The sequence below is a fragment of the Amblyomma maculatum genome, chromosome 4 (genome assembly GCF_055883805.1).
Source record: "Amblyomma maculatum isolate TAMU_Amacu chromosome 4, ASM5588380v1, whole genome shotgun sequence".
NCBI classification, from domain to species: Eukaryota; Metazoa; Arthropoda; class Arachnida; order Ixodida; family Ixodidae; genus Amblyomma; species Amblyomma maculatum.
In genome coordinates, this window is record NC_139347.1 from 166,695,729 (window position 1) to 166,839,907 (window position 144,179).

The 144,179-nt window shown below is 46.0% G+C and overlaps 1 protein-coding gene and 1 long non-coding RNA gene across 2 annotated transcripts in view; both read right to left on the reverse strand.

Annotated features, from left to right (window-relative positions):
• LOC146193435 (uncharacterized) overlaps positions 1–6,394 on the reverse strand; it is a 7,446-nt gene extending 1,052 nt beyond the window's left edge. Inside the window, exons 1-2 of the long non-coding RNA XR_014706454.1 lie at positions 6,161–6,394; positions 4,139–4,288 (exon numbers count right to left, since the gene is read on the reverse strand). This is a non-coding gene — a long non-coding RNA (uncharacterized LOC146193435). The remainder of the gene's footprint in view (positions 1–4,138; positions 4,289–6,160) is intronic.
• A 25,242-nt stretch (positions 6,395–31,636) lies between these two features.
• LOC146193436 (venom allergen 5-like) lies at positions 31,637–101,658 on the reverse strand. The gene is made up of 6 exons (XM_084600550.1): positions 101,362–101,658; positions 58,885–58,975; positions 51,840–52,015; positions 42,728–42,843; positions 39,275–39,368; positions 31,637–31,801 (listed from the first exon to the last, which is right to left on the reverse strand). The coding sequence occupies exons 1-6, from the start codon at positions 101,656–101,658 to the stop codon at positions 31,637–31,639; spliced, it is 939 nt and encodes a 312-aa protein (XP_084456676.1).
• Positions 101,659–144,179: the final 42,521 nt, after the last annotated feature.

The following is a 144,179-nucleotide window of genomic DNA, read 5'->3' on the forward strand; positions in this document are numbered from 1 at the left end:
TCCTTATTGACATTATTTACCTAAATTACTGATTAATGACTTACACAATAAATGGTGTTGCTACTTTGAAGAGTACCGGCACAATCCACGTTTGATTATTTGTGATAAAGAACCCTCGCGTCTGCATTTTGAACGCCAGATACAATAGGAAACCACGAAAATACAGAAATCTGATTCCCGGACAATACAATTGAGGACTTGGCTTGGCTCTGTGTACCCCTGTGTAGCGTTAGACCTACAAGTTGCCTATGGTTTCTTCGTCCGCGCCAGCACATCGTCCAACAAGACTGTATTTGTATTTTACAGCTGAAAAATACTGTTAAACTCATTTATATCCTTACCGCTTTGTAGTCATTATCCGCATTGCAAAGTTCGGCGCGCTCATTGTAACTGCAGCCTTCATGTGCGCCAAAGGGCCGACGCGAAGCAACCATCGCCAGCATATCACCCTTACTCATGCATGGGGCTAGCAATCTTAGCGGCAGGTTGTTTTGTCCGCTCAAAATCATGTTGTGAGCAGCACAGTTGAGGTGCGCGAATAGGCTGGTAACGGTTTCGGTATCTGCATAACCCGGAATTTATCTACAGCGGGAAAAAAAAGTACACATGAGGTTTCTAACCGCAAATATTGAAACAGGGGTTTCCGAACGTGCTCACCGACTCTGTAAGTCCTATTTATTGTCTAAAGTGAATATTTAATACTTGAAGCGAATAACCTCACTTCCCCACGTACAAAATAAAAATTTTCTGCGCTGTCCTAAGTGGCTGCCAGCAATGCACCACCGGTTTCCATCGTCTGTTTCTAATGGTTTATTTATAACCCTTGGCTCAAGCTATGGGGCACAGCAGGTGTAATGTAGCTTGAATAAAACCTGCAAGAGATCATATATATGGGTAGATTTGTAAGATTTACAGATTTCACTTACAAATTCTACAGGAATCGCGTCACTGCGGCCTTTCTTTAAAATTGACACATAATAGCGCTATATTCGTGGCTAAAATAAAGTAATCAACGCATTATTCAGCTTAGCAAATGCAGCTGTAACAGAAAGTGAGGGCTGGCTACACCTAAGGTGTGCCTAGCTTTCTAATTTTCTTAGATGGCACAACCGTTCGAAATATGGAATATTAAAAAAAGCCGTTGATATTGGCTTTCTGACAGCGTATTATGGGTGCCTTAGATAAGAAACATAATCGAGGTCCCATGGCCATCTTTCGTTTCCAATGAAATTCTTATATGTGGCGGGCAAGTATCTAGACACAAAAGAATTAACCTTAGTTTTTCAAGATACGCGTAGTTTCCTCGAAAAAAAAAAACAATTGTATGGTATATCTCTAGAGGTAGAAAACGCTGTTTTTGCCATTTCAAAATGTTGCAAGTTTGGATACCATGATTTTGTCATCTGCTCTTTTTTACTCACTAAATATATGCAGGTTTTATAATTACAAACACTATTAGAAACCTATTTTGTTTTTGCAGTTGTGTTATTAAAAAATCGCAAACTTTCCTTCAGGAGCGATACGCTGCAAAAATATTCATTTTTAACCTTATGTACTGGCATATGATGCATTAGGTTGGTTGCACTAAATATGTTTTCACCTCCTGACGCATGTTCTTAATTCCAGGCAGTATCTGGAGCTCCAGACCACTAGCTGTGTTCTCCACAACGCATCAAAATGGCTCAGAATTCGAAAACAGCAGTAAAGGGCAAATTTGCTGCAATTAAAAAAAGATCATCTTCGATTTTCATTCAAATCCCTCTCAAAAATCTTCAGTACCTCAAAAATATCACGGACTAAAAAGTGTTGCGTTATCCTGTTTAAAAATATAACATTAAATATTAAACCGAGTGCTTGTGCTGATAATGGCCAAACTCAGCCTGCATTCTTGCAAGATCCAATAATATCTTGGCACAGAAACTATTTTTCTACATTATCTAGGTTCCATTCTTTATTTCTGAAAAAATTTGAAGCTCTAGATTTGTGTGTGTATCTGCATATTATTTTGAAATTGGACAAAAGTAAGAAAATGGTAAAATAAGGAAAACTGATTAGAATTGAAGAAACGGCCGCAACATCAATTTTTATCAAAATCTGTGGAAACAATGCAAAGTACTTTGTTAATTTGAGTCAGTAAATATATTGAATTCTACAAAATGTAATATTAGAAATATAAAAATGCTTGTTTTTGTTCTATAGATGTGCTTATATGGCTCCCCCTTAAGGAATAGGCATCAAAACTTCAATTTAGTATTTGCTTAATTTAGTTACATTTTACCTTAAGTAAAATTTAAAACATTGTCAGCGCTTAACACCGTTTTTCTGCTTCTGGGACAAATACTTAATATAGCTTAAAATGGTATTAATTCACTATTTCTCTCAATTTCATGGCAGAACGCAAGTGAAGGCTGAACTTTTTCTCTGTCCTGCATTCTTTTTTATTGCTAGGTGCAATAGTATTCAATCTAGGTTATTAATATATTATTCCATTTGTCAGCTTTGACCACCACTAACAATACTATATTTTTGAAGATGATTTTTCAATGTGTAATTTTTATAATTACAATCTTAAGCAAATCGCTTTCCAGCATAATACTTTTGGTGGCGTTACAGAGAACACACATAGCAGCTTAGAGCTCCAAATTCTGCCTTAAATTAACAATATGACCTGCGTAATAAACACAGAATATTTTAGTGCAAACAACGCAATGCGTCACGCCAGTATGTAAGGTTGAACATTAACATTTTTGTAGCGCGTTGTTCTTGAAGCAAAGTTTGCGATTTTTTACTAAATCAACTGCATCAATAAAACACACTTTTAATACTTCTTATACAAGTAAACGCTACCCAAATGCGGTGAGTAAAAAACAGTGGATGACAAAATTTTACGCAACCAGCCGGCCTCCAAACGTGCAACTTTTTGAAACGACAAAAACGGCGTTTTCCAGCTTTAGTGATAGGCGTTTTTTTTTTCGAGAATACTACGCCGCATCTGGCAAACCTAAGGGTCATTTCTTTGTGTCGAGACATTAGCCCACGACATATGAAAATTTAATTAAAAAAATGGTCATGGCACCACGATTACTGTTCCTGTCCGAAGACATCCATATTTGTTTTCATTTCGTCTCTTCAACAGGCTGGTGAATAATGCGGTGAATAAAAATATCATCGCATATATTAAAGATTTTCGCGCTATATGTTATACCTAAAGCTACCTATATTGTCACAACTGTCATACATTATTTGTAGCTGAAACATCACAAAAGGGATTCGATTACAAATTGTTCGCTAGTTAAATAGACGTACGAGATGACACACGTATACTTTGTAGAATACAATTTAGGAAAGAGCAGATACAAACTACAGGCGAATAATGCTATGATATGGAGCATATGTATTACTCCGGTTAACAGTAAAAAAATCAACTTTTAACATATTAATATATTCGACAAACTATTGCATGCTCACATAGGAACACAATGAGCTCATCAACGCATCTAATGTCTATGGGCATTAGACGTGTGGATGACTTCGTTTTATTCCAATTCGTGCGTCACTCAAAATAATTGAACGAGAAAAAAGTTAATGTCTACACAATTTTCAGTGAGTATACCACAAATTATACTAAGGTGCTTCATATATGTCACATCACTTAGCAAGTGAAATGGGATAACAGAAGTAATCAGACTCTAACCCTGATCAGCATTTCGCTTTTGCGCCATCATTGTAAGTTTTTAGGCAGGCTTTTCCACTGATTATCCTCTTCTTTATACCCCTGCCACCCACAAGACACAAATCTTCTGGGGGTGCCGAAATGTTGGTTTTCGCACCAGTGATACAACTTAATCGATGCATTTATACGTAAAAAACACTCTCGATGCGCACCTAAAAAAAATGAAAGCATGTATGTGTAGACGAAATCATTCACCGGCGATTCAGTAATATGATTTGAACAATAAAATCAAAGGATCACACTCGAAGTAACAAAAAAGTGGTGGAGAGATAGGAATTGAAGCAATGAAAGGCGGTTGCTTTCTGCAAAAAGCCAATAGCAAGAGGTCCACCGTCTATAAGAATAGGCAATAAAAATAAGGCATATTTAAAGGTGCATGCAGCAGTTACAGTGACGCAGTGCTACCTTTTTTTAGGCAGGCTTTTCCGCTGATTTTCTTCTTCTTTATTTCCCTTCCAACCACAGGACACATATCTTCTGGGGGTTGTCGGCTTTCGCACCAGTGATACAACTCAATCGATCCACTTCTATGTAGAAAACGCTCCCGATGCGCATCTAAAAAAATGAAAGCATGTATGTGCAGGCTAAATCATTCACACATGATAAAACAATATGATTTGAACAATGAAATCAAATGATCACACCCAGAGCAACAAGAAAGTGGTGGAGAGATAGAAATTGAAGCAATGAAAGACGGTTGCTTACTGAACAAAGCCTATAGTAAGAGGTCCTGCGTCTATAAGAATAGGCAATAAATTAAGGCACGTTTATAGGTGCATGCAGCAGTTAAAGTGATGCAGTGTTACCTTTCTGTTTCACTGCAGTGATTGGTATAAATATTACAGCAATTGCTAGGCATCTCAGGTAACCCCATTGAAAACTTCATCCAAGGTACCGAGGAGCAGTGGCGTGTTATTTGCAGCTGTTAATGGAAAGACAGGCTATCCTATGAGTGCATGCGCATTTCCTCCTTTTTGTATACTTGAATAAAAGCGACTGAACATTGAGTGTTGTAAGAGGTGCAGCGTCCCTAGGAATGGGGAACAAAATTAAGTTTTAGTAAACAGAGGTACAAAAAGAAGCAAATATGCCTGCAATATTAGCATGATGGCCTACCTTTTGATCAACAGCTGTAAACAACCTGTCACTGCCAGTCGGTTCTTTAGATAGGCTTATCAATGCCAGAGCTTAAAGCTAAGAGCAATATGAGTAATGTTTATTGCGGTCACGGCCGTAAACAATTCTAGCGGAACACACCATTACTGTAACTGTTCAACCGTCCATTTATACATATCGTTCATTAAAGAACCATGCACATCATATTAAGTTGCTCTTTTCTACTCCCAAATGATTTCCTATAGAATTAGAATACGTGGATCGCTGCTTCGGTTTCAACATTCTTGCACGATGGCTATGGCGTGCACTTCATGCATACGGTACGGCACGTGAGGTACAAAGAGCTGTAATTGCCGAACAGGCGGACCTGACATCCTGTCCCATTTCGCCTGAAAGTGCGCGCCGTCATCGAGCGCTTCGCGAGCAATATATTTCGGACGATATGGTTGCCTCATACCGGCCGTCAATGTTTTGTACATTGTGTCCCGCTGCACGTTGTTTACTTTGCAGTGACAGGGACGCAGTGCACACACGGCTGATGTGCCTTTTTGCTTGTATTGTTATTTTGCCCCGCCCTCGAAGCGCGTCTGCGAAATCGCTCTCCTATTGTCGCCGCTTTCTGATAACGCCCTCACCTGAAGGCACGTGCTCAGAAGGGGGGCGTCGATTAAGAAAATTTTGAAAAGGGGCTCACTTGCGCTGTTCACGGCTTTCAATTCCTCAATATGATATTAACCATTATAAAAGTGGAGGTTCATTATGACTTAATTATAGCCTAGTCATCAAGCGGCATCACGCACATGTCTGCCCCACTGTAAAATTCGCTTGCACAGACGGCACGAACAGTTTTCAAAACTTCGTCTGTACATCTGAAAACAAAAAACTGCCCTTAACTCTTAACAAAATGCAAAAACTGTGTGAACATGGCTTCCTGCGCGCAGAAGAGAGGCTGTTCAAAATATATGTACAAAGCCGGGCGCATAGTATCTGGTTACTAATTGATTGCGGCGCGCTGCACAGTCAAAAAACTGCGCAAATGGCTGCCTGCAGTGTTCTGTCACGTGTTGGTGGCATACACACCTGTTACGCACGGCTCCTCTATTTTCGGCGCAAATGCTATTCATATCGCAGCCAGCAAATAAGTCCACGCACTTGCTTGCATGTAACCCGGACGAAAATTCGCTTAGTTCTTGAAGTCATGCTTCGCGCAGTTGTTTCGAGGAGAATAAGGAAAGAGAACATTTGAAACTGGTAGGAGATTATATAGAACCAATTATGAAGCAATGGCATGCTGCAAAGATATATACTCACGGTCTAAGATGACGGCGTTCACTGAGTCTGATAATGCCGATGGTATCCCGCCGTTGCTGTAATCCGTACTCCGGCGACATTTCACAGCTCAGCTATTCACTGATATGTAGCAAGCACCAACCGGAGCACATGGACATGTATAGGCGCAAGAGAAAATTATGCACAGCACAATGAAAAAGAAAATTAATGAGGGAAGAAATTAAAGAAAGGTTTAAGAAGCTGTCACAAGTCTTGTAGCGCCTCCAACAAGCTCTGAAATGAACGCTTCGGGAGGAGGCTGCACAGCAGCGCAGCTGGGGATGCTGTCTGTTGTGTCTTGCACGTAGACGCGTAGGCGAGGGGGAACAACGACCCGCTCAACCAGCGCGTGATTCCCGCCGCGGTGTTGTGTTCGCAAGGGCTGCGCGTGGGAACGAAGGACCAACGACCCTCTCAACATTCCATTCCTCCTTTACCCAGCCCTCTTCTGCTTGCACCGGCCAGCCGTGACTTCGGACCGTGCCGATGAGCGGCCGCCAGCGCGCACCGCTCGAGTCGAGTTCTAATAAATAGTTTTGTTTTGTGTGTTCGCAAACGCATTGTTTCTTCAAGCCAATCACGGGCAAACATTTTCTAAAAAAATAGAAAGCCTCCCCATCTACCATCCACATTCTTGCGTAAATCCATACAGCTGGTGCATCGACAAATGCGCGCGTCCCCTCCCTTTCGCCACCTATGATCGAACAAAGGATGGTCGTTCGACCTTTTATATTTACTTCAAAATATTATATACTGTTGCGTGATGACTGATTAATAATGTCAAAGAGGCGGAGTTCCGAGCTTCTCTTCTATTCTGGCCAACTTTGGTTATAGATTATACAAATTATGCTCAAGTTAGCTAGCTGAAAATTATCCGACTAAATATATACATGTTTTTATTTGTATTCAGTTAATGTTCGCTTTTCGGGTATGAGTAGATGTTTTTATAAAAATTCTAAACATCGGAAACGAAAATTTTCCTAATTTGCAGGCCTTTATTTCAGAAAAGGGTCATGGTAGAGCGGCAAAAATTCCACAATATGTTCTCAGCATAATTATCCGCAAACAGCTAAAGCTCATATTTTTATGACATTTGGATACAGAGATACGATCGCGCTAATTTACAGAAAACAGCGAACATTGAAAATGTTTAGGAAAACAAAAACAGTTTTCACATTGTTTAAACTTTTTGCACCTATTCTTCACTACCTCAGCTTTCAAAACCATTAAAACACCTTGCATAATTTTGTTGCGCAAGTAATTATGGCCACATCGATAAAGCCTTTGTCCAATTATATCGCACCGCGCTGTTCTGAACATTCTACGGAATTTGTGAATTGTTCAAGGTCTTTAAATTTTGGCATATAATTTTGTAACAGGGAGAAATATATTTACAAAAGAGGATTAAAGATATATACATTGAGGAACAGCCAAGGAGCCAGGCTACGAGGGCCGCCCATTCGACGCACTTCTTTTTCTTAATCTTCCACAAACGAGCGCGCCACTTCGTCCTCATCATTCTCCAGCTGTAACAATATTTCTTCGCTCATGTTTTGTCTCGACTTCGCAAATCGACGGTGACAGACACAGCAATGAATGATTCAGAATCAATTTTGTGCGCGTCGAGGTCCTGAAGCGCTGTGGCATCAGGCAATACACAGACGTTTTTCGCAATCACCTTCACCTTAACGCGGATTGCACAAAAAGACGATAACGTTCAATGAGCAAGCAACGTATTCCAAATCACTTTAGTAGAATGAAAGAATTGGAAAGGGCATGGAAAACTGCCTCATTAAAACAGTGTTTGTAGGCTGCATTCGTTTTTTCGGATGACTCGACAGCGCACATTATTTTCATTCCTGTACAGTTTTTTTTTTATTCCTTTGCCACCGCCTAGCGCGGTTGGAATGGTCAAACTCTAAACTAATAGGCGGAAAAAACTTTTTTTTTGTTTATTGGCGATATATATGTTGTGCGCCATATAAATGTACCGGGGCCTTCATGCTCGCAGTCTGCACGAAAAACTGTCATTTTTTTTTACCACCGTGTGAATGCCCAAAACTAAAATGGTAACCTCGCGAGTCTTTCGGCTTTTCATTTTCCAGTGATTGCGTCTAGAAAGTACACACATCGTATTCGGTCCGTTCTCCAGGTAAACAGACGATGCTGCGCGTAGTTCCTTATGGATAATACAAAAGCACTAGGACAAAAACATCGCTGAGAAAATGGTCATTTGTTCCTTCAACTTGAGGCAACGTTTTCCTTCTCGGCAATGAAAAAGCTACCTTCTAATCACTAATTTAATGTCACATGAACATGCTATGGCGACACGATTTCGTTTTTATGCGCGTTCTCACTGACAACTGGATTTGTACTATAGGTTACGTATAGATGCAGGGATGTAATCGGCGTCCAATACAGGCATATTGGGTCGTGAGTGCTAGCCGGTCTGGGGTATACATATGTGGTCTCACGGTCGTGCTATCATTAGATATAATTGTGCGACAAACGTATGCGCCTGCGACGAAATCTGCATGCATGCCAATAGGCTAAAACCATAAACACATATAGCTGACCCCCAAAGGTGCGCCGCATATGAGCGCACCGAAAAGACGAATCCAGACAGTTGCAGCGGTACGTGCTTGAATGCGTTATAGTAATTGTCGTCCCGTACGTGGTACTTGGTGAGGTCCGAACGATCGGCTGAAATGTCGGAATTAAATGCCGCGGTTTTGCGTCCAGCGCACGTGTATTCAACCATAAAAATGGAGAATTTGTTTTGATTGAATGGTCAACAGAAAATATTCACTTCGGCAGCCCATTAAAGCTGCGTTTTTACGATGGCAATGACATTTGCGAGATCAGGGGAAAAAGTGGTCCATCGTGGGCAGTTTTCATACAGGGATAGCTAATACTGGAAAAACACAAGACAAATTGCAATGGTCCATTACAGCCAGTTTAAAACAACGGAACGGTCAACGTCGGAAGAACACAGGACACCTTCGTCCATTGTAGCCAGTTTTAAAAACTGAACGGGCGACGCCGGAAGAACACTGGACAACATGGTCCATTGTAGCCAGTTTTAAAAAAAAAACGGCCAATGACGGCGGAACACAGGACAACTTGGTCCATTGTAGCCATCTTTAAAAAACTGAACATCCAATACTGGAAGAACAGAGGATAACGTTGTCCATTGTAGCCATGTTTAAAAACCGGAACATCCAATGCCGGAAGAACACAGGACAACTTGGTCCATTGTAGCCAGTTTTAAAAAACGGAAAACCCAATGACGGAGGAAGGCAGGACAGCTTGGCCCATTATAGCCAGTTTTAAAACCCGTGCGACCATTATTGGAGGAACAGCGGCAATCTCGGTCCAACATAGACATTCTGTATGTACGGCAGCGCCAATATCGGGAACTCACTGTACATCTTGGCCCAAGCTAGCCAGTGTTGGCTACTGGCAGCGCCAACAATGGGAGAGCACTGGCTAGACTGGGCCATTGTTGGACATTGTGTTGACTGGCATGTCCTATGCTGGGAGCATGCTGGTTAGGCTGGCCCAATGTAGGGCCACTGCTTGCCGTCGTACTTACAACATTGGTCCAATGCTTTGTGCTGCCTGGGATGGTACATGGCGCTTTTGCGTCGACTATCGCCGTCTGAATGCTGCAACAAAGAAGGATGTGTATCCCCTTCCGCGGATCGATGACGCCCTAGATTGTCTGTTCTCGGCATCATATTTTTCATCCGTCGATCTGCGATCGGGATATTGGCAGATCCCTATGCACCCTGACGACAAGGAAAAAACGACATTTATCACACCCGATGACCTGTTTGAATTTAATGTAATGCCTTTCGGGCTCTGCAATGCTCCTGCAACTTTCGAGAGATTTATGGACGCTATCCTACGGGGACTAAAATGGCAAATATGTATGTGCTACCTCGATGATGTCGTCATTTTTGGCCGGACATTCGAAGAGCACAACGAACGCCTCGCTCTCGTGCTTGACTGCTTCAAAAACGCCGGTCTAGTACTTAATTCGAAGAAGTGTCGCTTCGGTGAGCGTCAGATTTTGGTACTAGGACACCTCGTCGATCGTGAAGGCGTCAGACCTGACCCTCAAAAGACCGCGGCCGTTGCATCGTTTCCAACACCTCAGAACGTGAAGGAACTCCGAAGTTTCCTAGGACTGTGCTCATATTTCCGCCGGTTCATCCCCGTTTTGCTGACATTGCTAACCCGCTTACGTGCCTTCTCCACAAAGACGCTCCCTTCGAGTGAACATCAGAGTGTGGCTCTTCTTTTTGCCAGCTGAAGTTTTTACTAACGTCACATCCGATTCTCCGGCATTTCAACCCTTCTGCTCCAACGGAACTGCACACGGACGCCAGTGGTGTTGGCATTGGTGCTGTGCTGATTCAGCGTTACGGCGACAAGGAACATGTTATTGCTTACGCCAGTCGTTCCGTAAGCAAACCTGAACGCAATTACACAATCACTGAACAAGAATGCCTCGCGGTAGTTTTTGCCGTTCAGCGGTTTCGCTGTTATCTATACGGGCGGCCCTTCACAGTGGTCACTGATCATCATTCCCTGTGCTGGCTGATAAACCTCCGTGACCCATCTGGCCGTCTTGCACGGTGGGCAATCCGTTTACAAGAGTTTGATTATACCGTTTCGTACAAGAGTGGACGCCGGCACGCTGACGCGGACTGTTTCTCACGTTTACCGCTTCCCACAACGGAATGTGACGCCGACAATTTTGATCATTACATCGCTGCGGTTGTACCTCCATTCCCCGATACCCGTACGTTCCGCACTGAGCAGAGGAAAGATGAGAATCTCCAACCATTCTTTACCGCTGCAAAGGACCCTAAAGCTTCTAGTTCTTATTGTATATTGTATTGTGTATTGTGTATTGTATGATTGGTGGAGAAGAGAGTACGATGAAGACGACAAGGATGACGTGTACCAACGTCAAAGTTTCAAAAGTGCGAGAAATAGCGTGGCACGGGGGGCTCTAGAACCGAAAAACGGAGGTTCTGGCGGGTCAAGGACACCTCGGCCGGAACAGAGAAACGCCGGCTACTGATCCAGCAATCGCGAGTTCTACGGTGCGGCACCGTGCACTTCCTGCCGTTTCTGAGCCCTTTTCGGAGCGTCATCGCTTTACGCAACCACCTGCTCCGGCGAGGTGTGCATGAAGTGCTGTTTCCACCCTTTGGGGTGGTGCCCCCAACGAAAACGTTGCCAGCGTCGACTCCACGGGCTATTGGACCGGGAGCTCGTACGACGGACGCCAATGCCAGCCTGAGCATTGTGAACGCCACCTCGACGCCTTCTACCTGGATGCAATTAATTGGAAGCATGCAATGCTTCATCTGCACCGAACCCTGAACACAAACGCTGAAAGCTACGCTAAAAGTTGTTGTGGCTGTAGGAAGAAGGAAAAGAAAAAGTACGGGCCTGCTACTGACTCTAGCTGAGCCACCTCCGGTTACCCATGCGGACAGAAGAGAGAAACTTTAAGGATCGTGTATTGGTAGTCCGTGTTTTATGTTTGTTTTGTTTGTTAATTTTGTGTGCTAGTGTTTGTGTCGCGTAGGGTGTAGTTAATGTACGTGTGTTTGGGTATGCCGGTCGCCTAGTCTACTCTTTCGGCCCGAGGGTTTGCAGGGATCTCTGACGAAGATAACTGGCGACCCTGCCAGGATTCATTTCCTTGTTCCTTTTTGTTTTGTTTTTTCGGATCTTTCTGGTCTCTCGGAGGCAGAAAGCACGGACTTGCAAAGACGTTAGAATTGGCTCTCAAGCTAAGTGCAAGCAAGGAAGAGACGATGCGTCTCTTACGAGGAGGCAAAGAGGCAGAGAGAGGAAAGCGCATAAGCACGCGCAGGCGCTCGCGAGGCAGAAGAGTGAGAAGCTAAGAGCTCGTGAGGTAGATGAGCGGTAGGCTTAAAGATTCTGCGAGGAAGAGGAACGGGAGAAAGGAAAGTCGCTCCCCGAAACAAACCCCCCCCTCCTGTGGTGCCGGAAAACTTGCCTGGGGTTGCCGTAGGATAATGATGGTCGCTGGTTGAGGTCTGTACTCTCACCACCGGAGGACTGCACCTAGTACATCATCTCGTCCATCTTACAAGGCAAGAAGAATAGAACGAGAGGAGTCTCTTTCGTGGAAACAGGCGCATGTCTCGGGAGGATATGAGGGGAACACGGACGGCCATCAACGTCCCTTAGCAGTTGCAGAATCTCCTAGACCAGCCAAAGTTTGTCCAAGAAATCTGATGGCTCCTTTTGATGACAAAAGATTATTTCGATACACGATTCGAGCGGATAGCATTGGGGCAATGCTTGAGAGGATGCCTGCTGCTGGCTCCATGGACTACGAGAAGGGCAAGAAGGCACTCCTCCAAAGATTCAATCTTACAGAAGAGGGTTCTAGCGAGAAATTTCGCACAGTGAAACCTGGGGACGCTGAAACCACTAAGCAGCTTTCCGGCAAGCTAATCGACTATTACGACAGGTGGCTTGATATGACAAACACAGAAAAAAGTTTTGAAGGGGTACGTGAAAAGATGACGATAAAGCAGTTTTAACATGTTGCGGCCCAAACCAAGCGTTATTCCTGAAATTTGTGGTCTTTGCAATAGTTTATTGACACTGCAGACCCATTCCTTGAGGCTCAAGGGCTGAGGCATATACGTAAGGCAAAGCAGGAAAATTAAAAGATCTCATAGACAAATGAGACAAAATAAATAGCCTATGGCGGCACATCTAAGGCGCTGGTATGGTGTTTCCTCTGTGGGAAGGTGGGACACCGTGCAGTTTACTGTCCGACAGTGTTCCTCAAAAGACGCAGGCTGTCTTTAAAGGTTGTAAGAGGAGATGACAAACCGTTAATGAATGCTGATGTAGAACTCGGGTCCGAGTTGCATGCATTGTCGACTCTCGTGTAGAACATGTAACATCATCTGACATTCCACAGCTAAACGAAGAGCAAATGCCGATTGAAAATGACACGGTAAGTAGAACACCTAAGTCGAAAGCAGCAATGCCGGTGGTGCTTGGGCAAATAGGAGACCGTCCCATAGTGGTACTTAGAGACAGCGGAGTCAACACAGTTTTGGTTCAGAGAAACCTGGTGAAGAACGAGAATCTTACAGTGGAGGCATCGGCCGTCACTCTTGTCGTTGGTGTTGTGGCTGTAGGAAGAAGGAAGGGAAAATATACCGGCCTGCTACCGGCTCTGTAGCTGCGTCACCTCCGCTGCATCGTTCGGACAGAAGATATAAAGTAGAGAAGAGAAAGGAGAGGGAGAGAAAGACGCGCGCCTCAACAGCCGTCATCCACCACCTAAGCGGTGGCGAGTGCAATGACGGCCTACAACAGATAAACATTGGGTGCAGGCTAGCCCCCGCCGCAAGCGGCGTTGACCTACAGTCCCAGCCCTGTACAGTCAGAAGCAGCCATCCTTCACCACCGCTCCCGGTAGCGTATTGCGAAACCATATCTCGTAGGCGCACTGGAGCAGACGACGCTCTAAGCGAGCTAAAAGGCAATTTTGCTGAAAGGTCTCTGTGAACACAACCTAAATGTAACATTGTTGCTAAAAGGCCTCTCTGAACGCCACCAAAAGGTACCATACACTCACTGTAAACGGCAATTCTTACCGAAAGATGTTTCTGAAAGCAAGCTAAGCCCCGCCGGGGTGGTGCAGTGGTAAGACGCCCGACTACTGTGCCGGAGTTCCCGGGTTCGAACCCGACCGCGGCGGCTGCGTTTCGATGGAGGCAAAACGAAGAGGCGTCGTGTGCTGTGCGATGTCAGCGCACGTTAAAGATCCCCAGGTGGTCGAAATTACTCCGTAGCCCTCCACTACGGCTCCTCTTTCTCTCTTTCCACTTTCATTCCCACCCTCCTTCCTTCCCTTACGGCGCAGTTCGGGTGTCCACAGAGCAAGTGTGACAGTTATTGCGCCTTTCCCTTCCTGTGAACCAATTTAACTTTATTTAAAGCAAGCTAAAGGTAACTTGCACTCACTGAAGGCAGGAAATAAATACTGTGAACGAACCATTGCCATACCGATTGTTACTGAAATGTGTCAGTGAACGCCACTTAAAAGTAACATACACTTGCCGAAAGCAGGAAATAATTACCATGAAAGCAAGTGAAAAACATATTCAGAAAAATATCACAATACTGGAGTCGAACAGATGTTTCAGTGGCATCAGTGCAGAGGAGGGTGGTGGTAATCCATTACGCCACAAAAGCGACAGGAACAGACGCTTTCAAATGCGTTATTATTCGTTTAGACAATATGTCCACAATTTGTCGCCAGGTGGCGTTGCTCAGAGGAATCCCAGATCGTTGTCTGCTTGACTGCTCTTACGGGATATGGTTTAGGGATATGGATATGGCCTCCTTGCAGATAGCAAAGTCAAATACCTTCCTGAAGCCAGGGTTCTAGTGTCCATGCCATAGCATTTTGGACAGGAAGTAACAACTAATCTGCGACCTCATTTTGGGAAGCATTACGGGTGCAAGAAGTGTCGAAGATTATGATCCCGAGTGGAGTATGCTCGACATTCAGGAAAACCCAAAAGAAGAAAGGCACACGACAGCGCAGGCGGGTGGTGGGGCAGTCGGTTTCCCCTCGGCAGTGGAGACAGGAGCTCAAGTGGCAGCTCGGTCGTGGACGAAGGGTGGCTGATGCGGGCCCTGGTGGGACCGGGACGGGTGGGCCGCCGCTGCTTGCGGCCGGGTAGCCTGCCACCGAATATTTATCGGTTGTAGACAGTCATTGCACCCGCCACCACTCCGGTGGTGGATGAGGCTGTTACGTCTTTATCTCCCTCTTCTTTTTCTTTCTTCTCTATTTTCTCTTCGGTCCGCACAAAGCAGCGATGGTGGCTCAGCTACAGAGCCAGTAGCAGGCCCATGTATTTTCTTTTCCTTCTTCATACAGCTTTAACAAGTAGCAGCTCGAGTAACCCAGCATCCGCCATCTAGTCCCGTCACAATGTGTCTTAAAGTAACACAGGCCAAATTGCAATTACGGAAAGGAAAGGCGCTAGCTTTAAATTTGTTCCGAGATAGTTGGGGAAATGGTGAAAAGAAAGAAAAAGGGAAAAAGAACAATGGAGAAAGAGAAAGGGTTTGAATGAAAGGAGGATGAAAAGAAATAGAGAGAAAAAATTCCCGCATGGTACAATCCCACATGTTGCATGCTCGGTAGTGGCAGAGGAGGAGGAGGAAGATGAGGAGGAAAAGCAGGGAGGTTAACCAGTAAAAGCAACCGGTTTGCTACCCTGCCCTGGAGGAAGGGGATGAGTGGATATAAAAGTTGCAAGAGAGGGATAGTTGAAGTTAGTACAATCACATAAAAGACACGCCACATCACATCACGGTACTGTTATGTCATAGCAAACTCAATCTTTCTGTAGTGACAGAGTATTCAGATGATATTGCCGAGGTACCCGACGTGCAGTGGGAAGAAAAGTAAAACAAAGTTTTAAGAAAAACTGTAAGAAGAAAAAATGAAAGAGGACTTAGCTCTACTATGCCTGAATATAGGTAGAAAAAAGCAGTGACTACCTTCTGATCAGTTTTTTCTGCAGCCTTCTGCGCCGTTCGCCAGTAGCTAAACTCTCCTTGTTGTTGTGGCTGTAGGAAGAAGGAAAATAAAATGCACGGGCCTGTACTGGCTCTGCAGCTGAGCCACCACATAACCTGAATGCCCGGCAAGCGTTCTATGGAGGTGAAACCACAACCGGCAGCAGGAAGACGCGGGCCCGCCTCCCGCCTGCGACCAAGGAGACCCGTATCACAGTGCAACGCAACAAACAGCTGCCACCACTCCCGCCCAACGCTGTTCGAGTAGTCATTCGACCGCGTGGTGAACTGCGACTTCGAAATATACCAACACTTCGACTCTGGAAAGCAGTGCAGACGGAGCTCCAAATCACACTACCAGAGGACTTCTGCCTGCGCATTCACCCGACCAACAATACTTTCACCGTAGCAACGACACATATATCAACAGTCGAGACGCTCAAGACGTTGACCTCACTCACCATTGGAGAGCGAACCTACCCATGCGCGGCCTACGTGGCACCCCCACCGGGGGCTACCAGAGGTGTTATCACAAACGCCTACGACGACGAGAGCCCAACGCAACTGTATCAAGATCTGGTCAGAAGAAATTCAGAGCACACCATACTAGCCGCCCGGCGGATGGGCAAGACGCATTCTATCCTAATCACATTTGACGCTACCACAGTGCCGCGTTCCCTCAAATACACGGGAGCCATCCACCGCTGCACCCCATACCGCGGCAGCCCCGGACGCCTGCACTAACTGCAGAACACCGGGTCACCGTCATGATGTATGCCCAAGCCCCACGAACAATCTCTGTCCCCGTGGCGAACCCAGCATCCACAAGACCAGCCTTGTACGCCCACGTGTATTCTATGCAAGGGTCCTCACCTTACCGGCACGGGATCGTGTAAAGGGCGCAGCCTTCACCAGCCACGCAAGCAATCAAGCCAGCATCGAACGCAGCTACAAGAATTGGACGCACCAAAGGACGATTTTCCCCAGTTGCCCGAATTCAACCAGCTCAAACAGCATAAGCAGGCCTGGATAGTGCCGCTAAAACAAGCCTGGAAGGCTTCTGCCTCTTCACCCAAGCAAACATCCACGACAGCGAATACCAGTCTACAACACGCCCTAGCAAAATCTCAGGAAGAGGCAGCGGCGGCAAAAGCGGAAGCTAAAGCAGCGCGAGCAGAAGCCGCCGCCCTTCGTCAACACATCGCCAGACTGGAAGCCCAGATAAGTGCCATTGCCACTGGATCTAAACTTTCTTCCCCCTCAACTACCGCATCTCGGTCTTCCTCATCTAACATATCCACCGCCGATACCTTGTCGAACACCTCAAACGCTAGTTCCCCTCCCGATTCACTACCAATGGAAGCTGACACGGAACCCCCTACAAACACTACTCCTTGTATTACGATATCCCTCCCTCCACGCCCAACTCACTAGATAGCTTGCCAACCATACTTGAGTCATTTGCTGCTCGATTTGAGGCAAAATTGCAGGAAGCTATAACGCACATCAATCAGGAATGTGCTGCACTCAAAGATGCGGTAATCCGCATAACGCAAGACAATGCTATTCTTAATCACAGATTAGATGCCCTAACGCAAGAATTCTCTAACCGCTATATAGATATTGAGACTCGCCTCAATACTAGCGTAACGCGTCTTCCAAAGCGCAAAAAACCAAAAGCAGCCGGAGGACAGTAAAATTCTCTCCATGCTATAGCTCATGAATCCCGGCCCTCCGTTTCGACTACCCCTCCGATATGTTCTCATGATGGCATATCGAAATCGTAATCTTACTGTTTGGCAATGGAACTGCGGGGCTTTTGCCAGAAGCGTCATGTAGTCCCCCAACTGCTGTCTTGTGCTATGCGACCCGACATCCTTGCTCTACAGGAACCCTCCAACCAATTCACCCTCCCCGCCTATACACCTATTTTACCCACATCTCCTGCTCCCTCTCGAGTAGCCTTTTTAGTTAGTCGCTCTGTCACCACCATCACACATCCCTTGGCGATTCCAGACATTGATAACCTTTTAATTGAACTTTTGCCACAACACACTCGAGCGAAAAGTGTTTTTATCTTAAATGTACACAGCCATCCTAAGTGCCATAAAAACAACTATGAACAGTTATTTACGCTTGCGAAGCGCGTAGCTAACAGGTACCCGTTACTTATTGTTGGAGATTTTAACGCCCCACGTACAGCCTGGGGTTACCCGCATGACACACCGAAAGGATGTCGCGTATGGTTAGCCGCGCAACAAACCGGTCTCTCCCTTCCCACTGACCCTACCTTTCCTACCCGCATGGGAACCAGTGTCTGTAGAGACACTACACCAGACCTTACTTTTGCACATCGGCTTCCTCACGCGTCTTGGTGCAATACACAAGAGAATCTAGGAAGTGATCACTTCATCATAGAAATTCTTCTAAATATTCAGCTGCCCTGTAGGCCTCCCAGAGGTTCCACGTTCACGAAGTGGGATTCTTTCCAAACGTATAGAGCAGCCTGCGCCTACACCACCATTAATGACATCACCGAATGGACCAAACAACTACAAATTGATGTCCAATCAGTATCTTGTCCCCTATCAGATGACTGTCCAAGCGACACGGTTGACTCCCGCCTTCTACATTTATGGGAGGCTAAAGGTGGCCTAGAACGACGCTGGAAACGGCAGCGTTGGAACCGGACACTTAGACGCCGCCTAGCACGTCTTAACAAAGACTCTTTCACGACCGAATCAGAAATCGCTATGCAACAGTTAGATGAAAATATTAGTGTATCTCAGACTTGGAACTTTTTTAGGCACTTAATAGACTGTAGTAAGGCTCGGAGTACCCAACGAGACAACCTCACTAGACTCATACTTGCGATACACCTCCACTGGAACTTCTCCAAGAACTACGAGATCCCTACTTCCCCAGTACCCTTCTATAACACACCCCGACTATTCAGGGCCCCATAACGACTTCCTCGACCAGCCCATCACGGTATCAGAGGTGCAAGCTGAGCTTCAGAGGCTAAACACATCTTCAGCCCACGGTCCAGACGGAGTACATAATAAGGCACTACGGAATCTTGATTCCCAATCTATTGCCGCCCTTACCGAATATCTTAACGAGTGCTGGCAACGGGGAACCCTCCTGCCGCAATGAAAAGAGGCCAAAGTTGTGTTTATACCGAAACCTGGGAAACATCTGTTAATTTCAAACCTTAGGACCATTTCTCTCACCTCTTCTGTCGGGAAACTAACGAAGCATGTACTCCAGACCGGAATTTGTCAATATCTAGAAGGCAAAACTCTCATGCCCACCTGCATGTTTGGATTTTGTCCTGGCCTTTCTACACAGGATGTCTTCTTACAGCTGAAACATCACATTCTGCACAGTCAAACCTATGACACCAAAGCCATCCTAGGCGCAGATCTGACCAAAGCATTTGATAATGTTACACATTCAGCAATCCTTCAAAATCTTACAACCCTGGCAGTCGGCTCCAGGTTGTATAATTAATAATTACGTCCGAGACTTCCTCAGCCAGTGCACAGCCACACTTACCTTTGGCAACCACTGCCTTTTGAAGATCATGCTAGGTGCACGAGGTACGTACGCCCCAGGGCACCGTCCTCTACCCTATACTATTCAACATAGCACTTCTTCACCTACCCGAAAAAATTAGCACAAATCTCCGACATTCATTTCAGCATCTACGCCGACGACATCACTTTCTGGGCTAACCGCGGCAGTGATGCCGAAATAGAAGAACACCTACAATCGGCACTAAACACCGTCGACACCTATGTAAGGGAACGTGGCCTAACTTGTTCCCCTTCAAAATCAGAACTCTTTCTCTACCGCCCCAAGCAATACGATTCAGGCAGTCCGCCTATTACCCTCAAGCTAGACACCCATTCGATCCCACTAATATCCGCCGGGGTGGCACAGTGGTTACGGCGCTCGACTACTGTTCCCAAGGGCGCGGGATCGAATCCCGGCCTCGGCAGCCGCTTTTCGATGGAGGCGAAAAGCAAGGCGCCCGTGTGCTGTGCGATGTCAGTGCACGCTAAAGAACCCCAGGTGGTCGAAATTTCCGCAGTCCTCCACTACGGCGTCTCTCATAGCCTGAGTCGCTTTGGGACGTTACACCCCACAAACCAAACCAAACCAAACCAAAATCCGTGTACTCGGTCTGGTTCTTCACTCCCATGGTGTACACGGAGAAGTCATAAAGGCTCTCCATACACAATGTCAACAGATCACCCGACTGATTCGCCGCATAGCCAACCGCCGGGCAGGCTTACGCGAGCGGAACACAATTCGCCTCACTCAGGCTTACGTTATAAGCCGCGCCACATATGTCCTCCAATACCTCCCCCTCAAACAAAAGGAGAGAGACCGGGTGAACGCGGTCCTACGAAGTTGCACGAAAACGGCTCTACGACGTCCCCCCAGCACATCTAATGCCCTGCTCCTTAAACTCTGCGAGCACAACACTTTCGAGGAACTTAGAGAGGCTACATTAACGGCACAAATATCCTGCCTATCCAACTTGGCGGCTGGCCGCAGTTTATTAGCTCACTTAAACCTTACCCAAGTTACACACCCCATTGGCGGTGTCCCCCTTTCTCCTAACCTCCGCGCTAACCTCATTATACCTCCCATCCCTAAAAACATGCACCCTGAGCGAGACCAGGGCCGCAGAATAGCCAGGGCTCACGCCCTTCACAGACAATATAGCGACGACCAAGAGGTGGTCAACATGGACGCAGCGGAATATACGTCAGGCTCCCGTATGGTCCTGGCTGTAGCCGAAAATCAAGCAAAGCTGCTTACTTCCAGCTCCATAATCACCAATTCCACCATAGAGGCAGAGGAGGCAGCCATTGCGCTTGCTCTCATCTCTACATCTGCCACAAAAATTATCTCTGACGCAAAATATGCAATTCTAAACTATGCCAACGGCTGTATATCCCGCACCGCAGCTCGCATATTACGCTTTTGGCAGCCCCAGCACCCCATAATCCTCATCTGGACGCCAACACATGTTTGCCTCCCTGGCAACGAGGAAATTAATTCCCTAGCCCGAGGTCTTACTTTCCAATCTAGAGGAATGGAGCCCCCTCTACAGGCCGAGGAGCGCCTGCTCTCCTTCCGCGATATTCTCTCGTACTACCGGGACAAACGAAGGGAATATACGCCCCCAGCCCCTCTCTCACCATAGCGCAGGCCATACACTGGCGAAGCCTGCAGACTCGGACTGCTCTATACTCTACACTACTACATGCCAGATATCCAGGCCAGTTTTCCTCAGCATGCAGACTCTGTGGCAAACCAGAACACTTCCTACACATCCTTATTACATGCCCCACCTTTCCTCATCCCCCATCACCGAACTTAGCCGAGTCCTACTGGGAGTCTCTCATGAAGAGCACCTCAAGTCAAGGCCAACGGAAGATCATTTCCTGTGCTATAAAGAGGATTGCTCTTCAAGACTTTCATTTGCCTTATGAGAGTGGCTGCCATGTAGTAAGGGAGCACCCAAGTGCCATGCAGGGGGCTTCGCCCCCAATATTTGTTCCAAATGGCAATAAAATGTTTCTACCACCACCACCTCCGCTGCCTCGTGGTTGTGGCTGCAGGAAGAAGGAAAAGAAAATGCACGGGCCTGCTACTGGCTCTGTAGCTGAGCCACCTCCGCTGCTTCATGCAGATAGAAGAGAAAATTAAGAAATAAAAGGAAGAGGGAAAGACAGACGCGTGCCGCAACAACAGCCATCGTCCACCACCGAGGCGGTGGCGTGTGCAATGACGGCCTACAACAGATACAAATTCAGTGGCAGGCTAGCCTAAGCCGCAAGCGGTGGTGACCTACCTGCCCCAGTCCCTTCGCTGCCTGATTGATATAAAAAAACTGATTTATTTACAGGAAGGGAAAAGCGCGGTAACTATCTAACTTGTTTTTTGTGGACACCGCAACCACGCCATAAGGGAAGGGAGGAAGATGGGAGTGAAAGTGGAAAGAGAGAAAGAGGAGTCGTAGTGGAGGGCTGCGAAGTAATTTCGACTACCTGGGGACCTTTAAGGTGCGCTGACATCGTACAGCACACGGAAGCCTCTTCGTTTCGCCGCCATCGAAACGCAGCCGCCGACTTGATTGATTTATAGAAAGAGAGAATAGAGAAGAAAGGAAAAAGGAGAGAGAGAGAAAGACGCGCGCCACAACAACAGCCGTCATCCACCACCTAAGCAGTGGCGGGTGCAATGACGGCCTACAAAAGATAAAAATCGATGGCTGGCTAGCCCCCACCGCAAGTGGCGTTGACCTACCGTCCCAGCTCCAATGGGCCAGGAGTTGCCACACTTCACCACCTCCCTCGCTAAACTCTCCTTGGCTTCCATGTCGAGCGCATCTAAGTTCACCGGCGTTCTACAATTTGTTTACAGAAAAGGAAAGGCGCATCACCTGTCACTCGCTGAAGGCAAGAAGCGCCACCCGGTGACGTTGGAGGGCACTCTTTCCCTCTTGGTCCTTGGCAGATGGGTGACGTCACATACTTGACGTCAGAATAATGGAGTGACTCGTATAAAGAGGTTACAGAGCCCTATAAACTAAGCAGAAGGGTCTATCCGCCGCCAGACCGTTCCCTCGGAAACATGGAGGCAATTGCATGGAGGAGGCTAAAAGGTAGCAATCATATTAGTCCGTTTTGGGTATATGCAACAATTTCAAAAGATGAAAAGGATCTACATTGCATAACATGTGGGAGATGGGGCACTCTAGATCATATTATTTGGGAATGTAACAACAGCCCTGGAGCTAAAGAAAATATAGATAGAGACGCCTGGAAGACCCTGCTGCGAAGCGAGGACCCCGCTCAGCAGCAGCAAGCCATCCGCCTGGCGGCTGAGGCCGTGAAGCAACAATGTATATTCACCAGACCTTAGTTCGCGAGGCTCCTGAGTAAGGCTCCATCAGGCCTGCGTGCCGGGGAGTCCGAAACGGAGCTGCTTCTCGGTGGAAATAAAGGTTTTCAACAACAACAACTTAACTATTTTAGTCTCTGGTACTTTCAAATTGCGCGCCAATTGCTGTATCTGTCACTCCCGTAATCCCGATATCATCCTCACGGTAGACAAGCGGAAATATGAAGGGCGTTTCATGTGTTAGGGATATAGTGGGCTCGTATTAAGCAGCCCGCTAACTTCAGACATAAATATGTTTAAGTAATTGGAGTTTTTCCTCTTTTTACGGAAGTGTTTACATGAACTAAATAAAAATTACGAGGGACTCTAGCAACTAAAGTAGTGATAGGCGAAAGCCTGTGAAGTCTCATCTTGAGGGGATGTGGTGAAGGGTGGCAGTTCCTGGCCCTACGGGGCTGGGACGGTAGGTCAACGCCGCTTACGGCAGGGGCTAGACAGCCACGAATTTGTATCTTTTGGAGCCGTCATTGCACCCGCCACTTCTTGTGGTTGTTGTGGCTGTAGGAAGAAGGAAAAGAAAATGAACGGACCTGCCACTGGCTCTGTAGTTGTGGGTGTAGGAAGAAGGAAAAGAAAATGCACGGGCCTGCCACTGGCACTGTAGCTGAGCCACCTCCGCAGCTGTATGTCGGAAAAAGGCTGCACATGATCGAAAGAAGGTACCACTTTCATCTCTCCATATGGACAAGGGGGCGTACTTCATTGGTGCGGTGAACGGAGAGTACTCTAATTCTCGGTATGTATAGGTCGTCATTAACGGCACTCCGGTGTTCGCTAAAGTAGATTCCTGTGCCGAGGTTTCTGTTGTACCCTCAACGTTTCCCGGTTGACCTACCAGGCTAGAAAAGTGTGACCTAATCCTAACAGGCCCGTCGAATGAGCCACTGAATGTTTGGGAAAGTTTCATTCCACTATCGAGTGGAAACAAAACACTGTCCAGCAAATCGTGTGCTTGGTCTCACCACTACGCTCTGTACTTTTGGGTCTCCCAGCGCTTAAGGCTCTGGAAGTTATTAAATTCGCGGACTCGGTCAGTAGCGCACCTGCCGTCGAAGCTTCCTACCAGCAGCTTTTCAGTGGTCTAGGAACGATAAAAGGAGAATACACAATCAGACTAAAGCCAAACCCGATACCTTTTGCAATTCATGTTATGCGCCGCATAGCCTTATCCTTGCGTGACCGAGTTCAGTAGGAGCTCGAGCATATAGATCGAGATGGTGTGATCTGCAAAGTGGATGAACCAACAGAATGGTGTGCCTGAATTGTGCCAGCAATCAAACCATCCGGAGCGGTTCGTATTTGCGTTGACTTAACGCAATCAAAAGTGTGCTTCGCGAGCGCTATGTCGTGCCAACAGTGGTTGATAGCCTCGGTCGTTTAGGTGATGCCTCTGGGTTTTTCAAGTTGAACGCCAACTCTGGTTTCTTTCAGATTAAGTTTTCGCCCGAAAGCCAGTTAACTACGTTCATAACGCCAGTTGGGCGATACTGTTTTTAAAGACTGCCGTTTGGAATAACCTCAGCACCCGAGATCTTTCAGAAGAAAGTGTCGCAGATACTTGAAGGAATCCCAGGCGTGATAAACCTGATGGATGATGTGCTCATTTTCGGCAACGACAAGGCTCAACATTACGAGTGCCTGCGTCTAACTTTAGATCGTCTCGCTAGTGCCAGTATTACGCTAAACAAAGAAAACTGTTCCTTTGGGGTAACTGAGATAACATTTCTTGGCTGTGTGCTTAGTAGAGATGGCATCAAGCCGGATCCTGAAAAAGTTCGTGCTATCAAAGAACTGGCGACACCAGCTAATGTGTCTGACATTCGACGGCTGCTCAGTATGGCTAAGCATCTTGCAGGATTCATACCAGATTTGGCTTCGAAAACGGCGCCTTTACGTTCCTTGCTTTTGAAGGGTTCTGAATGGACGTGGGGACCGACCGAAGAGCAAGTGCTGTTGTACGTCAAAGACGTTATCTCTTCGACACGCGCCATGACTAACTATGATGTAAAGTACCCTACGATTCTTTCCGCTGACGCGTCATCATTCGGTTTGGGGGCGTATTGATAGAAGTTCAGCCAAACAGATAAAAAAGACCTGTTGCATTTGCGTCACGCTCGTTGACGCCTGCCGAGACCAAATACTCTCAGATTGAGAACAAAGCGTTGGCAATGGTTTGGGCGGCAGAACGATTCGAAGGGTACATCAAAGGTCTTGAAATTTTGTTTGAAACCAACCACAAACAACTTGTAACGTTGTTGAGAAAATCACCTTTAGACGCTTTGCCATCTCGCATTCAGTGCTTTCACATGAGGCTTATGCGGTTCAGCTTTGCGGTTGTGCATGTCACGGGTAAGAGCTTCGTTACTGCAGATGTATTGTCTAGAGCCCCGATTCAGGCAAACCAAATTGATGCACCTGCGCTGAGTATTGGCGAAGTCGCCAAATTCGTTTCGGGCTGTTTGACAAAATCCTTCGAGGCTAGCCTTTTTGAACGAGTCAAAGCTGAACAAGCAGCCGATGAAGTCTGTCAAGCTCTCCTGAGATTCAGCCTGGAAGGCTGGCTCAAGTTCTCAGCGCTGTCGATGGTCTTGCGTTCATATTAGCAGGAAAGAGCAACGCTGACAGTCACTGAAGGCGTGCTACTCAAAGGTGTGCGGCTGGTGATCCCACAAACATTACGTGCAGAGGTTTTGATGCGCTTGCACGAGAGTCACTAAGGAATTGAGAAATGCAGAGTTCGAGCTAAAAAGTCCGTATGGTGGCCTGGGTTGAGTTGCCAGATGAGAGCTTTGGTGACTGATTGCCCAGTGTGCGCGGAGCACAGGCAACAAAAGTCGGAACCAATGATTCCGACAACCACTCCACAGCGTCCTTGGAAAAAGCTAGGCGTTGATCTCTGCCATATTGAGGAAAAATGGTAATTAGTGGTCGCAGATTATTTTTCTAGATAGCTAGAGGTAGCCTTGCTATCTTCGACAAAAAGTATCACTGTCATTATGCATCTCAAAAGTTTCTTTGCAATACATGGCATATCAGAGGTTGTCATGTCGAAGAACGGAACACAATTTGTATCTCAGGAATTTCTGTCGTTTGCTCGCGACTATGGCTTCTGCACTATGACGAAGAGCACCAGATACCCCCAGGCAAATAGGGAAGTAGAAAGGATGGTCCAAACAATTAAACGGCAGATTATAAAAGCCAAGGACCCCTATCTTTCGCTGCTAGTGTACAGGAACACCCCAGGGCCACTGGGGAAAAGGTCTGCTGAGATTCTGATGGGGAGGCGGCTACACACAACAGTTCCTGTCCCTCCCAAGAGCCTTCTGCCCCAGAGGGTGAGCCTGAAAACGTTCAGAGGTCGCGATGTAATCATCCGTCAGCGGCAGCGTAGGTACTTCAATAGTCGTCATAGGGCTCTTTCGCTGCCAGTCCTAAAAACAAGAGCGGAAGTATGGGTGACAGACTGCAAAGCAAAAGCGCGAGTCTTACGTCTTGCACAACATATAGCAGCATATAAAAATGCTGCTTACGTGAAATAAAGGGGTTGTTGTTATCGTGCCAGGATCGGGGGCCAGTCTCAGTTCTTTCCTCTTTCCTGCCCGCTACCCGGCCGCGCTCGGTATCCGGCAAGGACCCAAACGCCACAGCCCCTCTAGGTTTTGTCAATATCACTGAGTACTGAGGCCATTTTAGTGTGAATACTTTCTTTTTCGACAAAACTGCTCTAGTCGTCTCCTCTCGACTTGTCATACTCTCCCGTGCTGTTGCAACCACCTCGAAGAGAAAGCTAGCATGAACGCTGGATATGGAGCCATTTGTAATCTTCGGAATTTGCATCCACATGAGCGATAAGAACTTCAGACTGGCCTGCGAGATATCCTAATTTTGAGTACTATCCTCATTTTACTAACCTCATTTTAACACCCTCATTGTACTACCCTCATAACCTACATCCCACAAAACACCATAACGTCTAATAAATTTCTTTAAACAGCTCTGGAAGGTTACAAACATCTTGTTCTAGAACTAAACGTCTCACAGACTTCGATGGAAGGAAGTTCCCGTAAAACTTCTTTAGCACGCTTATACTAAGATGGCTTTTCAAAGACGCCTCAGATATTTTTTTTTTTGAGACGACAATTAGATATTTTACCAAGGACCTTTTAGCAATGTTTATTCAGAAACGTTTCAGAAATACTACTGCACAATGGGTTCACAAACTTCTAAAAGTCCAAAAAATACTCCATGTTTCACTTATTCAAAATGTTGAAGCCCTATTCAAAGAATGTTCACGAATCTCAGCGAACATTTTCTACGCATGCAGCCACAGAATTAAGCGATAGGTACGGCACATAAATTGTTAGACAGCTTTGCATTACTCCAATGTCTCAACTTATTATCTGATAAGCAGGAACAGAAGGTAAAAGACCGCTTTTAACTTCGTACTTTTATACTGCGGTTCGTTCTAACGGAAAGCTAATCCCGTCAATTACTGTCCAGCTAACCTGCCGCAGTAAGGCTGCACTCGGTTGCACACTGGTTTTGAAAGACTAGGGAAAACACGCGAATCACAACACTTTTCCACTACGAATGCTTTTTCATTCCGGCTTGCCTGGCCAGCACGAGAAAACCTATTGCCGCTCACATGGCCACACTGTGGTTTCATACGGGTCCTGAAAGACGACGGGAGGCACGCAAACGACATTCTTCTTCATTCTGGCTTGCCTGGGAGCGCGAGAAAACCACCGTACTGCCGGAAAATGCACACCAAATGATGTATACCAGTTGTCTGTTGCTTAGGCAGGAGAGCGGTCACCAGGCGAGCCGACCGTGTGCTCAAGGATCGTTCCGCACTCTGAAGCCTGCTCCGTGGTGGCGTTCCGCTCGATGCCGAAGCAATGTACAATTTGTCAACATTGCTTCACTGCTTCAGACTTTTTTTGTTTTCAAGTCTCTTTACAAACTGTAAGATTTAAATTGACGAAAAAGTAGTAAATTAAACCCATAATTGTTTCTTGTAATTGTTGGTTTTTGTAGGCAATTATTGCATTATTAGCATTTTGGCATTGCAGTCGCTAGCGACTGCTTGCTACACGCGCGAACCAATCGTTCAACTCATTTTTCTCGTCTCGATATGCTCAACCGTGGCTCAACGTGTGCTTGGTGCGCTGTCTGTTACCCGCGCTTGGCCATTTACGCTGATCTTGCAGTTTTCCCACGCTGTATTTTACAACCCCTGCTGCGCTGTGATATGGAACTCATATTTCTCAACAGTAACTAACTTTGAACTTCTAGTTACAGACTCCCAGGCAGCTTATAGAAACTATATGCGTGGCAGAATCATGCCGCTAGCCTGCAAAATTGTGAGTCAATGTAGGACTTCAGATGCACAGAAGAAGGTAATATGGGTACCAGGTCACCCGGGAGTTGAAGGAAACGAGCACCCACACGCTTCGGCCCGAACGTTTCTTCCCCGGAATCCTTCTACGTCCTCCCTTGCTGATTTAGGCTCCCCCTCTCCGTTAACAACATATTCTAAGATATTACAGCATTTGCGCCTTGAAAGGCAGACATTCCCTAAGCCCGCTAAGGGTCTTAGTAAATCAGAAGAGTTTCACCTTTGAAGGGTACAAACTATGTCATTTAATAATCAAGCAACACTTCACGCCATTGAGCCCGAATCCTTTTCGGCGCAGTGCAAATTTTGTGGCAAGAAGGCAAACTTATACCATATGGTATGGGTTGTCAACAAAATACCAGTATTGACATAATAAATCAGTCAACGTGGAAAGGCTGGGAGGCGGACCTGTCCAGCTCGGACCTCGAGGAACAACGAGCCCTCTTCGAAAGAGCATGGGCGGCGGCTATTACCAACGGTGTCCCGGACTAGGGACCCGACCAACCTCGCCTTAATCTAAGCCAATGTCAATAAATGTTTTCATCATCATCATCCTAATAGTGAAAGCAGCACGCCGAGGCTGAGCCGCAGATGGGTCTCACTAGCTGTATTGTGTTAAAACAGCGCTAGAAACACGGGCAGATAGAAAGAAAAACACACATTTCGTGTTTGTCTTTCTATCTGCCCGTGTTTCTAGCGCTGTTTTAACAATGTCCAACCAACTCGCCCAACAAGCCACTTAGCTGTATTGTATAGGCTTTGTTAACTTCACTGATGCGTTAACAAAGTGCGTTAGAAAATGTATAACTGAAGTAATATATCTTGAGGAGTTATTTTGTTGCTAATGATCGTGTTGAAGTTGTGAAATAATTATATGAGTCGGTACGAAAACTTCCGGCACTTCAATGACATAAGAGGTAGAATATATTCGTGTTGGAATAATGACCTGGCAGAAAAACGGCGTAGCTCGTCTCAAAGGCACACCTTATCATGTGCGCCTTTCTTGCTTGTTCTTCAAAGACTGCTTAATTCATTGCTTGTCTAGATCATAAGTTCGTGTGTCCTGTTTCGAGTTGGTGTTTTTTTTTCTTTTTTGCATTCCCTTTTTTTCTATCCTTGCATTTTGCACTGTGCAGCTTAGGTATCCACGTAGTTTTCCACACAACCTTTTTCTGGTGTGATGCATTTCGATAAAGCTCATGCCAGCAGCGCTTTCTGAGTGCCCATATCAATTTCCATATGACTAGTTTTTGATCACACATGAAAGTGTGCAGTATTCCATCCTTATACCAAGCATGTAAGACATATTTGAGTATTAAAGAGTCCCATTAACATTGTATTAACTGATACGCAGTAAATACTATTAAGCAGTTATATTAGTTTTCATATCTTAGTACATAAAAGGAGAAATACGCTAATAATACCTCACTTTATTCCTCTATGTAGTTTTCTGCTGCTTGTCACTTTGTATATTTTTCTTTGCTTGAGCTCATCTGCACATCTGTTTTTCATTAGCTGTGCTCCCATCACAAACGCAATGTTTTTCAATTCCGTAAGAGGGTTAACCTTTTATATTTATGGTAAGGCAATGCGTTGGTAATTGTGTATTGTGAAGAAATTCCCTAATTCAATGCATAATTGTTTTCTCTCTGCACAACCTGTGGAACATGTTTCATTCAGGGCCACCAGGGTGGGTGCTTCCGATTTGGTTTATGATAAGCCAGTCTATTTTAAATATATATATCAGTGGCCTCTGGAATGACCGCCTGTGTGTCGAGTTCGTTCATGACTTGAAAACACTGGCGCAAAGCCGACATCACATGCACACAACTACCAGCTGTTTATTGGAAAAAGGGAGGAGACTAAGTTTGTACCCCTTGACTATTCAAGTGTCTAACACTTAATCGCTCTAAACGCTGCCGATAGCAGTGAGCGGTAAATGAGATGAGTAAACACTTATAACAAAGGTTACAAGAAAAAATGAACCAATCAAATTTTAGCAATGCATAGTCAGTCAATCGTAGCAAAAGTATTGAAGTATTAGCGGTTAAAACATAAAAGCAAACCAAAAACAGTAATATACAAAAGAAAGGTAACTAACAATAAAAGCCACTACGCCAGCGCAACTCAGCACAGATGGTAAGACAGCAAAAAAAGGCAACGCTCTTAACGCTGCCAAAATGGCAGGGTTAAGAGCAATTAGGCATTGGACACATGCGTGGCTGAGGGGTATAAATATGCCCCTTTCCTTCGAATAAATAGTTGGTAGTTGTGCGCATGTGGTGCCCTATTCGTTTTTGTTGTCATTTTGCAGAGTAGTGTTTTCAAATCGGTGGCCTAAGCTCACTTGAAGTTTTTCCGTGTATGTACAGGGTGAACAAGGCTTTCTTCTCTTAAAACACACTGTAGTTCACTGTAGTCCACGGTAGTTCAGTGCCCGAAGCTTAAGAAGGCCACTGCTTCGACCTCGTTTTGTGATGCGAGCTATGAGTGATTTTTTTTATGCATGGCCTACTAGGTGAATGATTTCAATTGCGTTGATGATAGGTTCGGGCATTTTGAATATATGCTAGTGGCGTCACCTCATTTTGATGTTTTCTTTCTCAGTGTGTAATTTTCTTTTCTTAAACACCCCACAAAAGCCAGGCACGTAGCTCAACTGCCACTGCGTTTGGCTTGCTCGATTATTTTGAGCTTTCTTGTGCCTTTACAGGTTGTTGGAATCTTGTCTGTCTTAAAGAACCCTGAAAAATGCAGATCCTGGAGTTTACTATAAGGCATTGAATTCAGCTCATTAGGCAATGCCTTCAGCGCACCATCATGAATTTATACACATATGAAAAATATTTAAAAAAATATTTTTATGCAGGACCTTCTGAATGAATGGTTCCAGCGAGTTTACACCAGTGCATTTGCAAGCATGTCTGTAACTTAACTTTATTTTGCCAGTGCAGGTTGTTTGGAATTTACTTTTGCACAAGAACTTTCAAAAAAGGCCCCTCAAATCCATATTGTCAACAAGTGTATTTGCTGATCGCTTTTAATTTTCTAAATGGATGCAATAAAAATTCAGACTGGAGAAGCGTGTGTTCATTATACATTCAGCACGTGCGTTCATTATTGAGTGTAGCGATTTGTAGTTTGTACTCATTGTCCTCAGTTCTGCATGTGAGATCGTACATTACTCTACTTTCAGAACATTTTTTTACCTAAATTTGAATTTGCACAGAAACTGTGTAATTTAAACAGTGTAAAAAACAATTAACTGTGTAAAATCAGTTAACCACATCGAGATCGCCTGCGAATGACAAGAAACTGTTCATTTTAGTATTTTCCTAATTTGTTATCTGGCAACCTGTGTAACATATACTCGCTCGACTAGGAGCAGCCTTACAGCAATACACACCAGTCATCCTTTACAGCTGAAACAATGGTGTCGTTATTTGTGCGCGTCTCTAAGTTTACACACCCTCCTCAGCAGATCCTCCCTTCATCATAAAGACAAGACCGCCAATTATCACAGCGAGTCCACCGCCCACGAGCAGCACACCAGCTAATAACCAGAGCGAGCCACCGCCGCCATTTTCCACAGATTCGCCGATGCCGTCACTGTCGCCAGGTGTGTGCTGCACAACAGAGAAATATAGAGTGCGTTGTAAAAAGAAAAAACTATGTAAACTGAGCAAGAATCAGGTATTTTTACTTGTTGACTGTACACATTTTTTCACAAAAGAGGCACAGTAGGGTAAAAAACTCTTGTTTACCTTTGCTCTTTAGCTGAAGCTTACCCTATGGTTAATTTCTAAACCAGAAATTGAGTTTCAGTGCCATAAAATTTAGACCGTTACGTTCCATAGTTTATATCATAATCATATAGGAGGCAACTCGAAGAGGGAACGATTTAGGCAGCTTGAGCATAGTTTTACAGACATGACATTATTGTCCGCGAAGCATTTCGTTCAGTAGCTGTGCAAGGCTCAATGCCCCTAGATAGTGTTAGTACCCACGGAACATCCTAACGGAGGGTTCGTTAATAGGTGCGATCATATTTACCGTGACCAGAGTTTGTGCAGTACTGGGAAGCCTTTAAATTCCACTGCCATTGAATTGAAATATACATGCAAAAAATTTGAAATAGCTTTTTAGGTATTGGAAAACCCACCGAGCGCAGATGATGCATGAGCCGGGTTAGACAGCACACTGCCCAATAAGAATATCTAGGTTTGTGGATTGAAAACAAGAGAAAGCGTGCTTGCGCTTCACCTTATATGTTCTAGTGACCGCAGGGCAGGCCCTATCATGCTTCTACTGCGTGATACAGACAAATGACATCATTGTGCTGCTTAAAGCAGACAATAGACATCTACGAAAGAGGAATGTATCTTAAGCAAATTAGCTTTCATAGGAATGTTTTGATGTACTGGAGACTCCCACACAAGTTACAACATAAATGAGCCTATCAATACAACCCAGCACACTTCAGTGCAAACAGTGCGCTGATAAATAAAACATGACTAATCCTAAGCGTAGGAAATTTATTAATGGAAACACACAATACGAGTATCAGGGAAGCGTTCGTGAACCAAACAAATTACGAAGAAAAAAAATAAGAGCAAAGCATAGTTATAGGCTCCTGTATCGGAAAGTGAAAACGTAACTTGTCTTAATTTCTCCTTTTATCTATAGGATCAATTTTCTTATATATATATATATATATATATATATAGGGGAAATGAGGGTGCTCGTTATAGTACATGAAGGAAAGAAGCCAACAGTCGGCGAGGCCAAGGAAAGCATTGGGGATTATGTTTTATGTCTTTTTTTATTTTTTTACTTCGATAATCACAGAAATGAGTAATGTAATCTGCTTAGGGGAAAGATAATTAAACACAAAGTAGAAGAAAAAAACAACGTGCCGATGGTGGGGACCGAACCCACGACCTCCGAATATCGCGTCCGATGCTCTTCCAACTGAGCTACATCGGCCGCTGTCCCTCCTGCTACTTTCTTGGGTATTATTGTTGTCTGTATACGAACCTTGAGAGTGTTCACCAGCGCCACCCTCAACCATAGCGGCGGACGTGGAACGTCCTGTGTTACCGCCAGCGTCACGTAGAACGTGATCAAGAGCGAGGGCGAAAGCGAAAGTTGTGCTAGAGGGTTCTAGCAGAGCTCAGACACGACCAGCCGCTGTACCCAGCCTCGGCCCCAGCCCTGACCACGACACACGACGACCAGGAAGAGCCCAAAGCCCATCCTACGAACCCTACCGACCTCACGACGAAGCGACCTCACGACCAGTCGAGCGAAGACAGCTCCCCCGCCTAAGCCGTTCGGCGTGTCCGTGAGCCTTGGCCTTCGGCAAACGTTGAAGATTGGACTTGATGCTCCGGTGCAAGCATTCCTCCCAGCATGGCATTCATTGTGGTGTCCAGCGTTTCATGTCCCAATCCTGTGTCTGCGTTCATCGTCAAGTCATGCAATGGATTTCTAGCAATCGAACGGGACGATTTCTCGGTGGCCCCGGGTAATGCTACGAAGATGACGAAGCGGGCAGTGGGGCGGGGCGGAGCGCTCGCGCCAAGCCCGCTGGTCATTAAAGCATATTTCATCGTCATGTCATCGCGTTGTTCTGCTCCTGTCCTGTCGCCGTGTTCCATCGCTTCTCATGCCACCACGTAAAGCTATCTTTGGGCGAGGTCAAAGAAAGCATTGGGATTATATATATATTTTTATTTTTTACTTTTATAAGGCAACATTACTACCAAAGAAAGTAGCAGGTGGGACTACGGCTGATGTAGCTGAGTTGGAACAGAACCGGACGCAATATTCGGAGGTCGTGGATTTCGGTTCCCACCATCGGCACGTTGTTTTTCCTTCTACTTTGTGTTTAATGATCTTTCCCCTAAACAGATTACACTACTAATTTGTGATTAACGAAGTAAAAAGTAAAAAATAAAGCAAAATATATTCCCCAATGCTTTCCTTGGCATCGCTGACAGTTGGCTTCTTTCCTTCATGTATTATAACAAGCAACCTCATTTCCTTTTCATTTACTGCTTGTAGCTTACGGGGGTCTCGGTTCTGGCAGTCTTGAAGCTAAAGGTAGCTTAAGAGGGTTATAGCCCAGGTTTCGCCCTCGCTCGTCATCACGTTCTTCGTGACGCTGGCGGTAACACAGGACGTTCCACGTCCACCGCTATGGTTGAGGGTGGCACTGATGAACACTCTGAAGGTTCGCATACAGGCAACATTAATATCCAAGAATGTAGCAGGTGTGGCAGCGGCCGATGTAGTTCAGTTCGAAGATACCGGATGCGATATTCGGAGGTCGTGGGTTTGGTTGCCACCATCAGTACTTTTGTTTTCCTTCTACTTTGTGTTTAATTGTTTCCCCTAAACAGATTACATCACTAATTTTTGTGATTACCGAGGTAAAAATTAAAAAAATGTATATAATCCCCAATCCTTTTCTTGGCCTCGCCGACTGTTGGCTTCTTTTCTTCACACACACACACACACACACACACACACACACACACACACACACACACACACACACACACACACACACACACACACACACACACACACACACACACACACACACACACACACACACACACACACACACACACACACACACACACACACACACACACACACACACACACACACACACACACACACACACACACACACACACACACACACACACACACACACACACACACACACACACACACACACACACACACACACACACACACACACACACACACACACACACACACACACACACACACACACACACACACACACACACACACACACACACACACACACACACACACACACACACACACACACACACACACACACACACACACACACACGCACGCACGCACGCACGCACGCGCACACACACACACACACACACATATTGTGAGTCCTCTACGGATTTGACAGGCAGACTTGGCCGTTGGATTCTACGCCTGCAAGAATATCATTTCGACGTCGTTTATAAATCGGGTTGCCAACACCAAGACGCTGACGCTCTTTCTCGCTGCCCGGTTTCAGAATCACCCTGCTGTTTTTCTTCACAATGCATTCCCACCTCTGACCACAGCCGATCATCGCTTCCACCGACGCATATCACTGCAGTTTTTTTTTGACGGCTCTGAGAACAAGCACGCTCTCCGCTCACAGCAGTTATCTGATGCCTACTGCTGGCCCATCAACGACCGCCTTATCGGCGCTCCGAGCCCACCCAACGCTAGGCTTCGCCGACAGCTTCGCAACTTCAAGCTTGAAGATGGCATACTACGCCGCTACGTGTATTATCCTGATGGAACTCGCTGGCTCCCAGTCGTACCGCATGTGCTTCGCCGACGTATACTAGCGGCTTTCCACGATGACGCTACTGCAGGTCACCTTGGTTTTGACAAAATATACGACCGCGTAAAAAGACGATTCTTTTGGCTCGGCCTGTCTACCACTGTAGCTAAATACGTTGCTTCCTGCCATCTGTGCTAACGTCGCAAGCGGCCGACTTCTTCCCCCGCTGGCCTCGTACAGCCTCTTCCCTGAACCGCCACACCATTCGACGTAGTCGGAAACGACTTATATGGTCCCCTACCTCTCTACAGTGGGGGTAATTATTGGATTATAACAGCTGTCGACCACCTTACACGCTATGCTGAGACTGCCCCTGTACCGACTGGTTCCGCTGAAGAGGTAGCTAATTTCTTTTTGCGGTCAATTGTATTGCATCATGGCACTCCTCGGGTGACCGCGGAACGGCCTTCTTATCGACAGTAGTATCCGAAGTTCTTTGTGCGTCATCCACCCTCCATAAGACAACCTCAAGCTACCATCCCCAGACTAACGGTCTGACTGAGCGATTTCATCGCACCCTATCTGATATGATATCCATGTAAATCACCGGATCATCGAAATGTGGATACTGTTCTACCATTTTTCACATTCGCCTATAATACTGCAGTACAGCGGACTTCCGGTTACTATCTATTTTTCCTCGTTTTCGGCCGTCCTCCCACAATCCTCGACACTTCCTTCTTCTCTACGCCCGACTACTCCTCACCATTACCAGCCCAGTTCTTATCCCGTGTGGTCAGATACCGTCATCTTTCCCGCCTCAACACAGAAGCGTGCCAGCAAGACCGCAAGAGTCGCTATGATTCGAAGCATCGCGTGGTCTCTTTTCGTCCTGGTGACAAAGTACTGCTCTATACACCACTGCGCACCTCTGGCCTTAGTGATAAATTTCAACGCTGCTATATTGGTCCCTACAAGGTCATCAACGTAACTTCCCTACTAAACTACCATGTCACACCTGTTGATCCCCCAGCCGACCGACGCCACCATGGAACTGAAATTGTTCATTTATATCGCTTGAAGTCCTTTGTGCGCCTCGTTACATCGGTTGGCTAGGAGCAGCCAGGCGGGCCACTTCCGACCCCCTGGGCAGATTGTGTGAGCCCTCCACGCATCTTCTTGCATTTGTACATACCATGATCTTCTTCTTCCTCTTGTACAGTCGAGCGCGATTTGAAGGTTATCGCGCGAGCGTCGACTGGGAACATGGCCCAGAACTCTCTGCCGAGGCGAGGAAGGTATCAGGTTAGCTTCCCTCATTCTTTTTGCTATTCCTTCAGCAGCCGTCACTCCCTGTTGGGCTATCAGTTTCTTTTTTTTTTATTCTGCGAACAGGCAGTGACCGTAGCGCGCACGACGTATTCTTTGGTATTAGAATCTGAAATTGGACACTTTATCGCAATAAATGGAAAGCTTAGAATAGACAGAAAGGGCGGTGAGTTCGGGGTGACCCCTAGAAACGTTCGGGGTGACCCCTAACGGATTCCTTAGAGCTTTGCTATGCAGGCTCAACCGGCATGAAAACAGGCACTGGTGTCATTCTGAATTTTCCTGAGTGATTAAGCCGACCTTGATTTTGGAGAAAAAGGATAACCTCACTTTGAAATATCACAGCTGTAAATTAATATTGTTGCATTTACAAATAGCGAGAAATAAAAACGTAAAAAGTGAACCTCGGAGCTCCACCCACTAAAACCTTCGGCAACCAAGCCGACCACGCTAACAACTATCCTATGCCGAGGCTTAGAAATCATGCTAATATTTCTTCTTATCTAGCGCAATTTTGTTATTTCTCACTCCGGGTATCTTCTCAAGTGTCATAATTCACCGATCGCGTTTAAACACGCGAATGTATTTCCTGGGTATCGCGATGAGTCACCAAACTCGCTCTTCAGTATAACACATTAGCTTTTGCAGCCAGATCTCCGAATATTTTAAATAGCCAGTGCTGGTTGTTTCGCAATCCTTTTGAAACGCATGACATTCATGTTACATATAGCGATATCTAGCGTCATAATACGTTTCATATTGTATGTTGTAGCTTTACATGATGGCAGCGGAGCAGCAGCGCCATTAGTGCAATTCCTACTAAGCGTTTTGCATTTGTGAGCACTCAAGGAAGCGTTATCTGATATTTAACTATAAATGAATACTACTGTGGTTAACGAAATCTTTTTGAAATGTACGAGCATAAATTTTGTGCTCTTTTCACTTCCGCATTTCAGATGAGCTGCACTGATTGTTGCTGGTGAATAACACATATGGACGCGGGGACGACGCCCAACAAGAGATACGGTGAGCTGAAGCCGTAGATAGGGTAGTTTACGATGGCATTATAACTTCAATGTATTTATAAAAACAGATTATCCCATGCATACATAATATTTGTAATGCATAAAGTGTATGTTTTCATTCTTGTTAAAAGGTGGAATTCTTTTGAGCCAACACATAACGGTCAGGACAGGCGCTAGCTCGCAACTCATTATTTAGAAAGAATGCGCGTACAAAGATACATTTCCAAAAGCATTCGATCATCATATCGCATCTCGTCATATCATAGCTCTTCATCTTACAAACAGCTGTTAGTTAGCGCCAGTCCTGTCCGTTATATGTTGCGATAAAAGGATTCCACATTGAAAGCATGAACCAACTAGCCCAAAAACAAAAAGTTGCTAAACAAATTTTGATATCCTTATCAGCTTACAGGTATTCATTTCAGTTCGGAAATGGGGATACTTGGTCCGGCATTAGCTCCATACAAGGCTGGTTGTCCAGTGTCGGTTCCACAGAGGACATGGTCTATTCAGTTTATCAGCTACATTTCAGACCGCCCCGTTCGATTTGATGTGCAATTTAGACCGGTATTTTTGGTGTGAAACCCATATTTTTCATGGTTAGTGCAGCTTGACTATCGCAGCCGACTTGGTCTGTTATGAATGAGCTCCACACCGAACTGGTCCTTCTCGCTCCAGCCACTTGTGCCGGCCCGTAGTACCTGCCCCGATTTAAAGACCAGCCAATCCAGATTGAGATGTATACCGGACCATTTAGGTTCAATAAAAACCGGTGTGGCACAATGCGTGATTTTTGAGCAGGGTAGAGAAATCGACAAGTGAACCACTAGGAATACATTCGACAACATCACAACGGTTATAATCTGACTGGGGCGAAACGCATTACGGCTGCTGTATTGAGCAATGTTATTGCACCTTAAAGAATTCCAATGACCACGATCATCCGCAGCCTTCCACTACGGCAATCCTCAGCGTAATCTGCTTTTAGATTTTGAAGCCCATAAATTAACTCTAGATCGTTTCAGAAAACGTGGCGCAATATGATCTTCAGAAGTGAAACGATTAGGCACTGACGAGGTCTTCATATCAACGCAGCCATCAAGGTAAAATATAGCAACAGGTTTTGTTCATCTCAGGATCTTAATTTGTGTCAATAAAGAGTATGCACTTCTCATGCGTCTGCGCATCATATCCGAGTAAATTCATATATCGATTTCCTATATTTTCAGGCTACTTTTGTCTTTCATAGGGGAACAAAGAACGATGCGTAAATAGTTTCTTGCAAAACATGCATTTCGGTGCGTTGTATTCTTAACATTAAACGCATTTGAAAGCGCATCAGAAGACCATGCGGCAATTGAGACAAACTGAGAATGCTATGAGGTCTGTGATGCGAAATCTGCTTACGCACAAACCAGTCGCTTCATCGCAGCTTGTTCCTGACGGACATTCACTGCAGGCCTTGCCAATCTTGTACATAGAGGTTTGTAAGATGTTTCCGCTAAAAAGACACAAAGGAATAGATATACATATAAACTGCTTTTTGATACAAACACAACAACTACTTTAAGACCAAAGTTGATAAATGTAATGTACCATTGACGAAACTATGTATCACACAAACTTAACGTTCCATTATGTTCTCTGTAAAATTATGCCACGAACGACGACATTGATAATGAGCAGTCAGGATGTGGTCAATTTTGATTGTGTTAACTTTTATAAACTTCATTTTTCTTGTTATCGAATAATGTTTCTTGGGCAGCAACATAGGTTTTGTGCTCTACAACAGCCCCTATTCCTTAGGTGAGTGTGATTCAGCAACCGCTGCTCGTCAATACCAGTGGGGAAGAAAGCTTGTCCAGATCTTGGATTAATGCCAGAACGGGAAGTTTAGAACTCCCATAAGGAACGCCCAGAGTAGCAGTAGAGCGCAAACAATATCCTGAGATGTCCAGATGAAAAAAGTGTGTTTATATCTCTCATCATTCGCATGCGTTTCTCAAGTTTATTGATATGAAAATTTCCTGAGAAGGAGGTGCAATGCGACATCCTTCTACACTTCTCAACAAATGTAAGCGTACGCTACGGGGACCTTTATGATATCACCTATTTTTCGACGGCCTTCTTTTGGTGCACGATTATTGACGTCGCAGGTTACAACATGATGCTGTCAAGTACATCTTTTGTTTGGGCTGATGTTGAAAGGTTATAGTGGGATGGACGAGGAAAAAGGAGGCAAAGAAACGGCAAGACCAGGGCCATTTCGGACTGGCATGTACAGGAAAAAATGGCTTGGTCAGTGCTGAAGCTTCGATTAACACCAAATATTCAAGTAGAACTGTCGTTTTGTGGAGTTGGTTGATCATTCACAAAACATAGGTCGCCTCTACATGCCACTACAACGTGGCTCTAGTCCTGTAGTTTTCATGTTTCATTTGGCCTCGTCCGTAACACTTTATACTTTGCCAATCGCGTACTGGAAACCACAGAAACCACTAAGACCTTGTTTGATCCTGTGAGACTGAATGTAAACCTACCCCACTAAACAAAATCAGTATCCCCGCTCAGTACTTATGGCGAAGTCAAGGTGGCGCCTCGTTAAATGCTCAATGTCATTCACCCAAACTTGGAGAAATTGGGAGTTGCAGCCAGGAGAGTACATCTTCCCCTTTAAACTGTGCTCACAGAACTGGATCAAGTTAAGGCATCAAGACAGCAGCAAGAAATGCATGTACACAAGTATTATAGAAGTTCAACTTTTCTTGACCTCCTCCATCTTCGGGCTCAGTCAGTCCAATAAGGGGCTGATTCCAGTACTACAATTGCCTGTTTGTTTGCCGTTTACGATATTGTCACCAACTCGAAAAATATGTAACAGTATTACTTCTCTTTCAATATTTTTTTATGGTATGGTGGATGCACATTAGTTTTGTTTTCGCACGATGTCGAGAATGTTTTTCGGAAAGGGGGGTAACTTCTACTTAACATCCGATGGCAAATGACCTAATGCAAGAAGAATGTACAGATAAAACAGGGACAAAGTTGTTTCACCTTCCTATTGATGAAGCCCTCCATTCAAATGTATCATTTCGCCCTCACCCACAAACAGCATAAATATTATAATCCTGCAGGGAAGAGTTCTGCGACAGGCTGTATTTAGCAGGCTTCTTTTTCATAATGCAGATTTTTGAATCGCAAGCAAGTAACTCCGAACGGATTGATTCCTTTTGTTATAGCACTATATTTTTTCCTTTTATATCACATGCGTCCATGAAAATCAAAAGAAGAAAGGAAAAATATTTTATTCTCATGAACATCAGCTCATAGCTTCAGAAATGTCTTCAAGGAATGATATATATGTCCTCATTTTGTTGACATTACTAGAAAAAAAGGTTTCTCCAAGATATACGTAAATATCTTATTTTGCTGCATATACCTAAATTATGCGGAATAATGGTGGCCACATCGCTATTCTATCTCAATATTATCAGTGGATAACATCTAAAAAGCTTTCTTTGAGTGCTATGCCTGTTCTCAACTTGCAAAGAGTAAAGTGTAAAACGTAAGTAAATATTTTATTTTACCCTATATTCTTCCATGTTGAGAGATAACGTGGGCAGTATTGCTATGGTCACATACATGTTTCGTTCAGGCATTCTTTGTTTTTACACTGATGTTAGTTTATTGAGGTTCTAAGTGCATGTGGTATAACACGATATTTTAGCGATAAGCAGATAAGTGCAAGCATACCCCTTCCGACTTCTAATTATTCTGAATAACTTGTACTGCTCTGATTGAGTGAATTCGCGGAGAAGTAAATATCTACAGCTTGGTTGAACTACATCAATATAAGTTCCAATCATCTGGAGCAAACAGAGTTGTGCTTACATTATTAATTTTTTATTCTTCTTTCATAATTTTTACAAATTAATTTATACTTTTCGTCGTGTAGTTGTTAACGGAAAATGTAATCTTTTAAAATTACTTCCCTATACTCTGACTACGTCGTGTCATCAATAGCTTGTTTTCTGCCATTGCACTCGCTCTGAACGGTTTAAAATGAAAGGTATTTGCAGTTACTTGGGGATTCCTAACAATGCTCTTCTGCAATGTCTTCAGAGAGATTTTTTGTGGGTGTTGTTTTGCGCCGCTTCTCATTAAAGAAGCTGTGAACACTTAAATAGTCATCAGCCTTGCAGCAGAATATTTGGAGCGAAATATAATAGAAATATATTGCACATTTTCTAATTATTTTTTAAACAATGTCACAAGCAACTGGCTCGTTCTGTAAAGCTTGAAGCCTGTTTTGAAATATTTTCTTCCAATATGGAAGAAAATGTTAAGTACAATAATTAGAGCTCCAATTAAGTTGTGAGTTTCGTTACGATAAAGATGTTTACAAATGCTTTTAGGTTCTTTGAAGAATGAATACTTGCGCGCAGCCACACATAAATAGTTTCCTAAATTATTGTCATCCTTTTAATATCTATTATAAAACGTTCTATAAGTGTTCTTGATATGTAAAACATTTCTTGCTTATTCCTAAGATTTTGTCCGAAATATTACGATTGCTGTATGCAGAAGTCTTGTTTGTGTGTTAAAAGTGCATACTCTTCTAGGCTGCGAGAACGGCTTGACTGCAGCTGTCCTAACATAATTCGTCTACAAGAATCAGCTAATTGTCAGTAGCGGCCAACAAAGTTGTGAGGGTAGAGCGTCCTTTTATGCATGCGCACTAGACTCGAGCTTGAAGTGTACTTCTGGGGTCTATTCACATAGAGAGAGAAGCTGTCAATGTTAATAGCTGAATCAATGAAAAATTAGCAACCTCATTTTTATTGCATGAAGACCACATACCCAGGTGCGTAGTTGCATGCGAAGAGCTTCTTAAAGGGAAACTGTGGCTGATTGTCCGCGCGGAGCTTGTAATGCGTGTAACCGCATCCCACGTACCGCGTTTCAGCCCAGGCTACCTGCAGTGTAAGATGAGAATAAGAATGTTTTCAGCTTCATTCAGTTATGAAGCAGCTTGATAAAGCAACGTACCTGTTTTATCGTGCAAGAAACATGCTGCTGATAATTTCGTAAGGAAAATGTTAAACGCCGCTTTAACAGCAAGCAGTGTTTGTCAATCAGAATACGCAGCAATAATGTCATCCACTCTTTGAATGAAAAATCAATCTCTCTTAGTCAAAACAAAACAAAAATCTTCAAATTATTTTTATAAAAGACATTTCCGAGGGCTTGATAGATTGCTAGCATTCTTCGATGGAACGTTGGTGGAATTGTGAAAGGTGTTAGAGATGGGTCTAAAATCTTTTTCTCTAGCGTAATGACTGTTTCTTGTAGTCGACATTTCTTTTTATTGTGTTCCGTATTTATAGGCTTCCTTCGCTTGTGTTACGAGGATTTCGCATAAACCAATAAAATTTGAGAAAAATGTGCCAGATTTCAAGTGGGCGAACGGGCAACGATGCTCCTATTCATATCGTTTTTCTTTAATTTTGACTTCTACGAACTATCAATTAATCAATCAAGCAATGATTTTATTTTTCCAGAAAGCAAGCTTATTGTCTCCAGAACTAAAAGCTTCTCAAGAAGCTTGACTGAGGCCCGAGACCATTACATGGCAGTAGTACATAAAACGAAGCCACAGCAACAGAATATAGAACCAACAATAATTAAAAATTGGTTGATAAAATGTTCAAAACGAAACTTACATTGAGATTAGAAAATTAGTAAATATATCGAACTATCTAGTAATTACATCCTAAATCAGAAAACAAGAACAGTTCACAATATGACATTCACATTGGGCATGACATTAAACATTTCAGTATTTAAATCCTAATTGTCAGTTCTTACAACTGAATAGGACAACATAGCCTTCAGTGCTTTAAATATAAAGACCTGAACTGTTTTCAATTCAGGCCTGATATAATTATGGATCTTTTTAGTAATTAGGAAGGTTGTATGCCAAACATTGGAGCTTGTAGAATTTATGGAATCTTGGAGTTTCCCATATATCCGAATTTCTTGTGGATATATTAGTGCTTCGACGCTGTAAACCTTTTGTTTTGGCAAAATGTAGCAGTTTTTAGCAACCAGAATTCATAAATGCATTATGCAAGTACCGTTCTTCCCAAAACTAACCGAGCAGTCCCGCCAGCCGGCGGAGCATGCATGGGGCCGAGCGGCGGAGACTCCATCTCTGTCGCTAGCCGCTGCTCTTGGGCAGCGAGTGTAAGCTGGTTGACGTAAGCATGAAAACATTGCTCTCCTTCTTGGGATGTGGGATGATAAAAAAAACAGCGAGTATTATATGCGGCGTCTGATTTGGTGCCTTCGGAGAGAAGTGCTCCACATAGGCATCACTCTCTCAACGCTTCTTTTTAGCTGGCGCTGTGAAGAAGCGCTCTTCATTATAATGTCTTCGCGTTTAATATCCGTACTGTGCCCCCGTAGTTGCAACGAATGGGCAAATACATGCTATTCTGCTCCTGTGGATTCTCGCAAAAGTAAGAAAGGAAATGGACTTCAAAATCACGATGCCCGTTTTCCTGCGGTTCCTTGTCTATTGTGCCGACCTCATTTGTCGTGACGCTTTGTTAATCTGCAGGCGGGAAAATAAGATTTCCAACTGTTTCAAGTGGCCCTCTCGCGCTACCCCATAATGCGCTATTTGCTAACGCATAAAAAGGGCGTAATGTTTTTCGCGTTGGTAATTATGTTCATGCGTCAACCTCCGGCCAATCTCTTTGTTTGCGAACTGCATAAAAATGTTATTCTCACACCTCAAACATAGGTCGCCCATTTTTTCATTACGTGCCGCAGTTTTCAATTTTTTTATGGGAACAGAATGTGACCAACCTAACAAAAGTATGTGCTGGAAAGGAAGAGAAAACCTGACACGCGGTTTTGAACTGCGAGCTCTTTTTGTCTTTTTTTGTGTTTTTGTATGGTACCCGCTGGCAGAGTGGTGCATCAGCAAACTCGTTAAATAAGATGCTGTAATAAAACCTTTAAGTTCAACGCAAAATCAAGCTCGCAGACCTTTACTCCCGGCCTTGCTGTACTCCCTGGCTGCAATAGGATGAAGCCTCAGAGGCAGTTTCGAAGCACGTAGAAAAAGAAAAACTTCGTAGGCACCCTTCGTAATAGTCATGGGGCCTTGGGGGATCATACGATAGGAATCTTTACATCAATCGTTCCCTATTCCCAAATAATGTTCAGGCAGTTGAAATCTCTGCACAAAACGTTTCCGGCATTCATTTTGGTGTTACAACTGCGAAAGCTGTTACGCACTTCTGTGCGTTAGCCAGCTGCAGCAAATGCGGGATTTGAGGAATATTCAAATTACATCGCATTTAAAGGAGCCAACATTATACGCTCGTTTTTTGGCTCTCTAGCTCAACGAAGCGTCGCTATCGAAAATAGAAATCGCGACAAAAACCAGACCAAGGTTTCATTGTCAGTACCCTATCTCACTGTACTAAAATTTGAAACGAACGAAAAGGAACTACTTTCTAAATTGTTTTATCTGCGGGAGCTGTGTACTGGGATTCGACGCTCAAGGTAATCCAATGGAGAGCGCAGCTTCATGGCGCCAGTCAAAAATGAGCGTTGAACGAGTTTTGCTGAAGCAAAGCGCTCGAAAAGCACGAAATCGGACGCCGCACACGCTACCCGCTTACATTTTATCGTCCCAAAAACAAGCGAGAGAGCAGCCTTACGCCAGCAAGTTTACACTCAGAGCCGGGGAGCAGCGGCAACCGACAGCAAACGACACGCCGCTGCACGGCCTTGCGCCTGCTCCTCCAGCCGGCTAGGTTTCTCGGTTACTCTTGGCAAAGACGGTAAACTTTAAATAGCCTGAAACATTATTTTCAGTGGACATGGATTCGACCGCCACCGTTCATGGTTTCTTCCCTCTACCCCTCAACCTTTTACCACGGCGTGGATGACAGCTTCTCTATGGGGGATGAGGGTCAGCGGTGGCGCCAAGCACCAACACTTTGTTACAAAAGCTTCCCCTGTGAGGAGTAATCGACTATAGTTTCTTGCTAGGTAACTAATATGAACTCCCATCTTTATGCAGGAAGAATTTATGGTTGTGAACAATTATTTCTAGGTGATTATGAGGAAATAACACTTAGATGGCACTTTCTTTTTTTTAATAACGTTGTTTACTTCCTCAGGAAAATGCAATATGCAAAAAGAAACCTTTTTTAGGGGGGTTAATTAATGAAAGAAAAACGGTTGGCTGTTCTATCGCCATGAGCCTTCCCTTCGTTTGTTTGTGCTCGACGACGGCATATTATACCGGCACAATATGCGACCTGATGGCCCCGACCTTCTACTAGTAGTCCCTCAGCACCTATGCACAGCCGTTCTTGAACAGCTTCACGACGTTCCCACAGCGGCTCATCTAGTCGTCTCTCGCACATACGACAGTGTGCGCCGTCGATTCCTTTGGCCAGGCCTATACCGCGCAGTCCGCCGCTACGTGGCTGCCTGTGACCACTGTCAACGTCGGAAAAAGCCATCAGTTTTACCAGCTTGACTTCCGCAGCCGACCTACACCCCCATAGACCCATTTTCTCGAATGGGTCTGGATCGTTTAGGGCCTTTTCCACTGTCCACATTGGCGAACAAATGGATTGCGCTGACCACTGATTACACCACACACTACGCGGTCACACGAGCAATACCAACCAGTTGTGAAACTGATGTTGCTGCTTTCCTCCTCAACGACGTTATACTCGTCCATGGAGCCCCCCGCCAACTGCTCACCGACCGTGGCCGTTGCTTTTTTGCGCGTATAGTCGACGAGATCCTACAGTTGTGCAACGTTCGTCTTTCTCTCACGACTGCCTACCATCCACAGACGAACGGGCTTACTGAATGCCTTAACCGGACTTTAACTGACATGCTTTCTATGTACGTTTCTGATGACTATCGCGACAGGGACATAACGCTGCCATTTGTGACATTTGCATACAATTCGTCGCGTCACGACACTACCGGCTACTTCCCCTTCTATCTTCTATACGGCCGTGCACCTCTGCTTCCTTTTGACAGCCTTCTGTCGCCCCTACCAGCTCATATGCTCGTGATGCCATAGCCCGAGCTGATGCTGCCCGCATTGTTGCTCGCAACCGACTCGCAGCCTCCCAGCACTCCCAGAAACGCCGCTATGATTTCTGTCATCACAACACCCAGTATTCTTGCGGGCTTCTCGTGCTGCTTTGGACCCCAGCTCGCCGCGTTCGCCTCTCGGAAAAACCTTTGTCCCATTACATAGGACCCTACCGTATTTTACGACAAATGACTCCAGTAACATAAGAAATTGCGCCCTTGCACCCCGCACGTCATACCTCTAGACAACGAACCGAGACGCTCCATGTTGCACGCCTAAAGCCGTACTACACGGACCCTGATTTGGACGCTAGTACGCACCGGGACGGTGCTTTTCAGCCGGCGGGGTAGTGTTACGTTACGCGGTGAATGCACTGATATGCCCATAAGAAGAAAAACGAAGAATATCGGTAGTTTTGGCAAACACGACGACGACGTTCGAGCAGTGTCGGCTGGTGCTTGCGGAGAAGCCTGTCGTGTGAAAGCCTTGTCTCCCGTCTCCGCTCTCTGCAACCTCAAGCTGCACTACCCCCGTAACAATATTTTGAGTTATGCTACTTTCTTGTATTAATTCCTCCGAGGGATTACCTCTGGGAGCGGGAACAGGAGCATTAACAAATCAACGAGTTAAGTATTCACTAATTTCGTTTCCATTAATTCTCGGCCGTCCGAAATATATAGTATCAGGAATAGAGTTCGCTTTTCGACTCCTGAATATACTGTTATTTCCTCCAGTATCAGGATATTACTGAGTTAGATTTGCAAACATTAGTTCATAGCATGCAAATGCCTCACATATCAGCTTATCATTTAACGCATTACAAAAATTTTAAGGCGAGAGCCTTTCTAGGTTCATAGAATGAAATCCCGAGCACGAGAGTCGTGCGCGAGACCTGGCGACACCTCTTTTAGGCGTTGAATGTGTGTGCGAGATTCCGCGATGTGTTTGGTGTGTTCTCCTTAAGCCTTCCTGCCAGCTGCAACCCCACACTTAAGCGCGCAGAGAACACCACACAACATGAAGATGTAGGGCAAGCCCCGTAATGCCTGAAATAGATAGTCCTAGTCCTGAGCAGTGGGATGACCTTCTAGCCGTCTCGGACGCACAGCATCAGCTCATGCTGGTGCAGCGGGCAAGCGCCGCTGCTCAGGTCAACGGACTCTTAAACAGCGGACTCCCAACTACCGCTCTTTCCTAACCCACTACCCCTAACCCCAATTTTCCCCAATAAAGTTTATCAATCAGCGCCATGCTACAGGACCGATGGTGTATCGTCAGTCCAAACTCACACTTGCCCGAGAGAGTGACAGATAATCTGCCTGTCCTTTCCTGTAAAGCAATTATATTTCGTACTGCAAAGAACGCCTATAAAAAGTAAACGATTAGAGGCAAATGATAGGAGAGGAAGGGTACGCTTTCGCCATTCTCGATTTAACAGACATCTAAGAGACCCTCTGATTTTACCTTCTTTCAAGGCCGCTTCTAATCCTGTCCGTAAGAAATATTAATAAAGCGTTTTTTTTAACTTAATAATTTTGGATGTTGCTTTGTTATTTAAGGCTTTGTGGCCTTCTTACAGCACTTAATTGTCTCGAAGTAAAAGTGTTTAGCATAGAAAACTACGAAGAGCTGGATGACTTCGTTATATGCTTCATTTCGTCACCTTTGAATTTTATTCAAGCTAAGTCTTGGGACATGACTGCTTGTTTAAACAGTTCCAACTAAATTTGGTGATATATTATGTAACTAAAGGTTTGCTTTGTTCAATAGTTGCTACAGGGTTGCTAAAGTGAGTCAGAAAAAGCGGATAATGACCATTCACGTCACAGGAAACTGTGCCTGCGCCGTAAATGGTCGTGTCAATGATAGTTATCAAAAATTCGATTGTCGAAGCTGTTGAAAAAGTTATGGGATCTTTTTCAACAGACACATTTAAGAAACCGAAAGAAAATAGCTGCGCTTTGAAATCATCCGCATGCACATAGTCCAGAAAGGTTATATTGACGTCACCGCCATTGATACACTTATTATTTCTTTGTGAAGCGTACCTCAGGAATGCTTCAAAACTGAACGAAGCGCATGACATTCCATGCGATAGACGGTAGACAACTAAAATTGTTGCCTTCCTGTTTTGCAGCGTCATAATTTCATAGTCATCATTGATTATACAGAATTCGGAAAGAAATTCACATTTTCTACGACTTGCAAAAAGGATAGCAATACCACCGCATTGCCACCTCGAAAAGACAGAAGCCCTTCGATGGATGAAAAGAGAGTTTATCCTACTGTAAAGTGTTTTGACTCGATCCTTCAGACTGGGGAAGAACCTTGGGTATAGGGAGACGATCGATAATGAAACGTGCAACACAATTCATCCGCTCACCAATCTAAGTGCGTGTCCATCCTGACCAGAGTGGCCGTGGAAAACTAGTATAGATGCAGGAATTTAAGGGTTTGCATCTGACAGCTACAATAACCGAGTAAGCTCCCAACGTCTGTATTATGACTAATACTTCAGAGTACTTTTACGCAGAAAACAATCTTTAGCAGCAACAAAGCCTAGAATTAGGACGATTGCTCGCGTTTCAGCCCGCCGAAATGTAATGTCTGGCACCCATGCAACTCCAACTACAGCCGGCTAATGGATTTGTTTCTAATGACACTGGCTGAGTGAGCCAGTCACAGTAGCACGCCCCGAACATGATATTGCCAAGCTTTGTAGACTGAAAAATTGAGGCAGAACCGCAGAACCAAAAAGTGAGCGATGTGGTGCATCATTGAAGAACTAAAAACGGCTTCGCGACGAGGGACAAGAAAGAACAAGCGCCAGCAACTCAAGATATATTTAGGAAAAAGCGTTTATGAATATACTTTCAAAGACAACAAGGACGCATGCGTGTCGCGAAATAGTCCTAATTTTTATAATCAAGATATTCAAGCTCACAACCGTGACGGAGCAATAAAGCTGTGCTTACACAGGTGTCACCATTTTCGTGGATGAGATTGGCCTCACTAATTAATCTTGTTATTTTGTCCTTATGCCTGCAAATACATTTAGTTTCGTCTAAAAGAGGTATGCATAATTTTTATTAGAGGAATCAGGAATATTCAAGAGGCAACCTCTTGCATATTAATGCTATGTCAGACGATGGAGCAACATTTAACGCAGTATTTTGATGGCGTTAACGGGTGTTTACAAAATTTCCAATCTGTTTGGTATATATTTCACCTCTACGAAATGCAACATTTGCGTCAGTAGCTTCTATGTTTGACATCGACAGCATTTTCGAAAGAAGTAATATTTCTTCCAATAAAAGGTTAAAGAAACTTTAGTGCTTCAAAAGTTACGGTTCATCAGAGCATTCCGGTACGAAGAGGCATACGGTTATCCCATGATTTCATCAGCTCTCCATAGACTGAAGAAGGTAGGCGGCAGATATTGCATTCATATGTTGTTCTCAGCCACGAAAGAAACACAGAAAAGTATGTACCAAAGTCGATACGAGAGAAACTTTTGCTAAGCAACGAAAAACCGACAGTAGAGCCTGCAAGATAAATCTCCAGGTTAAGTACGGGTCATGTGCTGAAAGGGCTTTGTATGACGTTGAAATTTCCTCCGGTAAAAGATATATTAGACAGACTTAACATTGTGCAAAATACAAGTATAAGACACAATAATCCGTCGTTAAAAGTCTTCTGCCGTCTACCGTATATAGAGACTGAACTTTGAGTAACATCTCCGATTCGCATGAAATTGTGGCCACCTATTTCAAGCAAACCAAACTTATTTGTGGGCATAGGGACCAAATAACCACCAAAATATATCAAGCCTATCATCTCCATGGGAATGGTAACCGGCGTGTAAACACAGCTTCCAGTTGACGGATAACATGCATGTAAGCGCAGCTGTAGTGATCCTTCACGAAATGACACTGAATAAGCTATCATGAATAATCTTGTTAGGGGAGGCGCATGCTTACTGTTGATGTGGAAGCGTGTATAATGAATTTGTTTTAAAATAACAATCTTGAGTTGTAAGACAGCACTCGTCTTTCTTTCATGTCCATCATCGCGGTGCTGTGTTGGACTCCTCTATGAAGTAGAACCATGCTAGTGATCAAGACACTAAGTGTTTGTTAATTGTACCACTAAACACTCATTCCATAATCATTAGCCCTTATATCAGCACCCTCTACGATCCTGAGATTCTACTGTAAGGTAGACACAAAAATAAGTAAATTATGGCCCCCGTAGAGTAAGGCTAAGTACCGCTTGGCAGTCTTGTGACATTGGAAATTACGGCGCGTAAATTTCTGAGTAATATAAATTCGAGTACTTGTTCTGCATAACAAGGAAAGCACTACGCATTTCTAAGTATGATATGGTGGCGATGCTTAGCGGATGGAAAAAGGGCAGGAATCTCTGCGCCAAGGCTTGCTCGTATTATTCAAACTATATTACTAATACAAGTACTCAACTGCTCTATATACCCCTAGCGTACTTCGTGCTCATTATGCATCAAAAAATAAGAAAAGATAACTGCACCTTAACGGACACTCCTTGCTTATCTAAGGAACAGCAGACGTAGATAACCTTACTTTTGACTAAACTTTCACCTACTTTTGCTTAGATTAATATTTCAGGCTTTTTTCCTAGCCTGCCCTGATATTTCAATCATGATTACCATTTAGAGGCTCAGAAGATGTACTTAAAATATTCTACACATAAGGCAAAACAAAAAATGTGCCTACATTTCGGGACCATTAGGGCTAGCGTCTTTAATCACCATGGATCGATCGTAGGTCGACGCCCATAATGCATTACGTATACCTGTGTGAAATGCAACACAGCTGGGCCCCTGGCTGTTTGAAACGGGTCGACAAATCCTGGATTGAAGTCCTTGTACTCGTCGAACCAGTCTTTAACGCGTCCGGCAGCATCCACAGTGGACGTCTGAGTCGGTTCATAATTGTAGGCAAGATTCTGGCCCACCTTGTCGAATTTGGCTGTCCGAAGAGAAATAAACTTCAATATAATTTCTTCCTGGGCGATTTGGTGTATATTGAACGTTATAAAGTTAGAGCACAAAACACAACCACACACAGACGGACTAACAGCACAGAGGACAAGTGCTTTAGCGCTGGTGCTGTGTGTCGTTAGTCTGCCTTTGTGTGGTTGCTTTTCGAGCCCTAACTTTATATTGTACGAAGAGAAAATATCCAGCGCAGTGGGAGTGATATGCATAACATATTTATTTACTTTAACTACTATAAACAGCAGTTTGTTTAGCAGTTATCAAGGCGCAATAAGCCTTACAAGGCAAATAACACAACTGACAATTATGAGACGCCGATGATGGCTGCGTATCATGGACAATTTGTTGGATGGTGGCTAGACATTCAGGTTTTTCTACGTGATGAAGGCCAGTTAGGCATCCTTAATAATTTCAAAAAATGATAATGTACCAATATACATGCATGAGGCGACGCTTACAAGGGCAAGATTGGGAACGTAGCACCAAAATATTTTATTGTGCCCATTTTCAATATTGCCCTTTAACTTAAAGCTTTTGGGCTCATACACGCTTTGCAGATAAACCTATGGCGGCCTGTAATGGCAGCTGATAAAATGGAGCAATAGGTTACTGATCCACGAGACACGGGTACGACGCTGGCTGCAGTAGCCGCGTTTTGATGAAGGAACACAAAATTTCGGTGCACTGTACTAAATGTAGGCTGAGGACCAATAATTGGTCAAAATCGTTTGGCTCCCTTCTGGCGGCATCACCATAAAATGAGTAGGCTTTGAACTTTACGTTCATTGAAACCAAAAAGAAACTTGAGCTTCTCAGTGCGATTGACGCGAGTAAACTGTAAACTGGAAGTACCCCGCCGGGGTGGCGCAGTGGTTATGGCGCTCGACTACTGTTCCCAAGGACGCGTGATCGAATCTCGGCCTCGGCGGCCGCTTCTCGATGGCAGCGAAAAGCAAAATGCCCGCGTGCTCTGCGATGTCAGTGCAATTTGAAGAACCCCAGGGGGTCGAAATTTCCGGAGTCCTCCACTACGGCGTCTCTCATGGCCTAAGTCGCTTTGGGACGTTAAACCCCACAAACCAACGAACCAAACCAACCAACCAAACTGGAAGTCAGTATTTAAAAAGCAACCTTGGCACACATACATCTTTTAAGTTTGCGCAGTGGTTGTGCATATAGTCTCTGAGGAGACAAACACCTAAATTTATAAAGCATATATATAAAAGCCTATATGAGTTTACAGGTATAAAGCATTATGTGTTAACCTCTAGCAGAAGGTGCAAAAACACGCTCTACTGCTTGCATGAAATCGAAGTTGCGCACAACCTTTTTCAATATAGCTTCCAGAATAAGGATTTATTCTTTCAATAAATAAACGCTGATTCGTAATTTAAATAGTTTATTAGTTTTTGCACAGAGTTAGGTTAGGGCGTTCTTGAGGCTATGCCGAGTAAGCATATCTAATGAAAAAATAATTATGGGAACGTTTGGAAACCTCAAAATAGTAATATTATTTGGTTCACACGAAGGGAAAGGAGCAGTATCTATCACAAATGTTTTGTGGGCACCTTCAACGAGCCGTAAGGGAAGGGAGGAAGGTAGTAGTGAAAGCGGAAGGAGAGAAAGAGGAGTCCTAGGTTAGGGCTACATGGAGTAATTTCGACCACCTGACAGTTTTTAACACACGCTGTTGTTGTGGCTGTAGGAAGAAAGAAAAGAAAATGCACAGGTCTGCTACTGGCTCTATAGCTGAGCCACCTGCGCTGATACACACACAAGAATACACAAATACACAATGCGCAACACAAAACTACACAAGAAAGAAAAAATAAACAGTGAGAGAAAGACGTGCGCTTAACATCGCACATGAACGTCTCTTTTTCGCCTCCATCGGAAGGCAACAACCGCGGCCGGATTCGGACCCGGGTACTCTGGCACAGTAGTCGGGCGTCTTACCAGTGCACCACCGTTTTTTTTCTTTATTGCCTAATTTATTATTAGAGTTTACACATATAGAACATCACACACACACACACACACACACACACACACACACACACACACACACACACACACACACACACACACACACACACACACACACACACACACACACACACACACACACACACACACACACACACAATGGGATCGGGAGAAAGACACCGCACAAGTCCTTGTAACGTTCCTTTCGCGTCACAGTTGATAAGTATTCAAACAAAAAATGGGCTTGCAACACACGACATGACATGCACACTTCTTTAAGGATTCCGAAAATCCTCCCTTGCATGCTCGCCGAGTTTGAAAAAAACGTTGGTAGCACTCTGCTCAATCTAACCTGACACACAGTTCGTAAAACTGGGTGCTTTCTTCACGAAATAACATAAAGCGGGTAACCACATGGCGCAAATACAAATGCGCTAAACCAACTCCTCCAGAGCGGACGCGATGAAACAAGTTGGTTCGGTGGGTGCGCTCCCAAGTACTTCCCCACACAAACATGGCGAACACAAGGTGAAATCTGTGCACATTCACATGAGAACAATGCAGTGTACCACGTACCATATCTTGGTAACAAGAAATAGATTACAAATCGTAGCACGTGCAAACATAGACCAACCGAATCCTTTTAGTCTGTCGGCCTTCTCACGTACTTATAAAACCTGCTTGTTCCAATATGACTCACTGTCTCGGTATTTTTCCAGTGGCACTCCTAGATACTTCACTGAGGTTGTTACCCAAGGCATGTTCACGAAATTCGCAGGGGTTGTGTGCCACTCTCCATGCCAGAAACCCAGACACTTATCCCCGGTCACAGCACTACCCCTCACAGAACAAAAGTCCTTCACCCATTTGACAACACTGCGAATGCTTTCGTAGTTGGCACAGAAGCTTAGTCCGCCAGAGACGGATACCACGAGCAGCACTACCGGTTCGCCGCAAGTTTCCTTGAACTCCACTGGAAAATACAGTATGACAGCTATGGACTTTGATTCTGCGACAGCTAAACGGCGCAATGATGAGGTGACTAGAGAGAGCCAGGAGCAGCGACTGCGGCGTCTAGAACGTCACTGGTGCGTCGCCGATGTGAAGAAACAGCTCGTCACGAGAGGGACACGATCGTCGTCGCTTCCTTGTGGCGACAACCCGGAATCCTAAACAATGGCGGGACGGCACTACATGGCGCGGCGCTGTGCGCGCAAAGTTAAGCGCTATACTGGCGTCCTGACCTTGCTTAGCGACGGCGTTGTTTGAAAGGAGCATTCTATGATGGACAGTAATATAAGTGCGCAGCAAAGACGAGACAAAGAGGAGACGTGGACAACGACGGCCATCAATGTCCATCATCATATTACTGTCCATCATGGTTCACCAATTCGCCCAATCAGCCGTTCTTCTAGGAGCATTCTAGTCGCAACGCTCAATATCACGGGTCTGTCCTCCAGAAGGATGCAAAACCAACTGTTGCGACTATTTACAGAGCAGGAACTAGATATTGTAGCGGTGCAAGAGACCAAAATTGAGACACAAGACCAGACCGACAGTATGGTGCGCCCTTTCAGCAGTTGATATGATGTTTGCGTGTTTCATGCGGTAGGGACTTCGGCAGGTTGTATGGTTTTGGTTAGCCAATCGTTGGGTGCGGTTGTGGAAAGTGCTGTGACCACTGATAGCGGCCGTTGGATTAACTGTGACATTACATTAGCTAATTTCAAGTGGCGCATTATCTGTATTTACGCGCACGCTAATCCCGATGAGAGGCGAAAACGTTTTGAGAATATCAGCTATTACTGTGACACAGAACGTATGGTCGTTCTTATTTTTTCTTTTTTTTTAATGATTGGCAAAGGGGGAATGGGATGCAGGAGATAGAAAGTTAAAAGAAGGAGTAAAGTCCAGTTGCGCTTATGTATTCGAGAAGGTTGGCAGTGTAGCGATTGTCCATTGTCCATTTCTCATAACCACAATCGCGATTCCACCGCAGGCCCACCTTCATGATTATACGTTGCCCAATGTGAGTCGTTGACGGACACGTCCACAACAAGTGATGCACATCGCAGACGTCAGGTGGAGTGTCACATTGAGGGCACCTGTCAGTCACTGGTAGATCTTTTTTCCGCCATCGACGTCGAACGTATGGGGTCAGAGCCGCCCCTGCCCGGATCCGGCGCACTGTCACCTCTTCCTGCCGAGTAAGACTACGGGGAGAGGGTGCGAACACGGAGGAATGAGAGCGCGTGTGCGCTGGCGCAGAACTTGCGAATCGAAAACTTGGGACAGGAACGGATCTGGGGGAAGTGGGGAAGGTGGTGGATCGCCTGATGTGTTTATGTGCGTCATATGGTCGTTCCACTTGGTGATTTCAACTGCGTATGCATGGCCCGATACAAGACTAGTACTAAGCCTTTTCGAGATGCGACTACTGCCTGTTTCAGTGACATAATTGAGCAATGCCATCTTGATGATGTCGGCGATTGCATCGGAAACGCTACTGGAGCGCTTTTCAGTCATTTCCAGGGAAGAAGCCACGCACTTTTGGATAGGGCATACGTATCTGCCGAACTAATACCATACTGCTGTGAATACCGCGTACAACCAGTGCTGTTTAGTGACCACTGTCTTGTTGTCTTTGGGATTGGAAAAAGAAATAGAAAACGAAACAAATTTGTATGGGAAAACTGGAAACTTAATGAGGGCTTCTGAAAGACGATAGTTTTGTGGGACAAGTGGTGTCAGCTTTAAATGAGATGCAAATTGCCAGTAATGAATCTCAAGGAAAAAAATGGGAAAGATTTAAACAGGAAATAAAGATGAATGCGATTGAACGATCGTGTGCTATAAAACAGCAAGAAAAAGTAAAAGAAAAGGCACTTAGAAACGACCTCACGTTTCTACTGACGCAAGAGTGCAAGCAGTCGGGTTCGTGCATGGAAGAAATCCGCTCCGTCAAGCAGAAATTGGAGGCGATACGGTGAGATATCAAGGTGCGATGGTGAGGGCGAGCGCACAGCGCCTATTCGCGGGCGAAATGCCCACAAAACGTACTCTTTAATTAGAAAAGAAGCACGCCAGCAAGAATGACATATCAAAAATGGAATGGAAAGGTGTAGTCTGTTCAGATAAACGAATATAGAGAGGGCCTTTTATGAATACTACAGCGGACGTTTTAGTCACACAGAAGGTAAAATCGAACAATTCGAGTCCAGTTTCCTTTCTTTTATACCAAGGCTGGATGAGGAAACAAAAAAACGTCTAGAGCTACCAATCTCCGAAGGAGAAGTAAATAAAGCCATAGAAGACCTTAAGCCTGGAAAGTATCCAGGATCAGACGGGCTTGCAGCCGCCCTTTATGAAAAATTCAAAGGCGATTTCGCCCCAGTTTTGACTACATTATTTAATGAGGTCTATGACAGGGATATGCTCCCCCGAATTTTCTAACAGCCCATACAATTTTAATACAAAAAACGCTGACGAAGCCAAGCTTCAACAAACTACCGCTTACAGACCAATATCCCTGACAAACACAGATTATAAGATCTCCATGAAAATTCTAGCTAAAAGGCTTCAAACTGTAATGGAAGAATTAGTAGGATCGCACCAAATCTACGGCGTTAGAGGCTGAACCATATATACCAATATCCACAAGGCACGGTCTGTGCTGGAGTGTTGCGACGCCTTGCATGAGAGTGTTGCCATGCTTCAGCTTGACCTAGAGAAAGCCTTCGTTAAGGTGCCTCATGATGTCTTATCAATTTTAGAGCATGCCAATGTGGGATCAGATATTTGCAAAGGAGTCGCAATGGCGTACAGAGAGTGCTCGACGCGCCTGATAGTAAATAAGAAGGTGGGTGAGCGCATCCAAGTGCAACGCTCTGTACGTCAAGGCTGCCCCCTGTCGCCATTGCTTTTCTGGTTGTATACTAAACCATTTTGTCTGAGCATTATCGAGAGCAGCAGTATCCGAGGTTTTTGTTTGCGTACCACTGCACCACCGCGGTGGGTGAACTCAGTTCAGTTCAGGCGTTCAGTCGTGTCCGACTCTTCGTGACCCTATGGACCATGTCACGCCACGCTTTCCGGTCTCTCACTATCTTCTGAATATCACATAGCTTCATCTGCAATGCCTCGAGAATGCCATCTAACCATCGCGTTCGCTGCCTACCCCTTCTCCGGTGAAACCTCAAACTATTTCACTTCTTCGTGTGTACATCATGAACAACGAGAAAAAAGTAAAACAAGGAAAAAATACCAAGAGCAAAATAAATTACAAAAATAAACCAAAGAGGCATATGGATTCTCAAGAGAATGCATGGTGTACATACGCGACTGCAAACGCTGATATTTAGTGCAGAAATCGAGGTCTTCACTGATGACTGCTGAGAATCTTTAATCCGGTTATACTAGGTGCTCTTCGATGAGAGGAATGAGTTACAATTTCCGTAAAAAAAATAGCACGCAGCGTACTGTAACCTCCAGGCGCATATGCGCAATATGTTCTTTCTTCCATCTCAGTAGCAATTCATGTTCTTGCTTATGATATATTGCTGACGTGAAACTAAAGGCATGCGCTATCAGCTGCAATATCCACCATCTTTCCCCTCCCTTTTTCCTTCATTGGCTGCATCTAAAATATTGGAAGCTAACACAGCTTTCCGCTTTTGTCATTATCTTGATATCTGCTCTCGATTTTCTTGACTATAAGGTTACGTTTTTTCCAGAGAACATAAAACGCTTCTGAGACCCATTTGATGGCTAGCCTGGTGCAATAACTTAACTATGCATAGTAATATGACAAAAAATCTTCCCATATTCTATTCTTTGTGCTGCGTGGAAGCTTACATGTAATCCGCGCCTGTTTGTCGTCGTGTCCGCTGTCGTCGCATAGGTCACTGAACGCTTGGGCCACTTCGGCAAGCTCGTCGTCCCATTTCTGTAACACATACGAGGCGGTATACAAGGAAGCGAACGTTACGCGTTTGGTAAAAGAAATATGACTTCTTTTTGTAATCACCAAATTTATAATGCAATCTCTCTTAAAAAGACAGCATTATTCTAATGGTTTAAGGTTTAAAATTAAGAACCTCTCAATTATTTGAATGAACCCTTTTCGCAAGCGAAGGTAAACCGTGGAAAACTTCGCGCCACCAGCCTCCTTTGATATCAGCGTCTGCGAAATTCGAATCAATTATGCCTAGTGGCTGAGAGTTGTAACAGTCAATATTCCAAATCAATTTTCAAGCGCAATATGCATGACACGCGTTTGCTGTGAATTTCCGATATCCCGCCAGTTTAAAAATCACAGGGGCTTAGTTGTAGTTAAGCCTAGGAGATTGTGAAAGCACGACGCATCTTGAGCACGACGCTCTTCACGTTGTTCCTCTGTCTCCATAGCTCGCTGTCGATTCCTGGCTTCACACTGGCGAGCCGCCTTCGCCTTCTGCTTCTCAGACATCATAACTGTCTTCTGAAATAGCATGCTTTACACAGCGCAGCCTCTCCTCCTCTACTTACCGAAAAGAGAAGAGAGGCGAAATGTGTCCAGTAGAAGACGACACCACCTGTTAGGGTGCTTCGAAGCGCCTCCCCCCCCCTTCCCCGCCGCTGCGGAGAGTGGGGACATTCTTTGAAAGGGTAAGTGTCGCCTCTACGCCTCCATATTTGAGCCCATGCAAGTGTATACCGGTTTTGCGGTGGCTGTCGCGTGGCGTTCCTTTGCGGGCGTTCAAGTGTGGGATGAGAAAAGGCGCAGCATCAGTCAAAGTGTGCATTTGGATGGTATAGACCATCGCTTCTATCGCGCGGCGTTCCTTCGCCCGCTTTCAAGTGTGGGATTGCAGATAACAGGAACGATCCTGAAGCGCAATGAGAAAAGTGGGCCAAAATATGGCGGAGTTGTCTCCACCCTTCGTGGGCGCGAGGGCGCGCGCATCGAGTTACCCTACTACCTGTTAGACCACAGCACACCTAGTCGGATAAGCGAGAAACGCCCGGCGTGGCTACGAGCCATGCTACGCTGTTGTTGTTGTGGCTGTAGGAAGTAGGAAACGAAAATCCACAGGCAATGCTACTGGCCCTCCAGCTGAGGAACCTCCGCTGCCTAGTGCGGACAGAAGAGAGAAATTAGAGAAGAAAGAGAAAGAAGAGGGAGAGTGTAAGGCCGCAGTGAAAAGCGACTCGCACGTGGAGTCGAGCTGGCAGTCGAACCCTCCACGCGCCGAGGCCAAGGAGCGAGCGCTGTTGTTTTTTTCTCCTTTTCTCCCATTTTCTTGGGCGCGGGCGCGCGGGCGCGCGGGAGGCCTGGTTTGTTTCGTCCTTTCGCCCCGAGGCGTCGCCAAGATGCGAACGACAGACGCATCCAATTATCAGCCGGGAACAACAGTGGCACGCTTCTGCGAATCACTTTACGGCCAGCTCGTCCAGCAATCTCAGCGATCTCCCGCCGTGGCGCCAAGCATGGGTGCCGGGAGACGCCGTTAATGAAGCCTTTTGCACTGCCACAAGCGCTCACTAAATGTCCTGCAGAAGACGACAATAGGCGCGACCCTCGGCCCTCCCAAGTAGGCAATCAGCCCAGCGGCCTCCCGCTGTGCCGCGAGACATTGGGTCCGAGCGACGGCGACTGTACACTGCTCTGGGACAGTGCCCCCCCCCCCCCTTTTCCTAGAACGGGACGGCTGAGTGGCCTCGTCTCGAGATCCCCCGCGGCGTTTGTTTCACAAAGGCACCAGCTGCAAGGTCGCGTCGCAAACACGCTGAGGAGGGGAGGCAAAGACAGGCGCCTTGTGAGAGGGTTTGGGGACCGGCGAGGGGAAAGAGTGTGTGTTTTGAATGTTGTATTTTTATTTGACGTAATTAGGGACCTGGGTCCGAGATTATTCCTAACCCACTGGGGTTGTGGCATGTTTTTAAATAATTTGATTGGCTGCTTCATTTTTGGGGCAGATCACCTAAGGTAACCGCCCTTGAGTCTTTGTTGATGTCGTATCAAAAAGCGGTCCTCGGACGATGTTCGACAGTCAAGATTGAGGCTCCGTGCTTAGCACGTATTTACAGTCCCTAGGCTTTAACCGAAATGCTCGGTAGAAAAGTAAGGGCTTGTAGAGTGACTTCTCAGTGTGAGAGTCTATTTTGTCCTAAGCTGCAGTTGTCTGTGTGACTCTTGTTACTGTAACTTACAGTTTGCCAATGTAAACTATTTGCTTCGGTAAATATATATCTCCTCATGATCATCATCAGATAATCGTGTTCTGCTTCTGTACCTGCCGAACACGAACTTGACATCACTGGCGCAGCACGACAGGGTTCGGCAACCAGCGACCACGAGCATCACCCAGAGCACCCAGGCCCTGGGAACCCACTAGGCAACAAGCGTCCGCACGTCCAGCCAGAAGCAGCAAGGTGATCCAGGCCCCGAACCAGAGGCAGCGTTCTGGGGAAGGACTCCGACGAGGCTGCGGCACCAAGGGACGGAGGCCCCAACTGGCGACACCAGCACGGGTAAGTGGGATTTCTTGCGCTTTGTTGAAGTGGCTATGGCTCAAGTGTAAAGTGGCGTATGGTTTTAATACGGAGCATGATGGCGAGCGTAGGCGAGAGAGAGACAGGGGGAGATATAACAGATGACAATGAGCAGTCGCAGCAAGCGACAACTCAGCGTGTAGCAGGAGCGCTACGTGAAGTAGCGGAGATGTCGGTATCTGATGCGGTTGCAATTCGCCGCATGGAACTAGATTTTGAGCTGGAAAAATTGAAAATTCTTTCACAGGAACGCCTTGAGTTACAGAAACTTGGGCTAGATCCAGCGGTTCCAATGACGATAGCGGGAAGCGGGCAGACGTCTGCAAGGTCAGACATTGACGATCAGCGTCGAATGGGGCCCGATCCAGTTTCCCAATGCGCTAAAGTCCTTAAGGGACTGAAGCTGCCGTGTGACGCGGGCGTGCCGTTAAGGTTCGAGGAAGTCGAGAGAATTTTAACGACGTACAAGGTGCCAAACGAAAGCTGCGTTCACTTAATCATGCCAGCACTAGCTGAGCGTGTCAGGTACCTTCTCCGTAACCTCGGGGACGATGAGTGTGGCAGCTACGAGTCGGTAAAAACAGCCGTTTTAAAGGAGCTGAAGCTTAACCCCTCAGAATACCTTGAACGCTTTGAGCGCGCGACGAAACGCCGCGATGAAACTTGGGCGCAGTTCACCTCGCGCACTAAGACGTATTTTCAGTACTACCTTCGGTCACGGGACGTAGAAACCGAAGACTACCTGGTATCATTGATCATCGCAGATCGCATAAAGGGTAGCTTGAGCCCTGAGGGCTTAGAGTATGTGCGTCTTCGTGAGGAGGAGAGGTGTCTAAAACCGGATGAAATATCCGACGTTTTCCAAACGTTCGAACAGGCTAAGGGCAAGGGGCGCGCAGCGAAACAAATTGTTGTGTATGCGGAAAAACCGAAGGGACCCCTGCAAGCGGCGAACAATGATAAGAACGGCCAATTCAGTGTTATGAGTGCCGCGCATCTGGCCACCGAGCCAAGGAATGCCCTCGCGCTTCACAAAACGTGCAGAAGAGGAGAAACGCGCTCGAGCTCAAAAGGTAGCTGTAGCAAACGTAGAGGCATGCGAAACACCGGCGTCAGTAACCTCCCAGACAACCCTAGTAGCAGAGATGAAAACGCCCCAGTCATTCGACGAGGTACGCAAATCGAAGCTACAGCAGGTGGAGATTGAGTGCGCAGGGATACCGGCGACAGCTATAATTGATACCGGTAGCGAGATAACCGTGGTTAGGGAAGGCCTCACGCCAAGTATATGTCGGGAGCCATCCGGCTCGATAAAGGTAGTTTCGGCTTTTGGGGAGACGGTTAACGCAAAACTGGTCACTCTTTCGGTAAGCATCAGGCGGCCCACCGCACACATAGCAGGGCCCGAGGCAGTAGACATTGTGTGCGCGCTTTCTGATAAGCTGGCGGAGGGAGTGGCTTGTTTGCTCTCCAGTGAGGATTGGGAACTGCTTTCGGAGATAGACAGTCGTTACGAGGCACTTGTTATGAATAAGGCCTGCCCTCTGTCTGAAGCAGTTAACGCGTCGGTCACCATGGCGGAGCAGAGCGCAAAGCTGAGCTCTACATCACACGAGGAGCAAGCGGCGGGGCCTGAGGCAGACAAACTAATGAATGGTGAGCAGGGTGTGGCGACGGAACAGCCCTGTGAAGTAGATCTGGAAGAAAGCGAGAAGGAAGATGTAATCTGGATCCAGGATGACGCGGACGCAGCCCTAAAACAGCGCCAGGTATTCAGATCCGACCAAGTATCAGACGAAACCTTAAAGAAAGCATGGGCTGACGCAAAGACAGGGAAGGCAGGCATGTTGGTTTCAGACGGCTTGTTGTATCACTGGGACTCGATCTCCGGTAGCAAAGTGAAGCAGCTTGTGCTTCCCCTTAGCAGGCGTGAAGATGTACTCTGCCTTGCGTATGAGTCCCTTTGGGGAGGCCATTTGGGGCCACGGAAGACAAAGACCAAAATTAAGCACAGCTTTTTCTGGCCAGGCTTAGAAGGGGACGTAATGCAACACTGCAGGACATGTCACGGCTGTCAGGTCCGCTCAGACAGGCGAATTAAAGATAGGGTTCCCATCACACCTCTCACCAGACCCGACCATCCGTTTCAGGTCGTAAATGTCGATATAATCGGGCCGCTCGATGTTCTGTCGAGCAGGGGACATAGGAACGCTCTCTGTTTGCGATCCCTAACCGCTAGGGCAACATGCGACGCCTTGCTTACGATTTTCAGCCGCACAGGCATACCTGAGGTAGTCTGTTCAGATCAGGGAACGAACTTCACGGCGCAGCTGACGTGTGAGATGTTAGCAAGACTGGGATGCGCACCGCGTGTTTCGACTCCTGAGCATCCGGAGAGCAACGGGACAGTGGAAAGGTGGAACCGTATTTTGAAGAACATGTTGTTCCATGTTATTGAGAAAGATCCCAAGAACTGAGATAGACTGGTCCCGTTCGTTCTCTGGGCGTACAGGGATCGAAGTCCCCCATGACACTACAGGCGTGGCGCCGTTCCGGCTCTTATTCGCTAGAAACCCTATCGGACCGCTGGCAATTCTGCAGCGAACATGGACAGGCCAGCAACCCCTCCCGAGCACACTCAGGGAAGAACCCGCGAAGTATTTGCGACAGCTACGCGAGCAGCTAGAAGTAGCAGCGGAAGTAGCGGGTTTGACGGCGAGCGCACGTCAGGGAAGTTACGCGCAGGCGTATAACAGGCGCGCACGGAGCAAGACGTTTGTCGTCGGAGACCAGGTATTGCCCTTTGACACAGACCCTGGCAGTAAAATGGCCCCCAAATGGCTCGGTCCATTCGTCGTAACCGCGCAAGAGAGGCAGAACTCGTACAGAATCGACAAGGGAAAAAAGGCTACAGCGATAGTGCATGCGAACAGGCTGCGACACTACTACGCACGTGTCAGCCACGTCGGAGTAGTTTTCGAGGAAGACGAGGAGCTTGGTGAAATCGAGTACACCCCTCGGTCTGTGCCTGAGAGATGTGGTGGTTGTCTGATAGATGCGGAGAAACTCGCACACCTACCTACTCAGGACCGCCTCGAGATCTCTGAGGTGTTTGCCGCTTACGCTGATTTGTTCAGCGAAACGCCGGGAGTCGCACGAGTTGGGGCACATAAGATAGAGCTGCACGAAGGCCACCAGCTCAAACGCACTTTTCCATATCGCGTGCCGGAGTTATTAAGGAGTGAGGTGAGCCGCCAGGTAAGCGAGTTGCTAGACCTCGGGCTGGTGTATCCGGTGGAAAGCGAGTGCGCCCATCCCGTTGTATGCGTGGGTAAGAAGGATGGATCTGTGCGCATGTGTGTTGACTATCGCGCTTTAAACGCAGCGACGCGCACGGATGCCTTTCCAATGTCATCCCCTAAAGAGCTCATCATGAGGGTGGGCCGCGCTAGGTATATCACTCTTATTGACTTGCGACGCGGATACTGGTAGCTGCCGGTAGCTCCGGAGAGCCAACATCTCTCCGCCTTCGTAATTCACGAGGGGCAATATGCTTGGCGCGTCATGCCGTTCGGGCTAAAGAACGCCGCGGCCACCTTTCAGCGGATAATGAACACCCTCCTCTCGAAACATCAGGCTTATGCGGCCGCATACCTCGATGACATCGCCATTTTCTCTTCCTCGTGGACTGAACACTTGCGGCACTTAGAAATAATTTTTGATTTGTTGCGCGACGCCAAGCTTAAAGTGAGTCGGGAAAGGTGTCAGGTCGCACAGGCCCACATTAAATACCTAGGACACATAGTGGGAGGCGGAACCTATGGGCCCGACCCAGAAAAAATATCGGCTATTCGTGGGCTCGTGCCCCCCGCAACAAAGAGACAGCTACGGAGTCTGCTAGGCTTATGTGGTAACTACCGCGATTACGTTGAAGGATACGCCGAGGTGGCCGCACCACTCACGTCTTTGACGAGGCGAGGTGTACCTAACACGATTCCGTGGAGCCAGGAAGCGCAAAACGCGCTCGACAGGCTAAAGTCAGCTCTGTGCGATGCTGCATCGCTGAACACCCCCGACATTAAAAGGCCATATTGGCTGTTCACCGACGCGTCCGACGTTGCAGCGGGGGCTTGTTTGGCGCAGATGGGAGACGAGGGACGGGAAAGGCCGATAGCGTTTGCCAGCCACCGATTCGCGCCAACGCAGACCCGCTGGTCTAAGATCGAGCGGGAAGCATTCACCATTATCTGGGCACTAAAGAAATTTGATCATTGTGTGTACGGGGCAGAAATTAACGGGGTGTCTGACCACAACCCCCTCTCCTATCTCACTACTAGTACGCCTCATGGAGTAAAACTCGCGCGATGGGCGCTGGCCCAACAGCGCTACAATGTGACGATTACCCACAGGAAAGGGTCAAGCAATGGTAACGCGGACGCGTTAGCCCGTGTCCCCAATGGGACTTGGGGCGTAGAGCAAGCACACGCTTGAGCCATGGCCTTTCGGCGACGCGTGAATTTTCCCGCGTACCCGGTGCAATGTGTGATGTGAACGGTGGAGTGCACGTGAACTTGGCGTGAGGACATCCAATTGCTCGCGCGCGGGACTTTCACGAACACTGTCCGGTCCGCCGATGCGAATGTGTGATTTGTTTTGTGTTATACCCATCTTGTGTCGCGAGATTCATTTGGTGTTCCATTCGCGTGTGAAGTGTCTTAAGTGTTTTGTTTTCTTCGCGGGTCGTTGCGGCCTTTGTTGTATTAGGCTGAAATGGCCGGATTCCAAGCTCATTTACCCTCTTTGGAGGGACGTGTAAGGCCGCAGTGAAAAGCGACTCGCACGTGGAGTCGAGCTGGCAGTCGAACCCCGCACGCGCCGAGGCCAAGGAGCGAGCGCTGTTGTTTTTTTTTCTCCTTTTCTCCCCTTTTCTTGGGCGCGGGCGCGCGGGCGCGCGGGAGGTCTGGTTTGTTTCGTCCTTTCGTCCCTAGGCGTCGCCAAGACGCGAACGACAGACGCATCCAATTATCAGCCGGGAACAACAGTGGCACGCTTCTGCGACCACTTTACGGCCAGCTCGTCCAGCAATCTCAGCGATCTCCCGCCGTGGCGCCAAGCATGGGTGCCGGGAGACGCCGTTAATGAAGCCTTTTGCACTGCCACAAGCGGTCACTAAATGTCCTGCAGAAGGCGACAATAGACGCGACCCTCGGCCCTCCCAAGTAGGCAATCAGCCCAGCGGACTCCCGCTGGCCGCGAGACATTGGGTCCGAGCGACGGCGACTGTACACTGCTCTGGGACAGTGCCCCCCCCTCCTTTTCCTCGAACGGGACGGCTGAGTGGCCTCGTCTCGAGATCCCCCGCGGCGTTTCTTTCACAAAGGCACCAGCTGCAAGGTCGCGTCGCAAACACGCTGAGGAGGGGAGGCAAAGACAGGCGCCTTCTGAGAGGGTTTGGGGACCGGCGAGTGGAAAGAGCATTGGTTTTGAATGTTGTATTTTTATTTGACGTAATTAAGGACCTCGGTCCGAGATTATTCCCAACCCACTGCGGTTGTGACATGTTTTTAAATAATTTGATTGGGTGCTTCATTTTCGGGGCGGATCACCTAAGGTAACCGCCCTTGGGTCTTTGTTGATGTCTGGTATCAAAAAGCGGTCCTCGGACCATGTTCGACAGTCAAGATTGAGGATCCGTGCTTAGCACGTATTTACAGTCCCTAGGCTTTAACCGAAATGCTCGGTAGAAAAGTAAGGACTTGTAGAGTGACTTCTCTGTGTGAGAGTCTATTTTGTCTTAAGTTGCAGTTGTCTGTGTGACTCTGGTTACTCTGTTTGCCAATGTATAATATTTTCCTTTTGTAAATATATGTCTCCTCCTGACCATCATCAGATCATAGTCTTCTGCTTCTCTACCTGCCGAACACGAACGTAGCATCACTGAGAGAAAGATGCTTGCCGCAGCAGCCGTCGTCCACCACCTATGCTGTGGCGGATGCAATGACGGCCTACAACAAATAGAAATACGGTGACTCGCTAGTCCCCGCCGCAAGCAGCGTTGTTCTACCGTCCCAGCCCCGTAGGGCCAGGAACAGCCCGCCTTCATCACTTCCTCCACCCTACGCTGTCATTGTGGCTGTAGGAAGAAGAAAAATAAAATGCACGGGCCTGCTACTGGCTCTGTAGCTGAGCCACCTCCGCTGCCTCGTGCACACGGAAGAGAAAAAAATGGCTGAGGCTTAGCTTGGTTAAGCCTTGTCAGATGCTAAGCATATCGATTGCTAAACTCGGTTTTTCATGGTTACACTTGGCAAAAATTTTTTTTCCTTGGTTACACGTGCTTTTACAGGGTTTAAACTTGGAATGCACAATGTTTTCCCATCGCATAAAACTAGGTAATAGCATGAGCGCTATCGTCTCCGCTTTATATATAGACCTGCGCTGTACCACGTGGTTCGAACAGCGTGCAACGCAGCAGACGGCGCGAGCCGGTCCCCGTCTCTCCTCTGTCGGGATGTAAACGTATCACGTGGTGTGACGTCACCATACCATGTGGTCCGCACGGCGTGCAACCGCAGCCGACTGCGCGAGCCGGTCCCCTGTTGTTGTTGTTGTTGAAAACCTTTATTTCCACCGAGAAGAAGCTCCGTTTAGGACTCCCCGGCACGCAGGCCTGATGGAGCCTTACTCAGGAGCCTCGCGAACTAAGGTCTGGTGAATATGCATTGTTTTATTCAGTGGGACGACGCCGCAAAGCTCAGGAACGTCTTCTTTAGCCTGGAAGATGGCGCTCGTACTTGGTACGAGAACCGCGAAGGCGCCCTAACATTGTGGCGCCAGTTCTGCCGCTGCATCCTGGACACCTACACCAGCCCAGATCGCCGAGAACGAGCGGAAAGACCTTTACGCTCTCGCATACAGATGACGAATGAGACCATAACCATGTACGTGGAGGACATGACTAGGCTGTTCCGACGATGTGACCCGGCCATGCCCGAAGAGAAAAAGGTACGCCATCTCATGCACGGCGTTAAGGAACAACTGTTCGCTGGGCTCGTGCGCAATCCGCCGAGCACAGTTGCCGAGTTTCTTTCGGAAGCAATCACGATGGAAAGGATGCTCCAGCAGTGGTCTACGACCTACGACAGGCCGGTAACCGCCGCTTCGCTCACGGAGCCGCATTCGGCCTTCGGGGCTAGTCCGGATCTTCGCGACATCATCTGCTCCATTTTGCGTGAAGAGCTACAGAAACTTTTCGGTGCTCTTCAGCCGACAGTCGCCTCGGTCGCTAGTATTGTACGAGAAAAACTCCAGCAAGTACTTCGGCCTTCGGTACCATCTGCTAACCCGCCATCTTTTTCCAGCAAGTCCTCTCGACCAACGTATGCGGACATCTTGCGACGTGGGCCCCCAACTGATTCCACACAATTACTGCCACCCGACCAAGGCTCACTGTATTCAGGCCACCCCGAGTCGTACATCGACAACCGCCGACCCCCCAGCGAAAGGCAGACCTGTGGCGTGCCCTAAATCGGCAGCGCCTGTGCTTCCAATGCGGAGAACCTGGTCACCTGTATCGACAGTGCCCATATCGTCAACTGGGAATGAAGGGTTTCCCCATCGACATGCGTAGCCCTCATTTAGGCCAACGACCCCGGGATATTGAGGACTACGTAGCCCAGCAGCGCATGGCGCCAACTTTTAGACGACAGTCATGATCTCCGTCTCCACGCCGATCATCCTCGCAGCCCAGCTCCTCCGGGATGGCGCAGCGACGGTCGCCTAGTCCGAGCCGGGAAAACTAAAGACAGCAACCTCAGGGGGTGAGGCCGCTTCAAATCGACGCGACGAAGACCCCGCGACAACGCGACCAGTGAGCGACCGCGACTTGACGGCCCCGACGACAGTTCGTACACGTGAAGATTGGCTCTCGCTCGATATACCCGTGCTCCTCGACGGCTATAAGGTTAGCGCATTGGTAGACACTGTGTGCTGATTTTTCGATTTTAAGCGGGAAGCTAGCGATGCTTCTAAAAAAAGTGATGACGTCACGGTCTGGCACGCAGATTCGAACCGCTGGCGGACATGTCGTAACTCCGAGCGGTCAGTGCACGGAGAGATTCCAAATTCGCAACTCCACGTTTGTTGTCAGCTGCCTTGTGATACCTGACTGCTCCCGCGACTGTATCCTTGGTGTCGATTTTCTCCGAGAATATGGGGTCATTATCGATCTCCGGAAGCGTAGCGTACGTGACCTTTTCGACCGAGAAAGCTGATGATACTGACACCGCAGACCGCCAAAGCCATGCCCCTCTTCGAATTTCTGCCGAGAGCGTTTATATTCCGCCACGTTCCAGTGTTTTTGTGACTGTTAAGTGCGATGAACTACGTAACGGAACGGCGGTCGCTGAGGGCAACCAGTCCCTTTTCCTCACCCACGGCATCACCTCGGCCACATAGATCTAGAGTGCCCCATCTCCCACATGTTATGCAGTGTAGATCCTTTTCATCTTTTGAAATTGTTGCATATACCCAAAACGGACTAATATGATTGCTACCTTTTAGCCTCCTCCATGCAATTGCCTCCATGTTTCCGAGGGAACGGTCTGGCGGCGGATAGACCCTTCTGCTTAGTTTATAGTGCTCTGTAACCTCTTTATACGAGATTAGGCTATCTTTTATATCCATGCAAGAGCGCTGCTCGGCAGCCGCCCGGTGATAGAGAGCTCGGGGAAACTGTGAGCAGCCTCATTCCCTGCGATGGATTCATGTGCTGGTATCCATATAATTTCCACGTTGCTCTCAAGTATCCTCGATTCGAGGACTCGTTTAGCCTCTTGATATTCTTCCCTTCCCAAAATTTCTTACCGCATTTTTGCTATCACATAGTATGGATTTAGCCTTCGTACCGACACAAGCGAGCGCTACTGCCAATTCCCCCGCCGCGTTGGGGTCTCTCGTGCGGCTTGAAGCCGATACTACAGGTGCTCCTGTTCCGTCGACTACTGCGGATACGGCTGCTCCTTGCCGTCCACATGTAGCATCTACGTAGGCCACGCTGCTGGTTGTTCTCCCATTTTTTTCTCGTAGGCTCTGGCTCTATGCCTGCGCCTCTCTCTGTTATATTCGGGGTGCATATTTTTTGGGATAGGCGGGTCGCGTATCCTGGCTCTTATCTCTTCCGGGATATCCACTGTCTTATGAGCAGTGTATCCCGGTTGGATGTCTATCCATTCTAGTATTTTTCTTCCTGTTTCAGACTGGCTAAGTCGCTCCAGCTGAGCTATTCTAACTCCCTCAGCTAGTTGGGCCCATCTGTTGTGGATACCGATTTTCTCAAGACGTTCCGTTGATGTGGATATGGGAAGTCCCAGAGCCCTCTTGGCACAATTCCTCAGTATCCTGTCTAGTTTATCTATGTTCTCTTTGTTCATTTTTAAGTACGCCGTTGCATAGCAGATTCTGCTTGCTATGTACGCCTGTGATATTCTTAGGAGGTTTCTCTCTTTTAGGCCTCTCCCTTTTACTGTTATCCTTCTGAATATGCCTTGTACTTGATCCGCATATGTTGCTAATTTCTATATGGTATTGGTATTGTTGCTTTTATGATTGATAACCATACCCAGGACCCTCATCTCCTCGACCTGCGGCACCTCTAGGCCCTCTACTACCACTTTGATGTCTCTCCTCTGTCGTCACGTCAGCGTATCACGTGGTGTGACGTCACCATACCACGTGGTCCGCACGGCGTGCAACCGCAGCCGACGGCGCGAGCTGGACCCCCGTCTCTCCTCTGTTTTGACGTCAGCGTATCACGTGGTGTGACGTAGCATTCCACATTCTTTGCACGGCGTGTAACCGTCACGAAGGGCTGTGGTTTACCTCTAGCAATATGCTTCGCATAATAAAGAAAGAAAAGGAAGAGAGGGATTAGGTCATGAGGTGGAGAAACGCGCGTGCCGCAACAACAGCCGTCGTCCACCACCAAAGCGGTGGCGGGTGCAATAACCGCCTACAACGGATAAAAATTCGGTGGCAGGCGCGAGCGGTGGTGACCGACCTGTCCTAGCCCCATCGGACTCCTCGCTTATGACGTCACACCACCTGTTAGATTACAGCGCACCTAGTGGGAGAAGCGCGAAACGCCCGGCGTGGCTGCGAGCCATGCTACGCTAAAGAGCCGACTAAAGAGATACCAAGCCCAGCTCTCGCGCTGGTTTCGACGTCAATATGTTGTTGTTGTTGAAAACTTTTATTGTCCAACAGAGAAGGACCACACCGCCTGGGCCGCTCTGTCTCACCCCCCTGTAAGGGGGAGGGGACTTAGCGGCCCAGCCGCACGGGATGATCGCATTAGATGCTGGCCGGTTTGGTTTCGCCGGCGGCCTCTGCTGCCAGTTGGACGGCGGTGAGTTGGAGCTCAGGGTCTGGTCATGTGGTGTAAAGCGTAACTATCAGACCACGCTACACTGAAGGCTCGCAACCTGGCGTAGTATTGCTTTCGCAGTAAAAAATGCGCCTTTTGGATCTCAGTGGAGAAAGCCTACCCTTCCCTTCCTATCATTTGCTTCTCATCGTTTGCCTCGTATCGGCGTTCGATCGCCGTTCGATCGGCGTTTGATGCATTACTACATGGCTTCGGTGGTGGACTACGGCTTTTGTTGCGGCACGCGTCTTTCTCTCCCTCTTCCTTTTCTTTCTTTTCTATTCTCTCTTCTGTCTGCACGAGGCAGCGGAGGTACCCCGCAAGGGTGGTGCAGTGGTAAGACGCCCGACCTATACCCGGGCACTATACCGGAGTACCCGGGTACGAACCCGACCTCGGCGGCTGCGTTTCGATGGAGGCGAAACGAAGAGGCGTCTGTGTGCTGTGCGATGTCAGCGCACGTTAAAGATCCCCAGGTAGTCGAAATTACTCCGTAGCCCTCCATTACGGCTCCTCTTTCTCTCTTTCCCCTTTCACTCCCACCTTCCTCCCTTCCCTACGGCGCGGTTGAGGTGTCCACAGAAAACAAGTGAGACAGTTACCGCTTGGCGCGCGTTCAAGTGTGGCATTGCAGACGGCATTAACGCTAGACCAGAACTAACCTCGTAGAATCTCGCGAAATACGACAGATCTCGAGCACACTGCAGAACTGGCCACAAATCTCGCAAACGGTATTTCGTTCCATGGGCCTATAAAGGCTTTCACTTTATTAGGAAAAACATCATTTACTTATATGCTTTTACATTTTCTAATACAGATTAACATACAGCAAGCTCTGTCTAAAACAAATTTCCGTCTGTTTCGTTTCCAATTTTTAATTGAGAGAATAATCTAAATCATTTCATCCCAAAACTATTAACGTGAAAAACTTTAGAGCTCTTGCGTTGTTAGTTCTGGAAGTACATCACGTGACCGTGTGGTAACCTTGTAACATTAGGCTGCAGAAAAGTGTTCGAAGTGACACACTTATATTTCTAACTTTGCAATAAGAGTATAACTAAGCCAAAGCATTCCTTTGGTGTGGTACGTTTTAAAGCATGAAATACATGCGCTAAAAGCACATTTTGTGCATTGTGTGCATATGGTGTTCTTGATCTCTCTAGCCTACCTCCGGTAGTTCGCCAGATGTACGGGTTCAACAATGTATGCCCCTTCACTAGTTGGGTGTGATAACTTTGGTCTGCGATTTCTGCGCCTAGGAAGTCCTGTTCGCAACTGAATAAATAAGGCGAAGATGACCCCAGTGAGTCAGGTGGTTACCGCTCATTGTACGTGCGTCCGTTCGCTCCGTCGGCTGACATGGCCAGGGACTACTCAGCCACTACATTAGGGCACCAATCTTAGGGTCCTTCGTCGACCAGGTAGTTGTAACAGGGAGAGTTCCAACGTTTGCATTTCTTGTGAGTACACAAGGATAAAGCTAGGACTCTTAGGAAACACTTTTCTTTTTCGCCAACGTTTCTATCCGGCATATCGTGAAAAACAAAGCATATTTTTATCTGTTCCGCTGGGCCATAAGTGAAGGCGTGATCAAAATGCAGCTCGTCTCGAACAGCTGAACAAATGAACATTGTTGTGTTGTGTTTTATTGCGCGTAAGCATCAGGCTATCAGGCGCCAAGCACTAGGTATATTATGTTTTCTTTGTCCCTACCAATTGGGACGTTAATATATCAACGCTTTTTTAGAAAGAATGTATATCCTGTAAGAAACTAAAGACTAATGAAATGTCAAAAATTGCAGTCTCTCCTAAGAGGTGTGAAGCATAGAGTGGTAGCTGTTCGGCATAAATACGAATACATTTTTTTTTTAGTTTTTCAAGTTTTTTTACATGAAAATAAAATGGGGTTGATAGTGAGCCCATGCATCCACAATCTTCACATATTCGTTCATCTTTCTTGAGAATGAAGCTATGTTTAAGGTGAGTGTGCCCAATGCGAAGGCGACATAATATTACCTGGATTAAGCGTTTCTGGTGATTGCATGACTTTGATTTTTCAACGACTGGTTTCACGTCTTGTAGTTTGATGTATAATTCAATTTTTTAGGAGGATTGCCAAAATGTATTACTTGGTACATTTACTTTGTCTTTTATTCTTTTCGGGCATCTGCAGCACATGCATCAGCTGTCTCTTTACATAGCATTCCAGCATGGCTAGGTAACTAGCAGATTTTAATTTTGTTACCTCGTGTTTCGGCTGTTATGCAGTGTGCTATTTTTCCACTAAGGGTTCTGTTGCAGTTTTGGAGCGTAGAGCTGCGATTAAGCTGATTGAGTTCGTGTAGATTGTACTCTTTTCACTATTCCATTTTATAATATGTTTCTACAGCTATAAAGATGGCATAACGTTCGGCAGTAAACACCGATGCTGAATTGGGCAACCTGTTTCTGGTGATTGTGATTGTTTTCTACGACACCACTACCAACATATGAGGTCGTTTTGGTACTATTGGTAGAAAATGATTTGTAGTCTATCAATTTGTCTTCTAAGGTCAGGAATGCTTGTAATATGTACTCGTGTAAAGTTAGCTGCTTGTCAAACTGCGTTAGAGTAATACTGCATACAGGGGGAAATTTATACAAGGTGGTAATGAATCAGTACTTTGTGCAATATTAGGGAGTATATCGAGTATCTTTAGTTCTTAGCAGATCTGTTCAAAGCGGAGGAAGAAGGGTCTGACTGCTCGCGGTTTGTTCTTAAACAAAGTTCTGGTTGCGCACTTTGTAACTATGGGGTAGCAAAAGTGTTTTGGTAGCGAACGGATCTAAAGAATATATGAACATGTTAGCATATGGTTCTTCAGTCCACAAGAGACAGTTCGTTTGTTTCTAGATAAATACTTACTGTCCATAGGTGATGTCCTGTAGGCTCCAGTTGAAAGACGCAAACCTGAATTATTTATAGGGTGCAAGCGTTTCAGTAATGAAGGCCTTGCTCGCCCATACACTATGCTGCCGTAATCGATGCACGAGTGTACGACAGAGCGATAGGTGTGCAAAAGGCAGATCCGGTCGGACCCCCAATGTTTGCTTGAGAGAACCTAAATTTATTTAGAGCTTTAGATGCTTTCTTTTTGATGCCATTTATATGAGGCAGGAAAGAGTGCTTTAAGTCAAAAGTTAGAAAGAATCTTTGGGAGTGAACAAAAGTAAACCGTGACAAAAAAAGACAAGGTGTACCTGAATTACGATAAATCAAGATAAATAAATGCTTGTACAGATGGGACAAGAAAAGCAACGACATTGTTGAAGTTAAAACGAAGGCCTGCACGATGCTCTAGCTCGAGTAACTCGAAGCGTCGACGCCCTTAACTGTCATTCATGTTAATGCGCGTATCCTCGCAAACAAAGTTGAAGAGTTAGAGGCAGTTTTGATTACCCTAAACCATGATATAGTTTGCATCACGGAAACATGACTGCATGCTGACATCAAGAACTATGAAATTGTTCCACCTGGCTGCAGCATGGTTCGGAAAGAGTAACAAGAGGCGGTGGCGTGGCTGTGCTTCTGAGGCAAGGAATATGCTATTCGGTAATGCCAGACGTTTCAGGCAAAAATATATGCTTGGAAGCGCCATAATAATGGCAGGTGATTTTGACCTTCCAAACGTTAATTGAAACTTATTAAGCCCATCCACGGTAACAAAAAACATTCTGGTAAACTTCATGTTCATTTTAAATCTAACATAAATTGTTTCCAAGGCTACTCGAGTGCGGGGTGGTTCAAGCTCTGTTCTAGATCTTATTTTTTAAGCGATCATTTTCTGAAGGAAGAGGCTAGCATGAATATTCTTGATGCCGTATCTGATCATGATATGGTTTTTCGCACACTATCGGTTACAGGACGAATCTACCAACGTGTGTCCACAAAGAGTGCATATGCCTTTAGCAAAGCAGATTAAAAGGTTGAGAAAATACAACAAACCAAGCCCGGTCTCAGAATTTTGCCAAAAGATTAATGCTTTAAACAAATAGCCGAAAGAAAAGACAAAAGAAGCAGAGCAGCATTACTGCAGTACAACACTTAGCCTGTTTTATAAAAGAATCGCCCCACAAATCCTGGCGCTATATTAGCGACAAAGAAAATCGTCCAGACGCTTTGCCTCCTTTTGAACAGAAAAATCAGGCAGAAGCATTTATAGTATATTTTTTCAATCCCGATTCACATCTGACAATGGTATTATCTTTCGCTGAAGAGAAAACAATCATTTGCCAAATCCTAGAGTACGCCAATTTTGCATGGTTCCCGCATACGCAAGATTATATAACAATGCTTGAGCTGTCCAGCGAAATGGTGTGCGCTTTATCTACAACAGATATAGGCGCACCGATTCTCCGACACAGACGTTGTTTGAAATCGGGCTTGATACACGTAGCTAGGCTTGCGATGTTTAACAGCCTTAAGTGTCTGTATATTATCTTGCATAACAAGTTTAAAGTTGATTTGGACACTTACATTACCTTCAACACTGCCAGAGAAACGCGTCACAAGGATAAACTCAATTAAAAGAATATTTCTGTGCAAATAACACGTTTATGTTTTCCTTTTTTGCGCTAGCTGTACGAGAGGGGAACTCGCTAGAAAGTACAATGACTGCACAGCCTACAGTCGAGAAATTCGTAGAAATGGCTGGCAAAAGATGTGTTGTGAGGAAATAAGATGTGATGTTCTTTTTTTCCATTTCGGATGCATTCTGTGTTTTGTAACCTCATGGACATGCACAATGTGAAACAGTGATGCTGTTTTATGAGTTTTCGTATTCTTTGTATTCCTTTTCACAATGTATTGTCACATTGGCTGAATATTTCTCAGAGTTCTACATTTTTGACACAATGTTATGCCTTGTCGACTGCATGCCTGCAACAAAAAGCAAACTCACTCTTGTAAAAATACATGAAGAGATTGACAGTATTATTAATTAAAAAAAAAACAGGAAATTGTGTTCGTGTTGTTTTGTAGTGTAATTTCATTTAGGTAGATTGTGGGGTCAATGTTCAGTTCCGTCTAAGAGAGAAAAGGATGACTACTGAAATTTGTGTGCAAAACATGAAGCCATTCCTATCTGCCCATGCTGCCAGCTTATTTACTGTTAGATGTATCTGCCTTTCACCTGTTGGTACACTGAGTAATGTGCATGTAATTTGCGAATCGTCAACCTAAACAGAATACATAAATGATCGGGATTACGTTTGCTATAGAGTTCATTTTTATAATAAAAAGACAAGTACTTAAAATGCCCCATTGCGCCCCACCAGTCTTTTGTGTGAAGTTTTCAGACAAAGTGTAACCAGGACGTACCTGAAATGATTGGTTAGATAGAAAGTCAACTAGACATTTTAGCATCCTGCCGCAAATTCCAAGCTCTCACAAATCCCGCAGGATCCCGAACCTCCATCTGGTGCTATAGCTTTTTCCAAGAAAAAAAACAGGACGGTAAGGAGGTTTTGCTTATGTATAAATGATTCTCGAAGTGTATTTTGGAGACAGACAAGGTGACCAGTAGTGGAACACGTACTCTTGAAACCGCACCGGTGATTGTTGAAAAGTTTTTCAGGTTCAGGAATAAACAATCTTACATTCAGAATACTTTCAAAGCACTTCGCAAGGCAGCTCTACAGGGCTATTGGCCTAAAACTGCCTGGTGAGTTTGGTGACTTTCTAGGCTTTAAAAGTGGCTCTATAAAGGCTTTCATCCATGTCTCAGAAATTTTCCCGGATAGCCAGATTTAATAATGAGTTTCAACAATGCATCTACTGAGATTTTAGATAAATGAGCCAACATTTCATAATGGATTTCATCAGGCTCGGGAGCAGAGTTTGCCAGATAGCAGCGCTGTTTATTTCTTGAAGTGTAATTAAAGCATTAAAAGTTTCTTTGCTTTACGAGACATTGGAAGTTTTTGTTCTTCGGCTATTGATTGGTATTATCATCATCATCATCGTCAGCCTGATTATACCCACTGCAGGGCGAAGGCCTCTCCCATATTTCTCCACGTAACCCGGTTCTGTGCTAGCTGCATCCACTTGATCCCTGCGAACTTCTTAACCTCATCCGCCCACCTAACTTTCTGCCGCCCCCTGCTACGCTTTCTTTCCCTTGAAAACCAGTTTGTTACCCTCAGCAAAAATCGGTTATCCTCTCTTCGCGCTACATGTCCTGCCCATGTCCATTTCTTCTTCTTAACTTCCCCTAGAATGTCGCTAACTTGAGTTATTTCTCTGACCCACTCTGCACGCTTCCTATCTCTTAATGTTACCCCTACCATTTTTCGTTTCATAGCCGTCTGGGTTGTCCTCAACTTAAGTAGAACTCTCTTGGTTAATCTCCACGTTTCAGCCCCATAGGTGAGTACAAGCAAGATGCAACTGTTGTATTGATTAGTATACTTTACTCTAAAAAAGAATGTGTATAGTGTTCGGAACTTGAAACTGCAGCAAAACGTTCTCCCAATGTGTCGGCTTTTTCGTCTATACTCGTTTGCGTGGAAGGGGTTGTCAAAAGTGGAGTTCTAAAGAGGAAGTATTTTCCATGCAGTTTATTAACTTGCGCCTACACCTTTTTGGATGTAGTGGTGCTGTTTATCTATGATACGCAAATCTTCCAGGATATTTTCTCGCCACATTGACGAATGTGCCATGCCTTTGCTCTCGCCTTTTTGAAATTGGTTAGATTCTGGTGTGTTGTATACTTTCAATATACTACCCATGCTCTATTCTGTTTGTTTTTGCTTCCTTGCATTCTCATGTATACTAAACTGTGTCTTCGCTGTACAGCTTCCGACGACTGAGGAATAGCCGAGTGTGCTATAGGAATAATGCAAACATAAAAGTTTATTTAAATAATCCACGCCGAGGTTATCTGAAAAGACTTTTCGAAGTTTGCTTCAGAGCAGAATAGTCGCCAGTCAGATAGATGCCGCTTCAATCGCCATGGTTTGGTTAACGTGATGGATGGTGAGGATGTTAGAGTACTGACACGGCCGCTCGATGGAAGCGCACTGGGTGCGGCCTGCTGCGTCGCGCCGCCGCAATGGGCAAGCGCGTCCTTGGGGAGTTTACAGTTGCGCCCGCTATTTCTGCTGAGGGCGCCACTGTTCAGGGACACGTCGCCGCCGGGGTCGCCGGCTCTGAGCGCGTGGTTTGCTTCCTTTCTTAGCGCGTTCGCCTCGCGTCTACGTGGTAAACGAAAACTTTTTTTGTGCGCGCGTGTGCAAGCACGTTAACGTTGAGACTGGATGCGTTTGTTTTTTAAGGCGAAAGCCGTTCTATGCCCATAGAACTAAAATCTATGCGCAGAAGCTGTGCCTGTTATCTGTGCGTCGCATCTGTGCACTGGTGTGCCAGTCGCAAAAGCGGACGTGCAAGGAGGGAGATTAAGAATGAAAATGATTGATGGTGATAGGTAATCAATAAAAGTTATAGACATTGATACAGATAATGACTAATGCTAATAACTAATAATGGTTAATAATGACTAAAATGATTTGTAATGACCAGTATATCAAACTACAACATGACCGCAATTGATTAGAAATGAGTAAAAGTGCTTAGCAATCTGTGGTAATGACTATAATAGCTAGGCATGACTCATCATTACGGTTAATGACGAAATGATTAATATGTGAAACAACATGTAATGACCACTGCTGATTCTAAATGAGTAACCTGCTTAGTTATGAGTGATAAGGGCTACAATGACTACGCAGGCAGACTCATCATGACTGAGAAACGACCAATATATCAAACGACGACTTGAAATGACGAACTGTGGCAAACGATGAGAGGCAAATGATAGGAGAAGGGTAGGCTTTCGGCGTCCTGCGCTTAAGATACTTATAAGAGACCCTCTACTTTTATCTGCTGAGCTCGCTTCAGGCAGACAGCAGCGAGGAGTGGAAATGCACTCGCTTCCTCTGAAATGAAAGCGGCGTTGCGGTTAAAAAGTCCAGATGCTGAAGCATAATGCCCTATCAGCTGCCATTGAATTTGCTACAAGGGACAGCAGATTGGACTTGTTGGTGATTAATTATAGGTTAACTGTGCAAACAACACGACGGGAACACAGGAGAAGAAGACGGCATAACCGCGCTAGTTGTGTAGTCCTCTTTTCCTGTGTTCCCGTCACGTTGTTTAACCTATTTAGTTATCAGGGAGCTGGCCAGTGAACTAGGATTTTTAACTATGCGCTGGGAAGCAGATGAACACGATGTGGTAGCACCAGAAGCTTTTCTCGCAGGTTATATTGCGAGGACATATCAGAAAAAGCTCCGAAGGTTTTTTTTATATATAAGCATGCAATTTGTTCTACATTTTGCCTTGCTAGTCTGAGTGGCCTTGCAAGTAAAGGAGCCTGTGCATACAACATTTGTTTATACTGTTGAGACTGTTTGAGCCGATGCGATAAAATGAAAAGCCACGTTCCACAGAAAATCCGGCGCCCGCTCTTTCGGTGGAAAGTCGGAAAAAGACCTCTCTGGTAAGAGGCACTTTAGTTGGTGATATAGCCACACACCTTTGGCGCAATGAGAACACATGACATGTTGAATGTGGCAGGAGCTGACAAACCAGAGAGAGTCAAAAAGATGTAAGGGTGAAAGGGGAATTATTGAAAGCGGGACCCTTCGATCCCAAGTCAGGCACACTATACTTCTAAAGGGCACGTTCGTACGGCTTCGGTAAAGAGGCGCTTTATATAGCTATGTGTAGGGTGCTATTTCATATAATGCGGTGGCTTAAGGTTGCATTCTGATGATAAGTGACAGAGGCAGCAATTACGGGATATGGTGAATAAGCAGGTTGCAAAGTGCGGGCACTCTAAGGAGGCTACTCAAGGAGACTTAAGAACCCCAAGTTTTGTTTATCACTACCAGGTTTTTGTTAATTTATGCGATATTTGGTAATGGTTTTTAAGCGACATGTAAGTCGAGCAAGAGCCTGTTGCAGGAAATATAGTCAACTGGACCAGTTACAGGTTAATGAAAACCAAGGACAATGGAGGCTTGATGTACCCCGCAAAGGAAGTAATCAAGCTTTGTCAGCTTACGAGCGCCTTGAATAACAGAATGATGAAGTCTGAAGAGGTCCGGTGAAGTAGCAAGCTGTGTAAACTTTTGGTTTCATCATTGTTTTCTCACTGTACACAGTACCTGCAGCTAATCTATAAAAAAAAATGATCGTGCCCAAGCTAAGGCGCTATGCAAGATATTGTTAAGTTGCTGCCCCCACTGATAGGGAGCTGGGCTGGAAATGTCAACTCAACAATGGAGCGATGTTTATGGCTATGGCATAAACCTCTCTCAAGAAAGGTTTTCCGTCTGCGATTGGTAATTTTCTTCTTTTTTTTGCGTGGCCATTAAATAAACGTACTTGGCTGCTTGCTGAATCTCGGCTGCAGTTGCGCTCTGACGCGTGAACATTCTTGTGATCACAGCTAATAGTTTCACAACAGCAACACTCGATGCGCGTTCTTCCATTGAAAATTACGAACCAGCAAAATTGTATTTGTTTGCGAGCAGCTAATAAAAATATTATTAAAAGCTTTCGGAGCATATATGTAGCACCTTGAGGCAGACCGGCTTATCAAGCGCGCTTACTTTGTCCGCGGTCATGCAAATGCGGGAAGCCATGACGGATAGCGTTCGGCCGTACAAAGTTTAAGGTCTCCAACTGAGTCGAAGATCCTAGGTTATCATCTAGATTTAACCTAATAAACATCTTCATATTTGCACCGTAAAATTTGTCACAATGAGATAGAAAGGTTGGTTACATGTCGCATTTTCACAGAGGTTGCTCGTAAGGACATTTTTTTATTGGATAGCGCTGGCAGCTTAGAACAGGTTGACATCAATTTGTGTATAAAAGCTGTATGCAGGGAGGAGTAAATGGTATGAAAATGACACACGGAATTCGCGACACAGTTAAGTGGTTATGCATTAGGCTACCATGGCAGCCGAACAGCTTCGAATTGTTCACAGCCGGGTCACATTTTAATGTGACCAACAACTGGATCCGATGCAACATCACGGTAATGCGAGCTCTCCTTTCGAGTGGTCTTCAACCACCGTGACTAAGTTTTTCGGGGTACACTCCAGTGTACATCCTTGCTGAGCAAGCGCTAAGTGCTGACATGGTCACACTAGACATGACAGTATATACTTATTCTTGTTGCCAAATTGTGTGAAGCGGAGCTCTTATATCCTTAAAATAAAGCGCTTCTACCACGCCTACGCCTCCCTTAAAGCGCAGCCAGGCGCAGCTCTCCGCGCGCGGCTGTCCCCGAACGGTGGCGCCGCGGCGGTGGCGACTGGAAGTAGGCGTCTCCCGCCGGTTTCGGGCGATGTAGCAGGCCGCACCTAGTGCGCTTCCATCGAGCGGCCGTCGTACTGACAATGGGTAAATGATCACTTAAATGTGGATTGTCAATGGCGTCCTATTTATAACCAGTAAAAACAAAAGTGAACAAAATGACAAACCCAGACAACTCATTTTTCCACTGCTCGGGGTGAAGTGTGTGCTCGTCTGTGTTTAATAAGAAGGCATTATTAGAAAGGATGAACTCTTCTAAAATCCTGCCTCTGGTGTCTGCCTCTTCACTTCGTCAGCATTAAATCTTCGACAAAAATGTCATAATCTGGTAGTTGTGTTAGAAGTGCCTCCTTGTCATGGAGTGTGAATGTTAAGTGTGTTTCAGTATAAATAGAGCATACTCTGATTATATTAAAATCAACGATGGTGATTGCAACAGCTTTGAGGCTAATGTCGTTGTTGCTACTCCGCTCTCAGTTTTGATGGCAGCACCCCCAGAAAGTCTCTGATTTCTCGCGATCACAACGGAAAACATTATTTTTTTATTTCTTTTTTGTTCCGGTCCTACGTTTGTTTCTTGGAGACATAACGCTATAGACGAAAATTATTTAAGATATCTGTTACATCACAGTATTTGTTTAAAAGTCCCCGACAATTCAAATTAATTAAAAGGTCTTGTTTAAACAAACTGTTGGGGATAGGGTTTAAAACCTAAGATTGTAGGTCCTTTATTCTTTTATGGGCATTTTTTCTCTTCTTTTTCTCTCAAGGGAGCTTAGCCACCGAGGCAGCGAGGATGAAGAAGTTGTGTGCATCGCATCTGCAGATGCGGCGAAACACTATGCAGAAGGTACAGGTTTATAAGGTTTAGGCCTTGCCTCAAGGGTCAAGGCCTTGAGGCCAGCTGACCTAGAGGTCAAGGCAACCTATTTTGTGGTTGGTGGGGCAGGCTAGCTGTCTCCACGGAGGGCGCAGATGACGCAGCCCCAGCCTCACTGTGTGTTACCTGGGCAGGCGCAATGACTGCTGTGACTCCGCGCCCTAGTGTGTCATAGTTCTGTAAGAAGGCGTTTCTGGCAATACAATCCTGTTCTGTGCTTTCTCGTTATATTTTTCGTGACTTTCAGAGTGATTACCTCTTTCTTTCACGCTGGGCATGACCGTAAGTTAGCTGGATGACTTCCTTGACAGTTTGTACAAAGATGTGATCTGATTGTGGGAAGCACATCTAGCACAGGTAAGTTGGCCCCGGCATCTCTGTGAGCTGTGGCAGTTATAGCACTTACTCGGATTGCAGCAAAGGTGAGTACAATGTGCGTTATTTGTGTCTCTTTTTTGTCCTGTCTGATCTTTGTCGGTAAACATCAGTGACAATTTGTTCTTTCAGGCATTCAAAGAGTTCTTTTTCCCTCACGTACCTAAGGTGATCAGAGATGACTCCTCGGACTGTATTGAGTCACCGGTGTGGACGTTTTGTGATTGGTTCTTCTCCACACGATTTCACTGAAGTAAGCTTTGGACGTTGGTTGGTATAAATAAATTATAGCAGTAGGTCGCCATTTCGAAGCTTCTTTATTTTGTGCCCCTGGCCTATGGCTTCAGTCAAAGTCCTTAAGCTACAAATGGAGACACAAGTCATGCACTTGTTTACTCGTGGTCACTGCGGACAACGTGAAACAAGAGAAATTGAGATTTTTTTATAAAAATACGGTGATCTCGGTGCGCCCCTTTTACTAGGAGGACGATCGGGATGAATGAGTTTAGATGCCATAAAAAAGTGTATTTTTCGGTCGTGGTACTAGCCACCCACCATACCGCTTAACGAAGGGAGGGGTCAGGAAATGGCAAGCAGGCGTTATAGTTAGGTTATAGTTCCGCTTCCCAAAAGCATATACCCGGAGCATCATCATGCTAAATGAGTGGCGAGGAGTAAGAAGATGAAGGAGTGCTTTCAAGAGAAGTCTTCTATGTGGATGATATGGATAATGTAGAAGAAATATTAACTATATCAGTGGTGCCTCAAATGAAGGTCGTGGACGGGCTTTCAGTTCGTAGCGGGGAAACGCTGGCTATACAGGAAGTGGATAGATATAGCCGCGATGTGCTCCGTATCGAAATACATTAAGATTGCCAGGAGGCTAATGAAACTATACATGTGACAGAATCACGCTACTAGCCTGCAAAATTCTTAGTCAATGTAGACTTTCAGCTGGACAGAAGGAGCTGACATGAATACTATGTCACTAGGGAGTTGAAGGAAACGAACGCGCACAGGCTTCGGCCCAAACGTTTCTTCCCCGGATTCCTTCTACCTCCTGACTTACTAATTTAAGGTCATCCCCTCCATTAACATATAAAAATAAACTACGGCATTTTCGGCTTGAAAGGCACACACTCCGAGGCTCACTAATGGTCTAAATAAATCAGAAGAGTATCACCTTCGAAGGCTACAAACCATGTCATTTAAAATCAAGATAGGCTACCATTGATCCCGTGTCCTTTTCAGCTCAGTGCAGAGTTTGTGGCCAGAAGGCAAACGTCTGTCATGTGGTATTATGGGCTTGCCAGCAAAGCAAGTCTTCACATAATAAATCAGCCAATATCGGCGGGCTGGGAGACGGTCATGTCCAGCTCGGACCTCGAGGAACAACGAGCCCTCGTCGAAAGAGCACGGACGGCTGCTTTTACTAGGGATCCGATCAGCTTTCCCCTGACCGGAGTCCTTGTTGCACTAAAACGTTTTTGTCATCATCATCATCATTTCAAGTGTGATTGGACGCGTGACCTTCCTGGCGCGCGTTCGTTGAAGTTCACAGTCATGTGTAGAATTCGCATACGGCGTCGCTCCTATCGCGCGGCATTCTAATAGCCACGTGACAATCTGACATAAGTCGGAAGCACCTACACCAGAGGAGACTTGCATGAGCTTTCTATAGGCTTTTATAGCAATAGCTGCATTACACCAAGTTTTCGATTCTTCGCCATCGCCGTACTTTGACCCATGGCCGCACTGTGACGTCACACCAGGGCTCTAGATTCTGCAGCCACTCGGCTAGTCGCTGTCGCCGCTTCGGCCGTTTGGCGCTCGCCTCACAATCTGTGTTACATCAAACAACGGGCCTCCATTCTCCGGAACTCGGCTCGTCGCGGTCGCCGCGGGGCCACCTCCCCTACATGTGCGCGTCCTCCGTTGCCTGGCAACCACCACATCTGGCACACTCGTCGTGCCCTCTGTGTCACGTCACACCACAGGCCTCAGTACACCGGCAACTCGGCTCGTCGCGGTAGCCGCGCGGCCACGGCTCCTACCCGTCGGTAAGGCTCTTTTGTTTTCAAAAGGTATCGAAAGGTCTTGATCAAGCTGCGCCTTCCTGCGATAGGCTGACTAGCAGCGCGTGACCTCTTCGCCGCCAAGCTCCGCCAAAAGGGTGGATCAGAGCTCTTTGTACCGCTGGAATCTACGGCGGACTGCATTTGCAAGCCTCATATGGAACGAATAGGCAAGAAAAAGTACTTAACCTGCCTCAATTGCAGTTTTAGGAACGTACATGTAGTACTTGATGCTTAAGCGGACGCAAGAAGTACGTGTCTGAATTCCAAATTTGCTGTGTAAGTGTGGCATGCGTATATGCAGGGCTGCTGTACCTTCAGCTGCCGGAACCGTGTGGAAGACGGCAAAAGGTATTTTTCATTCCTCGCGGGGACGATAGCAGCAACAAATTTTGTAATATTGGCATCTCATAGATTCTATTAGGCATCGCTTTTAAGGGATGCCTTATACACCTCGTTCAGGCGAAAAGCGGTCAGCGTCGCACTAGTAATTGTCGGCCCAGCATTTCGGAAATAATTGGGACTGTGTAAAAAAAATTTGATTACCATTTCTTAGTCATTACGTTGACTGGTGAGTGGCACGGAATGCCGAGGTAAAAAAATTAATGATTTATGAAATAACAAAAATAATAAAATGAAGAAAAAGCGGCTTCAAAGGTGTCAAAACAAAACGCCAATGCTTGATGGTGTTAAATAAAATTTGTAGCGTCCAATTATAAATTATTCGAATAACTGAAAAAAAAAGGAAAAAGTGAGCTTCAAAGGTGTCAAAATGCTTAGAATGAAAATCTAATGGTGGCTGACGCTAATCAAGAAAAGTGAGTTTTGTTGACCAAATAAAATTAAAATATAAATGTGCAAGAAACCGTGTCAAAATACTCAGAATGATAAGCCGATGCTTGATTATGCTAATTATAAAAATGATGTGTGCGCGATTCATCAGTTATTTGATATCCCGACCACGGTGGCTGCGTTTCAATGGAGGAATGAATGAATGAAGCCTTTATTGAAAGGAAGGGATGGCTCTCGGCCGCTGTTTGGGTTCTTGGGGAGTTAGGAGGGATGGGAGTGTAACTTCTTCGTCTTAACGGTTCTTCAAGCTGTTGCTTGTTGCTTGCCATGCGGCCGATCTTCGCGCTGTGAGTCGACCTCTCTCACACTACTCGAAGCAGGCCGCTCTCACTGCCGTATGTAGCAATGGAGTGTTGTATTTCGGTGCTTGATATAACCTGACCTGCTAATGTGGGCATGTCGTCGTGTGGAATATGCGTAATTTTGTTTCTTCCTTGTGAAAACGATGGACATTGCCATATAAGATGTTCTAGGTCTGCTGTACACTGTTCCTGACAGTGCGTGCATATGTTGTGTTTGAGTGTTTCGTGTCTTCGGAGCAACCACTTGTCAAGTATGTGCGGTGTGTAAGCAGCGTTTGTTATTACTTTGTTGAGAAATATTTCTTGTGGTCGAGTGAGCCCTTTCGTGTCCTCAAACACCGGCGTTGGTGTCGCTTCATGTAATCTAAGCTTACTGTCGTGTTTTATTTTTGTGCGTACATAGTGCATCATCGATCTGCCAGAGGAGCCTTTAGTGAGCATTGTTTGGTAAGGATTTAAGTCTGTCGGTGTAGGCATGGAGTTGGGGTGTGGGGCATTGTACGTTTCAGCAAGCCCACCCGCTTGCGCGGCGGCCGCTTGCGCGGCTGCGTTTCCCCCGTCCGTGCCAGTAGGCAAAACGAAGTGGCGTCCGTGTGCTGTGCGATGTCAGCGCATGTTAAAGATCCCCAGGTGGTCGAAATTACTCTGCAGCCCTCCCCTACAGCTGCCCTTCTCGTTCCACTTTCACTCCCACCTTCCTCTCTTCCCCTCAGTAGTGGACAACGGCTGTCGCGGCGCGCGTCTTTCTCTCCTTCTCTCTCTTTCCTTCTCTACTTTCTTCTGCACGCACGAGGCGGCGGAGGTGGCTCAGCTACAGAGCCAGTAGCAAGCCCGTGCATTTTCTTTTCCTTCTTCTACAGCCACAACAACAACGAGCGCCATCCGTGCTTAATGGTAACATCGTCAGGTCGGCTGTAAAAACAAATATAATTACGAGGGACTTTAGCGATTAAAGTAGTGGAAGGCGAAAGCCTGACTGCCGCATTCTGCTACACAAGTGTCGCGCATGTAGCGATAAATGCTGCTACGAGTAAAGTGAGCGACTAAGTGGAGATGATGGTTGGGTGTTTTGGTTTGTTGGGTTTAACGTCCCGAAGCGACTGAGGCTATGACAGATGCCGTAGTGGAGGACTCCGGAAATTTCGACCACCTGGGATTCTTTAACATGCACTGACATGGTTTCGAGAAAGTTTCAAGCATTGTCTAAGTCTATGAATGTCTAAGTTTAGAGAATTATTTAGTCGTCAATAGTCATTAATGAGTAATTTAACATTAGTCGTTGATAGATGATAATTAGATCATTATTTACTCATCAATAGTCATTATTGAGTATTTGAGCAGTTATTTATAAATGATAATTAGATTGTTATTTAGTCATTACTTAGACTATAAATAAATAAATGATTTATTACTTGGGCACAATTCGCTAGGCGCTCATAATAATTATGTAGTCATTCATTATTCAATCACTAAAGATGAGTCATTAATTTGTAACTGATTATTGACTGCCATATGACCGTATAAGTCACGCATTCGCGCATACTGTGGTGGTGCCCTGTGATTGATCGAGACTTCTATGACGTCATCGCCACCTCAGCCAAGCAGAGCTGTCGCAAAAGAGTGACACACTTGCTGAAGACAACCATGAGTCATTAAAGTCTTTCCCCTTAATAAAGCAAATAAAGTATAGAAAGGGGAGGAAACTTAAGTCATTGACTGTTATTGCGTCATACTACATTTTTTGCAGTCCTTGCAAGGTATGCATAGGTTCGTAATCCACAGTTGTAGGGAAACTGACTTTTTCTATAAACTAAAGCTATCAGAATACGATGTAAACCAAGTAAACCCAACCCAAAATAACGTGTAAAACGGATTACGAACGGTTACAAACGCAACGAGGCTACAATGAAAAAGCACCATAATGACACCTATTGAATTAGAGCTCTGAGCGCAACGGTGTTTCCAAAATTTTCAGAACACTCAGAATCTACCACCACAATACCAGCACAATAAGTTTACCGCAACATCCATAACCAGATTCTCCGCGCCCACTCCCCTGTATCTGATAGAAGTGTAACTCCTCCACCCGCCTTCCGTGCGCGTCGTTCTCCATCACCGCGGCGGCGCACCATGTGCCTCAGCAGGAAAACTAACCAGCGCGACCAATGGGGGTGAGGCCGCGGGAAATGTGCTGTGTGCCAACAGCCCTCCAACTATAATGCTCAAAATAAAAATTCGTGTGTTTGTTGATGGTGTGTATACATTAGCTTTGGTGGATACGGGTGCGACTGTGTCTGTGATGAGTAATAAGTTTAGGCTTAAGCGCTTGTTGGGACGCAAAGTGATATTTGAATATGACCGTGCTTCTACGTTTTGTGGTGTGAGTGGAGAGGCGTTATGCCACTGGGTGTGCGTAGTGCGCAAGTGACTGTGGGTGGTGAAATTTTTCAAGCCGAATTCGTAGTCTTACCCCACTCTACGCATGACATCATTTTAGGAATGGACTTCTTGAAGTTTTGTGGCGCTACCGTGGACTGCCAAAGTCAAGAGGTTCATTTTGACGGCTCGCATCTGCCGACTCTTTTTGAAAGTGGCCGTAATAAAGACACAGTTTTTAGTATTACCGAAGACACAGTAGTTCCACCTTTGTCTGCCATGTTTGTCCCCGTGTCCGCTCCACTTCTTTACCAGGTTTCATTTCAGGCCGTGGTGCACCCAGTTCACTCAGCATGCCTGAAGAAAAATGTTATTATCCCTCACTGTATGATCTCCGTGCATCACGGTATGGCCTCGTTATGGACAATCAATCCATCGTCCGAGCCCGCAGTTTTACCAACGGGATTGAAGCTTGTCTCCTGTGAGCCCGATGCGCCACACTTCGTTGTTTTGGTCACAGTTGCTACGAGTGCCACCGTACCTCTGCCTGCTGATGAAACTTCGGTCTTCCGTATGATCAGCGCCGATCTCAGCTCACATCAACACCGTACTCTTGTGGATATTCTTCTATTCTTTTCGCCTATGTTTGACTTTTCTCAAACAGATGGACCGACCTCTCGCCCTGCACATCGGACCCATCATACCATCGACACTGGTTCGGCTCGTCCCATTCGTCAAAGCCATATGGCGTGTCCCCATCTGAGCGCAAAGTCATTCATGAGCAAGTGGAGGACATGCTACGGAAGAAGGCGATACAGGAGTCATCTAGCCCCTGGGCTGCCCCTGTTATTCTTGTACGCAAGAAAGACGGTTCGTGGCGATTCTGCGTCGATTATCGGCGTCTAAATTCTGTTACGAAAAAGGACGTCTATCCTCTTCCTCGCATAGACGATGCCCTCGACTGCCTCTCTGGTGCGTCCTATTTTTCTTGTCGTGATCTCAGATCTGGCTACTGGAAAATTCCAATGGACCTTGCGGATAAGAAAAAAACAGCCTTCGTAACGCCAGATGGGCTTTATGAGTTTAATGTTATGCCATTCTGGCTGTGTAATGCGCCAGCAACATTTGAACGCTTTATGGACACAGTTTTGCGCGACTTAAAATGGGACATTTGTCTTTGCTATCTGGACGATGTTTTCATATTTGGGAAATCCTCCCAAAAGCACAATGACCGTCTAGTGCGCTTCTTGAATTGTCTGCACAACGCCGCCCTAATTTTAAACTAACAAAAGTGCCACTTTGGAGAGCGCCAAGCGCAGGTGCTAGGACACCTTATCAATGGTGATGCTGTAATGCCGGATACCCAGAAAACTGCCGCTGTTCAGTCTTTTAAACCCCCGCAGACAGCGAAGGAGTTGCGCAGTTTTCTAGGGTTGCGTTCTTATCTTAGACGCTTTATACATCAATTTGTTGACGTCGCTTACCCATTGACATGCCTTCTCAACAAAAACTCCACTTTTGACTGGACACCAGACTTCGACGCGTCATTTCGTCAACTGAAGTTTCTGTTAATATCGAAACCCATCCTACGTCACTTCGATCCTGCTGCAGTGACAGAAGTTCACACGGACGCTAGTGGAATAGGTCTCGGGGCAGTCCTTGTCCAACGGCATGATGAAGGAGAGCATGTTATCGCGTACGCAAGTCGTACCCTGAGCAAGCCGGAGCGAAACTACGCAGTCACCGAACAGGAATGCCTGGCTGTAGCTTTCGCTGTGCAGCGTTTCCGTTCATATTTGTACGGACGGTCGTTTACTATCGTAACTGACTATCATTCACTCTGTTGGCTGCGGAACCTTCGAGACCCATGTGGTCGCCTCGCACACTGGGCCCTCCGGTTACAGGAATATGACTTTGCCGTGGTGTACAAAAGCGGGAGGCGTCATGCAGACGCAGATTGTCTTTCTAGGATGCCAATGGCTACGACTGGACCTGACAGCGACGATTTCGACAATTATATATCGACCCTCGAGCCAGCGTTCCCCGACACGAATGTTGTCATGTTTTCAAAACGGAACAGCAAAATGATACCAGTCTCCAGCCTCTCTTTGCCGCCGCCCAAGCCAGCGTACCTACAAGCCGTTTTTGTGTGCGTGATGGCCTCCTATGGAAAAAGAGTTATTCGCCCGTCGGCCAGCGATACCTACTCGTATTTACCAAGACGCTGTTCACGGACGTATTGCGTGTTATGCATGATGATCCAACTTCTGGGCATTTAGGATCGGTTCGAACACTCCACCGTCCTCAAGAAAGATTTTTCTGGCCCAGAATGTGCTCGCCGATTGAACAATACGTTGCCAGTTGCAAGCAATGTCAACGCCACAAACGTCCAACTGCAACTCCATCTGGCTTGCTGCACCCTGTGAAGACCCCGACAGCTCCGTTTGATCAAGTAGGCATCGACCTCGTAGTTCCGTTTCCGAAGTCCGTGGATGGAAATCGCTGGATTGTAATCTGCGTGGACTATCTCACACATTACTGTGAAACCGCCGCTCTTACATCTGCTACGGCACATCAGGTGTCGCTTTTCTTGCTGCACTCAGTCATCTTACGACACGGGCCGCCACGAATTGTCATCACTGGTCGGAGCCGACAATTCACTGCTGATGTTGTTGAAGAGCTCATGAGTTTATGCGCCGTAACTTTCCGACACTCGACGCCATACCATCCCCAGACAAATGGCTTGACTGAGCGCGTCAACAGAACGCTTATCAGCATGCTGGCCATGTATGTGGACGCAGGGCATAAGAACTGGGACACCATACTACCCTTGATCACGTATGCGTTTAATACCGCCACGCATGAGACGACTGGGTACAGTCTATTTTTCCTGCTCTATGCCAGACCGCCACGCTACTCCCTGGATACTATCGTGCCCTTCACAAGCCGTGAAGACCCCTGCCTGGCTGAGACCCTCTGTCTCGCCGAAGAAGCACGGAGAATCGCCCGATTACGGTCTGGTGCTTCAAAAGAACGTTCTAAAGTGCGATACGATGCCAGGTCGCAACCATAGTTGAGGCTGCAGTATGGATGGTCAGAAGTCGACCAGCCTGAAGGAGGCCGGGGATCGCTGTAGAAATGAAGTGAAGCGGAGACAGCGCTCTGAAGAGACGCAAGAGGTGCATGCGGAACGGTAGGCCAAACGCCGTGAAAGCGGGGCCGCTAGGCGGCCTCACGTAGCCTACTACGGCATAGACAATCTCGCCACAAGATCCCATTATCACGGCCGCTCGATGGAAGCGCACTGGGTGCGGCCTGCTGCGTCGCGCCGCAATGCGTCAATGGGCAAGCGCGTCCTTGGGAAGTTTACAGTTGCGCCCGCTATTTCTGCTGAGGGCGCCACTGTTCGGGGACACGTCGCCGCCGGGGTCGTCGGCTCGGAGCGCGCGGTTTGCTTCCTTTCTGGGCGCGTTCGCCTCGCGTCTTCGTGGTAAACGCAAACTTTTTTGTGTGCGCGTGTGCAAGCATGTTAACGTTGAGACTGGATGCGTTTGTTTTTTAAGGCGAAAGCCGTTCTAGGCTCATGGAGCGAAACTCTATGCGAAGAAGCTTTGCCTGTTGTCTGTGCGTCGCATCTGTGCACTGGTGTGCCCGTCGCAAAAGCGGACGTGCAAGGAGGGATATTAAAAATGAATATGATTGAGGGTTATAGGCAATCAATAAAAAGTAAAAATAGACATTGATAGCGGTAATGACTAATGCTAATGAGTAATAATGGTTAATAATGACTAAAATGATTTGTAATGACCAGTATAAAAAACTACGACATGTAATGACCGCAATTGATTAGAAGTTACTAAAAGTGCTTAGCGATTTATGGTAATGACTGTAATAGCTAGACATGACTCATCATTACTGTTAATGACTACGAAATGACCAATATGTGAAACGACGACATGTAATGACAACTGCTGATTCTAAATGAGTAACCTGCTTAGTTATGAGTGATAAGGGCTACAATGACTACGCAGGAAGACTCATCATGACTGAGAAACGACCAATATATCAAACGACGTCTTGAAATGACGTACTGTGGCAAACAATGAGAGGCAAATGATAGGACAAGGGTAGGCTTTCGCCGTCCTGCGCTTAAGAGACATCTAGAGACCCTCTAATTTTATCCGCTGAGCTCGCTTCAGGCAAGGACAGCAGCGAGGAGTGGAAATGCACTCGCTTCCTCTGAAATGAAAGCGGCGCTCAGGTTAAAAAGTCCAGATGCTGAAGCATAATGCCCTGTCAGCTGCCATTGAATTTGCTACAAGGGAAAGCAGATTGGACTTGGTGATTAATTATCGGTTAACCCCGCAAACAACGTGACGGGAACACAGGAGAAGACGGCACAACCGCGCTAGTTGTGTCGTCCTCTTTTCCTGTGCTCCCGACACGTTGTTTAACCTATTTAGTTACCAGGGAGCTGGCCAGTTAACTAGAATTTTTAACGATGTGTTGTGAAGCAGATGAATACGATTAGGTAGCACTAGAAGCTTTTCTCGCAGGTTATGTTGCGAGGACATATCAGAAAAAGCTACGAAGGTTTTTTTTATATATAAGCATGCAATTTGTTCTAAATTTTGCCGCGCGAGTCTGAGTGGCCTTGCAAGTAAAGGAGCCTGTGCATACAACATTTGTTTATACTGTTGAGACTGTTTGAGCCGATGCGATAAAATGAAAAGCCACGTTCCACAGAAAATCCGGCGCCCGCTCTTTCGGTGGAAAGTCGGAAAAAGACCTCTCTGGTAAGAGGCACTTTAGTTGGTGATATAGCCACACACCTTTGGCGCAATGAGAACACATGACATGTTGAATGTGGCAGGAGCTGACAAACCAGAGAGAGTCAAAAAGATGTAAGGGTGAAAGGGGAATTATTGAAAGCGGGACCCTTCGATCCCAAGTCAGGCACACTATACTTCTAAAGGGCACGTTCGTACGGCTTCGGTAAAGAGGCGCTTTATATAGCTATGTGTAGGGTGCTATTTCATATAATGCGGTGGCTTAAGGTTGCATTCTGATGATAAGTGACAGAGGCAGCAATTACGGGATATGGTGAATAAGCAGGTTGCAAAGTGCGGGCACTCTAAGGAGGCTACTCAAGGAGACTTAAGAACCCCAAGTTTTGTTTATCACTACCAGGTTTTTGTTAATTTATGCGATATTTGGTAATGGTTTTTAAGCGACATGTAAGTCGAGCAAGAGCCTGTTGCAGGAAATATAGTCAACTGGACCAGTTACAGGTTAATGAAAACCAAGGACAATGGAGGCTTGATGTACCCCGCAAAGGAAGTAATCAAGCTTTGTCAGCTTACGAGCGCCTTGAATAACAGAATGATGAAGTCTGAAGAGGTCCGGTGAAGTAGCAAGCTGTGTAAACTTTTGGTTTCATCATTGTTTTCTCACTGTACACAGTACCTGCAGCTAATCTATAAAAAAAAATGATCGTGCCCAAGCTAAGGCGCTATGCAAGATATTGTTAAGTTGCTGCCCCCACTGATAGGGAGCTGGGCTGGAAATGTCAACTCAACAATGGAGCGATGTTTATGGCTATGGCATAAACCTCTCTCAAGAAAGGTTTTCCGTCTGTGATTGGTAATTTTCTTCCTTTTTTTGTGTGGCCATTAAATAAGCGTACTCGGCTGCTCACTGAATCTCGGCTGCAGTTGCGCTCTGACGCGTGAGCATTCTTGTGATCACAGCTAAGTTTCACAACAGCGACACTCGATGCGCGTTCTTTCAATGAAAATTGCGAACCAGCAAAATTGTATGGGTTTGTGAGCAGCCAATAAAAATAGTAATAAAAACTTTCGGCGCATATACGTAGCACCTTCAATCAGACCGGCTCTATCAAGCGCGCTTACTTTGTCCGGTCATGCAAAATGCGGGAAGCCATGACGGATAGCGTTCTGGCGTAAAAAGTTTAATGTCTCCAACTGTGTAGAAGATCCCAGGTTATCATCTAGATTTAACGTAATAAGTATCTTCATATTTCCACTGTAAAATTTGTCACAATGAGATAGAAAGGTTGGTTACGTGTCGCATTTTCACAGAGGTTGCTCATAGTAGGACATTTTTTTATTGGATAGCGCTGGCAGCTTAGAACAGGTTGACGTCAATTTGTGTATAAAAGCTGTATGCAGAAATGAGTAAATGGTATGAAAATGACACACGGAATTCGCGACATATTTAAGTGGTTATTCATTAGGCTACCATGGCAGCTGAACAGCTTCGAATTGTTCACAGCCGGGTCACATTTTAATGCGACGAACAACTGGATTCGAATGCAACATCATGGTAATGCGAGCTCTCCAATCGATTGAACCACCGTCACTATAAGTTTTTCGGGGTACACTCCAGTATACATCCTTGCCGAGCAAGTGCTAAGTGCTGACATGGTCACACTAGACATAGCAGTATATACTAATTCTTGTTGCCTAATTGTGTGAAGCGGAGCTCTTATATCCTTAAAATAAAAGGCTTCTACCACGGCGACGCCTCCCTGAAAGCGCAGCCAGCCGCTATTCTCCGCGCGCGGCCGTCGCCGAACGGTGGCGCCGCGGCGGTGGCGACTGGATGTAGGCGCCTCCCGCCGGTTTCGAGCTACGTAGCAGGCCGCACCTAGTGCGCTTCCATCGAGCGGCCGTGCCATTACTTACAGATCACAGAAGCACATTCATTAGTGTGAAAAAAAAATTTTCCCGTTGATTGTACGTCTCTCCTTTCTTAGTCATGTGGGAAACCGCTAAGTTTAATAGCAGCATGTATAACTAGAAGCGAAACCTAAGCGTAACCGTGGGTCTGTAGCTATCGCTACTCGACTAGGTTTAACCAGAGCTAGACAACATCCATCTGTTCTTTCTTTCCACTGCGCCAGCGATCTCTTCCCACGACGTCATCACGCCGCCGTTCTCACGCAGAGTGCCTTCAAGTAATGCGCCACCGTTATGGTCCCTGGAAACATTTTTGTACCGAAAGCTACATTGGCCACGAACTTGCTATGTCGCAGTGGCGCTGCTCCGAGGAGGCACAGAAGGACCTTGAACCGTTGCCTAGCAACCGGCGTAGCTGGCGGACGACGCACGCTCGGCGCGGAGCCGCCGCAATGGAGGAAGGAAACAGTAGGAGGGAGCATGACATCACGCGGCCAACCTTCGCAAGCCAAGTTACGATGAAGCCGCTCCCTCCCCGTTTTTTTAATCTCCTAGTTAGACACTATGCTTTCATGTCGGTGCGTTTTAGTGCGCGCGTCTGCCATGGCGCGGTAGTAGATATTACCGCACGCTATCACGTGGTCTAACACGTAGGGGCCGACTCGCTCTCTGATTTTTTCTGACTAGGCTTCACGGAGATTGCCGCGTGCTCCCTCCTAATTTTTCCTGCCGTTTTGTATGACGTCACGCCACTTGCCGCATCGTAGCGCTCGCGTTCGCTTAACCAGTCACTACCAGTACTAAGTAATGATTAACTAGTCACTACTTAGCACTAATTATTCATTAGTCATGACTAAATAGTCAGGAGTAATGACTATTGGCTAGACGTCATCACATGATGACGTCGTCGGCTGTGACATCATGACGACGTCACATCCGACCATGTGTAATAACCGTAAGTGATAAGGACGTCCCATTCGGTCATAACGTCGGGACTATTGAAGATGTCGCCAGGTGATTCACGCATATACGAAGCTGACCACGCCGAGTGTTCGATCCGGACGTTCGTGCGGCGCCTTCCATTTGTAGCTTCCTCTAACTCCGCATCCCAGAGCATATAGAAATACACGCAATACCGCAGGTATCAGTGACGTTTCAAATTGATTCGCAGCAAATAAAAGGCACAGTATCTGTCACAAATATTCACGGACACCTTAACCAAGCTGTAAAGAAAAGGGGAGGCTGGCAGGGAAAAGAGAAAAAATGTACCTAGTGTAAGGCTTCGGCCCACTTCGCAACAGACGCTTTCGCCTCATCGTACTTTAGTGGCCTATGGTTGCCTAGGGACGGTACCGCCGTACATGTAGGGAGCCTCACTGCAAACTGTTCCTACCCTACGGGGCGGGGGCTGGTATGTCACCGCTGCTTGCGGCGGGGGTTAGCCTGCCACCAAATGTTTTATCTGTTGTAGACCATCATTGCACCCGCCACCGCTTCTTCCACCTGGTGGAGAAGGCTCCCTTGGGCAAGGCCTGCCAGCCAGTCTTTAACGTGGCGGCCCCCGTCTTCTAGGCCTACATGCGGAGGCGGCGGTGATCTTCTTCTGATGGAAAATAAAATTTTTCAATCAAATCGGGGGTGGACGACGGCTGTTGCGACGCGCGTCTTTCTCTCCCTCTTCTTTTTCCTTCTTCTCTATTTACTCTACTGTCAGCACGAGGCAGCGGAGGTGGCTCAGTTACAGAGCCAGTAGCAGGCTCGTGCATTTTCTTTTCCTTCTTTCTATGGCCGCAACAACTCGTTGTGCGCTTGGGTTAGGCAGAGGTGCTTAGTAAAACGATTCCTACACAGCAGCTGTACTTATCAATAGCGGCGTTTAAATGGACCCGACAGGAGCTGGTTGAGGCGTTTGCATCGAGGCTCCCATCGTACAGGGTAGAGACACTGCCATCGCGGGGTGAGCACAGAAATGGATATTTTCAACTGTCTACAATGTGCAAGAAACACAGCGGTTTTCCTTTCTCGTAAACCAATTTACATTCACTTTCCCTTAAAGGATTAGGTGTCCAATAGGAAAGCGTGACACACAGGGCGATTTTCTTTTGCTGTAAACCAATTATTCTCGCGAGAGGAGGCTATATAAAAATACATTATGATAAATATTGAGGCCGAAGGTAATACTATTTAAAAAATATTGGCGACAATTACGGTACTTCCTAATACGAAATTTAAGCGCAGCTCATCAGCAGTTCCAGCTTTTCGATAGATTGAGCAAAGATTTCGTGGAAGTCGTATGTACTTACAATAACAGACAACTCGTTACGAGGGACAACGGCGACGGCGACGACGACGCGAAACCCAGGAACGCGCGCCAAAGTGCCTAATGCTGGAACCATGCCATTCGAGACATTTTTTGAAAAAGGGTTTATTTTTTAACCGTGGTGAACTAGCTGCATTACGCAAACTACATAAAATTGTGCTGCTTTTTTTGTGATTGTGCGAATTCTCGTATACTGCTCATGTTACCCTGCAGTTTGGTGTAGGCGCTCGCATTATTAATGAACTATCTTTGCATTGTGTATCATGTTTGGTCACGTCTTCTACTTGAGCTCTGAAGCGTGCTTTTCATATTTGGTTCAGGTGAATGGAAAGGCGCAGTATTTGTCACACGTAATTGTTTCTGTAGATACCTGAATAGCGCCGTAAGCACTGGTAAGACGCCCGACTACTGTGCCGGAGTACCCGGGTTCGAACCCGACCTCGGCGGCTGCGTTTCGATGGAGGCGAAACGAAGAGGTGTGTGCTGTGCGATGTCAGCGCACGTTAAATATCCCCAGGTGGACGAAATTACTCCGTAGCCCTCCACTACGGCTCCTCTTTCTCTATTTCCACTTTCACTCCCATCTTCCTCCCTTCCTTTACGGCGCGGTTGCGGTGTCCACAAAAAACAAGTGAGACAGTTACTGCGCCTTAATTACTCCGTAGCCCTCCACTACGGCTCCTCTTTCTCTATTTCCACTTTCACTCCCATCTTCCTCCCTTCCTTTACGGCGCGGTTGCGGTGTCCACAAAAAACAAGTGAGACAGTTACTGCGCCTTTCCCTTCCTCTAAATAAATCAGTTAAATAAATCAGTTAAGGGAAGGGTGGAAGGTGGAGCAAAAGTGACGCTGGTTGCAAGGACAACGCCGACTGCGACGACGACGCGAAACCCAGGAACGCGCACCAAGGAGCTGCGCTCTAAAATGATGATAATAAATGATAACGGTAATTGATAACCAACTGAGGAAACCAAAAATAACATAATTTTTGGCGACGTAGTTAAAATTCCCGACTACTGTGCCAATGTAAAGGCGGCTGCGTTTTGATGGAGGCGAAACGGAGTGGCGTCGATGTGCTGTGCGATGTCAGTGCATGTAAAGATTTCCGGGTGGTCGAAATTGCTCTGAAGCCCTCCACTACTGCATCCCTGGCTCCCTATCCGCTTTCACTCCCACCTTCCTTCCTTCCCTTACGGCGCATTTTAGAGAACAAGTGTGACATATACTGCGCCTTCCCTTTCCTGCGAACCAATTATTATTATTATTATTATTATTATTACTATTATTATTATCATTCACTTACAGCTCCTTTATAGCCTGAGTCGCTTTGGGACGTTAGACTGAAAAAATTAAAACAAACCATACAAATTGCAATACCTAGAAAGAAGTAAATTAATTAAAATAGATAAACACAATACAAAGTTCATGCGGTGACCGCTAATTGTTTAACAAGCCAGTACAGAATGGTACAGGAAAGCTTGGCGTCTCATCTGAGCAACTCAACACTCGATCGTCTCCCGCCTTCGGCGCACTAAGCAAACTTTTGCCTCACATCACAGCAGCGATCCTTGCGCCACGAGCAGCGACTTGCTCTTAGATGGCGTGTGCGGAAAACCGGTGGCTTGGCGCCGGTCAAAAAGGGGTGTCACCACCTGGACGGTGGCGCGCTAGCATCGAGGCACCCTGGTACCCTTAAGGCCCCCAACCCTGTTCCATGACGTCACGTTGTTGCTAGGATGCACAAAGACGTCAGCGGCGCTGGTCTCCATAGCAACCGCGTTGACGCCACGCTAGAATTGTAGAACTAAATTACGCTTCTCACGGGCCCAGCAAGGCTAAATTAAAACGCTCGTCTTATGATTGGACGGGTAGGAGTTCCATTCCCGGTGGAGAATGATCTGCTTCTTTAAAAGTGAAACAGAACTCCGTCTTCATTTGATCGGCAAGTTGAGTGCGACACTTTCTGCGGAAGGACGGACGCACAGTCATGAGCTTATAAAGGCTTTCGCCTTAATATCCAGAAACAATGCTTTGCCACGCCCCTACCTTTCAACTTAGCGCCGCAGGCAACATACAAGTTAACATATATAATGCAACAAAAACGTTGATTGAATAGAAAACGCAATATTATCAGAGAAAAAGGTAAATAACAGAAAACTAGAAATAACACATTACGAAAAACACAGCTTTAATGCCTAGCGCAATGAGGGTATAGCGCATACACAGGTGCACCTGTATGGTACTCTCATAGGACGGTAATATTTTCTGGATAAAATTTATTTACGCATGGAATGAGGCGTTTACTACCATATTATGTAGTACATTGGAAGACGTATTGCAATGTGTCACAGTTCGCTTTCTGTTAAGAGATTTGAGCGTTTATCAAAAGGTGTAACGCGTAGCGAAAGTATTTGAAATTTTCTTTTATCCCCTCTTATTTTTGTAATCGCATTCTTTATTTAGGGCTAAATATTTTCAAGGATCTAATTGGCGTCATAAATTATTATAGATGTATACGTGCTAACGGGAGGAACATTTTCCAAATACATGAAACATGGCGCACATCTCTCACGTAAACACTATACCCCGCCTTTGCTGTGAGCTTCGGCCAAACTATTCACTCTTCTGCCAGCAGGATTTATCAAAGGAACCACTAAGATATCAGGGATTTCTAGATGGCCACATCTGTTTTATCATCGCTGTAAAGAAATGATTTCTGCCAACCAGCATTATATAACCACGCTGGGTCTTGATACCGTAATATTGCAATTATCTTCCTTTTAACTCTAGCGCTTTGTTCTAAACGTTCCCGTCTGATCATACGAAGTTACTTAGCCTGAGTGCTTAAATAATTCTGCCATCGGTAATAACAAGGCACTGGGGATAAAGAAACAAGATATCTCAAAAACCTTGCTTTTGATAACATCGGCAACATTGAACCTAGAACTGGTCTTATAAACATCTTTTGATCCTTCTTGAAATCAGTATGCAGTACCCCTTGCTCATATATCGATAACACCTCATTTTGGTATCACCACATAGTGCCTGGACACCAAACTACGCTAACAAAAATGCCTTTCGATGCACACCCCCCAAACATAGACGAGGGTATAAATTCGTGTTATTACCATGCGGTACATGTTCTTGGCAGGCTGAAAGCCGGGAAGCTTGCCCATAGCCACCTGGGAGCGGTAGTCGTTATGGGCCTTCAGCACCTCTGCTTTGTCCGCCTCACTGAGTCCGGCTTCAACCGAGATGCAGTTGGGATTCGGAGGCTTGCAGGCGGTGTGCACCAGACCACCAGGCAGGTTCTGGTACTCTGGGCGGCACTTGGCAAAAACAGTGCCACGAGGGCCAGCCACGCTGACGGCAAGGACGGCCGCAAGAAGAGACCTGGTCGCGTCGCTGTTCGTCTTGCTTCTCATCTTCGTCTTCCTCGAAGGATTGGATGTGTTGTTGTTGTTCTCCTCTAATTTGATGGCACATACCCACACAGGGGAGATCGGCCAAGAATTGGGGTGCAGAGATATTAGATTTCTAGATGTATAACTACATCGCAAAAATAAATAGAAAAAAATGATAGGGAATAGAGAAGGAAATCTAACTATGAAAAACCAAAATAAAAAGAGTAAATACTAACGCACGCAGTAGGAGAATACTAAGATTTATATGCACAGATTAAAAATTCAAAGCATATTAGCAAGGCAGATGTTTTGTTTCTATTAGGAAGTTTTGAATGGCGTTAGAAACAGACCTGTGGCTGTACCCAAGCATGGTGGCACCAAACGATAATAAAATCTGGCTGTTCAAATTAGGACCCAGCGGTTGTAACGGCTTCTCTAAATACCGCTTTCTCATCATGGTAAAACGGCGGAAAAATATAAAAAAAATTATCTATTGTTTCCGGTTCCCCGCAGAATGCGCTGACGGGAGAAAGCGCCAAACCAGACCTGTGCATATAGAAATTTAGGGGCGGAATACGACAGCGTAGCCTGGTTAGGAAGACCTCAGTCTGCCCTGATTGACATGATTTCCTATTCCAGGAATACTTGAGATGCTGGTAGTCGTCCGATGACAAAACAGATCTAGACTGCGTGCTTAATAACGAACGCCTCCGAAATCATGCTGATGTTATGTACGCTGTTGCCGGGAGGATGGGCAACACAGGGCCATTCAGAGATTCTTTAGCTAGTCTATCAGCAACCTCATTGGCTGTCACATTACTGTGGCTTGGTACCCACACTATATGTATGAGGCTAAAATGTGAGGGGAGCAATGAAAGAAAGGTGTTTAATATTGGCGAATCCATATTCGAAGAAAGCGACAAGCACAAGGAACAAGAATCTGTGATTACAGCCACTGTTGAGTACGGTGGGTCTAGTTTGCGCAGATCAAGCATCACCGCCAGCAACTCCGCCTGGAAAATTGGGGTAAAATCCGGAAGACAGACTGAAAAAGCCCAGTCTAAAAGCGGACAGTATATTCCAACGCAGGCCTTTGCATGAAATTGAGAAGCATCAGTTGCTGTCATTATGCTAACGGGAAGACTTTTGAAATGATCTTCTAATAATGCATTTAAAATGTGAAGTGATAATTGTTTTGCAATTTTTCGGAAAATGTCATCATAGACAATTCGAACCGAAGATGCACATACAGTTGGAAGTATGTTAGAAAGGACTACGTGGAAAGGTTGTAAAAGATTTTATACTAGTATTACCTGCGGGGTATGAAATCGAGGCCATCTGACTCCAAAAAAGAAATCTGGCTCGCAACAAAAAATTGATAGGGAGCGGTGGAACTGGAATTCATATATTTTTAGACACGTCTGGACAGTCAAGATATGTAATCTAGCTAGCAACGGTGGTATTCTGGCTTCAAGGTATAATACATTGTTAGCCACAAATTTGGTGAGCCCAAGGCATAATCTAAGTGCTTCACACTCTAAAAGAACAAGCGGACGAATTTTGTAAGCAGGTGAACCAGAAAACAATACTGATCCAAATTCTATAACTGGGCGTACATACATAACATAACATAAATCATTAAAAGAGCGTCTCGCCGCATCCAAGACCTTGGATTGCTTAACCTCCGCAATGTACATACCCACAGCACGAGCACCTTTCGCTGCAACATGTTCAATGTGATCCCTCCATGCAAGATGGTCACTGTAAATCACCCTATAGATACTTCAGAGACTTAACTTAAGGAATTATTTCCTCCTTAAATGTTAGAGAAAGATTTACGTGATCCTGAATTTGGACAACAAGGAAAGCGCACTTTTTAACGTTTAATGTAAATCTTAAGTCACATAACCAATTCTGAAGGGAGCTTAGGTACGACTGCACGCGCCTGTTGAGGGATTGAATGCCAGATGCAGCCGTAACGAACGCGATGTCATCCGCATATACATACGTGCGAACGTCTTGATGAGGGGGAATTTGATTCATTAAAATGTTAAAGAGCACGGGCGAGAGAACTGCCCCTTGAGGAACACCTCATTGGTTTGTTGATATCTGCCAGAATGCACACCGTTCAATGAACAGTAAAATTGTCTGTTTTGTAGGAATGTAGATATCCACTGAATTATATATTGTGGAAAACGTAGTTTCTAATCTGTGCAATAAAATTCGGCTCTACACTATCATAAGCCTTCTCTATATCGAGAGTCACCAATGCAGCATGCATTTTTTTCTGCCGCGCAAGTAGAATTTGACTTCAAGGTCGGTATGCGCATTTCATATTGAACATTTTACGCGAAATCCGATTTCACAGGGACTAAGAATATGTTTTGGTTCCACAAACTCGGTAACGCGCTGGAGTACGACCCTTTCAATTAATTTTACCAAGTTTGAAGTTAAAGATATTGGTCTAATATTGTCCAAAGTATAGCCACCACCATTATGCTTCAGTAAAGGAATCACTTTGGCTAGTGTCCAGTCACCAGGTATCCAAGAATGAATAATTGAGTAATTTACCTACTCTAACAAGGAATTTGGAGACACTTCAAAGAGGATCTTTATTATTTTGACGTTACTCTATCAGGGCCGAGCGCAGCAGCTGGCAATGTCTTTACAATCGAAGAAAGCTGGGAAAATGTAATTTTAGGGACATCCTTAACCGTATCTACTAGGCCTACAAACATAGGCGATTTGGGAAGTGTTGACAAAAAACGCTTTTCTAAACCTTTAGCGATGTTTTGTACTGTTTTGAGAGCTTCTTAGGAGTCGAAACACATGAGGGTAAATTTTATGAGACAGCAATCTTTTTCCGTGATTTTAAAAACCTGAAAAGTGCACGTCAGTTATTAGATTGTGAAAGGTAATTGAAATGCTCAGTATCATAATTATTTTTTTCATTTCGACTGTGCGTTTAAATGTAGCTGCAAAAAAATTTATAATTATGCCAATTTTTGGGGCACTGGTTTTGAAGGAGCCTCTTCCGTGCAGCTTTTCGTCTCCTATAATCACGCGAACAATCTGCATTCCACCATTTTGCTGATGTATTGCCTTTTGAAGCACGCTCTAAGAATTCACGCTTCTTACGACAAGATGCAATAGCCTGGCGCAATGTTTGCGATTTTAACTCTTCCGTAGCCTCAACCACTGACTCAAGAGTCGAAATCGAAAATGAGTGAAACTGGTTATAATTAACGTATGATCTTAACTGAGATGTCGGCGGAGTTAGGCGGCAGTTAACCTCAAAAACAATACGTATATGGTCGCTAGAGGTGCCACCATCAACTGTCGACCAATTGAGTATAGAAAGCAGAAAAGCTTTAGCTTCTTTTTCGAAGAGCTAGCATTATTTGGCTTAGTATAAAAATAGTGATCAGAGCTGCGGTGCAACAGGAAACAAATACCTATCTTGACTTACATATTCCAATGACGCATTGGAATTTTATCGCTCGTGAGATTAGCAATTTTTGAATAGGATGAAGGGTCGTGCATGAAAAAGCAACCTAAAGACAATTTTCACGAGGAAGAAGACCATGAAACGAACTAAAAAGAAAAATGTTGGTTTCGCTTAGTTTGGTTTATGGGGATTAACCTCCCAAAGCAACTCAGGCTATGACAGATGTCACCCAGCTTCGCCCGAGACAGCCCAGTAAAATGGATGCAAGGGTCCCCATTTTGGCCGGAGGAAGGAAGAAGGCACAATCTGTCCTTTCCAGTCCTTAGAAACAATTTGAACATGGGAAATTTGGTGATCGGATAATGGTGGCCGGAGGTTTTTAACCTACCTTGCATAAATTGCGTTTCTTTCCCGCAGGCTGTTCCAGGAGATAGATGTGGCAAAATAATGATAGAGCGTTCGAGCTTGATCTGCTTCAAGTCGTTGAAAATTTCATGAGAATTGCAGCTAACACGAGATAAATACTCGATCTAATTTTCATAAGTGAGTAACGTAGAACAAACTGCAGCTCCGAGGTTCTTGGAATATCAGGTCACTAGTGTTACTCACAGGTTCCGATATCTCGTTACATAATCAGTCAATAAAAATTGTGCAAATTTTCGCGAGCAGATCATGCGTCATTATTGGACATGCTGTATATCCAGTTTGATTTTTAAGGCATCCTGTATTTCAAGTTTGATTGTTTTGTTTGCGAAAGTAACATTACGCCAGGTTTCGCCACGTCGCGTAGCCGGTGACCGGTGGGCACGAGTGGCCCTGAACAGCCGGTGCCTAGCAACCGTTTCAACCGAGCTCCGAAAAATGGCGCCGCAGTCGGCGCCGAGCTAATGCCGAGCTAAAGGTTTTGCCTTGTTTTGTTCCAAAATCAACACTCCGACAGCCAAAACGCAACATCCCTCGGATCCTCGGATCCCCCGCCGAGCGGTTTAACCTACGGAGCCACTCCTGGGATTTTTCTTCTTTGAGACATGGTATTTATAACACGCGGTTACGTACAGAAAACGCTATGTACACAGACTATTTATATATATGTATGCAGGCAGTCTTCCTGGAATAGTAAAGTGGATAACAAACTACACTTAGTTAAGCCCATTTTGGAAGAATGAATGTCGTGCCGGCATCAGGAACGTTTTATAGAAGTAATACTATGCCGCCTCCACATTGGGCACACACACCTGACACACAATTTTCTGCTGACAAAAAGAGACAAACCTCAATGCGAAACATGTGGAGAACAACTAACTAATAACCACGTCTTATTATCATGCACAGGTCTCGAAACACTAAGAAAATAATATTTTACCTCATTTTACACACAACACATTCCTTTTCCCCAAAAACTGATTTTAGGCGAAGATTGACTTGTATATTTGTCTTATGTTTTCAGTTTTTTAAAAGACGCAAATGTCTTATGCAAACTAAAATAAATCAAGTGTGCATCAGTAAACAAATTAAAACCTCAAGCTTTCCACATGAATGCATTAGCACCTTATGCGCCATACAAACCAACACAACCCGTTTCGTAAAAGGAGACTTTCTAAACAAACTAGTTTGAACACACACGTTTTCCCCCTTTTTTCACACACAAAAAATAACCTTGCTCTTGGCGCATGATAGCCTTAGTTGCCTATGCGCCAAAAAAACCCCAAAACAACTCAATACAACAACACAGACTATTTACAAAGCACTCAGCTGATGGTGAGCTGCACAACAGAAAACACAACTAAAAGGAAGTCAAAGATAAACACCACGTCACCAGCGGGAACCAGTCAGGTCGAAAGTCATTTTCTTCATAAATGTCCATCAGTTGCAACATAAGTCTGCTAAAATGGATTCTAGGTAGAACAACAGCTTCAGTGTTGCGACCCAACATATAAGTGTTCCGCAAGCTTTGTAGTCCAATCAGGAAAAGCATATCATAAGGTTCGTAATCAGATTGTGTAACAGCAAGATACCGCACAATGTACGAGTTTAGAACAGTCTTCTTTTAGAGCTCTTAAAAGCACGTCCCAAAAGAGAATTGCGTCTTTGCAATTATTGAAACAGTGCTCAATCGTTTCAGGCACATTACACAGACGGCAGTTTACAGATGATACAAAAATATCCTTTCTATAGAGCCATCCGTTAACAGGCAGAGTTTCGATGTGTAATTTAAAATATAATGTTTCCGTGCAAGGAGAAATCTGCATTTTGCGCACCTTCTTTCGCACATCATGACCTTTAAGACCAAAGTATAAAGAACAATACAGTGGTGGCGGAAAAAGCATTGCTATCAATTTCTTGTATTCACTCTTGCGTGAAACAGGATATAAGTACTCATTCCAGAATTGTACTGTCAAAAACCACACCGAAGCCTAAACTTCCTACATAAATCCTAGTAAATGTGCGCGGTCAGCAAAATCTGAAGAAACAACTAAGTTGGGTAGCAAATTATAAATTAACTTGCAAGTATGCTCTAATAATCTTATCTGAACATGTCACGAAAGAAGAAAAAAAGGTCAACTAACTGCCTAACATACATGTGCACTAAGCCGAGCTCCCCTGCATAAACAGTTCTGAATAGGTTATCCCGTCGAATCTGTTCACATATTTGATGACCAAATAACGGTCGCAAATATTCAGTGAAAACGCAGGGTGTGATGTCTAGCACAGTGGAGGCCCTAAAGCATAAAATAAATTTTTGTCGCCAGAAAGATATGGCAGGCCTGAGCCTGACCGAAATTGAAAGCCGATAGGGGACAAACGTATTAGAATAACGCTGAACGACTGGAACTCGCTTTTTCCAGTAATGTGCACTTGACTTTATTGCATGCAGTGGAACGTCAAGATATTTAGGGGGCACATACGACCATTCCACTCCTGCATATAAGGGCAGTGTTAGCCCCATGAACCAAACCAAAGGCCAGAACTCTTGGAGTGATTCATCTGAGCACCAGGAACAATGCCAAATTGTTGCATGCTGGATATAACTTTTTCTATACTTGGTTTGTGAGTGCAGAAAAACCTAAGATCATCCACATATGCAAGCACTTCAACCTCATTTCCAAGAAAAGGGAAGCCATGGATATTAATTTTACGTAAAACACTCAAAGTTGCTCCAAGTAAAGAGCAAAAATCTGCGGAGACACCGGAAAACCTAGCTTCAAAGATGAGTTGATTGGTACGAGGCTTCAGAGATAGTCATTTACAACCAGTCGAGTTGTCCTATAACAAAGTTGCACACTCTTCAATACTACAGAGCCAACATTCTATCGTTCCAGAAAAGAAATAAAAAATGAATTACGAACTCGATCAAATGCTTTTGCGAGGTCGACCTGAAGAATAGCAACCTGAGCATGAGAGCAGGAGCATTGTTCGAGAATTGTGCGCGTAATGTGTACATTAGCTCTAATAGCACACCCCTCAAGCCGCTCGTCTGATGAGGGCCAATGAGAGCCGATATAGCGAACTGCAGGCGGTTTGATACGATAAAGTTTTGCCGAATATCTTGTAATCCACATTTGCCAATACGATTGGTTTATAGCCTTCCACTGAGCGTAATCTCTCTCATCAGTACTCCTTAGAATTAAGACTTTTTGACGTTTTGTAAACGTCTCGGGAAGGGCCTGTACATCAAAACTCATCACGAAGACATCTAGCAGGATAGGAGCAAGAACAGTTTTAAAAGCTTTGTAAAATTCAGAAGAATATGCCATCAAGACTTGGCGTTTTTGAGAGATAACTGATTAATTGCCACTTGTACCTACTGCTGCGCGAAAGAGCTACTAGTTACAGAACAATCATCTTCTCACGACTCAAGCCGCAGGTAGCCGTGAAGGTACACGTAGACGAGGAGCCTAGAATAAGGTCGGTTTCTAGCTCCGATAACATAGTCCAGTACCAGCGTGCCTCTCGAGTCACCAACCGCTTCTTCGTCGTCGGCACCAAGCACGGCGGCCAAGCGGCGCTAGACACGTGGCATTATAGACCTTTTGCAAAATTATTGCATCTATCGGACCTTCAGCGAACAGCGCTACGCGACGCCATTTTGAAAGGTTGAGTGAGCCGGCTGCGCTTGCGGCAGCCGCCGTCGCGCTAGCTGTCTTTGCTTTATGCTGTGGTTTCCATGCTATATTTTCGCATTCAGAGTAACAAATGACGGAATACTAGACATTTGACTTGTCCATGCTGCCTACATCCCAATTTTACTTCGTGAAGCGATACTGCACTGCCAAAACTTCTTGCGAACGGTGGCATCAGCGTATAGCTACAAACGGCAAAGCCTTCGTTGCTTCTCCTCCGGGGCATCCCTAATACAGTGCTCAAATACGCGTCCATGCAAGTGCAAAACATATTGATACGGCGTCCGGGTGTAAAGCATGTATGCGATGTCACTACGCTGCGTCATCCACAGCAGGATGTTTTCGAGTTCAGCGTGGGGAAAGCTCAACTTGTTACTGCGTCCGGCGCTTGGCCGTGATCATTGTCGTTCCGTATAGCAAGGTGTACGAATACGCGTACACGAAGGAGCTTAATATTGTTTGTTTTTATTATAGAACTGATGCCTAATAAACAGTGCGCTCCTATGGACCTTCACAATTCCCAGTACCGCGCGAGCACTATATTGTTCCCATCATGTTCTCAATTTGTTGATCGATTCACTGGTCACAGACCATGGTCAATTTTAAAACAAATAAATGTTCTCAATTTCTGTCTGGACGTTTAGCCGCGTATATCGTTAACGCATAAACAGCCATATAGCAGGTCCCATACTCTATATGTTATTGGCGATAACCCCAATTACGTGAATTTGCCAGCGAAACGGGACAGATCAACGACGTGATTCCGTGCGCGCTCATCTTCCTCAGATATGTCGCTCCTGTTGCCGTCGTGGTTCTATTTGGGGGAAATAAATATAATACCAGATACTGCTGTTTGCGAAGTCACATCGCAGAGGTCTGCCTTATACCCAGACGCGATTTCAAACTCCTTCGTGGACGCATATTCGAGCAGTGCTTTAAGCAATGCGTAGTTTTTGAAGCAAAGTCATTCTCCTCTCCAATGCCGCTTGCTTTTCTTTTTTTTCTCGTAATTCTTGACGGAATTGAAGTATTTCAATTTTTTTTATTTTCGTTGGCGATGTCACGGATTATCTCAGTAGTGAGAAAGGCACCAACTATCGGAGCCTATTCAGAGTCTGTACCAATTTCTAGCAATTGAGAAAAGCTGCTCTTTTTTGGGAGGAAGGGGGAGGGAGAGGAGGGCAAGCGAGATTTTAGTGGCTTTCTTTGCTTGTGAAGATTTCGAATTAAAAAAAATCTGATAGCTCTGCATTCTATTGCAATATTCAACACTAGCGACATTCTTCGCAAAATAATTTTTTGAAAACATATACCGAACATATACGGGCTGTCTAATGCTGAAAGGCGGTTTCCTTTTTATAGCTGCGGAACGTATTTTGCCAAGTCCGAATTTAAGAGGAGTGCAATCAGTTGACACCTGAAAGAACATAAATGTCATTAGTGTGAAGCTGTGATGCATGGCTTTTTTTTTGCCATATTGCATGACAACAGACATTCATTGTCAGCAGCAATTCAGGGAAGTAATAGAGCGTACCGAGGATTGGGTATACAGAAAATGTAATGCATACATTTACAGAGCTGGGTATTTTTGGACAAAATAAATTTGGAAGACATGTGTGCGCTCATCCTTCCTTCTCCTGCTACGATAGCCGCAGTAGCTAACCTCGAATCTACTGCTAAGCGCGTTAAGGCTCGCTAAAAACGATATTGCTCAGTGGATAGTGACAAAAGGTTGACAGTTTCAATCCCTACCTCATTACGCTGTTTTCGGGACGCGCCTTGAAGGTTAAATGAAAAAACGGCATTAGTCGGCGATATAAAAGGGAGAAAACAAAACTGGCGTGGTCCAAATTAAGGCGTAGCTTTTCCGTGCACCTCACATAACTTGAAGAGAAAGAACCTCGCACTAATAAAAAAAAAATAGTAAACTTCCCGGTGACCGCCTTCATTATAACAACAATAATCATGCGAACTCACGGTAGACGAGATCAGCAAAATGGCAGGGGCAGTTTCTGCCACGTATACTTTGCGTCATACCTTTTGCAGGTCGTATTCTAAAGACACATCTCAGCAACTGAAGCATGTACGCAGTCGACTATATTTGATTCATAGATGAATCTAATGAGTAAATACGTTAGAATATCGCACTTGAATTTAAGAGAAAAGACTGGGGCCTTTGAAGTGGCAAAACGTGTTCTATCTGGATATGGACGTATACATACGGGCAAAATCTGTTGACAGCTTGTATGCATGAAACCGTAAAAGCTGGGTTGAGACGGACAACTTTAACGCATCGTGGATGATATATTTCGTCTGCCTTAGAATCGAGTACGGATTTGCAATCTTCCAAAGCACGCTCAATAAGATACCATTTTACAATTCGGACTTGCCGTAGATCGAAAGTGCGCCTAGCGCGACAACCACGCAAGAGCAGATTAACAAAAGCATCAAGAAAAAAAAAGCTCAAGGGATATAACTTGCTGCTTCTTTTCTTACACACTATTATTTTAGTTTTGCCTAAAACAAGGGACACAACAGTATGTCGGCATTATCGGCGACGACGAGCATTAACGAAGCCGGCCACGCGACCCCCTACTATGCTGCTTGCCGCGTCTGAATTCAGTTACCCTTAAATATAGCGGAAACGCGCGCGGCGGCCGATAGATGGCAGCAATTTTGCATAAGGCTTATTCCCCCTCGCGAAAGGGAAACATCGTCCCGATGTCACAGTTAGAGGAGAAAACCAAATTACGGCTGAGGTTAACTGTATTACTTCCGACACATATCCCCACGCAGGCTGCCCGATCAGTAAAAACGAAAATGTTGAAGCCGACATTCACCACTTGTTGTGGGACTGCTCAGCACAGAAAGCGACACGAATACGACAACTGACGATAGGTTGCCTTACAGCAACCAAGCCTGCCTCATATATCACTTGAACGCAGGGAACTCATCATCGCTCAATCCTGGATTTCATAAAATCAGCCTACCTTTTCCCATTCATTTAATCATTTATTCATCCTTTATCTCATACCCTACTGATGCCTTGAGGCGATAAATACCGATAAAAAAATTATCTTCTCATACAGGAATCCCTAGGGGTATGAAGCGCGAGATAACGTCAGAATTCCCACCAAGAGGAGTGGCACTAAACAACGTCGAGTAATAGACGTAACTTCATTTATACTCGTAACCAATCTGCCATCACGCATTACTCCAAGAATCAGCTTTGCAGTCGAATGATGAAGTTCATCAAGCAAAGCTTGCGGCGTCGGGCGTTCGCAGTGCAAAGCACGCTTGACACGAGATCGAATTAGGGCACCCCTGTATTGTTCCACATCATGCTTTTGTAATTCGCTTTTGACATAAGCAATTTCGTCCGTATATGATCCAGGGGATTCACATTCTAGTTCATAGAGGTTGCACAAGACTTTGCTACGTGCCTGCTCCTGGTGTTTCCTGTAGAAAAATTTATTTAAGCCAATTTCAATTGCTATCGCAAGTACTTCCTGCTTGAACATTTCCCAAGCGGCAAACAAGGGCAGACTTCCGGAAAAACATGATTGGAGCTGTGAGTGCACACGAATGATAAATTATTGGTCATTTACCAGCGAGGAGTTGAACTTCCAAAGTTCCCACTGCGGCCTAAACTTTGAATGATCATTACCACCGAGCCGGGCCACCACCATGCAGTGATCAGAAAACGAAACCGGTGTTGTTTCGCATACAAGCCCGCGGGAAACTAATGTACAAAATGCATACATCCGGTCTAGAAGAGCGTTAAAATGCCCTTGAATGTGGGTGAATGATCTAAAAGCACTCTCCTCTATCAACTAGTCCTGCATCTTCTGTAACACGGAACAAACGTTCACCGCCCTTGTCACTGCGTGCGTCTGTACTAGAACGATCTATGGGGTGGCAAGCGCAGTTGAAGTCGCCCATTAGCAGACGATGTCGGTCACAGTCTAGTAAGTTGGCTACGTGTTCAAACAAACTTATGCGCTGTGCCAAAGTATTAAAAATGCCAATGTTAATTATAGCAGCTCACCAACAGATCACAACATATCAACTCACCCTCGGCGTCGATATTATAAGTTAGGCCAGACAAGGCAGTGTCTTTCGCAGAAACAGAAAAGAGCCTGCCGACAAGCCCACAAAAAGCGTGACAATGACATTAAAGTTTGCCAAAAAGGGATGTATTGGATTGCAAAACATTTATTTCGTCGCTCGAGCAGGTCTAAGGAGAGACGTGCTAGATGGCCGCTAGTCCATGGCTGGCGGCGACCTCATTAGACCGCTTGATGGCCCGTAGTTGAATCTTCGGGTCCGAGCTCACCAGCACGGCTTCCAACCTCTCGGGAGAAGAGAGCTGTATCAATTGCACGCAGGTGGATCATTGCGCAGTTCCAGAGAATGTGATCGTATGTCGCTCTTTCGCCGCACTTACTGCAGTTTGGGTTGTACTGGCTTGGGTACATCAGGGCAAGCACCGCTGGATTTAGGAGAGAGCGTGTTTGTAGTCGGCGCCAGGTAACTTCCTGCGCCTTTGGTAAAGATTTGGGGGGGGGGGGGGGATTTGTGCGCCTTTCTAGCCTGAAGTGATGGGTAATGCCATGAAAAGAAACTAACCCATCCCTCGTGAAATTCAGGTCGGAGGGCGCGCTCACTGCCCGGTCGCAGAAACCGCGGGCTTGAGCGTGAGCCGACTCGTTCCCCGGATTATAGACGAGTCAGCCGGGACCCGGATTAGTTCAGTTTCCCTAATCGGAGCAGGGGTGCTTTGGAGGATGCGGAGGGAGGTGGACGTGATGTGGCCCCTCTCGAAATGGCGTAGCGTAATTCCGTCATCCAACGGCAGGGTCCCGCAACTTCTTTCTCCTCTCTGGTTGCCTCTCAGCGGGTAAAACGGCGATTGTTACCGAGAGGTGTCTCTGAACGCAACCTAAAGGTAACATACACTCACTGAAAGCAGGCAATGATTACGGTGAAGCTAATTGAATAATGTTACAGTTGTCATGCCGCCCCCTCGTGGCTCTGTTTATGGCTGGTTTTGCGGCTATTAAGAATTAAACACATCACATAATGCAACCTAAAGGGGAACAGCCCCTCGGAATGATCCTGTTAGGTTCTTTTAACGTCGCGTGTTTTTAAAAAAATCTGAAAACAAGTTACACCTAGACAATTCGAACAGATTCCTTATTCGCTGAGTGATCAGATAAATAGTATCAATCCATTGCGCCATTTTTTTTATTGCGTGACTTTTGTAAGACAACACAAACACACACAAGACATTGATATAATAAGCCGGCCAGGGGCTGGCTTCGTCGTTCTAAAAATTCTTTATATCCATCAAAGGTTCTACCTTTGGCAATCACTCAGGAGTATCATCGAAAAACTTCATAATCTCGATAAACCAATGGAGATCCTCGCGGAAAAAAATTCGCGCATTACGCGCATCAGGATCACAGTGATATCCTGCCATAGTAAACGTCATATTGCCACCTAGCGTTGCCAGGTGGCGCATGACTGAGGTGTGAAAGGAGGACGAATTGGAAGAGGACGACAAAGTGTCGCTTGCACGTTTGCGTCTGTGCTGCTGTGTTCTTGTGTCTGGGCTACCCCCTGCTATCATTGGTATCCTTAGTCACCGTGTACGTGACATTCTGGTGGAGCTGCTGGGTAAAAACGATCGCCTATGCAAGAATCTCCATCTACAAGACGTCGCGCCAGCCCTGTACCATTGGACACCCCCGTGCATCGCTCCAGTCGACGGCTCCAGGGACTGTCTCCGGAGTTTCAGCCATCACCCGCCGCCATGACATCTAGTGCTCCTGCGCAGCAGGTGACGGGCGTCGCACCGGCCTGTAACTACACCTTGCAGGCCTCTCGCGTACCGAAGACTTTCCATGGGGACCTCTTTGAGGATGTGGAGGACTGGTTCCTTCAGTTTGAACGTGTCGCTGCATTCAACCAGTGGGACGATGCTGCCAAACTAAGGAACGTCTACTTCAGCCTTGAGGACGGCGCCCGTATCTGGTTCGAGAACCGAGAGCAAGCATTAACTTCGTGGCGGGAATTCCGTCGTCAACTGCTCGAGGCTTACACTAGCGCAGATCATCGCGAGCATGCAGAACGTGCCATTCACTCTCGCATCCAAAGGCCGAATGAGAGTGTCCAAGCATACGTCGAGGACATGACGCGCCTCTTCAGGCGAGCCGATCCCGCCATGTCCGAGGACAAAAAGGTCAGGCACTTGATGCAGGGTTTGAAAGAGCAGTTGTTCGCAGGCCTTGTGCGAAACCCACCGTCGACTGTAAACGGATTCCTTGCGGAGGCCACCACAATGGAAAAGGTGCTACACCAACGTGCCGTGGCTTATGACCGACCTTTTCATACAAGCACAATCGCGGAATCATTTGCATCTTCAGAGCGGCATCCCGATGCATTGCGCGAACTGATTCGCAGCGTCGTGCGCGAAGAACTAAGCAAGTTCTGGAGCCCTCTGCAGCAATCGCCATCTTCCGTTTCTGCTATAGTGCGGGAGGAGGTGCGGCAGGCACTCAAGAGCCCTCTTTCGCCTGTAGTTCCGAGCCCGCCATTGCTGTCGGGGAGCGACAATCGTCCCACATATGCGGAAGTTCTGCAGAGTCAGGCTCCCCCTTCACCACCGCCCATTCTCGCGTCACCTACAGTTCCGCTGCCCTCGGTGCAGCCAGTGCAGAACTTCGACAATCGTCCGCTGCCCCGACGCAAAGCCGACATGTGGCGCACGCCTGACCGCCGTCCGCTTTGCTTCCACTGCGGTGAACCAGGACATCTCTACCGGGATTGTCCGTATCGACGCCTCGGTCTCCACGGCTTCCGCATCGACTCGCCTCCTCCCCGGTTTGGTCAACGACCCCGAGTTATTGAGGAGTACCTGGCGGAGCAGCGTTCTTCATCTCGTTCGCAGCGTCAGCCCCGCTCCCCTTCGCCAAGGCGCTCCTCCTCGTTCACTCACGGTTCCTCGCGAGAGGACCAAGGCCGCTCGTCTAGCCCTGGTCGGGAAAACTGAAAACAGCGACCTTCGGGGGCGAGGCCGCTGGTAGTCGCTGCGTTGAATACCTCCCGTCGTCGTCGCTTCGATCCGACCGCGAGCTGCTGGTACCGTCACCTAGGGAAACAAAAAGCGTTTCTCTGGACATTCCGGATATTTTAGACGGTCGCACTACGGTCAATGCATTAGTGGACACCGGTGCCGATTATTCAATTTTGAGTGGTCGCATGGCGACTGTTTTGAGGAAGGTGCTCACTGCTTGGCCAGGTGTGTACCTTCGAACCGCCGGCGGTCATATAGTTACTCCAAAGGGGATGTGCACGGTGCGCATTCAGATTAACGGACGTACGTTCGTCGTTAGTTGCGTTGTTTTAAGTGACTGCTCCCGTGACTTAATCCTCGGCATTGACTTTCTGCGGGAGTACGGAGCAGTTATCGACCTGCGAAATAGACTCGTCACGTTTTCGATGGGACAATCTACCGAACAAGATAGTAGCAGTCCTTGCAATACCGCACTTCGTGTTTCCGCTGAGAGCGTCTCGCTGCCGCCGCGAAGCAGTGCTCTTGTGGAAGTTACCTGTGACGATTTCCGTACCGGTGATGCTGTAGCGGAGGCGAACCATACACTCCTGCTTGCTCATGGCATTTGCGCTCCCCGAAGTTTATTGTCATTTCACAATGGCCGGGCTGCACTCCTTGTCACAAATTTTTCTAATGAGTACCGACACTTGTTCCCGGGGACTGCTATCGCTTTTGCTGACCATGTTGCGCACGATCCGGTCTGTTTTGCATCCACGGCAGTAGAAACTAACGAGCCATCTCTTGACAACATCGACATTAACTGCCACTTGTCGAAGGAGAAACGGCGGGCTTTAGAGCAACTGCTGCTAGACTTCAAGCACTGCTTTGCTTCTTCCTCGAAGGTTCGTCAAACGCCCATCACACAACATCGCATCATTACTTATGACGACGCTCGCCCAATACGATAGCAAGCAGCCTTATCGTGTGTCTGCCAAAGAACGAGAAGTGATCCAGACGCAAGTTCAGGAGATGCTGGATGATGGTGTTGTGCAGCCTTCACAAAGTCCGTGGTCTTCACCAGTAGTCCTTGTCAAAAAGAAAGACGGCACTCTTCGATTTTGCGTCGACTATCGGAAATTGAATAATGTGACAAAGAAAGATGTATACCCGTTGCCGCGCATCGATGACTCACTGGACAGATTGCGACGTGCGAAGTATTTTTCATCTATTGATTTAAAAAGCGGCTATTGGCAAATTAAAGTAGACGAAAGAGACCGAGAAAAAACCGCATTTGTCACTCCAGATGGCCTATATGAATTCAAAGTACTCCCATTTGGATTGTGCTCTGCCCCAGCTGCATTCCAAAGGATGATGGACACCGTCCTCACTGGCCTCAAGTGGCAGATCTGTCTTGTGTACTTGGACGATGTAGTTGTTTGTTCCGAAACATTTGATCAACACCTCGAACGCCTTCGAGCTGTCCTGGAAGCCCTCCGTTCTGCTGATCTCACGCTGAAGCCCGAGAAATGCCACTTCGGGTATACAGAACTCAAGTTCCTCGGCCATGTTGTAAGCGCTGATGGGGTGCGCCCGGATCCCGATAAGACTGCTGCCGTCGCACGATTTCCCGTTCCAGCTAATAAGAAGGCTGTTCAGCGCTTCCTCGGCCTGTGCGCATATTATCGGCGTTTCATTGCGGACTTTTCTCAGATCGCAGAACCTCTGACGCGCCTTACAAGGAAGGACACCTCCTTTGTGTGGAACTCTGAGCAGCAGATGGCCTTCTCTTTGCTTCGTGAGCGCCTTCAAACATCCCCTGTTCTGGCGCACTTCGATGAAGCGGCTGACACCGAGGTACACACTGACGCCAGTAGTATCGGTCTTGGCGCGGTCCTTGTTCAGCATCAAGACGGGTTTGAGCGAGTAATAGCCTATGCTAGCCGCACTCTCTCTCTTGCCGAAATGAACTATTCCACCTCAGAAAAGGAATGCCTGGCGGTCGTATGGGCTACTATGAAGTTTCGTCCCTATCTTTACGGCCGGCCATTTAAAGTCGTCACCGACCATCATTGTTTGTGCTGGCTGGCAAATCTGCGAGACCCATCTGGACGACTTGCACGCTGGAGTTTACGGCTTCAGGAGTTTGACATAACCATTGTTTACAAGTCCGGCCGCAAACACGAAGACGTCGACACGCTGTCACGAGCACCCATTGACACTGGCGATACTACAGCCGATGACGATAGCGGTTTTCTAGGAGCCCTCAGCACATCTGAGCTCAGGGATCGACAAAGAGCTGATCCAGACATCCTTCCACTCATCGATTATCTGGAAGGGCGTGATACGATTCTGCCTCGACACCTATCTCGGCACCTTGGTTCCTTCTGCATACGGCAAGGCGTCTTGTATAAAAGAAACTCCCAGAGCCAAGACAGAACTTACCTTCTGGTAGTGCCATGCGAGCTCCGTGAGGATATTCTCCTTGCTTGCCATGATGAACCAACGTCTGGTCATTTGGGTTGCTCACGGACTCTTGCTCGAGTGCGCAACATGTATTACTGGCCAGGACTTTCCGCAGCAGTGAAACGCTATGTACGAAGCTGTCGCGAATGCCAGCGCCGTAAAACACCGCCCCAGAAGCCTGCCGGATTTCTCAAGCCCGTTAAAGTACCCGGCATTCCGTTCGACCAAATTGGAATGGATCTCCTTGGCCCTTTCCCTTTGTCGCAGGCCGGAAACAAATGGATAGTAGTCGCTACTGACTACCTGACTCGATACGCTGAGACAAAGGCAATCCCTCATGCCACAGCTTCCGAAGTAGCAGAGTTTTTCATGCACAACATAGTCTTGCGGCATGGCGCCCCTTCCTACGTCATTACCGACAGAGGGGCAGCTTTCACTTCACAGCTGATCGACCGCATATTTGAGCTGAGTTGCACGACCCATCGCAAAACCACAGCGTACCATCCACAAAGCAATGGCCTTACAGAAAGATTGAATAAGACGATTGCGGACATGTTGGCAATGTACGTCGATGTGCAGCACAAGACCTGGGACGAGGTGCTGCCGTACGTTACATTTGCGTATAATACAGCCTTACAAGAGACAACGCGCTTCACACCATTTCGACTTGTTTACGGACGCGAAGTTCAGAGCATGCTCGATTCCATGCTCCCGTGCCCAGATGATGACCAGCTATCCTCAGATGCCCAGCAATATGCCATCCGCGCTGAGGAAGCCCGCCAGCTCGCCCGTGTGCACATTGGGCAGCAGCAGACCACTGACGCGCATCGTTACAACCTCCGGCACCGCCAGGTTGACTACAAGCCTGGAGACCAAGTCTGGGTATGGACACCAGTTCGCCGTCCAGGCTTGTCAGAGAAACTCCTTTCCCGCTACTTCACCTCCGGCACCGCCAGGTTGACTACAAGCCTGGAGACCAAGTCTGGGTATGGACACCAGTTCGCCGTCCAGGCTTGTCAGAGAAACTCCTTTCCCGCTACTTCGGGCCGTACAAAGTGTTGCGCCGTGTGAGTGACCTCAGTTATGAAGTTATCCCAGACGGTGCCACACAACCAAAACGTCGAAAGCACAGCTCGGACATTGTGCACATTGTGCGACTGAAGCCGTACTACCACCGATAGCGTATGGCCACCCGCTGTGACCACTCTCTTGCTTTTCACACCATTTTTACCGGCCCTTCTCATTTTTTCGGAGGGAGGGGGTAATGCCACCTAGCGTTGCCAGGTGGCGCATGACTGAGGTGTGAAAGGAGGACGAAGTGGAAGAGGACGACAAAGTGTCGCTTGCACGTTTGCGTCTGTGCTGCTGTGTTCGTGTGTCTGGGCTACCCCCTGCTATCATTGGTATCCTTAGTCACCGTGTACGTGACAATATACTTTGGAGGCCCATTAGCATGATTGAATCATATGGAACCTCCTCCTTATTTTGCGTGGGTAAGTACCGTATTCCGTAAGGAATAACAGGTAAATATTTCTTTATGGTTCTTTGAAGTACGTCCCAAAAATAAACCCCTTCCCAACACTGAAGAAATGCATGATCTATCGTTTCTGGCTGCTTACAAATTAAGCAATGTGCACCCCAAGGAAGAAATAAACCTTTTTCATGCAAAAGCACTTTCACTGGCGAAGTTACAGTGTGCAACTTAAAAAACAAAGTTTTAGCCGCTGTTGGCACCTTCATTCTCTTTACCCTATTCAGTACATTCCTGCCAAGGCCTCCCCTGTACATGCCCTTATATATAGGCTCCGGAAGAACAACGTCGCACAAATCTTTGTACAACTCTTTCTTTTTCACGGTTGATAAATATTCTTTCGAAAATCTTGCAGAAAGAAACCGCACGCTTTGAACAACTCCTGTAAAGTAACCAAAAATACCTCCAGTGTAACATTCCGTTGGTAAAACAAAATCTGGCAGTGCTCATCAAAGCCTAATTTGGCAGACAAGGGAACAAAAATGGATCATGAACGTCACGCAGGAACAGAAATCTGCTATCTGCCGCAAAAAAAAGATACCCTAAGCCCACGCCGCCATCCTTGACACTTCTAAATAAATTCGTGCGGCTGCATCTCTCCCATTTTGAAGCCCACACAAAAATCGCGAATATCCTATGCAGCTTTGGCACACTCAATCTAGTTACAGGCAGTAGGGTAAACTGGTCCAAGTCCCTGGAACTCCGGCATGGTAGATGGCAAAGTGCTCCTGATAATTTTGCAAAGGTGTCCTGGGTGACGACTCCGCCAAAGTACCTTGGCGTGCCACTAGAATGCTATCGTGATAGCGAGACATATTGGAGAGCACGCACGGATGACATGCGGGAAAGGGCAGATAAGTGGAAAGGAACCGGCCTATAAATTTTAGCCAGAGCCACAGTGTGCAAACTCTTCTTCATTTCTAGACTGTGGTATGTGATGCACGTTTTGCACTGTGCAACATTCCGCCATTGAAGCAACGAGCTTGGCAGGCGTTAAATACGCTCTGATTGATTTTTACTATATTACGCTATCTGTCGCCAGGCGACGCTGCTCAGAGTACCCTACCGTTGGGAGAACGGAATGTCGCAATTGGCGAATGGCTGTTTTAGAATCACTGAATATAATATCGGCGGACGCGTTTGCAATAACTAAGGATATGGGATATGGCTGCTTCCTCCGCACTCTCTGAGGAGGTGGTTGCGATTAATACGGCCGCCAACGGGGAACCGTTCCCACTCACAGCGGCCAGTGCGAACGTTTGTCTCTAGTATGCCGATGTTCCGCCGCGTCCGCGTATGCTGCATTGGCGTGTCGGCCGTACTTGGCATTTAGGGCGCGAGCCCTCGCCATGCGTCAGCCTTCGTGGTGCGCGTTGTGCATATTCTTGGGCAAGGGTTTAATGATTAGACCTGTCCTAATGTGTGTAGGTAACTGTGTTTTCGCGTCCTTCTCTGGAAGTTTTTCGCAGATGTGTAGTCTGTATAGGATGGACTTTCCCGCGTTCGTACGAGTGAGTCGTCCGAGCTGGGAGGCAAGGTGTGCCTCGTACAGCTTGGATAGCGTGTTGTGAACCCCAAGAGCCAGCAAGATTTCCGTGGACGTTCTGTGCGGGAGCCCAAGGGCAGCCTTGTAGGCCTATCGCAGTAGGCTCTCGACCTTCATTCTCTTCGCGAATTGCAGTTGCAGGTACGGAAGAGAGTAGACAATCCTGCTCAGTACGAAAGCCTGCACTAATCGACAGAGATCTTTTTCTTTCATTCCTTTTTTTTTTGTTGGCGATTCTTCTGATGAGTCGCACAGTCTGATTCACCGTGGCAATGAGTCTGTTGATTGTGTCGGTGTTTTTGCGATTATTCTGTATGTACATGCCCAGTATGCGCGTGGTTTGAACCTCCCTGACCGGTTGGCCTCTCACACATACATTCAGGGCGATTGGGGGAGCCTGGTTTGCATTTCTTTCGCGCGACTTGGCCCTGAAAACCAGCAGTTTCGATTTCGCGTGCGAGCATTCAAGGCCGGCTCCCGACACGAGTTTCGATTATGTCGACTTTCTTCTGCAACGTATCCTCTATTTGGCCGTCATTACCCGTTGTTACCTACAGAGTGATGTCGTGTGCGTACAAATCGTGCTGCAGCCTCGGCAGGGCAGCGAGCATGGGGGGAACTGTAATGAGTGCAAGATTGAATAGGAAAGGTTAGAGCACCGAACCTTGTGGTGTGCCGTGGCTTCACAGAGGAATGGGATCCGATTTAGGGCTACCTAGAGTGAGCTCTGCTATCCGTTCGGAGAAGAATGATCGGACATAAATAAATATTCGTTCACCAGGGTCCAATTTAGAAAGATTTGTTAGGATTGCCTCGTGCGAGACGTTGTCGAAGGCTTTGCTCAGGTCTAGCCCGAGTACCGCCTTCGTCCCTGTTCCACATGGAGGGTCCAGCACATCGTTCGTAAGCTGTAGCATGACGTCCTGCGTGGGAAAGTTTGCCCTAAAGCCAATCATTGTTGAAGGAAGTAAATCGCGGTCTTCAGCGTAATTTTGGAGGCGGTTAAGGATGACATTTTCCATTAGCTTTCCGATGCAAGACGTGAGAGAGATGGGCCGTAGATTCTCGATCGAGAGTTTCTTGCCTGGTTTCGCAATGGACGTGACCCGCGCGTGAATCCATTCCTGAGGGATCTCGCCTTCCCTCCAGTAGGTGTTCATTAGTTCCGGTAGGGCCGCGACATACGTGTAGTCTAGGTTTCTGAGCATTTTGTTTGACACTCCGTCAGGTCCCGCCGCGGTGGTGGTACTGAGCTGACTGAGAGCAAACGAGACCTCGGCATCTGCTCTGTCGGCATCCAGGGTGTCGTTGGGGAGCCCCTCATAAGTGGGTAGAGGGTCTGTGTGGGATGTGTTCAGGTAGCGTGTTCGCAGTTCGGCAACTAGCTCAGCGTGCATATCCTGGTATTGGTGACTTAATTTCGCGAGCCCGTTGTGTGCATTTTGGCAGTGTGTGATCGAGGAAGTGTCGGAGGAAGAACCATGTCTTTTTGTTTCCAAGCTGCCCGTTCAGATTATCACGGATTTGGCCCCATTGTTTCGCCTGCAGGTCTATTGTGTACGCTTCGATATGTCGCACGAGTTGCGCTATACACTTGCGTAGATTTCTATTGTGTCCCTGTCTCTTCCAACGTTATAGTAGACTGGCATGCACTTCCCACATGTGGAGGAGTTTGGAGTCAGTCGTCTGGTGCGGCTCCTCAGTCGACGTCTCGAACGTAGTGGTCTTGACGTCCTCTTTAAGTGCAGCAATCCACACCGTTAGATTGTTTATCTGACCTGGGACAGTTTGCTCTCGTAAGCGTGTGAACCTATCCCAGACGGTGATGCGTGCGCGCATGTGGTGCAATTTGTAAAATTTTGTGTCAAAATGTAGCTGTTATGTAATGGTCGCTCTCTAGTGTGTTTCTCGTGTTGCACCACAGGCGTTGCTAATGTTTCGGTTAGTGTGAGATAGGGTGAGGTATCTGCACTAACGCTGTTGCCGACCGGCATGATTTCTTGTGGATCGTTAACAATTATAAGGCCCAGGTTCTGGATAGACTGCCACAGCTTGTACCATTGGGGTTGCTCTTCCGGTAACCCCAAGCCGAATGGTGGGCAGTAAAATCGTCCACCACAAGGAGCTGCGTTCCCGCGGCGAGTCGAGCTGCTCTAAACAGTAGGTCGGGAATTCCTGACCCCCTGTCTTTCGGTGAACTGTATAGGTTGAGTATAAAAAAATTTGCCTCACCCTTTTTTTCTGGGCACAATTTTAAGTAGCGTGTACTGTTCGCTACAACTGTCTATGGTGTGTTGTATAGCCGTAATAATGCGTAGCGCAAATGTCGCTGTGAATGGGACTGTCGGCGTCATCCCTTCGTTCGAGGGGGGAGTAAACGTTTTATAGTCCGGTAATTTCGTCGGACCGCTAGCTTCTTCAAGTGCTATTACATCCGGTTGTTTAGGTAAGCTTTGGATGTGAAAAAACAGGTTGCTCCGTTTGTTGCGGAATCCCCTGCAGTTACACTGCCATATCTCAAGTTTCCGGCGAGGGGCAATGTTGAGACATGTGAGGAATAATTATGGGCACGGTCGCCGAGGCCGGCATTACATTACGGCTTGCCTCCAGGGCCGCGAGACGCTGCACTACTTGCTGAAAAAACCAGCGATGTTTGTACCCAGCTTAGTTCCTTTCTCCTCAAGACCACTAAATTTATTCTCGAGTGTGCTCATTTCTGCTCTTAGCTTGTCTGCTGACTTATATTTGGTTGTCGGTTGCAGGTTGTCATCTTTAGACGCTTCTACAGCGCGTTTCTATCCGGAATCCTCATCGGAAGGAGCCGGTCTTTTGAGGTTAATGCGGCTGTCCGTCTCCATTGCATTACTGGTGGAGGGTATGGCGCTTAGCGTGGTGGATGAACGCGCGCAGTGTACTGGTGTAGTTGTTTTTACGGGTGTTTGCAGAGATTTGAATAGACTTTTCATTTCTGCTATTTCCCGTTGCATTTGCGGAAAGGGAAAGGGAAGTGGGAAAGGCAGCGGCGACAGCGTGAACATGCTTCTAATCAGGCATTTTTGCATACTGCAGCTGCTGCTTTCTGTCATCGGTGACTGTGTCAACAGCATGCTCTGGGAGACAAGGACACACCCCCTTCAAGATAGCTACCGATGGACTGACCAGAACTACCGCCTGCCAGATCTTCGCTACAACGTGCAGGATCGCTGGAGTAATAACCGACACCACGTGCCCTCAGGAACATCACATGACCTTCAAGATTTTCCGTATAAAAGGCCTCATCTGTACCATTTCGCCTTCAGTGGGAAAGGCAGCGGCGACAGCGTGAAAATGCTTCAAATCAGGCATTTTTGCATACTGCAGCTGCTGCTTTCTGTCATCGGTGACTGTGTCAACAGCATGCTCTGGGAGACAAGGACACACCCCCTTCAAGATAGCTACCGATGGACTGACCAGAACTACCGCCTGCCAGATCTTCGCTACAACGTGCAGGATCGCTGGCGTAATAACCGACACCACGTGCCCCCCGGAACATCACATGACCTTCAAGATTTTCCGTATAAAAGGCCTCATCTGTACCATTTCGCCTTCAGTGGGAAAGGCAGCGGCGACAGCGTGAACATGCTTCTAATCAGGCATTTTTGCATACTGCAGCTGCTGCTTTCTGTCATCGGTGACTGTCTCAACAGCATGCTCTGGGAAACAAGGACACACCCCCTTCAAGATAGCTACCGATGGACTGAACAAAACTACCGCCTGCCAGATCTTCGCTACAACGTGCAGGATCGCTGGCGTAATAACCGACACCACGTGCCCTCAGGAACATCACATGACCTTCAAGATTTTCCGTATAAAAGGCCTCATCTGTACCATTTCGCCTTCAGTGGGAAAGGCAGCGGCGACAGCGTGAACATGCTTCTAATCAGGCATTTTTGCATACTGCAGCTGCTGCTTTCTGTCATCGGTGACTGTGTCAACAGCATGCTCTGGGAGACAAGGACACACCCCCTTCAAGATAGCTACCGATGGACTGACCAGAACTACCGCCTGCCAGATCTTCGCTACAACGTGCAGGATCGCTGGAGTAATAACCGACACCACGTGCCCTCAGGAAGATCACATGACCTTCAAGATTTTCCGTATAAAAGGCCTCATCTGTACCATTTCGCCTTCAGTGGGAAAGGCAGCGGCGACAGCGTGAAAATGCTTCAAATCAGGCATTTTTGCATACTGCAGCTGCTGCTTTCTGTCATCGGTGACTGTGTCAACAGCATGCTCTGGGAGACAAGGACACACCCCCTTCAAGATAGCTACCGATGGACTGACCAGAACTACCGCCTGCCAGATCTTCGCTACAACGTGCAGGATCGCTGGCGTAATAACCGACACCACGTGCCCTCAGGAATATCACATGAACTTCAAGATTTTTCGTATAAAAGGCCTCATCTGTACCATTTCGCCTTCAGTGGGAAAGGCAGCGGCGACAGCGTGAACATGCTTCTAATCAGGCATTTTTGCATACTGCAGCTGCTGCTTTCTGTCATCGGTGACTGTGTCAACAGCATGCTCTGGGAGACAAGGACACACCCCCTTCAAGATAGCTACCGATGGACTGAACAGAACTACCGCCTGCCAGATCTTCGCTACAACGTGCAGGATCGCTGGCGTAATAACCGACACCACGTGCCCTCAGGAACATCACATGACCTTCAAGATTTTCCGCATAAAATGCCTCATCTGTACCATTTCGCCTTCAGTGGGAAAGGCAGCGGCGACAGCGTGAACATGCTTCTAATCAGGCATTTTTGCATACTGCAGCTGCTGCTTTCTGTCATCGGTGACTGTCTCAACAGCATGCTCTGGGAAACAAGGACACACCCCCTTCAAGATAGCTACCGATGGACTGACCAGAACTACCGCCTGCCAGATCTTCGCTACAACGTGCAGGATCGCTGGTGTAATAACCGACACCACGTGCCCCCCGGAACATCACATGACCTTCAAGATTTTCCGTATAAAAGGCCTCATCTGTACCATTTCGCCTTCAGTGGGAAAGGCAGCGGCGACAGCGTGAACGTGCTTCTAATCAGGCATTTTTGCATACTGCAGCTGCTGCTTTCTGTCATCGGTGACTGTGTCAACAGCATGCTCTGGGAGGCAAGGACACACCCCCTTCAAGATAGCTACCGATGGACTGACCAGAACTACCGCCTGCCAGATCTTCGCTACAACGTGCAGGATCGCTGGCGTAATAACCGGCACCACGTGCCCTCAGGAACATCACATGACCTTCAAGATTGTCCGTATAAAAGGCCTCATCTGTACCATTTCACCTTCAGTGGGAAAGGCAGCGGCGACAGCGTGAACATGCTTCTAATCAGGCATTTTTGCATACTGCTGGTAAGGCTCGACTTTCCTTGCTATAGAAGCGATGATCGCTTTTTGCTGCTGCTGCCTTTCCCACAAAGAATGTGTGAACTAGTCCTGTCAGCGAAGGCGTTCTTCGTCAAATTGTTGTTATTGTCTGGCGACATTGAACAAAACCCCGGTCCTGGCGCCGAAACGGCTACTATTCTTCAGAGTCTGCAAGAGGGTCAGACAGCAATTCTTAACAGACTAGGTGACATTGTGGAAAGACAAACTAAGATGGAAAATCTAGTGAGTGATTTCAGAATACGCATAGAATCGGTCGAGTCAAGGATGGCCGTTCTTGAAAGTAAAGAACATAAGACTGCAACAGCACAATGCGGAATTCAAAGTCATTCTGAAAAAAGTCGATGTGACCGCCAAAAAAATAAACTACTTAGAAAATAATAGCAGAAGAATCAATTTAATTTTCCACGGCTTTGAAGATGCTGAGCCACGTGAAAGCTGGGAAACGTCTGAGAACCTTGTTAGGGCGCTGTGTCAGGACACGTTAAAGATAACAATAGGGGAAATCCAGAGGGCCCACAGGATAGGCAAACACACTTCTGAGCGTAAACGACCGATTATTGTAAATTTTGCATTATATAAGGACATCGAATCGGTCCTAAGCAATGGCAATAAACTAAAAGGGTCGAACTTTGCAATCTCAAGGGACTACTCTCGGCGTGTCAGAGAAATTCGGCAAAAGCTATGGGCTGTTGGTAAGCCAAGAAAGCTTAACGGTAAAGACAAAGTGGCCCTAACATACGACAAACTTATCATAAATGGAGAAGTTTTCATGTGGGACGATCTTACCCAAGAGGTAACTAAACTAGATAAAAAAAAATGACCCCTCTTAACCATCGGGAAACCTAAACATTCGAAGTGCCCTGTTCTCTTAATAAACTGTCAAAGCTTTAAGAATAAAATTGATGAATTCTATGGCCTGCTCCAGATGTTTAATTCGTACATCGTTTTTGCAACAGAATCCTGGCTAGACGACTCAGTAAGGGACAGCGAAGTATTTCCTTCGGCATACCAGGCATTTAGAAAAGACAGGAATTCGAGAGGCGGTGGAGTGTTTATCTTGGGAAAAGAATTCTTGCATTGTACTGCAGTTGACATACAAATCAATGATCGCGAATCAGTCTGGTGCAGGCTCACCACTCCTGATAAAGGAACGATAGCGTTTGGCGTCGTGTACCGCCCACCAACCGCTCGACCGCAAGTTATCTCTTCCCTTGATGACACGTTGGCTTCGCTTCCAGATGAACGTATTGTGTTAGCAGGAGACTTCAACTTTCCAAACTTGAACTGGGGTGACAGCATGCATTCAGACGGAACTTGTATTTATTTTATTTTATTTATACAAGTACCTGCAGCGCCCAGGGGCATTATAGCAGGGGGGGCAATAACGGTAAAAAAATACCTAAAATGAGCATGTTACAATACTGGAAGTATACAGTAAAGCACATTTGTTTAACAATAAAAAGAACAACACTGAAAATGTGAGTGCGAGAAACAGGTTTAAAAGGGTGGAAGCAACTACGACAAATTGGACGCCAGGAAAGACTGAAAATGTGTACCTGTTTTACATTGTTCTACGCTCTTAGGAAGACTATTCCAAAGTGAAGAAGTGTGAGGAAAAAAGGAATTACGGAACACATCAGTTCGACATCGCGTTACAAGAACTTTCAGCTTATGGTCGGGGCGTTCAGAGATAAAATGTGGAGGTAGAATGTACAAGCTCTTGTTTATTCCCGTAAGATCAGAGTATATTTGGTAAAAAAGTTCTAATTTTGCGGTTAGTCTCCGGTGAGCCAATGTTTTCCATCTAAGGTTTTCTTTAATAAATGTGATGCTACTGCGGAAGTTATAGTTGCCAGAAACAAACCTGGCAGAGCGGTTTTGGATGCGTTCAAGTTTTTCCACAAGGTAACAGCTTTGAGGGTCCCATGCCGCACAAGCATACTCGAGTATTGGACGGACGTTAGTTACGTATAGCTGTTCTTTTACTTTTGCGGGGGCTTTATACAAATTTCGTCTAATGAGATTTAGCGTTCTAGATGACTTTAAGGTTAAATATTCTATGTGTCGGTTCCATGTCAAATTTTCTCAAAAATAGACCCCTAGATACTTGTAATGTTGGACCTTTTGTTGTACAGCATTTATTGATATGATTTCCAAGTATGGGTTTGAGCAATGCGTTGTGAACCCTACGCGTGGAAATAACACCCTTGACTTATTATTTTGCCATGACCCGAATGTTGTTCATGACTTTTGTGTTTTACCTGGAATCAGGGATCATAAAATTGTAACCGCAATGCTTACTCTGCCACACCTTATTCCTCCTACCCCTGAAGTACGGAAGGTTTACGACTATCGACTATTCCAGGGCGAATTATAATGAAATCAATTTGGGTTTAGAGGCAGCTTTTCAGGCTTTTACAGAACATTCGCCTGAGAACGCAGAACTCCTGTGGACTTAAAACAGTGCTGTCATCACTGGTCGAAAAACACGTTCCTTTCAAACAAATCTCAGACAAACCTAAAGTAGACAAACCCTGGATGACTTACGAGGTCAAACGGAAGATAAAACAAAGGACCCGTGCTTACCAAAAATACAAAAAGAATCCTTCAAGCGAACTTGGGCGCCATCTAAAAGAACTACATACAGCCTATACCGCAGCTATAGCTACCGCCAAGGAGATTTACTTTTCCGGACACGCTGAATCTATTAACAGTAATCCCAAGGCATTTTGGAGCTACCTAAGAAAGACACGCAAGGAGAGAACAGGTATTCCGAGTATTCTTTACGATGGAAACCAGATATCTGAGAATAACGCTAAAGCTGACTGTTTTAATAACTACTTTAAATCAGTATTTCTAAAGAAGAACAAAATAGATACTTTTCCCGGCACTACTTCTAGAGTGAAAAACGTAATGCCTTCAATAACAATCACAGTTGAGGGTATCAGGAAGTGCCTAAACTCCATTGATGAAACCAAAGCAACAGGTCCAGATGGAATCTCTCCTAGAGTACTCAAAGCCTGTTCTTTCAGTATATCTCAGTACTTACAAGTAATTTTTCGCAAAACACTCGAATGCAGCCTAATACCCAAAGAGTGGAAAAAAGCTTATGTCGTACCAGTTTTTAAAAGCGGTTCAAAATTCTCTGTGAATAACTATAGACCAATCTCACTGTGCTCCGTATGTTGTAAAGTGTTAGAGCACTTATTATACAGCAATATAATTAGACACTTAGAACAAAGCAGCTTTTTCTTTCCCAACCAGCATGGTTTCCGCAAAGGCGTGTCCTGCACCACTTAGCTGGTTGAACTTTTTCATGAGCTAGCGGATACTGCTGAAAAAAGGTTCCCTACCGATGCAGTTTTTCTCGACTATCGCAAAGCATTTGATTCCGTCTCACATGAACTACTAAAGTACAAAATGAGAACTCTTAACCTGTATGATAAAGTTGTGTAAGTAATCGAAGACTACCTGAGCGACCGAATGCAATGCGTGGTAATTGGAGGCGAAAATTCTAGCTTTGTTGAAGTCACTTCGGGAGTGGCGCAGGGCTGGGTGCTGGGACCGCTACTCTTCCTAATCTATATCAATGATATCCCTTCAAACATATCTTCACAAATAAGATTATTCGCAGATGATTCCGTTGTTTATAGACCAATCCGAAATGTACAAGATGTAGATGCCCTGCAGCAGGACCTAAACAGCATAGTCTCCTGGTGCCAAACCTGGCAACTTGGCCTGAACACCAACAAATGTTACCAGGTAACATTTACTAAGTCTAAGATTCCTAATGAACCTAACTACAAACTAGGTGATAGCACTCTCAGCACGGCAAATGAAGTGAAATATCTAGGAGTCCTGCTAACTGCTGATCTGTCCTTTGCAAATCATATTGATATGACCGTCAAAAAAGCTGGGAAAATGCTCAACCTACTCATACGGACCCTTGGAACTGCTCCTCAGATTCTTAAAAGCACTGCCTACAAGTCACTGGTAAGGCCTCAACTGGAATATGCGTCTGCAGTATGGGAACCGCATCAGCAGTACCTGATTGATAAATTAGAAGCTATACAAAACCGCGCAGCCAGATTTATATCAAGGCATTATTCCAGACATGCTAGCATAACACAAATAAAGAAACACATAGAACTCGAACCGCTACAGATAAGGCGCCAGAAGCAAAGGCTCAAACTTCTGCACTCAATATACACCGATACAACAGGAACTGATAAGGAAAAGTACCTAAAAACAGCCCACTATATTTCTAACAGGACAGACCACAGTTTTAAAAAAATTTGGAGGACGCTTAAGCTTCGCTTTCAAGAGTGGAACGCGATAGCGTTATTGCACCTCGTCGAGTGTGTTGTGTTGTGTTGGGTTTAATGGCGCATAAGCAGCTCAGGCTATCATGCGCCAAGCACAAGGTTGTAAATGGCGTACACTATTTATTCTACAGTTTTCGTAAAACATTTGCTTCCTTTAAAAAGCTAAAAACACATGATAGATCGACAAGTCCGCTTTCACCTAAAATCAAAGCTGGATGGAAAGGAATGTGTTCATCATAAAATCGAGTAAAATACTTTTTCCTTAGCATTTCAAATCTTGTGCATGAAAGTAAAACGTGGTTTATGGTGAGTTGCTGTCCGCATTCTTCACACAGAGGTTTGTTGTCTTTTCTCAACAAAAAATTGTGCGTCATATGCGTGTGGCCAATGCGGAGACGGCATAAAATCACTTCTATAAAACGTTCTTGATTGCGACATGATTTCCATTCCCCTAAAGTGGGCTTCACCAACTGCAGTTTATTATTTACCTCCTTACTCCATGATGACTGCCATTCGTCCTTTAGTTTGTTGTGCACCAGCATCATACAGTCTCTGTATGGCATGTCTATGTTCTTTATTCGTTTTTCATGGGCCTGGGCAGCGCAAAAGTCTGCTCTCTCATTGCCTCCAATGCCGACATGACTCGGGGCCCAACAAAACGGTATTTTATTTCCTCGAGCAGAGGCTGTTGATATGTTGTGTATGATTTCCCAGAGTAGTGGTACAACTGCATTTTTGTGGTGAAGGGCTGTGAGAACACTTAAGGAGTCTGTGTATATAATACTGTTTGTAACGTTCTCATTTACTATTTTGCTTACAGCCACTGCCAGAGCATAACATTCAGCTGTAAAAATACTTGCACACTGAGGTAATCTCACAGTTTTTTCCCATTTTCCATGCACTATTGCACTTCTTACGTGTTTTGTTGTCTTGGATCCATCCGTGTAAAATTGTGTGCAATTGTCATACTTTCCTTTAAGAGCTAGAAATTCTTGCAGGATGTGTTCAGGTGGTGTTTTATGTTTAGAAAACTGAGTTAGTGTGAAATCGCACACAACAGGAAGGCTGTACCATGGTGGCAGTGAATTTTGTCTTGATGCAATATTGGGGAGGGCGTTTAGTATTCCTAATTCTTTGCATTTATCCTCAAATCGAAGTAACAAGGGTTTGATTGACTGAGGCCTATTTTTGGACAATATTCTGGAGGCACATTTAGTGACAATGGGGTAGCATATATGTTTTGGTAGGGAGCGTATTTTCAGGATATATGAAAATGTGAGCATGGTCCTTCTAAGTTCTAGGGATGGTTCGTTGGTGTCTACATAAAGGCTTGCGATAGGTGATGTCCTATAAGCACCAGTAGAAAGACGCAAGCCTGAATTATGTACAGGGTCCAAGCGCTTCAAATATGAAGGTCTTGCTGATCCGTATACAATGCAGCCATAGTCTAGGCAAGAGCGAATGACTGTGCGGTAGATGTGCAAAAGGCACGTCCGGTCAGACCCCCAGTGTTTGCGTGAGAGGACTTTGAGTATATTCAGAGATTTGGAAGCTTTCTTTTTCAGGACGTTTATGTGAGGAAGAAAAGAGAGCTTCCTATCAAATGTTAAACCTAGAAATTTGTGTTCGTGCTTTACTGGTAGTGTGATTTCATTTAGGTAGATGGTGGGGTCAGTGTGCAGTCCTCGTCTAAGAGAAAAGAGAACAGCCACAGACTTTTGCGTGGAAAACTTGAAACCATTTTTATCTGCCCATGATGCCAGCTTATTTACAGTTAGCTGAATCTGCCTCTCACATGTAGTTACGTTTGTTGATGTGCACGCAATTTGCAAATCGTCTACGTAAAGTGAATACATAATGGATTTCGGTATTACTTTAGCTATAGAGTTCATTTTTACTATGAAAAGCGTGGTACTTAAAATGCACCCTTGGGGCACTCCAGTTTCTTGTGTGAAGTTTTTAGAAAGTACGGAACCAAGACGTACTTGGAAGGATCGATTATGTAGAAAGTCAGCTAGACATTTTAGCATCCTGCCGCGAATTCCAAGCTCTCCCAAATCTCGCAGGATCCCAAACCTCCATGTGGTGTCGTAGGCTTTTTCAAGGTCAAAAAAGACGGCAAGGCAGTGTTGCTTATGTAGAAACGCTTCTCGAACTGTATTTTCGAGGCGAACAAGGTGGTCAGTAGTGAAACATGTTTTCCTGAAGCCACACTGGTGAGTGTCAAGCAGTTTTTGGGATTCGAGGACAAACATCAATCTTATATTTAGAATACTTTCAAAGCACTTTGCAAGACAGCTCGTCAGGGCTATTGGCCTGTAACTACCTGGAGAATTTGGAGACTTTCCACGCTTCAAAAGTGGCACTACAATGGCCTTCTTGCAGGACTCAGGAATTTTTCCGGATATCCAGATTTTGTTAAACAGTTTTAACAATGCTTCTACAGAGGTTTTTGATAAATGGGCTAACATTTCGTAGTGCACATCATCAGGTCCTGGTGCAGTGTGTTTGCCAGCTGACAGTACTCTATGTATTTCTTCTAGTGTAATTAAAGCATTAAAAGGTTAATTTATGCTACCAGTCATTGGGAGTTTTTGTTTTTCAACTGTTGATTTACACTTTAAAAAAGATTGTGTATAGTGCGTAGCGCTTGAAACTGCAGCAAAATATTCTCCCAATATGTCTGCTTGTTCCTCTATACTGGTTTGTGCACCAGAGGTTGTGAAAAATGGAACTGTGAAGGTGGAGTACTTTCCATCTAGTTTATGTACTTTTTCCCACATGTCCTTGGATGTAACTGAGCTGTTGATAGAAGATACATACCTCTGCCATGATTGCTTTTCAGCTGTGCGGCGGATATACCGAGCTTTAGATTTTGCCTTCTTGAAATTTATCAGGTTTTCATGTGTTGGGTAGCGGCGTAAAATTCCCCATGCTTTGTTTTGTTCCTTTTTTGCCTTTCTACATTCTTGCGTATACCATGCTTTACGATTTTGTCTCACCACACCGGAAGTCCGTGAAATGGCTAGGTAAGCGGTGGCAATAATACGTGCTGTGAAAGTTTCATTTAATTTATCCACATCAGAACTGTCCGAAAAGATTTCTTCTAGGGCAGCTTCCTCGCGGAAGAGCGCCCAGTCGGCCAAATTTAGCTTCCAGCGCCGTGGTTTTGTTAGGGTGCTTGATGGTGATGATGCTAGGCTGATAATGACTGGAAGATGATCGCTTCCATAGGGGTTGTCAAGGACGTCCCATTTAAAATCGGTAAAAACACTTGGTGAACAAAAAGACAAATCTAGGCAGCTGAATTTGCCAGTGCTTGGAGAGCAGTATGTGTGTTTCCCCGTATTTAACAAACAGACATTGTTGCACAGAAGAAAACTTTCTAAAACCTGACCTCTGACGTCAGTTTGTCTGCTTCCCCAAAAATAGGAGTGAGCATTAAAATCCCCAACTAAAAGATATGGCTCTGGTAGTTGTATTAAAAGAGTTTCTAAGTCATGAATGTAACGGTTAGATGAGGGTCAATGTAAATGGAGCATATTGTTATGGCTTTAAAATGGAGCACTGTGACTGCAACTGCTTCGTATGTGGTTTTAAGGTCAATTTTTCGGGTTGGAAAACCACCTTGGACCACAATAGCAGTGCCACCTGAGAGTCTGCTTGGGTTCTGTCGATCGCAACGAAAGACTTGATGCTTTTTAAGGATGTTTTTATTCTGTGATCCAAGGTTTGTCTCCTGGAGACACAATGCGACTGGGGAAAAAGAACCTAATATATCTGTTATGTCAGTGTAATTGTTTAAAAGTCCACGACAGTTCCAGTGAACTAAAAATGCCATAGTAAAATATTAGTTGAGGATGGTTTAAAAACCTAGGCAGTTGGGTCCTTTGGACCTGTTATTGGGACTTTGTCCCTTCGTTTTCGCTCGAGAGAGCTTTGCCGCCGCTGACGCGGCGGCGAGGAGGGAGATGTGTCCATCACATCCTCAGATGTGTTGGACGTTCGTGCAGAAGGCACGGGTGCACTTGTTTTAGGCCTTGCCCCTTGGGACAAGGCCTTCGGGCCCGCTGACCTGGGGGTCAGCGCAGCCTGTTTTGGGGGTAGTGGAGCAGCACCAGCTACTTCCACCAGGGGCGCGGATGGCACCACCCCAGACTCATTTTTCGTGGCCTGGGTAGGTGCTGAAGACTCCTGTGGTGCCGCGCCCTGCTGCGCCACAGAGGAGTAGGAAGGGTGTTGGATTGAATATCGTTTGCGTGCTTCGGTGAACGTGATGTTTTCTGTTACCTTTAGAGTGATTATGTCCTTTTCAGTCTTCCACACCGGACAGCTACGCGAATAAGCAGGATGGTTGCCCTGACAGTTTGCACAGAGATGGGGTTGAGCTTGGCAGTCATCGGTTTGGTGCTCTGCACAAGTGAGTCGGCTTCGGCAGCTCTGAGCACCGTGACCGTACTTCTGGCAGTTAAAGCAACGTCGTGGGTTCGGAATGTATGGTCTCAGGTTGAGTTTTGTGTGCCCCACCTCCACAGACTCGGGGAGTACGCTCAGTGCAAAGGTAAGGACAAAGTGTTTAGTCTCGATTTCTTTGTTGTCACGTCTTATTTTTATTCGGTATACATTTGTCACGTGTTGCTCTTTCAGCCCTTCCAGCAATTCCTCCTCTGTCATGTACTTTAAATCTTGGTCAGAAAGAACACCGCGAACAGTATTTAAAGAACGATGTGGGCTAATCACAACAGGAATGTCACCAAAAGCGCCGACTCCTGAGAGTTTCTCATACAGATGATGATATAAAAGTTCCAACAGCAGGTCTCCATTTGCAAGCTTCTTGATTTTGTAACCCTTGTCTATAGCTTCAGTCAGTGTCTTTGCAACAATGAACGGTGAGGCTTGTCTTGCTGTCTTTTCTGAGTGCTCACTATGAACTACATGAAAGTGTGGGAAGCTGCTTTTTGTTTTCAAAAAGAACTGGGCAGTTTGGTCGGTGCGCCCTCGTTTCGAAGGAGGGCGATCAGTTGAAGAAGAAGAGGAAGCCATAAAAAATGTATATTGTTCGGCTGCGGTGCCAGCCACCCACCATGGAGCCCAACGAGGGGACGGGACAGGAATTGGCAATCAAGTCCTGCCCACGCCAGCTGTACACCGTAACTATAACCCAATATGGCGTAACTCAGGGTGGTTAGCCACACAAGGTTAACCCTCGCCGCCTGGAAGTAGGAAGAAACGAAGAAAGGTAAGAGAAGACAGGAAAGTTGTAAGAGAGGGGATAGGAAAGTGAAAGATGGAGGGGAGGACAGGAAAAGGCGACTGCCGATTTCCCCCGGGTGGGTCAGCCCGGAGGTGCCGTCTGTGGGAAGCGTGGGCCAAAGTGGTGTGTTGCCTCCGCCGAGGGGCCTTAAAGGTCCAAACACTCGGCATCGGCTCAACCACCAGGATCCCCTTTTCCCCAGACACGGCGATGCCACGCACGGCTAAGCGTGGGTGCTCGGGGTCCGTGGTGTCGCACAGCACACGCAAACATCTGCTTTAACAGATGCCCCCTGCGGGGGCACCTCGTCGAGAAAACTTACTAAACGCAAGGGTATTGGGGCATCCTCGCACCGGTACCCGCGCGGCCCGAAGGGGAGAAGCGGGTGAGCGAAGATAGTGATCTAAAGAAAGGAAAGACGCTTGATTCTACAACCTGTGAGGGTGCACGGCGAAACGTCAGGGGCGAGTGGCGGGCCACGTGTCGGGGCAGCGCCGCACATTGCGAGGAGGGGTTCTTCTGTGTTTGCCGCAAGATGGCTCTGCATGTGCGCAGAGCGCAGACGAAATGTAGCGGAAACGTACTTCGCTACTCGTGTAAGTGCGACTTCTGTAAGTAACATGATCATAATTACCGATATACACTGCAGTATAACGTTCTACGGCATGTTTCAAAGGCAACACCGCATTCACTAGAAGCGCTTTTGTACCTGCTTTCAAGCATCGAACTCGTGGAGAACGAAGACGTACCCTATGATTTAATAATGCTTCTGGGCCTCCACAGCTTGTGGAAAACACGGATGCAAGTAAGGCATGAAGATATTAACATTCGCAGTGTACGTGAAAATTTTGTTGAAAGTGCTGTTTATCTACGGGAATGTATCTGCGCGCTCCCCGACCCACCACAGTGGACAGAAGTTCTGGATGACCTGGTAAAATTGAAGAAATTTTAACCTCACACGCGTCAGCTCAAGGGCAGCTGAAGTGTTTTATTAAGTGTGACAATTTGTTGTTCATGTATACCTCGGAAATAAAGGAAAAAAAAAAAAAACTCGTGGCTGAGTGGTAGCGTCTCCGTCTCACACTCCGGAGACCCTGGTTCGATTCCCACCCAGCCCATCTTGGAACTTGCTTTTTATTTATGAAGTGCATGTTTATTTATGAAGTGCGTGCCGGGATTTATCGCTCACTGGACGCCGACGACACCGGCTTTTCTGCGACACGAGCTCCTTAACGCTACCGCGTTAATACGGGAAATGGCGTGTAAAACAAACTACAAAAAGTACTTATTTTTTCCACGTACTATTTCTGAATGGAACAAGTTGCCAGCTGATGTGAGTGTAGACCGAGATGTATTTTTATAGCTAATCAATGATTTGTGATTTTACTGTTCCTTCAAACTATTATTGTTGACCGAATGTACTGTTGTTCCTCTTGTATTTTTTTTAATCATTACTCCTTTGTCAACCCCCCCCCCCCCGCTTTTTCTTGTTCTTTCTCTCGTGTAATTTTTTTTGTTGTTTATCTGCTAGTCACTTTAATGTTGTACCCACTCCCCTGCTATAATGCTTCGGCGCTGCAGGGTGTACTGAAAATAAAAAAAATAAATAAAAATAAATGGTTGCGTCTCTATACTGTATTTTAGCTAAGAGTTCCTTCTCCCGAGCGGTGCAATTCTTAGAAGCCGTATCCGGCCAGCTCACCTGCTTCGAGCAGCTTCTGCTCCAGCTCGAACGACACCGTCGGCCCGTGTTTCCCTGCCTCAAACTGGCGTCCTGGTTAGATGAGAGTGGTGGGAAGGAGGATGACCTGTGGCGGGTCTTGCTTCCCGGATGGTGGCTCGACGAACGGCTACCTGCTTTGTCTCTTGAGCGCAGCCTGTGTCCGGATTGCTAGTCGACTTCATCGTTCAGGTTCTTGTATTGTTGCTTGTGTTTTGGGCGGCGTTCTACAAAGCGATGTTTGCAGTTCTTGCTCCCGGTGTTGTGGGCGCCTTTGCACACAATGTACTTGGGCGTGCAGGTGTGAGCTTCCCCCTCGGCTGGCGAAAGGTGTTCTTCACCACACCTGCGGCACATTTGGGTTCTGGGCTTGTAGCAGACGTCCACCCGATGGCCGAATCTTCTGCAGTTGAAACAGGTTTCCAGCTGCTCTTTGTACGGCTGTACACAGAAAGGACTCTCCCAACAGTAGAGGGTGTCTGGATCTTTCTTTCCGGCGACGTCATCATTATGGACATTGACTGGCCAAGGCGACGAGCATCCACCACCGGAATCCCTTGGTTGCGCTTCAGGACTCCTTGTCGAACTCATCGGGAGTTCCGCCGTCATAGGCATAATAAATGACGTCTCTTGTAGAGTCGTCCGGCGCTGACACTTACAGTGTCACTTCATACTCTTCCTCGCCCAACTTGAGCCGTCGCAGGTTACTGTAAACCGAAGCCTTGAGCGCCTTCTCGGTCTCCTCCTCACTCTGTCTTTGTCTCTTGGAATGCCACAATATTTAGACGCCTGCTGTGCAAAAGTCGGCGATGTTGCATCTGTCTCTGGCGAGACCTAAAACCCCGTACATTGAGAGTTGCAAACGCTATCTCTTCGGCGACCGCCATCGTGACAGCACATAGTTTTGCCTACAATTCCATTTGTCAGTCGGAAGACGCCGAACCACCGCCAGGCCACCTCGACCGCGAGCGCCGGCACTTCCCCTTGTGCTTCGACGCTCGACCGTGACGGCGATACTTGTTGCCAGCTTGATCGTCCTGTTCACTGAATTCGGAGGCGTCATTGGGCACGGCGGACCTGGGTCCAATATGTTGCTTACGAGGACGGTCTCCTACGTTCTGCTGGTTATCCTGGGTTCCGCTGCGTTGCGAACTGGGCACGTGTGGCCCGATGACATCTGTGGCTGCGATGGAAATCAACTTCACATCGACAACGCATCGGACTCGGTATCGTCATTTGATGACACTGTTCTACCAGCGACTGCATTCGTCCATCGTACCGTGACGTCATCAGAGCTCACGAGTGTAAAGCAGCGACACAAGAATTCACCTTCAGTGGGCACGGCGGACATGGGGCCAGCATGTTGCTTACGAGGACGCTCTTCTACGTTCTGCAGGTTGGTAGCTATTTGAGCACCATTCGTAGCGGTTGCCCTGGTCTCGTGGTCTTGCCCTGCCCCCGCCGTTGTCTTGCCTTGGCATATGAATGTTTTATTGCTTGCAAGTTGATCCTTTGTGGCGACATCGAAACGAATCCTGGCTCGACTCAAAAGGAAGTTATTGAACAAATTTTAGATGGCCAGTTTTCTCTTCAAGCTGAAATCAGTGATATGAAAGCAGAGCTAGTTAAGACTGTAAATATGGTAAGTGATCTGCACAGCCTAATACAGAAAATGGAGAAAAAGCTGAACGAAACATCATCCTTCACCGAGCAGCCGCAGGAAATACACACAACTTTGAAATCAATAGAGAATGTAATGAGTTTTCAAGCAAAAAAACTGACCGACCTCGAAGATCGAAGCAGACGGTCCAATCTTATCATTCACGGTATTACTGAGGAACCTAACGAAAAAGAAGCTGCGCTGAAAGATAAAATAATCAAAGCAGTTTTCGAGGATACGCTTCAAGTCAGTTGCCAATCTATCGGGCGCATTCATAGGTCGGGGCGTCGGAACGACAAACGTCCTGTTATTCTCTATTTCCAGAATTTTGCAGAAAAAAAGACAATAATGGAAAATGTTACAAAGCTAAAAGACTCAGGAATATCAATTCAGAATGATTATTCCCAGTCTACACTGCTGAAACGAAAACTACTTTGGGATAGCGCGAAAGAAGAGAGGGAACAAAAAAAAAAGGTCACCCTTATTCACGATAAGCTAAAAGGGGATAAAGATGTTTTTGTGGGATAAATCACAAAATAAACGCGTTAAGATAGTGTACCAGGATAAGAGAGTAGATCGGCAGGACAAAGCATGACGATAAGTGCAAGATCAGAACAAACGTTTGCGCATAATAACCATCAACGCGCATATTTTAGTTAATAAGACAGACTTGTTCGAATTAGCGCTATTACACCATGATCCGCACGTTGCAGTTATTACGGAGACATGGCTTCACAGTGATGTGAATGAGGAGGATGTTTTCCCTCCCTCTTATACTGTATTTCGAAAAGACCGGGAATCTAGTGGTGGTGGAGTGGCTGTCCTAATTAATAAACAAATTGAAGCTGTTTTTCAAGATGACGTACATGATATTGAATGCCTGTGAGTGAAACTGTCCTGTTGGTGACAAAACTTTTTTTTATATGTTGTTTATAGACCCCCTTGTTCTGGAACTGACTACTTAGCTAAAACAGAAAATCATCTCTTACAGTACCAAAACAGTAAAATTTTATTGATGGGCGACTTCAACTTACCAGGTGTGGATTGGGAACTTCTTGAGTGTCTCGGACCTCGCACAAAGCAAGACAGCATATTGTTTAAAATAATGCTGACCCACAACCTGACGCAAATAGTTCATGAAACAACCCGCATTGTCGGTCCCACGAATTCATTGTTAGATTTGCTGTTCGTTCCTCGCGACATCGTGAATTTTACGGTTTCTGTGGAACAAGGCCTGTCTGACCACCACTTGGTACGTGCTTCTTTTCCTCCAGTACGGCAAACAAAAAAGAAACACTTATCTTCACGTTACGTTAAAGATTATTTGCGTGCAAATGACGCGTCTGTCATTGAACATCTCGAAACTTCCCTTGTTGATTTCGATGACGCCGATGTCTGCGCACTCTGGGACAGTTTAAAAAAAATCTGTTTGTACTGTATCAATACTTTTGTAATTAACAGGCACAAAAAAGAAAGAAAGGAAACCCCATGGATGACACGCAGTATAATTCAAATGAGGCGAAGGGTAAAACGGCACAAGAAAAAACGCGCACATCCTGATGTGCTAAAGGAATTACTGGACAATCTAGCACGTGCTTTACGTCATTCAAAAGATTATTTCTTCAACACATTCCTTCAAAACTTTATAAAAACCGAGCCAAGTATGTTTTGAAATTATATTAGTGAAAAAAAAGAAGGCAGTCACACAAATTTTGGTGGACAACACTACGTTATGTCATCCAAAGGCTATTACTGAACATTGTAATAGTTATTTTCAAAGTGTATTTTCTGGCCCGAGCACAGGTACCGACAATAGCCGAGTGTAGTACCCCACCGAAGTGAATTTTATTACTAATCCTGGTGTCCTTTCCATGTTGCTGAACTTGAAAACCAAAACGTCATGTGGCCCTGACAACATTCCAAACGCATTTCTGCGACGCTATATCGAACCTCTGGCTCAATTCCTCGTAATAATTTTTCGCGCTTCAATGTCATTAGGTAAAATACCCGAAGATTGGAAGACAGCCCCAATTGTTCCCGTTTATAAAAAAGGAGACCGTCTTCTCTTGCAGAACTACCGTCCCATATCATTGACGTCCCCATGCTGTAAACTATTGGAACATATAGTTGCACATTGTATGAATGAATTTTTAGAAAAAAATCGCGTGCTAACTAGCTTCAAGCACGGATTCAGAAAAGGACTCTCGACGGTAACACAGCTAATTACAGGAATAAATTCATTTGCTTCCTGTATAGATAATAAAGGCCAAATCGATGTAATATTTTCGGATTTTAGCAAGGCATTTGACAAAGTTCCTCATGATAAACTAATTTTTAAAATAGAAGAAATTGGCAATTCCTGATATTTTAGTACCATGGATTAATGCATACTTAAAAGACCGCAAACAGTTTGTTGAAGGGGGGGGACATCGTTCGGGCTCTCTCCCAATTTCATCCGGTGTTCCCCAAGGAAGCGTTCTAGGCCCTCTGCTTTTCATTTTGTATGTCAATGACACTGTCGAAGTTGTTAACCCACCAGTGCATATTCGATTGTTTGCTGACGATTGTATTCTATGCAGAGAAGTTACAAATAGGGAAGATCAATGTGACCTGAACAGTACCTTGAACAACGCTTTCGAATGGTGCGACCAATGGGGCATGATTCTGAATGCTGATAAAAGTGTTTATGTGATGATAACCCGAAAATCCACACGTCATGGCTACACATATAAATTAGGCTCTCTCCCTCTTCAACAACTACCCAACTACAAATACCTAGGAGTAACGATAAGTAGCAATCTATCGTGGAACTTGCCCATAAACAATATCTGTTCTGCTGCATTTAGAACACTGTGCAGCTTTAGACATAAACTAAAAAATGCTCCTTCTAACATTAAGCTACTTTGTTATTCTTCATAATTAGACCTAAACTCGAACATGCATGCATAGTGTGGGAGCCGTATACTAAATCTAACGTAAAAAATCTAGAAAGAGTACAGAGAAGAGCTGTCAGATTTATTTTCATTAAATATGCAAGGTCTGACTCCCCAATCACTTTAATGGAGACAAATAAAATTGAACTACTTGAACATAGAAGTAGAAAGCTTAGATTAGAATTTATTTATCAGTTATTACACAACAAATTCGGTTTGGATCCGTGATCATACTTTACGCCGGCACTAACCAGATAAACTCGTCAACACCATCCCAAGTTCCCTAACCCCTATATTCGCTAAAACAGACACTTACAGATTTTCGTTCATTCCACGCACAGTAACAGATTGGAATCAGCTAGTTAATCCATTGTCCCATAAGTTTTAACCAATTGTTGCCATACTGTGTTGTCTTTTTTGAAGCATTGCGTTTTCTTTTGTGCCTTGATTGACTTGTTCACCCACCCTGCTTGGACTCAGTGTTCGCAGTATTTTGTAAATAAAAAAAAAACATGATGCACGGCTTTTCAAGACTGGCTCATTGCCAGCAGCGAGCCCGTCAGCCACAGAAACCGGGTACTGGTCTCGACGTTGCTGCATAGCAATGGCCACAGGGATAAAAATATCCGCTGAGGCACTCGCTGGGTGTTCAGGAACAAGTGGTGGCTCGACGGCGGTTGGCTCCTTGTCAGAAGCTCGACATGACATCTCATCCAAGGCCTGAGACGCTGCGTTCTTCACATTACTCTCAGACGCATAAGCAGTATTTTAGCGGCAGGAAGGTCGCCAGGCGCATCAATTATCTCAGAGGCGTCCATGATGTGCTCTCGTAATGCGTCATCAGGGTGGTTGGTTGGGGACTTTGGGATATTCTCGGGGGGGGGGGGGGAGATACCGGACACGGGTTATGCCGGCATAATGTCGCGGTGGCACTCTTGGTGTCCGGGGGATGGGGAAGCGGGACATGGGGAGGGGTGGGGGGGGCATCATCTTGGCCCGCATCAAGCAAACAGCCCGGTGAACATCGGCAGGTCGGTAGTCCGGTGTGGAG

Coding starts and splice junctions, on each gene's coding strand:
- LOC146193436 (XM_084600550.1), bottom strand. CDS start 101,658: ATGAGAAGCAAGACGAACAGCGACGCGACCAGGTCTCTTCTTGCGGCC. Junction 58,976..101,361: donor CCAAGAACATGTACCGCATG/GTAATAACACGA, acceptor TATGTGTTACAG/AAATGGGACGACGAGCTTGC. Junction 52,016..58,884: donor CAAACAGGCGCGGATTACAT/GTAAGCTTCCAC, acceptor CTCTTCGGACAG/CCAAATTCGACAAGGTGGGC.